The sequence below is a fragment of the Myzus persicae genome, unplaced genomic scaffold (genome assembly GCF_001856785.1).
Source record: "Myzus persicae strain clone G006 unplaced genomic scaffold, MPER_G0061.0, whole genome shotgun sequence".
In the NCBI taxonomy this organism is placed as follows: domain Eukaryota; kingdom Metazoa; phylum Arthropoda; class Insecta; order Hemiptera; family Aphididae; genus Myzus; species Myzus persicae.
The window spans coordinates 365,743-495,288 of NW_019103878.1; the positions used below are offsets into that span (position 1 = coordinate 365,743).

Below are 129,546 nucleotides of genomic sequence, written 5' to 3' on the forward strand. Positions count from 1 at the left end.
TATTGAATGGCATGGAAAAAACTTAAAAAAATATAAATATAAACCTAGGCACCTCCTAAACAATTCTAATATTTTTGATTAAAATTTTCATTTTTGAATTAGGATTAGAATTTTCATATTAAGTACGAATACTTAATGTTTTATCATCAAAACACTACATTATACTAACATTTTAACTGAATATTCTTCTATGTTATCATTGAAATACATAATTATAAAAAAGCATTAATTATTTCATGTTTATAATTTAACTTTATTTTTCTTCGAATAATTGCCTGCATAAATTTTATTGACGCATTATCACAATTATTACTAACAAACAAATTCTATTTTTATAGTTGAATTAATTTTATATACAAATTATTGTATTATTACACATACGCGAACTACGCTAATACAGACATAGTATTTTATTATAATAGGCAGGTACCTACTACACTAAAACTGGTTTATTAAAAAATCACAAAATATGAATATTAAATTATGTATGTATAAATAAAACTATCTACCTAATAATTAAAAATTCAGTGCCAAATTATTATTAATAGGCGGTCAATGTTTTAAAACAATATGTTATAAAACATGTATTGAGCATAATTTTATTTTGCTTTTATTATCATTCCGATCTGTACGCTAATGATTTTTTTGTAACAATATTTTAATAGTATCAAAAAAATAAGTTTGATGGTTATAAGTACTTTTTTTAATGAAATCTTTAATTGTTATTTAATTATTGTATTTTATTTTAGTGTTTAGGAAATCGAACGAATACATGCAAACGACAGTTTATAATATAGGTACATTAAAAACGACTTACGGCAATCATACAGTCCATGAGATATTTGTATAATTTAGGGAAAATATTGTTTTACAACTATATTGTAAATACTACCATTTATTGGATTTATTATTTGTATAGGAATTTCAATTACATAGGTACCATAAAATAATATAATATCATTAAAATATAATAACTGCTTTACATTTTGTCATTTAATTGGTGTGTCACAGTCAGTGAAATGTGTTTATATCTATTTGTATTTCGTACAACTGAAATCAAACACTTTTAACTAAACTACAAGATCTGCGTTTTCATATTATACCTATTTAAGACTCAAATAATAATTGTGCTTTTTTAATAAAATGAATAGTTGATGTAGGAATATTAATGCTACATTTATGAAATAATAATTAGTTGATAAAAATGATGAATTTTAGTTAAGTGCTAAATGGTTTACTAGATTATTTAACAATCCATTCAAGAGTATAGTTCAACATGTATCATCATTGATCCGTTATTTATGATCGACGACAAAAATCATTAATCGTTTTAAATATTATAAGACCTTTGATTAACTTTCAGCTAAATAATAAAAAAATTAAAGAAAAAACCCGTTTTCTATCGTTATTTTTTTTTATATTATTTTTTATTTCACCAAAAACCTAAAAATTCTACTATGTTTTGGTCGAAAGTCGTCAATCAAAATAATGATGAGGTCTAGTGATACATGCTTCCACATCATTATACATGTTCAGTAATAGTAAAATAATAATAACGGTCGATAAAGTATTAAGAAAATACAACTATGTAATACAAAATAAGTAAAATAGTATAATAGGTATAATAAAGCACCGAACTATAATCTAGAATGGAAGTGACTATAATATAATGTATAATGTGTAAAAATGAAAAAATATTACCTGTATCATGCAATGTCAACGAAGTCTTGAAAAATCAAAGCCAATAAAAAAAAAATGATTTGAATAAACTAAGCACAAAAATGCGAGTGAAGTTCGGAGGGCTCCGCTCCAAGCTACTGCTCACTGTGTTGTTTAATGTCGATGAAGTCTCGGTGTCATGTAACAGGTTGTTGAAGGAACACTGAACGCTGAACACAATACACTGCTTTGGATACGACCAGCTTTTATATACCCGCTGGTTGTACAGGTAGTATGCCAGTGAATACGTAATTAAGGAGGATCAAGGATCACCTTAATTTCCATCATCATTAATACATTATTACTATTATTGTTTTTTTTTATTTTTGTTTGTTTGACCATTGGTTTTACACGCATATCGTCAAGTGGTGAGAGAAAAGTTCGATTGGGTAGGTTGGTTTAATTACAGAAAGAAAAAAAACACCGATGGATATTAACTATGATTTTATGTATAACATGTGCATTTAAACTATAAGGAACGCACCAATGTTCTATTATTACAATACTTTCATGACGTTTTCGTTTTTATATTTTTATATTTACGAGTGATAATCACAAACACAGTGAAAAATAAAACATAATTACTCGATTATATCATAAAACAGGTACCTAACAGATGGGCAAACAGAGTTTTCATTGACTGTCTGAAAATCATTTTCAAACGGCCACCAAAAATATAAGCTTCTCTTCGGATTTTTCAAAATCAATTTCATACCAACAATTACATAGAAATCATGGATTAATCATGGATTTTATTATATATTGTCTGAGACTTATTTTCCAATTTCAAAACAACATTTTCTGTGTTTTTATACATTTATGAACTGTACACATTACATTAACACATTTCTTATTTCATAATATTAAACATACTGTCTTTATTTGGTTTTAATTTTTCACTATTTTAACTTAAATATTTTCAAACGTTGAGTTGTTTATTTTAATTCAAAATTAATATTAAATTTGTTTCACAAACGAACAAGTTAAGCAATCATCTAACATACCCAATATTTTTAAATCTAACCAAAATATTTATTTCTCATGTTAAAATAAATTAATTTGAATTTAAATAAATAATTTTTATCTAATGTTAACTAAATTAAATTAACATTAAAATAAGTATATTGATTTATTTGATAAATTATACCCAAGTAAGTTGTACTTGATATATTAAGAAATTAATACTAATATACTTATGTACAAAGGTGAATATCATTAATTAATTTTCATTTGATACATTCTATTGCAGAAGCTATAAAAATAAAAAAACATTTTATCATACAGTAACCAGATAAATATAAATTATAAATTATAAGTTATACTGTACATTTATCTGACTGTATATAAATGATATTCCTTCGTTTTTACGTGATATTATAGTGTTTTTTTTTAGATTTATATTAATTGAAAAATATTGGTAGTGGTTGTAGAATAATTATTTTATAATATGAATTACATTTGATTTAAAACTGTAATTACATAGTTAACTACATAATTTTAAATTATAATAGACTCGATTAAGGTGCACATTCCGTCTTTCTCATACTCATATTATTATAAAATTATTAACTAATTATTATCAAAGACATTAAAATAAACATTTGTAATTTTAATTGGTGACAGCAAATAATTAAGAGATTGTTATATTGTTTTGTTTTAAATTTATACATTTCAGATTTTAAGTGAATTTATTTTAAAATCTGTTTTTTTTTGTTCCAAAGATATTATTATAGTTATTAAATGCTTAGAGTTTCAATATTGTGGTAATCGTATTTAGTATTTACTTTGTGAAAATCAAAAATAGAAATATCCTAATGTTTTTAAATAACAGTGAAACACAAAAACAAAAATAAGATAAATTGTTTTTAATGTATCTCATTTAGAAATGAATTGCAGCATAAGCCATAGATTCTTGAAATTTTCTCGAAATATTTTCATTACTGCCTATTCTATTTATAGACACGTTATAAATTTAAAAATATTTTGGCTTTGTTTGAGCTACTTGTAGACATTTTAGATTTTTCTTTTTTTTTAAAAAATGATAAAAAAAAGTTTAAAAAATACTACAAGGTTCATTATTAACTTGTTCTGTCAGTAGTAATACAGTCAAAAAATAATTATAATAATAATGTGATGGATAGTAATATTATAAAACAATATGTAATAATTTTAGTACCAACGGTTTGAAAATTGAAATAAGGTTCATAATAAATGATAAGTTTTCCTTAGAAAAATTAAAAAGTATATATTAGACCCATCCTATAATTGTTCAAGCGTTTAAAGTTCAAATTTTTATGTAATCACACATTTATGCAATAAATAATAATTTTTCATTCAACGATTTTAGTTATTATGACGTAGTAGTTCAGAAAAGTATTAGCAGTGGAAACTATAAATATTCCACTTACACTTAAATTATCATTTGCTTAACATAATGCAATTTTTAAAATATTTAATAATATTTGTAATTATTTATATGTTTATTAAGTTTACTCAATATAGGCTTGAGTACAGATAGATAATACATTTGTGATGAACATATTACAATAATAAGCTTATTATTAGAGTTTTAATATAAGATAAAGAAAATCAACTTAAAAGCAAGAAGACTATACTTTACATAAAAATAATGTCTTATACAATTTTAATTTACTTTTAGTTATTTGAAATGTTTGGATTGTTGTTCAGTGAAGAAGCTTCATAATTTAAAACAAAACCCTTCTTAATTCAATCTTATATAAATTTAAAGTATTTAAAATATATAAACGACAAAGTTTGAAATAAAAACATATGATTTTAATTTTGCATTTTTTACATTTTTTGATATTTTTTTATAACTTCTGCCAACTAAAACTTATTCCACACATTTTATAAAGTGTTCTTTAATTTTTGTCATATATATATATATATATGTATATATATATACAATCATAATATTAATACATTTACTATTGGTACGATTTCTATACACGATATAGAATTAATTACTTAATTAATGATAGAAATAATTTATAATTTTATATTTTGAGCGGAGCGATAAATGTATTAATTTTACAATGGTGTATGTAAACACAGATTTTTTTTATAGATACTTTAAGATCAAATTTATACCTACTGAATAACTAATATCTAATACTAAAATAAATTACTTTAATAACAAACATATCATAATATATACTTAGTAATATTATAGGCTGATAGACAGTCTTCGCTCAGAATAGTTTTTCGTAAACAATGATTTTATATGTAGGTAGGTAATTTAATCTTAACTTAACTCATATTTTACAACGACCCACTTTTTAAATTCTTTCACTTGATATATTGTTATATGTATTTTTTAAATTGTATGTATCTAGGACATTTTTGGGATTTTCAATTCCGTTGCAATACTGCATTTCGAATAGAGGGTAGTTATAAGTTAATATCGTTAAAATAATATTATACGTAACTAGATTTTACATATAAACATTATACTTCCGATATCGCTCTAAATTTGAAAATAAATAACGGTGCCTATAATAATATGGTTCATAGGTTAAACTTGAGATGGATAAACACATTTTTTTCGGCATAAATGAGTGCACTTTAACGTAAAATTAATAGAAAATATCGTTAGAAATATATTAACAGACTTTTCAAATTTATACACATCTATTACGGTAACTTACTCAATAAAAAGTTACCTACTACTCAAAAACCTACTACCTATTCTACAAAGTGATAACCTTTCTGTTATTATTAACATTGCTTAAATAATTGCAAATAGTGTAGCCAGTAACAGTAAAACAGATTTATATTTTAGAACCTATTGCTAGAAATTTGTATGTTTTTCAAAATAAAACTGTCCCACCTAGTTTGTCTTATATCAGTCACATTTTACCTAAACTATTGTTTTAAATTTTAAATACCATTTTCTTATAATTTCAATAATGTCAACCTTTTTTAATTCATTTCTTTACATTTATTATAATTTATATACTTTATGAATATTTAATATAATTGTATAATCCTGCAACCTTTAATTTTAAAAGAAATTTCACTTATAATTTTGAAATCTTAAATATATTTACTATTTATCTTAATGGAATGTTTTGATACATTTAACCAACCGATTATATGCAGCTATTAACGTAATTCTTAAATTATAATATTATTGAGGGAACACAATATTAATGTATTCTATAGGTATTTGACTAACAATATTTAATAAGTACCTATACAACCATTATTTTGCTTAATATATTTTAGAATATCAACTTTGTAAGAAAATTATTTAAGTTACTATTGAGGGGGAAGCTTTGCTAATAAAAACCACCCAATAAATGAGGTCATAGAGTCTTATGACCCACATTATAAAGATAAAGATATGCAATAGAAAATACATATTAATAAAATATGATTTTTATATGATATCTTAATTAGATGAACTAAGAATTAATTTTTTTTCTTATAATTATTAATTAGGAAGTATAAAGATTTCAGTTTATTAATATTATAACACATTGTTATAGATTTTCTTATTATTTACATAATTATTAATATAATAAACCGTAACATTATATAATATCAGCCGAGGTCTAGCCTAGATCTGAAATAGGTAGAGTACATTTGTATTAGGAACAAATAAATAACATTATCGATATGTTTTGATTAAAAATGAAAAATTCTATTTATGTTTTAAACTTATGGATTTTAATACTCGTGAATAAGGCTTGGAAGTTATAAGGGCTAAAAAATGTAAAATACCTATGCATAAAAAATGTAATAAATATCCATAAAAATTCCAAAAAAAAACCATTGTATGGTGTTATTAATTTTCACTAAAAGAAATTAAAAATATGGAACCATAAGTTTATTTTATTTCAAATATAGCTGAAAACTGTTTGCCATTTTGACATTTTATTGAACTGAAAAAATAGTTTAAAAAAAATATTTGAAAAGATATTACATCAGAATATTATAGTGCGATAGACATTAAATGCACATTGCACCGTTGTCGTTAAATGAAGAGTTGACTGCAACGATTACAATAAATATATACATTAAGTAATGTTGAGTTTTATATTCAATATTATTATTAAAATACTCAGCTTAAGAAAGAAAACGATCAAATTTTGTAGAAAATATAAAATACTATGCATACCTAATATACGTGTGAAAATCAAGAAATATGCACTTGTCCCCTAAAATTGACAAAACATGAAATTTAAATTTTGTATTTTTAAACTCGCCACTGTATAGCCCAGATTATAGCTTAATCTGCTATACATCGAGAGCACATAGAATAATTTACAACTCCTACAACTCCCGTGCCCTAGTTTGAACTATTTATTATGTTGACTTAAGCCCTCATGGATTTACGCCGTGCAGTTGTATATTGTGTATCATGTATGTGCAGGACGGTATGTGCTATGTTGGTAGTAACCTAGGCAGATACCTAAAATTGTACATTTTAAATATCGTATAGGTATACGTTTATAAAACTGATATATTTATTTAGTTAAATGTGATGTAATTAAACCTTACAACTTCAAAATTCGGAGACAACCCTAATGGCCTACCCAACTCTGACATTTGCTCTTTTTTTATATTCGAACATAGCTTAATTTAATATTTTTTACTTACATTTGTTTAAGATGAAGATGTAAAAAAGCCATATTATATTACATTTATTATATTTCTGACTACTGTATACAAACTATGGTTAAATTTATTTCATTACCATAATATTTGTCAAAAGGTATTAAATGCAATAATTATAGCATGTTATTTTATATCAATGAAGCCATAATTTTTTTTTTGACAGATGTTTAGTTCAGTATTGTATTTTGTTTGTATAAACCACTCTATAAGTTAACAGTTAACTTTTACACTTGAAATTAAACTTGCCAGGCTTTGGTAAGTACCAAAATTATAATTTGTGTATTATAATCTTATAATACACAAATAATGTCGTATAAGCGCTCACAATGGTATTTAATTAAAAAAAGATTAATGTTCGTATTTTGAATTAAAAATTGATTAATTACAGCTATTGGAGGCAATTGCAGTACAAAAAGGTTACTACTTAAAATAGGAGGCAATTCAAGTTAAAGATATTTTTGGAATTATGAAGAAATTCGAGGGTCAGATGGGAGGCGATTTTATACTGGTTTACTATTAGTCACTACTGTGATACAATGTACATTATATTTTATCGTGAAAAAATAGATAACCGATAAGCAAGTAATAGTCATTATACAATCTCACCAGCCCCCCCATAAGATATAAAATATACATATGTATGAGAAATTTGAAATTCCCTCCCCTCGTGAAGTATTGTGAAAACCATTACTTAACAGTTAGGTCTTTTATACATCTACTTAATTATTTTTTTTACAAAAAATGTATACCGATAACACTAAATTTATCTATTTAATAATCAAAATGCAATCATTTTATTCTTGTAATCGTAAGGATATTACGTCATTTCCGAGGTCAAAAAAAAACTGAAACAAACTAATTAAAAATTTGGTTCACTAAATTAAATTGTTCGTATTCATTTATTGTACTTGTTCAATAAATATTACATGTTGAATTTAATCAAGCACAATACCTAATAATACTTTTTTTTACTGGTCCAGAGAAGTAAGTACTCCCGAATTAATGTAAAACAATTTGATTCATAGTTTTAATCTGATAGTTGCAGAATTGTATCAATTAAAATATTAATTAGATAAAAAATGTTAGGTTATATTTAATAAGAATTTCCCTAACAACATAAACCAGTTTAAACTCGTGAAATGGAAACAAACATTCCAACTAATAAAAATAATAGTTAAAACACCTAAAACCTATTATACTTCATTATAAATTATGACATATATACTCATAAATTATTAACTATAATGCTTTAATTGCTGGTAAACATCTATATAAATTATAAAATAGGTAGAGACACTTTGAAATCAGCCCACAATAATATGTGAATATAGTCTAACATGTTATATAGCTACCCTTATAAGTTATAACAAAAGATTTTAAGACCCAGGACCTCATAATCGAAAACCAAAATGGAAAAGTGATATTAATGACGACATTCGATATGAATAAAATGTTTTTATTTTTCAATAGTAATAAACAATAAAAATGTTATATGAATACAAAATGAATGGTTCTGATGACGTACAAATACACGAACGGTTTTTAAACAAATTGCACAACTCAAGGAAATAATATATAATCACGGTTCTACAGTCAAATGTTGGTTAATTATGATCGCCAAGTTAAATAAGTGTACGTATAAGATATAAGTTTCGCCTATTCTGTCCTATTGTACACACATATTAAAAATATATAATATATTGATGCATTATAATTATGTATCTTATAACTCTACTACCTAACGATACTTATTATTGAAGTAGCTACGTAATTTCTTCATACCACACCGTGGCAAACTTTATAGCATTCTTTGGCACTTTTAAAATTATTTTCATTGCCCCGGCATCCGCCGTATTTGAACTGTTTACAAGTCTTAAATGCTTTATCGTAATAATAACGCACAGCGTTCACGTTACAAGCTCCTTCATTTTTGTCCATGCTACATATTTCTGAAAAAAAAAAGAAAAATAGACTTATGATTTATTTTTGTGGAAATCTACAGTCTTTCACAAAACCTATGTCACATTTGTATCAGGAGCCTATAAATTCGACTTCTATAACATTACAGAATTATTTTATTATTACACTTTTTTCTTGTTGTATAGTTTTATTTATTGCTAAAACGTTGAAAGTCATTTATCATTATAAATAGGTACTTAACTATGATGCGTGTTTATGTTTGAGCGTTACAGACATGAGCTAGTATTAAAAACCAAACAGTCCAAACCTCTATTATATTATGTGAAGCAAAAAAAAAAAAGCTCATCTATCTCATCATCTATTTTCGCGCATTCAACTTATTCGTTATATCAGTGGTCGCGGTTGAATATTCTACGAAGTATTCAATTCAAGGGGACAAATTGTTGACAGTGAGGTTTATTTGGTTTTTAAAACACACGTACAGTTGGAAATATGAATTATAATAGTCAAAGCAGCAATGAAATATTCAATTATTAACGAATACACAAGACACAATGGAATAAATTATATTTATGATATCACGTATTATACTTAAAATACATCTATGTATTACATAATCGAACATATATGCAATCAGGTCAGGTTACTCGGTTATGACTTCAATGCCCGTATATTTGCACACTATGAGTCTATATGTACATAAGTAATGAATGTAGGTATGTTAAGAGGAAAATATTAATGAATATGATAAACACACAATCTTTCTTTGCAATTTATATGATTTGTTTAAAATACTTCAAGAGCTCGATAAAATAAAAACATTGTTAATTAAAACTTTTATAGAGGTATCCTCGCAGTAATGCGGAAATTTAAATTGAACGTCCAAAGCATAGTAACAGACTAGTTTATTGTGAAAAAAATGACTATCATAAATGTAATTATTTATTAAATTCATCCCATTCTGAAACAAATGTTATATGATTTCAGTAATCTTACAATTATTGAATGTCACTAGAGAAACACATTTTAGTGACTTCAAAATTTCTGAATACCTGCGTACACACGTTTGTTGATTTTTTTAAAAGAATTTTATGTACTCCAAAATAACATTTCATACTTTTACATTTGATCATCGATGGGTTTTTTATGTAGTAGAAAATATATGAGTTCGTAAACGCATCCATCAAGAGGACGACGTTACACAGGCATTTGTTATTTCCGTCTTACAAGTGCGAACGTAGCAAATTTATGCTCAGCAGATCACGTTTGGCTTCGTTAGATTAAAAATTGGAGGGAATCGACTATAGAGTTTCATCTATTATGAAACTTGATGGTAAGAAGTAAGAATATTATTTGTGTTTGTAGATATGTGGGTATTTTTAAGATAGTTACATTTTTAAGAAATTTGAAATTTATAATATAGCCTATAGGCACATTAAAAATGATCATACCCAACTCTTTTAAAAACTGAACTATCTAAACAACTCATGTACAAACACAGACAATATTGTTTCCATCAAATTTCTTCGTAAGACAATTTTTAAATTAAAGAAGCCAAACGTGATCTGCTGAGCATAAATTCGGTTTATTAGTAGTGACTAGTGACACATTTGTAAGACGGATACGACAATGGCTGTTATTCAGAAAGTTGGTTTTTTGTTAAATATATTAATGACCGATTATTTATAAATAGTAAAATAAAGCATAGGTAATAAGTAATAACTAATAACAAATAGGTACCTAATGTTCAAATCAATCCAGTTGCTAGAAAACTAGAAATGCAATTTCCGTTTATAATAATATTTACAATAGTTAAATATTATAATATACAAGAATACAATATAGGTAGGTACAGTTTTATACTTTTATCAGGTAATCATTGCTTTGATTCGAAAAACTAAAGACGTTCTATTATTTAGAGTTGAAATATATAGGTAGTTATAGGTAAATATTTTACAATTCACATAATATGCATTGATATTTTATTATACTTTGTATAAGTAATTTGATTTTGATTATTATTTACCTTTTGCGAGAGACGAGTTTATTTCGCAGGTGGGCCGCGTCCCGTTACATGTTCGAGTTTCCTCTAGCACGACTTTATCGATACATTTTGTGTAGTTTTCACCTGACACGAGCAACAACCGAGACTTGATCGACAATCCTTGGCCACAAGTTACGTTGCACGGACTCCACATGCTCCATTCGGTTACCGGGCACATGCTAGTGAAAGAAGACTAAAACACAAATAATTGTATTATACGATTAATGTTTACCTAGCTCAATCTTAGACTCTTATATTTATTTCTAAATCCCCTCAAATACAACCAAATTTGCTTAAAAAGTAAAATGTATAAGCCCCTCCACTAAATTTGCTACAAAATTCGCGCAAATATGACGATTGTTCTTCTAGAACGTTTGTGCCTCAGAAATATGTTTTTAAAATGTTCGAGTCACCTGTTCAGCTACTTTATTGCAAGCTGGTTGCATGCATTTCTTTTTCATGACAAGTCCGATGTGGCGACACTTTTTGTAACTCGTGTGATCTAAAAATTGTCTGGTGCGGAACATGAATCCTATTCCACATGACACTGAACATTCAGACATCGGTGTCCATTCCGTGGTGTTGCATTTAGCATCGTCTATTAGTAGGCTGTCGTCTTCCTGTTCTGTCTCACCACTAAATCAAAACAAAAAAAAATCCAAAGTAGGTGCCTGATACCTAGGTAATTTAAAAATAAAACTATCACAATAAATTCAAAAGCATCGTTTATGAAAAATGATTTTCCAATCATAATTATTTACATGTAAAGCAATAAAAATATAAAGGTACAATATTTTGGATTAACGAGTAGCAAAGTAGATAAAAATTAAACTATCGTTGACAATCTTCAATCGAGATGAATAGAAATAGCCCTAAATCCTTATAAACATTTTTAAGATATCATTTTGAACTTTTAGAAAGATAAATAAAGACTAGGTACAAGCCTCATGTTTCAAGTTCTATATCAACCACTTAATCTACAAACAAAATAATAATCTTTTAAATATATATTCGTTTTTAATGTTAAATCTTTGAACGTGAAGTTAGTTTTTATGAGTAAGAAACAAATCAACAATTACATCGTACAGAGGTGAATGAAAAATATTAGTAATATAGCTGTAAAAAATTCCCTATATATACTATATAGTAACAGAAATCAAACATATTTCATTATTATTATTACGATTCACTGTAAATACCTGTATATTATTAAAAGTTAGAATTAAAAACGAGCTTTACAACATGACATTTCTTTCTTTGAAAATCACAGAAATTAAACACCCGATTTAGGAGTATGTTTAATAGGATATACATTATACAATTAATTATTACTTATATTTCTGGTGCCACAACAAATCTTAGCTACAATATTATTTTCAAATCATGTTCGTTACTCATTAGTCCCACTTCCCTCAAAACCACTAAATTATTAGGTATAATATCATATAAAAATAATTACGGGCAAATGGGCACCGAAGACAGGCACATTTCTTTCGACACCAATTGTCTGTCGCAACCAAACTGTTGAGCAGCGGTCTCATTTAAATAGTTTCTGTTCCTCGATCTGAGACCTTTGCCACAAGCCACGTTGCACTTGGTCCATTCAGAGTATTTCGATACAGCGCATTCAGCTAAACAAAGGTTCAAAGAACACAATCTAACGGAATATGATATAGGTAGGTATAGCCTTAAATCTTAATATGGAAATTATAGTTTTGTTATTGAGGTAGGTGCATTATTATTATCTAATAGACTGAAAGAAATAAAACAAAAGCTGATCCTTACGCCTTAATATATCTTGTGAGTTCTCTGACACTGAGAGTTCGTCCATTAAATCTGTTATAATCTTGTCGGAACAAGACTTCGGTATGAGGTTGATTCTGTTCAGATGTAAGCGAGCTAAAGGAGCCATCTCGTTGCCATTTTCGTTGAAAAAAGGTGATCTTGGATCGTCTGGATACATCGGAGTGATACGAAAAATGCGTTCATGTGGTAGAGTTTCTTGATTGTGTGACTAAAATTAATTTAAATATATTTTAATCATATAGTTGTGTACGCAACACTGTCAAACATTTTAATTATTTTATCATGTGGGTATGCATTTCAAAATGTCATCTTAATATTTTATAAATACAAATGATTTCACTAATCATGTGAGAAATTTAAATATGTAATGACCGTTCACTATAGTCATAGATTATTATGTATTATTTTTGCGTTTTTAATCTAAATATTATTATTTATGTTTACTTTACGATTTAAAAAATATAATTATACATCCGTTATACTAATAATATGATTGAAAGATGTAAATTTAAATTATTGCATAATAACAAGAATTTAATTGCTACTTAATAGTTGACGAATAATATACATCTGTAATCTAAGTGTAGTTATAGTATAATTATACTTCATACCTACCATATTATAGATAATAATTTATAAACTGACTAATTTGTTCAATTGATTAAACACTATTATCAGTGCTGTATTAATAGTAAGTTAGTAGGATGATTTACTTAATTTACTAAAAAAAAAACTAAAAAGTAAACTTTTAAGTAAAACACAATATTTTTGATTTTTAGAAGTAATCTTATTTAAGAAGATATCAGAGCAGTGTTTGTTTTCTCTGTTTGACCCACGTACAACATAGACAAAATACGTATCCACTCAAAATTATTTTTTTAAATTTTTAAGTTATTTTAGAGTGAAATCTTTTTTTTTTTATTTACTTTTGAGGCACCTATTCATTTTTCGTGTAGAGAGATATTTGTATAATAGTACGAAAGTATTGACGAAATTAAATAATATTTTTTTCGTAGCAAACGTCATTTAGACTTCTCGATTTGCTGTTTTAGAACATTAAATAATTTATTCGACAGATTTAAAATTTTCGTGGTAGCCTCTTTAATAGATAGGTAATCATTAAAAAAAATATAAGATTTGGCATTGCAGAGCATCAGGTGTGAATTAATTGAATCAAATAGCTCAATGAGTGAGGTATTAAGATTTCAATTATAATTTTAAACAGGTCAACATGGCCTTTATTTAGAAAATCGTCAAATAAATTAAAAATTTATCATAATATGCTCGTATGACGTAGGTACACGCAAACACTATTATTTACTGAATAAATTAATATGCAAATACATGAACCTTCGAGTTCTAACTAGACTGTCGAATTAACGTTGTGTCATCGATTTGAATTTATTTAGTACAAATAAAAAATGTTCTAAATAATCATAATTAATTAATAAAAAAAATGTGTAATCAAGGTCATTATAAACATTATTATTTATTATACGCTGAACACCTATATTTACTGTATGAATATTAGATATCTGTTTTTACAATGGGCGAGTTTTTATAATAAAACATACACAAGAACATCTAAAAATAAAATAATTATATATAAAAAAGGTAAAAATGTTAATTTTTACAATATATATAATATGAGCACTGTAAGGAAAATGCATACTTAAAGTGTAGTAACACAGAAAACATGAAATTTAATTTATTCTGTGGAAATTGTTTCGATAATTGTAACAAAATATTATTGTTACTGATTATTGCAAAAGCTCCACGTAATACACATTCCAATATCATACAAATTATACAAATTATTAGGTTTTAGTGTGTACCGTGTCGTGTGACTAATATTATAATTACCTAAATATCATTTAGAAAACAATTTTTGACCGTGGAATCAAATATGTATATATAAAATGTTTATATTGTAATAAAGCTAGAAGCTCAGTCGTGGAACTTTGTAAAGTACCTATCAAAGTCTTTAGTTAGGTACTAGCGCTCTACACACACTTTTCTATTCTAACTATTAATAGTTTCGGTTTGTTCCAAGCACGATGAATTATATTATGATTATTAAATACACAATATTACGGAAAACAATGTTTAAGCTTGTTTATCCTCTCCAAATTTGAAATTATGCAGACTGTACAAACTGTATAGACTGTTCACTGTTCAGCATTGTACAGACTATATATATAGTCCCACCTATGTTCAGGGCTTCAAAGAAAACATTTTTTTTTTTAAATTTAGCGTTTTAAATAACAAAATGTAAATTTACATCATTTTCTTTCCACTTATTCTTATCGCAGTTCATTACATTCTGTTTTCACGAATCATAGGTATATTATTATGGTTTTGCTTTTTAGCCGTTATTGAAAGTTAAAATATTTTTACCCTAAATAAATCTTTCAGAATTCAAGATATTATGGATATTATTAAGAAATTATTAGAAATTACCTGTGTAAACTTATTTATTAATTTTTTATTTTTTCAGGATAATTATCCATCACATATTATATAATGGGAAAAGTTCATTAGACATTGGAAGATGACAAATAAGTCAATTTTATGTCACAGTAGTACAGCTTCATTTTTGTAATTTAAACATAAAATTGAACAAAATAAACGACATATGTATACATTTTAAGTATAGGTATCAAGGTTTTTTAGGTTATGCTCAAAGCTCTCGAGTATCTCCAAAATATTAGAAAACCTAGGTAATAATAATAATAACCTTATAACCTAATCTACGGCGCAGTCACATCCACAATACTTGTTCACGCCTTTTTTTTACACCGCTAACCCACCCACACAAATGCTTGTAGCTTATTGCGGTTATGACAAAGTTTACTCATGTTGATCCTGATGTAGCCTCAACCATTCTTCAAAACCATCATTTTAACACTCATTTATCTTTTACTGTCTCATAGCGTGTGGAAATTTAAAAAAATCAATTAATTTTCATAGTTCCTAAAACCGTGTAACTAACATACCTATAAATATATTACCTATATATTTTAATTTTGTAATTGATTTAATTGGAATGATCTTAATGATTTTAAAATTAAACAGTGAGCAGCATAAATTATAAGTATAAATTATGCAATAAAACTTTACTAGTAATACATAATATTTTTATTAAATGAAATCATAATGTTACCTATATTATTATATCACTCTTCATAAATATTAAAGATTGAGTCTATAAATTTAGTGTATAAGACACACAAATAAATTAAAGTGTTGTTTAAAATATCAACCTATACTACTAATACATTTATTTTAAGTGGGTGCAGTAAAAACTATAAGTAAAATATTAGTATTATAATATTAGTAGGTATAGTATTGTATTCTTATTTATTATATTACCATATATGTGCGTCCGCTGTCTGTTCCAACGTCGTAGACGTACAAGTCTATAGTTCGGTTTTGAACCCACTGACAATTCTTTTCACATAAATTATGACCGTTGATACCTACTATCCAATCAGGGGAAGGACCTAAAATCAATTTACACATGAAATATAATAATCGTCATATATTGTATTATATTGTATATACGATTCGCATTATTATTATTTTACCGAGCATAGAAGCCAATGAGATGTAATGATGTTTCTTGTCCACTCGGAATTTAGACGTGGCGTTAGCGTTTACTCGTGGATGCCATAGACCAGCGGCTTTGATCAAAGTTCTCAAATGTTTTTTCTAACAATTAAAAACAAGACCTTGAATATCGTGAATAAATATACAAATAGATATTATTTCGTTCGACGAGCACATAAAAAGTTTAAGTACCTGCTGCCTTAGTTCGGATTCCAAAATAGCTGTTGAACCCCATTCGGCCAACTGTCTAACACCGTCAGTAGCCCATTGGCCTTCAGCCCAAAAAGAATAGTTCTTATCGTGTGTTGCTCCAATTATGTCACTGAAGTGAGTAAGCCACAAAGCACTTGGGAAATCTTTCGGATGGGTTTCGGGTGACCAAAGTCCTTCAAATTTCATCTATCAGTTTGACAAAAAAAAAAACATTAAAAACAGACATCACTTTTATACAAACCACAAATATGTAGGTATGTAAGTTCAAGATTTTTCAAATATTTTTTTTTCATTGTTTACCTACCTCATAAACTGCTTCGTCACATGCACAACAACTTTCGGTGTCAGCCGGTGCGTTTGACTTTGTAACAGTATCGAAAGACATCTCACATAGTTCCTTTAACAGTTCAGTTTTCTGATATTTATTGTAGCCGTTTTCATAGGTTATCAAAGCCCTACAATACATCATTGTATTATTAAACTCGCGTATAATTAATCTCTGCATCAACATAAGTTATAGCTAGTTTATATAGGCATTAAAGAGTGCAATCATACATACAAGTTACTTTACATTTTAAATTAATAAAATTTAATCAATTATTAACATTGTAATAGTTGATGACTATTGACTTGATTTATACCAATTACCAAGTCCATACTGTTTATATACCTTAGGTACACACAACCGCTTCCTGTTTTTGGTGCTGACCACACGAAACGTAACTTTTGTAGTTTGACTACCGGTTCAGACTGGACGATGGTGTTTACGCAATCTGGATGGAATGTCGCACCGTCATCAAACGAAAGTATTTGAAGTGAACCTGAGCGGTCCGGTGATGCGGGATCGCCACAATCTTCGCTAATCTTACTGAGGCAATCGCGTTCCGCAGTTATCAAAAACGAATGAAAATAATCCAAATTTTCACTTTCGATAGTTGCTATAAGTGAAATATTTTTAAACATTACTATTATTACCACATTATGGTATCTAATACTACATTACTGATAACATATTTATTAGTGTCGACCGATTACATCAGGACAAGGTATATGAGATATTTTTAATATTAATAATAAATGATTTGTTGATGAGTTATATTTTTTTAGGAATTTTTGTATAGATTTTTGAAACACTTTGAAAATATATATATCAAATTTTTCTTATTTGTTAAGCTTATTTTAAAAAGTAAAAATGCATTTTTATAAATATCCACCTGATTGTGTATCAACATCTACAATATTTGTATCTATAGATATGTTACATTTTAGTTTTACATAAAATAACAACTTAATATTAAACAATAGACATGTTATTTTTCTCGTAACTATTATATCGTAATACCGTCGTAAAGTCAATGAACGCAATCAATTCTGTTTAGAAAATATATTATATTGAACACTTTTTATTGTGAAAGGATAATAACATAATGGCTCAACCAGTGCAGCAGCCTATTGAAGAGAAAATTAACGAGGATTTTTTATTCTTTTTAGAACATTTTAAAGCAGCATTTGATTCGTTAAAATCCGAAAGTGAAAAAGAAATATGCAAAGTAAAAAATTAAACTCTACAACTATCTTCTCAGTAATCTTGTATTTATATGTGAATTATCTAAATAATCTTAGAAATGGCTACACAAACTCGCAATCGAACCGTATAAAAATACAAAAGAAAAACAAGCACGTAATATATATTTGTCACAACTTATTTTAAGTATGAACAACCGTAAGATAACCACTCCGTTTAACGAAGCCCCAAAACCGGGCCCGCTGTCATTAGACGGCGTATTTCCAGAAATAACTACAAAAGCCAGCCTGGAAGTCGAAAAAGAAAAAGAAGTGAGTGATAAATTTCATAAACGCGAGTCAGAGGTGATAAAAAAAAAATCGGCTCAATTGTTTAGATGAATGAAAACAAAGAGAAATGGACGAAATTCGTAAAAAATCGAGAATTGGAAATGGTCGACATGAATCATTTGTCGAACGATGGGCGTACTTACATAGCGTGTAAGAATTTACCTGAAAATTCCGGATTGTTTGCATATGTTGCCGTTACAGTGGGTGGAAATTCGGGCTGTTGGGTTAATTCATGTGGTCGACCAATGTAAGATCGTTAGCGTAAATCTTAAGCATAATCATATTTTAGCCTTGATTTAAGATTCAAATATTGAGTAGATGGACTAAAAAGCTTAATCCCGGAGGTTATCATTAGAGCTTGCACTTTATTGCATTTGAATTTTTTTTTTTACCATTTAGGATTATGAATTTAAGAACGATAAATCATGTCTTCTTCAGAACAAACATTTTTGAGTATTTCCCGATTCTAAGGATTTTTTAGTACATAATATTTGATAACTCATACAATTTTTCCGTATATTTACTTGGTACCTAGAATATTAAAGGATACATAAATTAAAAACAATAAAATATATTCATGACCAGATGTATATACTTTAAAGCCAGTATTTAATGTATAATACTATGTACAGATTTCTTGTAAATTTATTGATTGTAGAAGTAAAGAGTAGAGAATTATACCAATTACAATTGTAAAATTTAAAATAAATTATATAATTGTGTGGTTAAATCATATACAACCAATAATAACAAAATAAAATGAAATTTTTTCGTTCTTTGGTTTATAGTTTTGATTGAATATTTAGTAATTTTTTTAGATTATTTAACGTCAAATACTAATCATCGCGTAATTACGTATACTAATATCATTGTTTGAGAGTTAACACTAATTAGTTATTTATTACCAACAAACCATTAGAATAATATACTCATCATTGCATAGGTTACCACGTTAAATAATTTATGTAACCAGGTATTTAGGTAATACCATTGTAAAACCCATACAGTTTTCACTTTACGTAATATAATAACAATTAGATCAACAGAAAATAAGAATTTTGACAAAATTCGTAAAAATCACGAAAATTAGCAAATTATTTCGTGTTAGAAATTCATAGAAATTTTTCTTTTTATATCTAAGATTTAAAAATTGAATACAAGATTCCTTATAAGTTTGTCTACCATAATCAAAAAACCATTTTTACCGTAAGTCAAACTAAATTTTTATGAGCGTTTGAAGTTGAAATTTTTTCAACATTAGATATTCACTCAATTTCTCATGTAACGGTTTTTTTTTGTTTTTGTAAGTCAAAATAAAATATTTGTTGATAATTGAAATTTACACCATATATTTATTTTATCAATAACTATACTTGATAAAATTCTCAAAATATTTTGACTCGTTTTGAGCTGTTTACGGTCATTTTAAATTTTCAGTTTTTTTCTTTATAAATGTCAATGGAATTTTATTGGTATTGGCAAAAAAAACATGAAAATGTAATACAAAACTCTTGATATATTGTTACAATAGCAGTTGAACAATATTAAAAATACATAGGCTTGATTTATTTTATAAGCATTTTAAGTTCAAATTTTGGCAACACTTATCAAATTGAAATTTGAAATATGATTTTGCAGTTAAAAATGTATTAATTGTTCATCTTTTATAGCTAAGGATTGAAAATTTAAAACAAGGTTCTATGTATGTAGTCAATTCTGTAACCAATAAATCTAAAATTGAACATAAACACAACTTTTTTATGGTTATTTTAAGTTAAAATTTAAACAAAATGACATATTAACACAAAGAATAACGATTTTAGTCGCTAAGAGACGCCTAATGTACAGCAGAGCGACATCCACTTACCCGCTTTTTTCGATTGCAATTCTAATTTATAGTATACAACGTATTTAGCCCAACACCTGAAGTGAAGCCGATAGATTTAAAAGTGGAATCGGCTAACACACCGAAAAGTAACTGTGAACAAGAGGACAAAGTGTATCAACTGACGGGCGAAGTTCGAACAATTTTATCAAATCGAAGGTCGCAAGAATCTCGAAAGCTAACTTATGAATTTTTCAAAAAATTACATAATAATATTGAACAGGAAATGTTGTCTGAAGAAGATCCTAACAGTACTGCTTGCCACGATCCATACATCGAAAAGCTACTTGAAAAACTAATAGTGAGTAGTTTTAGCTTCAGGAAGTAGCGAGGAGTATTTAAATTATATACTTATAATCATTTTTATTACTTTTAAGGCCGAAAGCAAAGGGTGTGATAACTACAATCCACACTTATTCAAACGCATAAAAATGCTTTCGATGTTGAAAAAAAGAGTGAAGAATATATTACAAGAAGTAATAATAAAATAAACTAATACAATTGATACAATATTATAATATGTACAATAATTATTAAAATGTAATGATTGTTACACCCGACATGTTGTATAACCTACTTACCACATATTCGGAAATTGCATTTCATTTTTCCTTTACCAATGGAGTAATTTATAAGTATTAAGAACTTATACTTATTGACTGTTTTGGAGCTTGATTATGACGAACCCTACAACATTATGACCAATAGTCTTCATGATTTAATTCATTAAAATATTTTAGATCGAAGAACGTGACAAAAAACTTCAAAAACTTGTAATATCTTCGACTTCCCCGATGTTATTTCTTCTCAGCCCGGCCTCCACCTGTTCAAATTCCATGACCGAAATGATGTGGCAAGGTGCATTAATGGAAAAACCCACCAGCAAGATGGCCGAAACGTTAGCTAAGACGTATCCTGTCTGTCTGATTAAAATGTAAATATTATTTATGTACATTTTCCAGCTACAGTAACTATAGCATTATACTGTTACTTCATTCAAACGCAGGTTGTTGGCTCTGTTGGCACGAGAACGTCGAAAAATCATTAATCAGCTGCAGGAAAAGCAAGAAAAACTGGTAACTTCCGTAAAGAAAGATCTTTACAACGAAATCAAAAGAGGCATAATGGCTTACAAGGTGAACGATGGCCGGTTTGGCTGAGAGAATTGTATCTAAGGTTAGATGCATTTATATTTATATAATATTTTGTACGTTGTCGCATACAGGTGGCCAGAAATGAATGGGTGGACGTGATGCGAGTCGTGATGCATTACAACAAGATAAAAGAAAGTCTGACCGAAAAAGACCTCGGGGGCAGTTCGAACAGTACCAAAAGCGATTATCTTCAGGAGACGATTATCAAGGAAATCGAAGATACCATGAAGCGACTGGACAAAGGCAATAAGAAAAACGAGAAGCTGCAAGACGACATTTGCGAGTTGAACAAGAGCATTCACGTTATAACAGAAAAAATAGAGCTCGAACAAGTGCAAGCCGAAGACCAATTGCGTGATTTTCAAAACGAAATATGCACTGAAAAAAGTTTGATTATGAATCGAGCCCAGACTATTGAGAAATTAGAAAAAATGGTAAAAGCTACTCAAAAGTAGTTTTTTTATTGTAATTTGAGTACCTAATGTCGATAATATAATATTTGATTTTGACATGCATAACATAATGTCGTGTTGGACACTTGTTTTAAATTATAAATAAATACTTCAAATTCTGTGTTGATTTCAACATTAAACCACTAACAAGATACCTATAAATACCTAATGACTACGAGATTTCTCTGTTTACGTAATATAGTAAGCTACGCTTTTTAAATGGTAGAATGTGTACGCTTAATAATATTTTGGTAACATTAAAAATTAATTTGTCATTTTATTAAATACATAAAATATTAAGATATTTTTACATAGGTAATACTTTTAATGCTATAATATAGTTCAACATACAATTAATATAATATGCGTACAGGTATAAGGTAACGAAACTATTTAATACTTAAATATCATGATATTATTTAATTTTTATGCTACATTATTCATGTATTCGTTTTGTATTTCGTTTTATATACTTGTACTTTAAGACTAGATAATAATATTTTTAGATAACATACATCCTTACATAATTACATTTGTTGTGAAGAGTGATTTTCATTTTGTGTAATCCATTATATGGATAAGTATTGGTAAGTATGGTGTGCACAAAAAGGTACTGAGTAGACCTTTTAAAGGGTAAAGTCTTACACTTACACAGTAAACTATAAGTATAAACCTTAACTATTGGTTATGTTATTTATTATCTTACTACTATTAAGTATTATGTCTTTTATTAAATTGGTAATTTTATATTTACATCTGCGTCACAACTGTGTGCCATAGATCTGAGGGTACAGATTTTATGTTTGGACTTTTAAATCTTACCTATAAATAATTAATTGTTTGATTAAAGTATTATTTTTAAATTAATTTACAAAACTTAAATGGTTATAGTAAAATTAAAAAGACAAACAAATCATATTACATCAATCATCGATCGTGTAACACGATGCTAATATAAATAATTTTGCTAAATACCTATAATTTCCTAAAACAATCACCAACTAAAAAGTTCCGTTTAATGTAAACACTGCGTATTATACACTACACTAGTACTATAGTCACTATAAATATCTGTCTGCACTTATGCTTATCGGCATTCGGCGTACTAAGAAGTGCCCTTCTCCTCCTTGGGTCTCGGCTATATACCTACAAAGTTATAGCAACAAAAAAACAGACTACGAGTATATTGTATAAAATATAAATTTTATCGTATGTAATAAAGTTGAAAATCTGAAACCCTATTTAAAATTATTTTAAAAAATCAAAAGAAATTTTCAGTTGATTTACATTATGTTTAGTAAAATCATGGTATAAATAAGTCATATTATATTCCATTTGGTATGTACCTATTTGTACATTTATTTGTTTTGTACTTGTGTACCTATTTGAATTTACCCTAAACTGTTGTACGGATTTTAATGACATTTTTAGGGTGTTTGAGTGGGTCCCCGGATGGTTTAGATTCACAATTGGCTCGAACAAACATTTTTCGATTTACGCTGTACATTTTCGTTTATAAATGGTTATTAATGGTTACATTTTATTTTACTATTAATTATTATAGTTAGAAAAGATTTGGCATATAAATGTTTTAGTAATTATATATTTTAAAAATACAAATATTTATCAAGGGAAACGCCGGGTATAGAACAGCTCTAGTTATATATTATATATTTATATTTTATATTCTTGTATGCGAAAAATGAAACCGTTCATAAGATTGATCACATCACAAAATAGATTCAGTGACCTAGCTATACAAAAATATTTATATCAAATAATTATTTTTTTATTTTTTTATTTTTATAATCTATATACTGCTTAACATAATAATTATATGTGACAGAGTACATGAACAACGTAAATAAGAAGTGACTATTTGCTGGAAGGTTGAATAAGGAAAAAACAGCGAAGGAAATATTAAGAAGGAGAAAGAAGAGACGAGGAGAAATAATAATATATAATTATTTTCTATCTCATTGTTTACATTTAAAGTTATATTTTATTTATATTTATTTGGTGGAAATTGTTGGCAAAACCTCAAAAACAAAAATGTTGACGGAATAATATACCTAACAGGTTGATTTTGACAGCATAACACAGAATAACAGATTAATAGAACTAAAGTGAAAAAGCAAGTGTGGAGGGGATAGTGATTAGTAATGCGCAAAAGCCACATTTTGCGATTTTAAGATTCAGAACCTAGGTAAGTATACTAAGGTTTGAACTTTGAAGTGATGATAAATCAAGTTCTCTATTATACGTGGTACTTACCAATGTACATGGAATGTGGTATGTATTTGTCCGGGTTGCCAAATATGGATATTTGGAAGCCATCGTGCATCCATTTCGTCGAGTCTTTGGCAGTTTCCAAAGGCTGCAAGTTATTATCGTCGCAGGCGTGGCCCACTGACAAGATCCCCAAACACACAATTAGGACTTTTGCCAGCATTTTAACGTAAAAGACAATCGAATAGAAACGTCTGATTGCGTTCACTGCGGTGTTCCGTTAATCGTTGTTTGGTATAATATCATTATTTTTACTATTATTATTATTATTATTATTATTATCGTACGCCGTCTACGTCTTAGTTATATATTAACATCTTGGAGGACCATTAAAACGTTGGCGCGTGTTACACAATCATAATATAGTAAACCTATAATCATGTATGTAACGCGGACACCCAGCAAATAATATTTTATATTTTGTAGGTACAAAGTCGGTAGTTCATGTTTTTTTATCGATAAAACAGTACCTATGTAATATATATTATTATTATGTAGTTGTTTATCGCGTATTACAGGTCAATTCAGCACAGATTAGCAACAGCGTTGTTTTACCGAGAACAAATACCCATTGCCTACTGTATTACCATACGTCAAAATAAAGTGTTCTGTAATAGTTATATATTTTGTACCGCAATAATACATCATATTTTTTAGTATTAGATCGAATATTATAGAATATAGTATGGGTGGTAATATATGTAATAATTCATAATTATACATGACTGATAACGCCAAAAACACTCAGCTACCATCGATGTGATAATGATCAAATAATAATATCCGAAAGTAATATTTTAATAATAATAAATATTTATTTAATAATATAATATAATATTGTACAGTTATTTGTTTTTTACACTCAATGCAAATACTATGTACGCACATTAATTTTATAAACTTGGGCACAATAATTGGGTCCCTTCCTTATTGAGTAATTCATATAAATTATAAACTATAAAATGACAAACACTATTCGATATTAATAGCTGTAATATTTAAAATGTTAATAAACTTAAAAAATAAATAATATATGCACAAGATTGACAAGGAAAATATTGTATTTTCTGATGGTGTTATAATATTATATAATAAGAACGTACACAAACAATTTCAAGGAAAAATTGTAATTCTTTCTGGTTATATTAAAATAAAATAAATTTTTTTTTTTATTGATACAATACTCTCGGTGACATAAGCCATTGGGTTAACAAATAATTTAAATCGGTAACATATTATTATGTATCAACAACTGCAAATATATTATGTTTAATTAATAATAGAGAATATTAGAAAAATTCAGATCAAAAGTATAGGCAAAGCCATTATTTGTTCAAAATCGCTGTTTTTTTTTGTTGGGAACATTTTGTGAGGTTATTTGTTGGAATTATAATAATATACTGATCGATATTTTGTCAAAATCGTTTTGTCAGAAACTTATTTTATGGAAAATACTTTGTTGGAAATTTGTATCAAAAATTAGGTTTGATATATGATAATTTTCCACAAAATACCTTTCTGAACTTATATTATTCCGACAAAATATATTTACAAATCAACATCGGTAGTTCCAAATACATTTAATTAAAAAAAAATATTTTCAGGAATTGTATTGTATTGTTTCGACCAATTGTTTTCTAACAAGACCCTATAATAACACTACCTACAAAGTTACTGGTACCTACTACTGCTTAAACAAAACGGATGCAGGACACAACAAAACATAAATATAAAAAGGGGGAAAATAGGTAATTCTGCAGTGCAGTAGGAGTCGAGTGTACCTCGTCACTGAGTAGGTCATTGTAATGAATGTTTTAAATTTGAATTCAATTAAAACATTTGAAAAATGACTCTAAGCGGAGACGGTCTGTAAATTCTAAGACTGTCGCAAAATAAATAAATAAATATATTGCTATTAATTATTAAAGTAATTTATTTTACATTAGGCAATAGCATACAATTCATCTAAATGTTTTGAAAATGTCACTGTATTAAAAAAATATAATAATATTCTTTAAAGTTTTAAATCCCCGGAAAATATTTTTGAATTACAAAAAAATAACTAACATCGTTATTCTTTGTTTAAATATTGAACTTAGATTTTAGAACAAATTTTAACCTAAAGCATCTGTAAAAAAAACTTTGGTTTCTTAACAAATTTTAGACCAAGCAATTTTATTAATATTCATAGAAAATACAAACATGTGAATATGTGATAAAAGTTTAAATTATCTCGGTACAGTTATTTTAATTACAAAAAGTAAGAAAGTAATTCAATGAGTAATCGTTATTTTACTCTTGAATATCATATTTCATCAAAATCTAATCTTCAGATCTTCATTCAAATTAATCGTTGAATTATTCAATCTATTTATACAACATATGACTTAACTTAAATTCAATTACCAAAATTAAGGTGAGAATATTAAACATTTTTTTGCTAATATTTAATACACAATTAGTATGATTTTTTCAAATTTGTTGCTACAGTCCCTTTAAACAGTTTAAACTATGACACTAACATCATCATCAAGTGTCGTACATTTATACCATGTGTTCGTGAAAAATGTATAAAACCAATCACCTAAATCCTAATATTAAGTACCTAATTCGTCAACAAGTTCACGCAGTTTTTCTATTATATAATATTATTCAGTGTTAAAGCTCGCGAGTATTATATTATACGCAATACTACGCAGTCTGATTAAGGCAGTGTTTTCGATTATACAGACCTGATAATATAATGTATTACTGAAGTCAACGATTTTGCAGAATAATAGATATAATAATATTGATAATACTATTGTAATACTACATATTTTTATCGTTATAATGTACAGACGGAATAAAATAGTTGTAGTAGGGAACTATACCTCAGGATAATTTATTTTAATTTCTAAACTACCAAGGACTCTTCAGTGAATAACCCGTACGATATGATAAAAATTGTATTTTACCAATATGTGACATATACATGTTATTTTTATTTTTTAGTTTAATACCTATGGGACCTCAGTTGAATCGTCGACCAACAATTTATCGACATGTACAAAATGTCCACGGGTCATTAAATCGACCAGTACAAAATATCAAAAAAAGCATCAAACCCTCAATGAACCTCCGATTTCAATAAGCTTAACAGTTGACTTTAATATTTAGTTTTTATTTTAAATGTTTACCGATTAACGTCCATAAACACAGAAAACTACGAGACATAGGTATAAACACATGTCAGGTGAATAGCTTAGAGTAGGTATAGGTTTGATTTATTTTTTCTTTGGAGGAATAATCTCCTCAATCCTCTGTTTGAAAGTCTTTTTTTCTTGCCACACAAACTGTATAACTTCATTCATTATTGTTGATCGTTTTTTCAAATTATCCCTTAACTGTGGATTATAGTTGGCATATGTTAAGACGCATCCAGCCCCAGTCGTCACTACCAATAATGTGTTGAACACAATACGACTTCTATGATACATTTTTCTAAAAAAAAATTACCAAAAACAATTAGTCTGTTGTTGAGATTTAAAACATAAAAATAGTTAATTCGTTTAAGGATGACGCCAATATTTTATATTACTTGTATGTTCCGAAATCGTTACGGAAAACACGACTTTGCAGAGTTCTGGGATGTAAAATACATTTTTGTAAAAACATTTTACTGAACCTACAGTGGGATTAAAATGGATAAAACAATAATATAATGTCTTCTTAAGCAGCTGATATTATTTCATTAGAAAATAATAAAACCTCATTAGCAAAAATACCAAATTATGTACATGTTTATCTCATAGTATATACCTATTTCAAAAAGTGTAACCCCATCACAATTTATAGTTCATGACTTATAAATACAAGTTATTTTTACCTAACAAAAAATACATGATTTTACATTTATTATCATTTATCTTTATCATTAGTAAAAAGTTGACGAACATTTAAGTACTTATCATATTACATTAAACAAACAGAGTAGCTGATAAACATACATAATTATGTAAAAGATAGGTTAAAATAAAAACTATATTAAAATAATATTTTATTATCGGGCGAAATTAATTTCTTGCTACTATATTTTCTACCAAAAAATAACTAAAATTGTTATTTTGCCAATGTAAAATTCTAGTTCTACTGGTTTTTTAATAACACTGATAACAACTTATGAGAAACAATGTATTATATTTTAAAGTTTCCGACCGAACAAAAATTATTTATTCTTCAATAATTTTAAAAAAAGATTGAAAATTTGCCATACCATATCTATAAATAGCTCAATAAAAGAAAAAATATTTTTAAAATATTATGTTGTATGCGAAATAGTCAACATTTGCCGAAACATTAGAATATCTACAGTTATTCATTTTTGAGTTTCCTAATACATCCAAAAAAAAATAAAACGATTTTTGTCAAAAACTGGTTTTGTATAAAAAGTCCCGTTTTCTCTTAATATCCTTTTTGTTTTTCCCTCTGCCTACGAAAAATGATTGGGATTTTTACTTTTGACACCCCAAAGTACCAGCTAGATTTAGATAAGATGCTGAAGTAGAAAATCAAAGCAATCTCACAGACCTAAAAGTTGATGAAACACACGAAAAAAAAACACAAACATGAATTGTAAAGTCAGTTGGTACCTAATCGTTCTACTCAGAATCTAAAACAATTTTAAAATGTTGAAAGTACTCTAAACAAATATGGAGTTGTTTGTTCCTAAATTTTGATGACTTACCTTGCTAAAATATGCTCGTACTTACTTTGTGTTTACAAACATTTAAAAATAAATGACTTTCCTCAATCTGTATTTTATCGCACATAGGTAACGTAATCATTGTTAAACACTATTTTTATATCCTTAGAAACCAGGTAAAAAATGAAACCATTGAAGGTTAATTATTATAAAATATTGAAGTAATTACTAAAATTCCCATTTAAAATACATATTAAATTTCAAATTACATAACGTAATTATTACGTTGGAAATTAACTATAAGTACAAATTACATTTAAAAAAAAAAAATTATAATATTTGTATAATTTATATTGAATTATAATTGTTTTTTATTTAGGTACCAGCTATATGTTTTTTAGGTCCTGTAGGAATTTATTAAAGAACCTACTAATATTGTTTTTCGACATGGTGAATACTGAGCATTTATAATATAATAATTATCATACAGGCCGGTTATATTTTAAACATTGATTTCAATTTTACAGATAGGAAGCCTTGCGTCTAATGGCAAGGTAATTGACAACAAACAGACGAAACAAAACCAGCAAAAAAATAATTTGTCTTACATTAATTATAGATTTGAGTAAATACTAAATACGCTTCACAGATATCACTGAGGTAAGCAAAACAAAAATATAATTTGTAATATATCAATATATATTAAAAAATTGAAAACTAAATTGTAATTAACTACAAACTATTATGAAATCAATTTGCATCAATATTAATAGTAACTGCAAATGTATTTTAAACTACATAAAAATGTAAGGCAGGTATGAAATAAAATAGTTAAAAATCTAATTGTGATTGTGATCTCAATTTTTTAAATATTCCATTGTTCAAGTAATATTACTAATAATTTACTAATTTGGATTGGGTATCAAGCCGTCTTACAATTTAGATCTAAATATTGATCTAAGAAGACGTAACACTGACATTTATTGTCTACTTGTCTCCGTCTTACAAGTGGGTATAACATACCAAATTTCAGCTCAGCAGATAATGTATAGCTTCGTTAGATTAAAAATCTCACGAGTGATTTAGACCTATTATGAGACTTGATGGTAAGAACATTATCTGTGTTAGTATGTATTTTACGATAAATCACTTTTTAAGTGAGTTACAAGCATTTTTAATTCACATTATATTATATTCTCATAATTTGCTAAAAAATTGAACTGTCGTAGAAAACCAACATACTAAAACAGATTAGCTATATTCCTGAAAATTGAACTATCTTAACAATTTCAACAGAACTACACACACAGATAATGTTCTTATCATCAATTTTCATAATAGGTCGATTCACTCTAATGTTTAAACTAACGAAGCTATACGTGATCTACTGAGCTTAAATATGCTATTTTACGCACTTGTAAGACGGAGACAACAAATGCCAGTGTTACGTCCTCTTAAAAAGTCTCAAGCACGCACGTGACATGTCTTCTTATTATCATATAATAATCAGAATTCGGGGCTTGTTGCATTTTTCATATTCTTTAATTTTTGGCTGTATAATATCTCAAATAACATATCAATTTATTATGAGACATAACGAACTTAAATATAAATATGTACCTACCTATATTGCACATTTTTACATATTTTGCCTGCATTTTTAGGCTAAGCGCATATATTTGACACATTTTAGTAATTTTATTTAACTGATATTTTTAGCATATTTATGCATTCGTTTGGGTGAAGGTAATACATTTTGCCCAAAAACTGAATAGGCCATTTGTTAGGGAGATTATCATTAATATCGTTTCGGGACGATTCCCCCTAACGGTCTAAGCTCTAATTAACTAATTTACTATGTAGTAGGTATAGTGATTTAATTTATACCTTATCTTAACTGTCATATTATACAACCGCGACAGTAGATTAGATTTAATAATTAAGATCATTCTATAACTACAAATCTACACCAACTATACGGTGAAATGATTATGTATTTTAACATAGTCATCGTCGTGTATTATGAGTGTGTTAGATGTTATTTATTGTTTGTGAATCGAATTCATTTTGACTTTTTTCATATAAGAAGACAAAAATACAAAGTGTCAGAAAAATCGTCTGTTCCAGTTTTTATGACCTATGAAAAAAACACTATTCTTTAGTATTTGTGAGTTGTAACCATGCAATGGCACCAAACTGTCATATTTCAATATTTGTACACATTTTTAGTTGCATATTTTTGCACATTTTTTAATAGACGAAATACATGTTTTAGTAATTTTTATTGCATATTATAATTCCTAGCCCTAAATTATAATGTTACCATAAGTGAATATTTTGATTTTTGATTATCTAGGTACGAGTTCAACGCTCAAGACTTAAGTTTAATTAATACGAGTATTTGGATTAATGTTTTAATGTTTTTGTTAATTATTTTCTATGTGGTGCCATGCATCCAACAAAAAAGCAGGGCAAACGATACTACATTTCCCATCCACCTCAATCATGCACTTGTTTATAAATGCGCCAATGGTCATAATGGCTATATGCAAATGCATTTGATGATAAATTGAATTGCCTAGGTTTCGTTTAATTTTTTTAATTGTTTTCACAACTATTAAGTTGGGGCGTCATAGGCCATAGCTATTTACTTTTTATTATTGTTATTCATCGAAGACATTAAGTAATAGCTATACGTATAGAACGTCTTAGAAATACCCAGAAATAATCGTTTTTATATTAATTCAAGGTAAAATAGTGTGTAATCATGGTATCTGTAATCGAACCAAAGCCTGCGGAAAATAAGAACATAACAAATACGGAACGATTAACAACAACAAACTAATATTTTTACAGTTTCATTTTAGGTATATTATAATATCATAAATATTTCAAACACTTGTTGCTTCGTATAATACTAAATAATTGAATAATTTAAAATATTAATATGCAGTATTAGGTACATAAAAATTATTATTTGCAATCAAGTTAATAATTTAATATTTAAACATCATGAAGTTTATTCCTATTTATCAGCTAAATAATTAATGAAACTGCAGTATTTAATTGCCAGTCGTCACCCGGTGGTATAGGATATTTTAAAATGACACTCGAAGGGATTCGAAATTGACTGAATTTCAAACTAAAAACTAAAATGATCTATTTTCATTCAAATGTATGCATGATTTTTTCAAGACTAATAAGCGATATGGATTTTGAAAACAAGATTAGATCGTCATCTTTTCTTCTTTAGATCCAACAAAATTTTAAATCAATTGAGTCATTCGCTTAATAAATTTGATTTTAAAAAATACAGTACAATTTTGAATATTCAACAGCTAAATATGTTTTTTTAGATAAATTAATGGATTTTTCGTAAGATCCAGAGAAATTATTAGTGTATAATAGTTATTAATAGTCATTCAAATCCGTTTTCAATATCAAAAGTCTGATGACCGTGAACCTGATGACGTGGACCTAGAGGGCAGGGGGGCTTTAGGGTTTAGCATCTCCCTTTTGAAATTGTATTTATTGAAAGTAAAGTAAGTACACATTTAGATTAATTTGTGTCAATCAAAAACGTATACCTATTTTAAAAAAATTAAATAATTCAACTTTTTAATGTATTCTTTGTAAAGTTGTTACTAAATTGTTTTATCGTCTACTATGAGTTGTATTTCTATATTGGTGAAAACCAAATTCCCTTTTTCGGGCTTAATCAAAAACTAAATTTGAAAAAAACACGGACGTCCACTGTAGGTACTATCCACCCATGTATCCAATCAATATGGTATATGTCCATACTCCATACTTGAATATTTTTGAATTTTTAAAAAACATAAAAAAAACTTGACAGTTCAAAAACTAATAGACTCTTGAAATTTTCACCAAATATTCATATTAGCATTTCATGTATGTTAACATTTTTTAATATTTTGGCACTTGGCTATTTATAGTATAGAAAAAAATGTGATAATATTTTATGTTTTAAATAGCAACTCTCGTTTCACCGATGGTCACTAAAACGAAAACGGGAGTTTACCAATGTTTACCAATTACTTTTTTCTATACCAATTGCTCTCGGTCATTTTCAAGGTTGACAATTTTGAATAGCTGATGGTGTACAATAATAATCATAATATGGTTTAAAAAAAATTGTAATAGTGATTTTTCCAGATTTGTACTTCTCCATAATATAGATTCTACAGTTAATTTTTTAACTCTGGGTTTGGTGTATCTTGATCATTACCTACTGTTAAGTGTTTATTGAAATATAAGTGCTGGTTTGCATTTCTATAATTTCTCTTAGGAAAACAAAAATGTTTGGATGGAACGAATAAAAAATTCAAATGCATACTGTAGTTCGTTTATATAACAGTGACATATAATGATTTTCGAAAAATGGATATAAAAAAGAAATAAGGAACGAAATTGGTATACTGACCCTAAAATACAAATTGTGTTTTAGGCCCCTCATAACCTACATAATACTATATGGGTAGTCCGTCTCTGATCCTGGTGTGTAGTTACCAGTTTTGATTTATTACAGTGAATAAGTAACGTTATAATGTATACAGGAATAAAAAAATACGCACATAAATACGTGTTTGCATTTATCTGTTAGTGTTTTATCCGAACTATAATTTTAATCACTATATTTTTGTGTACCTACAAATTATGTTACAATATTTTATTTGCATTCACTAATCATACTTTTAATCATGTATCTACGATAAACGTGAATAGTGTGTATAAGTACCTACTCATACGTAGTTGCGTTTAATGTTGTTTAATTCAGTACACTATCATTGAATCGCTATAAATTATTTTATAAATAGTAAAATTGAATTGTCGACTTGTATAATGGCAAATAAGTGGTTTTACTACTTTTTTTCTTGTCTTTTAGATCCTACTGAAACACTATATAATATAATCAGTTACACAACTGCTGCAGTGCGCGTGTGTAAGTTTTCCCGAGGTTAAAGCACGAACTACTACATAGGACTGGACTCTTATGGCAGGAGGAGGGAGGGACACCGGTCACAAAGTTGTACGGTTACGTACGTTTGCGACTGTGATGCTATCTAGTGATGTACTAAATTACTACATTTCGTATTTAACTTTTATGAACAAATTATATTATAATATTTATAAATAGACTGATAAAAAATAAAAATATTAACATAAATATATTTCGTCCCCCCGTGCCCCCCTCCAATTTAATCACTGGTAATGAGTCTGTTGTATCTTATTTATATTGTTTTACATCAAATTATTTAATATGGGTCGCTTATGTTCTGTATTAATATGTGACAGTAGAGTAAATAAAAGTAATAATGAAAATGCTACTTTATTTTCTATACCTAAGGATGAATCTATCCGTAAATCGTGGACAAATATTGTTAACGATTGGAATGGTAATAACCAAAATGTTTCATATTTATGTCATAAACATTTTCGTGATGAGGAAATTATTAAAACATTTGAAGGACAAAGTAGCAATAGTAACCAGGTAAATAAGTAAATTATAACAGAAATCTTCAAATTATCTATACGTGAAGATAAAATTAAACATCTAAAAAGTCGATTGGATTCTTTAATAAAAGAAGAACGTTGGGAAGTAGATGACATTTTTGCTGAACATAACTATCATATAGCATCAACAAGAGACTCAATTACATATTATATATGTGGTTATTTACTTCGACAAATTATAAAACGAACTACTTGTGATATTTGTTTATCAGCATTTAAAGAAGGTAAAAATAATAACTATTAAAAAACAATGAAAACTTACTGATTTGTATTTTAGGGGACAGATCAATACCTGAGGCATCAATAACCAATATAAAATCAAGAGGAGGATTAATTTTTCCCAATAGGAAAATATTTGAGATTATAATAGGTTTAGAGGAGGCATTTGAGCAATTTTGTGATAGCTATGACGTTTTTCAAGAAACTGTTGATTTTTTCATAGAAAACAACCAACATTTGCTTGCATTTCCATGTACCAATCACAAAAATGAAATTTTTTTATTTATAATTACCTATTATGTTACTATGCGAATGAGACAATATTCACGTATATCCAACCAAAAGCAAGTAAAAAACCATGCAAAAAAAAAAAAACTTTCTAAATTATTGGTAGCAACGTAGGTAGTAATGTGCATTTATTACATAAATATTTACTACTTTATTAATTAAAATATAAAATATAATAAGTTTGAGTACTGATTTTAATTTTTGAATATGTGATGGTTATTCATTGTTCTGTTATCACTAGTCACTACGACTTATCACATAAAAGAATTTTCAACAGCACAGTATAAAAAAATCGCTACTAGACACTAGAGTGCAGTTACGTAGCGAACGTACGACCGCCGTACAACTCTGTAGCCACCTTATTATATACAGTGTCCAGTCCTATGTAGTAGTTCGTGGGTTAAAGTATCTGCGTATTATTTTTAGGTTTCTCAGTTTATAATAATATGTAATGATTAATTACCTAACCCAACTGAAATTGGGTTATATATTTATATTGTCATTATTATTCCTTATTAGTTATTATTATTAATACAGAAGTAGCGGTGCGTAGTGCAACCTTCGAAAACGGTAGTAGATATACCGCGGTACACATACCTAATAAAACATATTAATTTACCATTGATTACATGCATAGGTAGGTGCATATAAATGATTAATTATATAAAATTGCATGTGTAGTGAGCACCGTGCATGTAGGTAATTATTTAACGACCCAATGCGCTGTATTATAGGACAGGTGTTTAATGATGTTATATTGAAAACCAACACACTATTGTCGTTCATTATAAAATATATTAGTATTTATAATCAATTCAATTACCTGTTTTTTAATACAAAAATATTTATTTTATTTACACTTTTAAATTAAAACATAAAAAAGTTCATTCAGCAATTCGAAGACGATATAATTAAATTCTTCTGCGTGAGGTAATGAGACTATTGGTACGTCTATACCTACGTACTCGTGGTTGCTAAGCCCTGGGAATAATAGACTTACGAAAGCGACGATGTTGCAGCACTTGGCAACGACTTACATAAATCCTACAAATTGGAATGTTAAGCTAGATCTAATAAGGACTTGCTTATTAGCTTATCATACACAGCTGATGGGTGAGATCATATAGATTTAAAAGGAAGGCAAATTCATAAGGAATCTTGCATAACGCTCAAAAAGTTGAAGAAAATCGACTTTTGCTGTCTCAAAAGAAGATGAAAAACACAAAAAAAAACACACATCTCTATAAAATCAATACATTTATCGCTCCGCTCAATGTATATTATGTAAAAATGTTATTCAAAATAATATAAAACATAAAAAAAATGATTAAACAAAATTGTAGAAAATTTTTTTTTTTCAGATATGTTTTTTTGAAATTATATCAAATTATGCAAAAAAATATTTTCAAAAATCGATAAGACAAATAACAATTTCAACAATATTGGAGTTACGTCGGCTATTAAGCATTCGGTAAATCTGAAATGGAAAATCACAAAATTAATCATTGTAATTGTATTTGTATTGTATATTCCAACTAAAACAAAACGAAAACAATAGAAAGATAGATTAGTTTTAATTCTGAGTGAAGTCTGCAAATAATACAGCTCTATAGTTATGAAAAATATAATTACTGTATAAAATCAAAGGCCTAAATTAATAAGCCTTATGCAAATCCACAGAATTAGACCTGTTTTTTTATATTTGGTCAAAACAATCCAAAATATCAGTGTTCAAAATCTTTGCAGTTTATACATTTGGCTGAGCTCAAAAAGGGTTAATCGGCAGAAATTTAATTTGTTACTTGCGTACACCGTACAGGATCAGATTTATAATGTATGATTGTCAATTTATTATGATAGTATGTATTTGTCAATTATCGATTCGTTGGAAGCCATAACGATTATACCGACACAATATTATGAATAGTATGATATTATAATGAGATGATGTCGGTGACAATTTATGCTCTGCGCCGTGCCGGTCGTCAAACTGGGAAATACGAAATAAGTATAGGTATTATTAATTTGTGTATGAGGGTAACCTAAATAATATTATTATTGTCGGCGACGGTGCGTCGTACCGGACGACGGCTGACCGCTACGGGATAAATTCGAATAATTAAATATAGGTGCCCATATGATTATAGGTACTACAGTAGCCTTGGTGACGAACGTTTTGTAGATTTTAAACAATATCTGTGCACGGAAACGTTAAATAAAACGAACTATGGATACGCAAAAAAAATTTGTTTGGACAAATAATAAATTCATAGATAAATATATATAGGGATTTAAAAAAAAAATTGTACAATAAAGCAAAACTATTTGAATGGCCGATGGAGCAGAAAACACAAACACTAACGTGAAACCAGAAAAAGTCAAATCAAAAGAAAAGAAAAAATCAAAAGATCAAAAGCTTTCGGTATTAGAAACGCACGGTTACACTGTTGGCCGAAGCGTGGGTACTGGATCATACGCTACCGTTAAGGTTATAAATTGTATAATTCATATAATAGTATCTATTAAACTCTCAGCTAACACAATACACAATGAAAACTGTCTTTTTAAAATAATTATTGATAAAAAAAACATACAATATAATTCGTTTTAAAATAATATGCATAGATTGCACATTCCGAACGCCATAAGACCAATGTGGCAATTAAAATAGTTTCAAAACTTCAGGAGGCGACCGATTATTTGGAAAAATTTCTACCCAGAGAAATCGAAGTAGTCAAAGGCCTAAAACACGATAATTTAATCAGATACTATCAAGCGATCGAAACAACACACCGGTAATAATCATTATATATAAATACTTTTTTTTGTTCGTTGTTATGTATACCTATGTCCTATATATTGTGCATCAATAGAAAAATATTTAAATCACATTTTAGAGTTTACATCATTATGGAATACGCGGAAAATGGGAGTTTATTGGACATCATCAAAAGAGACGGTAAAATAGACGACGATAGAGCTCGAAAATGGTTCATGGAACTTGTTAACGCAATAGAATATTGTCACTCAAAAGGAGTCGTACACAGGTACCAATGCTAAGTGTCCTATATTATACGTTATTAGAGTTCAAAAATTTCAGTTTTTAATATTTTATTTTGACGAAATATAAAAAATAAAATGTCAATTTAAAACTACAGTAGGAAGTACAGTACACGCCTCTACTAAGTGAAAAATATCATAGTGGACTATCACCCAGATACTTTAATTGTTCAACTCACTTTAGTGATGCCGTAGACAGGATTTCTAAAATGGGGCCAATAAAAAACCTTATGGAAATTATATATTTGTATTGTTTTCACTCAATTTACAAAAATTGAGATAATTCGTATACTCATATTATATGACCAGGTATAATATTCAATATATCCTGCTGATATGAATAAAATATTTAACAACTTATTATTAATAGTAATATATTACAAACAACTTATTCAAATATATACCTTAATGAGGTACTATTATATCCTTATATTTTATAATATTATATTATTATTTCGATTATTATAGTGAATATCGTACAACAGTAGTATGAATTATCATATGTCCAATTTGGATGACTTGCGCTAAAAATGATTTATACTAATCTATCTATGCTTACATTTGTAACTTTACTAACAAAAAAAATAAATAAATACATCGCTATAATACATATTAAATTCATATAACTACTACAGTATTATATTACTACTCATATAGGTGTTATAACTTATCTATGGACCGTAAGTAGGTACCGATATAAAATTAATAAAAAGAAATGTAGGCGACGGGGGAGGGGGGAGGCAGTGACTCCTGTACCACCACTGACTCACTTGTTGGAAAAGGTTGGCGACCCCAGTTATAGATGAACCGCCGTTGTTTACACAGAAATCAAAATTATTTTTGTTTTCAGAGACATTAAATGTGAAAACCTGTTGATGGACACCAATTACAATATCAAGTTATCGGATTTCGGGTTCGCTCGAAATGAAATGATAAAGAAAAACGGTCAGATGAAAACGAGCAGCACGTTCTGCGGCAGTTACGCTTACGCGTCACCAGAAATATTGAAAGGCATACCCTATCAGCCCAATACAGCTGACATTTGGTCCATCGGAGTAGTGCTTTACGCCATGATATTTGGAACTCTGCCCTTTGATGATACAACTTATCAAAAGTTACTGAAAGTAGGTACCAAATTGTTTGAAGCATTATATAATATATCAACATGCTGTCTTCAGTGCTGCGGTGAACTCGTATTATATTCCTGGTGATAAAAATCATGGATCCGGGATAGAACAAGAATAATTTTTTAGAAATTTGGTTGAAGTTGCTCGAGGGCTGAGAGTAGGTTGTATTGAAGGATTCTTGGTTGGGTTTATATTAAATATTTACTCTATCCCTGGGTTCTAATTGTTATTACTCTCACCACGCCACTGATTACGTAAGTAATAGATAATTAATGTAATATCAAAAATTATTTAGCAACGAATATTTGTTTGTCTTATTTTTTTCACTAGCAAGTACAAAAGCCAGTTTCATTCCCTCGAGACGTAGTTATTTCCGATACCTGTAAACAGATGATAATAAAATTACTCGCTCCACTGAAAGTCCGTTTGAGCATATCAGATATTAAACTTCAACCGTGGAGTCAACTTCCTGCCAAAAGTCCTACTGGAAAAAACGACAACGAACAAACAATATCTTGACGGGTAATTAACGAGAAGATATTATACATAGTAGCATAATTATTAATTAATTATGCTACTATGTAGGTATATATAGTATTCAAGAGTGTTGTGAACGGATCTGTTTTTAAGGAATTTAATATAGGCAATTTACGATCCCACGTGTTTTGTACCCATACAATGGAAAGTGTGGATGTGTAATTCCATAAATTATTAATTCTTGACATTTTCCATACTTTTGACATATATTCAAAATACTTACATAAAAAATAATTTTTAAAAGCATTCAAAATACATTACAAATAGGTACTTCACAAATAGATGCTTAAACTTATTTTTTTTTTTTTATTTTGAAAATATTTAAATTAAATAGTTAAATAATACTTACATATTATATACTTATAGGTTAAAATATTTCAGATTTGGAACCGACTAGGTTAACTTTTCTGTTATCTTCTTAATTTATGAAATCTTTATATAAATTCTTAGTACCATTATTATGTATTATATTTGAAACAAAATTTAAAATACAAAAATTAGGAAATATTGGTCATTGGAATACAACAATAAAATGAAAATCAGTACCTATTTAGTATTTAGTATTTCGAAATAAAATACATTTTTCAAAAAGTATATCAAGAATATGCAAGTCGCTTTATATTATTTCATTGGGTAGAGAGCTGTCCACCCTACCACCCCTTGTACTCACTCCTTTGCTGTGTTCAATACATGTGCCTATGATAGGACCTGTAATTCTACACGGTGTGTTCTATATTTTTCAAAAATGTAATGAACTTTGTTGTTAAACTTCTCTTTCACTCTCTTTGACTACATCTCTCCCCCGTCCCACACACTCCCTCTCTCACTCTAATTAATGAACAACAATTGCAGTGCAGTAACCAAGGGGAAGGGGCAAGTGACCCCCTGAAATAGTTTTCGGTGAACAATGGTGTCATAAAGCAACAGGTGAAAAGTTTTCTAGTTCCATGAGAACGAAAAAAAATTAAATGCCCTCTCCAAAAAAAAAAAAAAAAATGTTACTGGTTAAGGGACTGATTGATTGACCAAGTTGAATTCTATCTTCACAATTATCCATACTGTTATAGTACCTATCTATTATAGAATTCTGTGACTATCTTTTTCTAACAATATTGGCTCTCTCTCTTTCTCTCTTCTATCTGACCATTTATTTATAGGTCTATAAAAAGATTGTGTAAGTAGTAAACGATCATATTATTACAGTGTACATGTAACACCCATCACATTATGTGTGCTGTCTGCACCCACTCTCTGCACCCTGCCTGCATGTCTCATTATGTCACTACCGTAACTTTCGAACTCAAGAACGTTTTTTTCTGCGCTAATATTACATACTATTTTCTCATCATACTGATATATTTCCAGATGAGGCTACTGAATACACTTACTATTTCATAATTTATTTTTCTATAATATATCATAATAATTTATTTTACAGTTTAATGAACAACAAATATGTTTATGTTATGAATCTATTACCAATAAAATCAATGTTATTACTTATTGGTATATAATAAACTTCCATTTGCGTTCCCTCAAAAAGTATGTATAGATTTGAACCCGTGAGTCACCTCATTTCAATAGAATACTATCATAGAAAACCAATCTCTGGCTTCTAGGATTTATTTAGTACGACATAAAATAATTCTTAATCTGTTTGGAGAAAAAAATGACAGTGCAATTCTCTTGATTTTATCATTATAGATAGTTTATGAATATGAACCGTTTAGATTTGAATGTGTAAGATTGCCTACTGAGTGCATTTCTTCCTTATATCAGTCTAAATTCTAGAAAAAATAGGCACTCCGTTTACAATTCATCCATGCCATGCACTAATTGGTGCGTACCTATATAATGTCTAAAATATACCATTTTTAATGAACAATTTTTGATTTTTAATTATTATTAACTGGTTTAAAATTGTATTTATTAATATAGACTGGTTGAAAATGGAGCCAAGACAAGAAATTAAGTATTAAATATTGGTAAAAAAACTCATGGATTTAAATTGTACACAACCTAAAACACATCAATGTATCTATATCAATGCAATAACCAAAAATTTTATTCTTAGTTATAAAATATGGAAAAAAACTATTCGGATTGTTGTGTTTGTACTCTTTTCACATCTTAGTCGATAAACGTTTTTAACAGATTATTGTAATACTATTATATTAACTACTAAGATAATATTAAGTAGCTAAGTTCTTGGACTATAAATTGTAATATACCTGATAGTTTTGGGTGGTGGATAAGTGGTGTGTATAAATGTATGTTTATTATAACCACGATATTGATATAGGAGCAATAACTAGAGTTACAATTCTAGAAGGGCTACAGCTCACATAACACAACTATTAATTTAAAACAACCCATCGAGGGTATACAGTAAAGTTACACACCTAAATCAATGAGACATATATTTGGGGGGCTAAATCGTACTTACACCACTGGATATTGATAATTTGTATTATATTGAGTAGTATATGATATATGAGATATATGAGTATTGTATTTATTAAATAAATTAACACTTCATGACGAATTGTCAACAAAAAAATGTAAACGAAGATATAATTTTCTAAAATAAAATTCTAGTTTTAGGCTCGAAACCTTGTTAAATGTACTGTCAATTGGGTAAGTATACGTTTTCTACTTTTAGGTTTGGCTTATTGTTACTTGTATAGTGTAAAAAATAATAACAAATTGATAGATTTAAACATTTAGTTAGCGGATATAGATAGAGTTTAAACTTATAACGAGTTGGACATTTAAATTGTGTAGCCATACTTAAAACCACTAAGTATACGTAGATGCTGTATCATATTAATATTATTAATATTATTATCATATTATTATACTTTATAGGTCAGGAGCATTATTTCAATATTTTTCAGGGTAGGGCATAATAATAATAATAATAACAATAGTAATGACCGGCCCAATAAATATAAGACTTAAGTATGTAGGTACACATAAAAAAAATCCCAGTCACTAGGTCCCACAACTACTATTTAATACTTTTCTACAATTCAGATCAAGCAACAAGGCTGTGCTCTTCCAACTTTTTATTTATTTTGATACTCTTTATAAGTTGCATTTGATATCTCTATTAATAAAATAAAATAAATTATAGATTTAAATCAATATAGTTTAATTATTATATAGGGCTGTGAATTTGTTTGATATTTTAAATGCATTTTTAAAATTGTTTACTGCACTGAATCCACAGTCGTAATTATTACATTTGATGGAAAACAAATAACTATTTTTTTATGAATAAGTTATATGGGTGCCTTGAAACATCCATATTACGAATTCTCATATTTGCAACAAATGAAAAATATTATATTCATAATATAGAAAACTTCTTTTAATATAATTAAATAAATTTGGTTCTCAAAAATATTTAATTTAACAGAAAAATGGAAGTTTGTTATCATGGAAGTTTCACTGTGATTAATCATTATACCTACTAGAAATGTTATTACAATGAACAGTTGTTTTTCAACATATTTATTTAAAATAGTTTAGTTAACTAAATAAATAAATAAATAAATATGGACTAAATACTTATCCATATCTCTTTCTATGTGGATAATTGATAAGTCCAAATGTCCGATAGTCTCTATTTTCCCATGATAGAATAATCACGAAATTCGAAGTGCTAGTAATAAAATCCAAGGTGCTAAGTACCCTTGGCACCTCTGTGTTTTGAGCCAATGAATAACAACCTAAAAGCTAAAGGCTACAATAGACTTAACACAGAAAAAGAAAATATTTAAATTTTAAAATTGCCCAATAACTTCATCGAAGAATCAAAAACCACCATTTCACAAAGTATACCTACTTTAAACGTCAACATTAATAAATTATAATAATATCGTTTAAAAGGTACCTACCAAGTACCAAGAGACCAATTACTATAAAGTGTTGAATAACCGGTATATCTTAAGAGTGTTTTTCCAGTTTCAAGGAGTAATATTTAGGCAATTCATATGATATGGACATTTCGGATATTATGTCTATGTGTGAGTAGTAAATAAACATTAGTGTGTGTTTCCGAAAATCGCTGTCACGCCGCGTCGGGCAAGGCAACCACCGCCGGTTTCAACTCTGGCACATGTCAATACATGGAGAAAAATGAAGTATATTCTTGTTTGCATAGCTATAAAAACTACTGAAATAGGTAGTAAGTTAATGAAAAGTAAGTTAACATACTCCTTGAAGTCCGATTAAAATTTCGAAAAAATGGTTGAATTTATTAGCTTCTAGACTATGTTCTTTAGGAATCGCTTTTTTGATTTAAAATTAGATGTACCCAAAATAAGTACAAATATAATGCAATCATTTCATGGTATTTTTGATAAAAATATCTTAATTTAATTTATTTAAAAGGTCTTTTAACATTACTACCTCGATACCTACGACCTACGACCTACCTCATGTACAAGTATAACATGAAACTACTAGTGTGAAATTCAACTATCAAAAATTATAAATATAAGGAAAATTCGAAAATATTTTGTACTGTATACCTGAGCACATATTTAGGGATTTAGGGAGAGGCATGATGAGCTATTGCCCCTCCCCACCCGTATGTAGAAATTTTGGGGAGGAACACTTTCGCAACGTTTTTCGTGTTAAGCCAACTATAACATTATAATAATATAATATAATAATGAACATTTTTTTTTACTTTAATAATTTACCTAGTTATTGTTCTAATTGAATGTTTTGTACAAATGCATAATAATATTTGTAATGAAAAATAAAATATAATATTCTTTAACTTAATAATATTTTGTTATCATGTTCTTTCAATGTTTTATCAATGTTATAACCAAGAGGTCTGATACTTTTCCAGTTTCCATTCCTTAAAATTAATTAATATGACCTCAATTAGGCAGAAATATAATATTATTTAAGTTTATTCATCATTTTTATTGCAAGTGATGTAAGAGTAAGAGTTAGCACATGCATGATGCATGAATAATGCTATTATATTAGCATAGCTATACATGCTTTATAAAATACGAGAGTACCTAAGGTTTATTGCTTTTATACATTTAAATTTAAAGTTTTTATTCGTTTATCACTTATGGGAAAGAGAGGCATTTATCCTTCAAAATTGGCATCCAATTTAACAGAATTAATAAATAATTGTATTCAAAATTATTATATAGTTTTTTAATGAATTATTAATTAGTTATTACTAGGTATCTAAATGTGTATACACTTTTAAAAATTGTGGAACATTACCAGCTATTACAACAGTAACTGTGGATAAGTAATTTTCAACATTATGATGATTAAATTCCATCTATCTTAACAACATGGTAAAGAACAGTTTAATGTATTAGCTCTGCCGTATATTCATGGACAAATTTTAATTAATCCAGAAGAAAAATTAATTTGGTATTGTAAAATGTAATCAATGACTATTTATACTCAGGGCAGGCTGTATTATGTACTATACTAATAATATTTATATTCAAAAATTATTTTTTTACAAGTTTATTTATTTATATTCAAATCAAAGATACAACAAAATCATTGAAAATATTATAGTTATTTAATTCAAAGTACCAACTTGATAAATTAATATTTGTTTACAGTCATAAATACTTTTTTCTATTAATTTAATTGTTTTCATATTTAATATTATGGTATCATAATATAGATAATTACCTAAAATTATATGGGGTAAGAATGTATCTCCAAAAAAAAAAAAAATGTTTAAATTAATACATTTAGTTGGAAAGTAAAATTATAATTATAGTTAGTCAAAACTTCTAATAATATGAAGTAAATTAGTATAAAATTATAGTACTACATTTTATTATTAAGCACAAATAATTAAACTAACACTTTTGTAGTCCATTATCGGCAGGCATTTTTATTTTTAACCAGTTATAATATTATTAAAGGGATTAGATACCAATTGATTTTAAGAAATCAAATACAGGGAATTGTCTAAGTTGTGCATGTGGGTCGTATGTCTTATAAATGTGTAAATGTGTGCGTAGTAAGTGATTATAACATTTAAGTAAAACTAAAGATTGTAAATCGCGGACACTTTGTAATATTATATACATAAAGTATAGCTTAGTAAAGGTATAAGTAATTATAATATAAAAAAGCCTTAAGTATGACCAATTACATAAAAAAAATTAAGTTTAAATACCATTTAGTACATCTAATATGGTACCATAATTATAAAATATATATATATCATAGTAACCAAAGTAATGTTTGGTTGTGACTAATATATAAATTAAAAAATAAGTGTTGACTTATTTGTGTTATTTTTTGATTAACTTCTTAATAGCATTTTTTAGAATAAAATACAATCATAATTTTTATACATATAATAATTTAAGCGCCAAGTAATGTGTGGTTTTAACTGCCAATCTGATAATTTAAAAACTTGGATTATTTTGGCTTGTTAATAAACTATTTATAACATCTTTAATTTATTTTTAAATATAAAATAAATAAAATAAGGTTTAAATCTCATCAATTTTTATAACATAGTATAAACTTTATGTACATACTACTGTAATAGTACAAAGTGACAGAGCAGAGTTTGAAATTAACATTTTTACAAGATTGTACTAAGTGTCTACATTCTGTATTGATAAAAATCTATTTGTGATCTAATCCCCTTAAATAAGGATTATTCATATACTATTATCAATTATTAGTATATACTATATAGAACATAATATGCATTATGAGATTCAATTATATTTATTTATAATACTTCAAATATTAATATGTATACAAAATTCAATATTCACATTCCTAATTTAAAAAAATAATTCAATAATTATTAAGGTTCACAAGAAAATATTTTAGAATGATTTTAAAAAGAGATCAAGTTGTCAATTCTAGTTATACAATCTGATCTAGTAAAAATTCAGTCTCGTTAAAAAAATAAAAAATTTCAATATATGTAATAAATGTATAAAAAAAAGTGGAAACAAAAAAATAAATATCTCTGTTTGCATTATTTTCAATAATCTATATCGTAATCCTCAATCAAGTCCATGAAATGTGTTAACCACATGAATAACTCTTGCACCTTAGTATCGTCAAATTTCTTTATACATACACTGTTAAGATCTTTAAAGCAAATCGATAAACATTTTAACGTATCCTAAAGAAAAAAAATTGTTGAATTTAAATTGTGTAAGTTTTTTTAAATATTTGAAAAATTACCTCTGGCCAAGATAATTGTAAAATTGACATAATTTGATTTGTAAGTTCATCAATAGTAAGAAAATCATTTTCTATGAAATATTGTATCCAAGCTGTTATTTTTTCACTTATAATAGCTTTATGGGAATTAGACTTCTGTGACAGAATATATATGTTACGTTCACATATTATCATTGAAACAGTATACAGATTTTCAGCCAAATATGGATGATAAGCTTTCATCACATCTTTATTTAACAGCTTCGGCATTTGATACGCTGAAACAAAAAATTATTAATATACTATATTAAGGTTTTCAAGAAATTCCAATTCATTGACTGTTGCCATACTCGCTAGTAATACATTATCAATCAGTCTTGTTATTATAAATCGGTATAAATTAAATTCCATTTTATTTTTGTTTTCTAAAATAATTTTAAATTTTTCAGAATATTCTGAAATGTCATCCAAAGATAGTTTATAATTATCAGCCTCAATAATTTTTAAACTAAAAGTCTGAAAAGAATAGTATAAATAATTTATTAGTTATAATCACACTAAATTCGTTCATAAGCATCTACTGCTATGGTAAATTGAAGTCATAGCCAAAATCAGTATGTTTCACTTAAATAACAGTTAAATCGTCTGTAAAAATATAAAAAACAAATGTGTCTATAATGATACTAATATTTTGTATATATTATGGTCAATGATGGGCAAATTAAATAACTTTTTTAATTCCTTAATTAAAGGTTAAATAGAAGAATGTAAGTTAAGTTAAAAATGTCAAAGTACTTTTCTTTTATTTAAATTATAAATATCATGAAAAAATGTTAACTCACTTTATAAATTAAATAAAAGAAAAAATGAAAAAATTTTAACTCATTAAATAAAAAGTAACTCTTTATTTAATAAAAACTTAGTTAAAGTAACTTAACTAACATTTTAATTCGATAATGCCTAGCCTAGATATTAAAGTATGTATTTTAGACAGCATTAAAACTATTACTTATAAGTTATTACATTTTAACGTATATACTGTACATACATAACTAATATTAAAATAAACATATCTGATACTAGTGATACAAAAAATGGTATTACCCTTCATTTTTCACAAAAGGTTTGTAAGCATAATATTAATATTCATTCTTACTACTAATAATTACCGTTTTTATTTAAAATTTATAACACTATTGCAACAAATATAGCACATCTAAATAAGTTTTAAAACGTAAAAATAATTCTAAAATATTAAAATGTTGTATCTTTTAAGTAATTACATAAATGTCAAGCTGAATAGTTATAGTATCGTAGGAAGAGTCTTGTTTATTATCGGCGGTCATCATAACTGCACACATATTTAAAAAAAGATACTTGTCCAAGAACGCACAGTTTTCCCAAAATTATACCGTCCAATACCACACACACTGATATTTATCATTATCAATAACGCAAACGTTTATCTAAAATTACATTATCGTTCAGAACCCCATACCAGTGAAAGTTTATGGATGTAAATTTATTCCATTCTTAACATTAATTTTTTTCATTAAGCAATTTATTATTTCTTACTATATTATTTTGAATCAATAGTAAAAAAAATAAATTTTAGATAACATTAAAATTATAAAATCTTATATATTAAATTATTTATAAAACAATTTATTTAAAACTAATAAATGTTTAATTTTTGTTTAAATTACTTTTACAGCGATTTATCATATATCGATAAATGTTTAATAACAGACAAAATGTGTGCGGTATTGAATGGTGTAATATGTGCGGTTATGAATGATAAGTGTGCAGTTTTGAAAAACACCCCATCGCGGAGTTGTATTTAATTGATAGCTCCACCCCCAGGCAAATTAGCAGTCTTGAATCTGATATTCATAGTTGACATTACTGTCATTACTCTATACTATCTATATATCTCTATATCTTACATATTGTAGGTAAGTTTAGTATGTGATCTATGTATAGAAATAGGTAAATACTTCTTATAATATTATTTAATATTATTTAATATTATATTTTATTATATTATCATGTTAAGTAATATAAAGTCTCTTTAGTTATATTTTATGTGCAATTTTAAGTCGCCTATATATTACAAACATAACTAATTAATTTAAAATTTTTTAAAAATATACTTTTATGAAGTATTCTCTACAATGCACCTAATTTTTACAACAAAAATATTTTTGGCTTTAGGTAATATTTACTTTTAATTGTAAGCAGTATATTATTATTATTATTTATTTTTATTTGAAAGTTTTGTTATGTTAGATAAAAAAATATTCGAGTACAACGGTCAATTGTCCGGAGGTGGGGTGATACATTTAATGAAGTGCGGTGACAAGATGATAACAAATAAATACCATATACCGAAATGAACAGTAAATAGAAATAATTTTCACTTGAACTTCCTTAAATAATTGTGTTCAAAATTATTATCTCAACAAAATTTTATTAAAATAATGTCCTATGTAGAATTGTGTTTGGTTTTACACCATCAATAGATTACATTTTTGTAGCGTTCACCCAGATATTTAGAACTTAAGGACACAAAAATGTAATGCAGTTTTAGCATCATCATGGCCTTGGCCACAATGATGGAATAACGTTAAGTTCACGCACAAAACAAATATTTACTTTTATTTTTTTTTAATAATTGTTTGAGTGACTTTTTTAATTTTCTTAATAAAATATACTTGCATTCAACTCTATCAATAGTTCATTTTCCGGAATAAACAAATCTTCATCAGGCTCATCACAATGAGTAGGCATCAATAATTCACGAAGATTATTTCCATCTTCATTAATACTACCAGTTTTCAAATTTGTTTTCAATTCAGTACTAATGTAAGTGATGAACATATCTGTTAACAAAATTATTGATAAGAGTTAATTTGCAATGATACAAATAAAATACAAAATATTACTTTTGATATTTATATGATTTTTGACCCAATCTGTTACTAGTGCTTTAAATTTACGAACTGTAACAGCAATACAAAAAGGCAAGGAACCGGGGTTCACAGATTCAGAATCTAATAATTCTTGAATTGAGTTGGGAATATTGTTTTTGGAAAAATGATCAACGTACTGTTGAATAGAGGAACTCAAAAATAAACTACACTTGGCAACATCATTTTCGTCGACTTTAAACAATGCATCCTGTAAAAATTAGTTCTTAATTATTTAGTAATGTCTAATATACATAATGATTAACAAAATATTAATTTTATTCACTGTATTTTCGGTGATATGTTCTTTGAATTTTTCACACACAATATCAACAAAATGATTCTTTACAGCAGCCATACCCTTGTTTTGAATTTTTTTGGTGCATGAAGAAGCAATTCGTTTAGCAATGAAATCAACTGTTGCTAATACAGATGAAGAATGATTTTCAAAGAAATGTGATTCTAATTCTAACTAAAATTAAAATTAAAATTATATTTATCTTAATTTTCTTTTTTTTGTTAACTGTATATTTACTTCTATCTGATGATTTTGATTCATTTTTCGACTGGGTAAACTAACTGTAGGCGATAAAAATTTTATCTTTTTATTGTTAACTTTACTTTCTAATACAGTACGATAATTATTTAGTTGCGGACAATAGTGATAAATTTGCTTCGTATTTACTATAATACCATTTTTTAATTCTTTTACAAAATGTTCAAAAAGACCTGAAACATCATAAAGCATAAAATACATTACATAACAATTACAATAGCAATAATATGTATAATATAATAGATTACTTTTATCAAAACATCTTTTTGAGTCATCAAATAGTGCATGGGGTTCAACATTTATGTGTTCAATTAAACAATTAAACTGTAACCTCAACATTAGTATAGAACCAGTTATATCAGAATTTAACATACACAGAGAATAAATCAAAATTAGTACATCTTTATAAAAAGGAGTTGTGATTGAAATCCGATCCACTTGATACAAGTATTCAATTATCCATGAAGTTGTTAATACAATTTCACTATGTCCACGTTTAAGAGCACAACGTAATTTAGCAAGTAAATTTATCGGAGGTAAAGCCTATATATTAAACATAATATTAAGATTAAAGTATAAATATAATATTACAATATACAAATTACCTTTGATCGTACTTCCCATAAATATTCTTTTAGAGCTGGATTTAAAACATCATAATCTTTGTACGGATTATATAACGCAAACGCCAAAAATTTGGCCAACAATCTTAAAGTATCAACATAAAAAAAGAAGGTTTGTTGATAAATTGCGCCTTGAAAATATAAATGTTTCTTTTTAGCAATTTGTATTTTTATAAATTTAATGGTACACACCTTCTTGTAGTTCAGAAGCCCATTCCATTGTATTTAATACATCGATTCGGTGAACCAAAGTGTCTATTAAATGTTTACAAAATATGCCATCGCCCAACAACATAATGGTGAATTCTTTAAAAAACATTTGCATACCAGGAAATTCATTTGCTGGATCAACACTATATCCACTTGTATAATCTCGTTTAGTAATTCGCTGGTGGAGTAATTCTAACTTTGAAGCAGATAACTCTTTTATAGTTTTATTTTTATAGACATTCTAAAAATATATAAGTCAAAATATTAAACAATGATACATTATATTTAGATGGACAAAAATGTACTATTGATGAATTAGTATGAAAAAGATAACCTTTGATTCTTCAAATGTTGAATTTATCAATTGAGCAACAAATAATTTAGCAAATTTACTCATATTAACAGAATTATTGTTTTCATTAAGCATTTTCTTAATATGTTCAAATTTCTTAGAATCTAGTTCATACTGGTTTTCGTTTTGTTTCCAATTTTCTAGTAAATCATAAAATGCATCTCTTTGGGTTTTGAAAGCATGAAACATTTTTATTGATGGAAAACAATCTTTGGCATCTTGTTCACCATCAAATTTAACCATATCTTTTGATATACTTGAATTTAAAGACTTTACATCATCATTTATGTTCTGAAAATAAAATAATAGCTCACAATATTTATATACATCTTAAATTCAAGTATTCATTAATATAATATTGTTATATATATATTTACTAACTGATGTGTTAAATTTACTCTCGAATGTTTTAGCCAATTCTGGTACATATAAGTTGATGACTTTCTGTTTTAAAATTAGATTAATTATTGGTTTTTCCAAATAACTTAAAATTGAAACTAATTGTTCTATAGTTTTTGAAGCAAAATAATGACAATCATCAGATGATTTGAAATACGTATTATTTGGACTAAAACTGTCATCATTCAATTTTATTTCATGATTTTTCACTGCAAGAAGTGTAAATACATAACCCAATTCATGAAACAAATTACATAATATATTAGAATTTATCATCGCAGCATACAGACTTCCCAATATATCCAAACTCCTTCGTTCTTTCTTAGTGGTATCTGAAAAATTAAACACATAATAACTTTTACTTGTTTAAATATTAATGAAGATTTACAATCAATAAACGTATAGTTTTGAAATCCTTAACTTTTATTATAAATATTTAATAATGTGTATTTTTCTTCTGTAATGAAAGAACAGATTCAAATTTAAATAGTTCCTAAATTATTGAAACAGCTGTTTTTCTTTAAACTAGACACTCAATATATTAGTACACTCATTAAAAAAACCTTAGAAAAAATATGTTTTTAATTTATTTTAATAAGTGATTATGTTTGATTTAATAATGTGTAAGAATATAATCTGTTTACAATTCATTGATGAAACCATTTCAAACAGTTCTACATTCTATAAAAATGAAAATATTTTAAACTATTTTATATTTAAATAAACTATAAAAATTATTTTACAAAATTAACAACTTACCAATTATTTTTGTTTTGTTCATTTTTGAAGTCACCGAATGTATTTGAACTGTCTTTTTGCCTTGATTGTTGGAACCTTTTGTTGTGGATACTTTAGGTATTATACGTTTCACCATCGGTGATTCAACTTCTGGCACATTAAAGGCGTTGTTTATAACAGTCTCATTCTCATCTGGCTGATTTACATACCTAATAAAATAGATATATTTTTAATAAACATAATTATAGTTCAGTTCTATAATAAAAATGAATATAACCATTTACTTACTGCATAGTCTTATTATGAACAAAATCAATCACATAAAATGTAAATTCTATTTTTCCAACACCATGACGAATGTTCTATATTACATAAATTATAAATGAATACATTTTCTGAAAATAACTTAATTACATATTATGATATACATGGAAAGTGGGTCTAGTGGCACATGATTAATACTGTTACATGGAGTAAAATGTATTTATTCCAATATTTAAGCGCAAAAATAGCTATGACCATTATTTAATCAACTACATACATTTTAATTTTAAGATACAAACAACAGCATATTTTGCTTACTCAAAAAAGAGGTATAACAGACATAAATATAACAATAAATTATTATAATTTATCATACAAAAAAAATTTCCACTCTTTATTGCAATTTATGCTGATACTGACTCTAAATGACCTAAGGCTTTAGTGACCAAATCCAGTTGGATTTCCATGTAGTGCTCCACTACATTCCATAACTGATTTAGGTCACACTATTAAATATTTCTAAAACAAGCATACTTTTTGTGCCTATCTTTATTCATTATATTTACATAGGTAGGTATATGGTTTTTTAAATTGATAGTATAAAACTGTTGTCGTGTATTTTACATTCAAGTGAAATATTAGGTACTTACATTGATAGTATATATAAAATATATTATAATATTTAATAACTTAGAAATTATTAATTATCATTATAGTCAAAAAATACTAAAAGAAATCTTGCTAGTGATATTGAAGAAAAGATGTCAAATTCAAAATCAGGTTAAAGTAGGTACCCTGGTAATAACATAATAAGGGTAAAAAAATAATAATTATATAAATATTTTAATATGTTATGCAATTGACTACAGTGTTTTAATAATAAAATTGTTGTTCTAAACATAAACTTTTTTTATAATTTGACTACCCAATGTACCTCCTTAATATTAATTATTCTTTATATGAAATGTAAATTTATTAGTTTAATAATTCAGTTAGTTATTAATTTATTAAGCTTAATTGTTTTCATATTATCATTAAGTTATTGAAGTTTATAAATACCTCGATAAATACTTAGATAAGAACAAAATACTAACAATATAGTTTGTATTAGTTACAACAGTTATATGATTATACATTTTAATTGCACTATCAATGTACCCAATATGTTAACTTGAATATAGAATACACAATAACAATTTTATGGTTAACAATTTGAAAAATGATATATGTACTTAAAATAACCCTGCTACACAAATATTTAATATTGTGACCTAAATCAATAATGGAACACAGTGAACATGAACACTACAGGGTCTTACTTGATTTGTGGACTTGTTCCCCAGCTCAGTTAGGGTTTGTAAATAGGTATCCTTAATACATCAACATATCAGTGGATTTTGTTAATGCTACATTGCTACAGTAGTGTTTTATACAATTTTAAGTTGTATGGTCACCTTATGGTTGGTCAACTTTGATCACCAATGCACACATAAATCAAAATATATTAATCACTGTTGTACAAAAACAAATGGGCTGATTCCAAGAATACTTATGTATGAAATCTTGACTGGAAATACGTGATTTATTACAAGACTGACGAAGAAGGTTAGATGTATTGTTTATATATATATTACATTGTATATATTTAATTTCTAACAGTCATTTTAGTTAATACATTTAATTAAGTGGTTAAGTATTTTATATCATTCATTAAGAACTATTAAAGTTGTTTTTCTAGGTTTGTTAGAAAATTAGGAAATGTGCCACATAGTAATTTTGTCGTTTAACCATCGATATATAAATTCATCAAGAATGTAAGATTTCTAAAAGTATTAAATTATAAGCTTACACATTCTTCAAATGATCTAATTTTTTCCAAAATTTCATTTGTATTTATGTTTTCTTCCAATACATTGTTCATTAAACTTGCACACCGAACTTCAGATTTAGACATATACTTTTGCATGGTTGGTTAATGGTATCTATAATCTTCATAAATCTAAAAAAATAGAATAGATATATCTTTATTATTAAACAAAAACATAATTTTAAACACTCGTTATAAAATTAACAAAGCGAAATAATGTTTTGTAATTTAACATAATATATTAAATACCCAAATGGAGTGCCTCAATTGGGAATGGGAGCTAAAGTCCGCAGACTCCAGTGAGCAGTGTAGGGTTCTCGTGGGTCAGTACAATACAAAGTGTTTTGCAACAGCTTCACATTGACTTGAAGTGAATAGTGTGGATAAATTCTTCAGAGTTGGTGTTGTACCTAGACTCAACTAGAGGCATTTTTTGGGAGGGAGGAGGGCTAGAATTATAACAGCTGCAATAAACTGGGGCGAGGGAGGGGTGATAAGTTTCTATCGATCTAATTGAGCTAATGGTGTTGTGAATAGAATGAATGATCCTACCTCGTAAAAACACTTAGTTCAGGAAACAAGCAACATTATAATAATTATGACATGTGGAATAAAGAGAAAAAACATGTTATAGACATGAAACTTGCTTTAGTTTTTGGAACATGGGCTTTTGTTCAGCCTTACCAGTAGTTGAAAAAATAGTGAATTATAAACTCAGTATAGTATAGCTACCTACAATAAATAAGATTGATTGATAAAGGACTGTAAGAAAATCTTTTTTTCAAAAAATTAATTTAACGAATAGCGATAATTTAGGGCTTACATTCATAAAAGTCTAATACTATACTCGCACCATTGAGAGAGATCTACTCATTGGTATCCAAATTACTGAGCTTCAGATTTTGTACTCAAATTTCTCCTACTCTAGACGGCAGGTTTAGTGATGGAAAAGAGCTGGATCGTACGAGTTTTGGTAGCCGCCCAGTAGCACTCTCTCAGCGGCACAAGTATAGCAATAAAGGAGTTCAAGTAAAAAAATATGGAATAATTTTCTGAACAACGGAGGCCAAATGGATTAACATAATGTTTTTAATTGAAGAGGAAGAAAAGATATAAGAGGAAAATTTTCATTTTTATTATAATTGATAAGGTATTTTAGAAAATATATCTAGGTAATAGCATGACATGAATCATACTAAGTGACATATTGCTAGGATAGGAAAATCACAAGCATTTGAATTAAAAATTGGCAACTACAGTATTCAAGAAACAATGAATGTTAATAGTAGCCAATGGAAGACACTTAGAATTATAGGTAAGAACAATTTTATTTTACCCATACAAATATTTAATAAAGGTACATGGAAATCAACAGAAGGTGTAAATGTAAATCAGATTGATCATGGAATTGTTGAATGACAGATTTAAAAATTGGAGAAATCAACAATACGTTTTTAGAAAATGCAGATAATATGGTCTTTCTAAGGAAAAATAAGAACAAAAAGAAAAGTTAGAGCACAAAACTTAAAGAAGCGATAAAAAGTAACTATCTATATTAACATAAATGAAAAATAGTACATGTTAATTAGTAGGAGAGAGGAGGGTAGACAAGTCAAAGAGATTTTTGAACGGGAAAAAACTGCGTAGAGTATGGCAGAAGAACGAGTTGGATGGAAAAAATATGTTTGTATATTTGGACTAAATGGCCGTAAATAAGTAACACATTTGACTTCAAAGACTTACCAAAATGAACAAATTATAAACGCTTCTAGTAGACAGTCAACAAACCACATAAAAAAATCGAAATTACATAATAATGTTTAAGATTCATATTTAATAGAAATTTTTATTTTTAAATAAATAAATAAGCAATATATTAAATAACAAATATTATTATTTTAGCGTAATAATGATAATAATAATGTATTACAGTCGTGATAATAACGATGGATAAATAACGGTGATAACGAAATAATTTTACCGCCAAAACGATGAAAACCACTGCGGTTCTTTGTTTATCACTTTGTTCCGAACACGCTGATCGAGAACGTTTACAGAACCGTTATCAGTAAAGACGTCTTGCCACAACACTATCAGCCTCACAATAATGTTTGCCGCCAGTGTTTTTTGTTTGTTTGTCACTACTATCAGCAACCGATTCGCACGTTTTCCAAGCAACGCATTTTATTGTTGCCATTCTCTCAATCAAATGTGTATACAACAGCGACTCTGAACCGTTTAAGGAATCCGCAGCTCTCACCATCTGAAATATGTGGATGACAGTCAGTAGTACCGAAACAGTCGAATTAACATTGTACAAAACGCTGACGATCTGGGCATTCTATTGATTTCATTCTCACAGCACCATTATTATAGTAAGTGCATCATTAAATCGTGTTGCTTGCCAATTATTCCTTACAATAACGTGATTTTAACGGTGCGTATATTTACTTTTTCTATAGGTATATTTTTTTTGTTCGGTATGTCTTCCAGTAGTATGAATAGTTGTAACGATAGCCGTATGGATAGTTGTAATGATAGCCGTATGGATAGTTGTATAGATAGTAAAAAAATGATAGTTTGTAAAAAATCTCCAAGCGAATTTGGTGATGAGGATTCCCGTAATATTTCACCTGAAGATACCACTGATCAAGGTAAATAAAATGCATGCATCAAATTTATTATTTGTTAATTTTTGATTATTATTTTTTAGATTCAAAAGAAAACTTTGATTTATTCGCTTACAGTATTTGGAAATGTATGAAAAGAATAAATTCAAACTTGAACTTTTTAGCACAAAAATTTAATGATGTAGAATCTGAAATAGTGCCATCATCAACATTGGACTATGACCATTTTTTATTAATGTTTCCATTAAAAGAATTAAAAGATGTCATTGAACTTGAATCAAGGCTAGCAGATGATAGTTCAGATTTTACTCAAAAGTTTGTAAGTTCTTTTATCATTTATTTATATTATTATTTGTATAATATAGTTGTTGCATAGCAATACACAAAATGTTGGCTAAAGGCGGCGCAGAGCATTACAACTGTACAAGCTATTTGATATTTTTTCCATCTGACACTGTTTTAGAGTAGTAATTTATAATAGGTACTGTGTTTTTAATAATCAACCAATGAATTAAAAATAAAGGTACTTCGATTTGTTTTTCCTTAAATGATCACAGCATTTGTATCAATTGTTAGTGGTCAATTTAGAAGGAACTAAAAAAGTTTTCCATTTGATTAAAACCTACCAAGACGTAAAGAAAAAAAATATGATAAAAATGATTTATAACTAAGCTAATATTATTTTACATATTATATTAGATCTTAATGTATTTTATATTACATTAATTTTATTTTAAAATGTTTATTGTTCACAGGTTTCATACATCACTCCTGTAGATGCTGGCCATACTATGCAATTAAAAAACTTTGTTAGAACAATGTTACGTACATTGTTTACGTATTGTTTAGCAGGCAAATTTTCTTGGCGTGGATTTCGAGGAAATTTTCAAATTGAACATTTAAAAACCATCAAACTTATTTTTGGTATGTACCTTTGTACTTTGTGATAAGAAATATCCTTCTTATTCAAATATTGAAAAAAATGCTCTTTATAAGTTTATGTATTGTTAAGTATTATTTATTTAGATATATCAAAAAAAAAATTCAAAAATGCTGCAAAGCCAACTGTTGATTTGTACATCAAGGAATGGATCAGATATGCTAAACAGCGCCGTCATCAATTAAAAAAAATTAATGATTTCTAAACTTGTACAACTAAATACTATTTTATTATTTTTAAGTTATATATATTTTTCTAAATATTTGGCATATAAATTAATTTTAGGAATTACGATAAGTTTTAAATTAAATTTTTGGATTAATTTACTAATGCTGTCATTAGTGTTGGTACATCAAAACTATCATTATGTGTCTGCAACAGGCTTTGTTTGCTTCCATATATTAGGTAACTTTAATTTTTGTTAATTATTTATTAAAAAAATATGTATAGACACTTAAGACATAACATGTACCTCTATTTATTTAAAACATGTTTTAATGAACCTTTAGTATGAAAAACTGCCTGCTAAGAAATATAAGTTGTCTTGTAATAAAACCGTTTCTAAGCTAAAATTATTGACTCATCTCTTATTTTATTAACTTAATTTTATTGAAAAAGAATATAATATATTAATTCATTATGTATGTGTGCTAATGAAGTAGTGATTATTACTATTAAAATGTATTTTAATAAATAATGTATCCAGCGATAGAACAAGCTAAGTAACAAAAATATAGCGGTGGCACGACAATGTATCTCAAAGCAGGAGTTTCCCAAGAAAAATTGAAACAAAAATGATTGATGTAAAAAATTGGTGATATCACAACAAAACACTTCATCAAACTACATGTAAAAAACATATCTTTACGCACTATAAAGATGTAATATCATAAATGAATGCTAAGTAAATAAAATTAAAATACACTTATTTTGTTTCAAAAATGTATTTACTTGGTGGTGAGAAATTATTTTGAGTATAAATGTCCATTAAAATATTTTAAATTAAGATGAACTTCTAATGCTTTTTGTATATTTTGCTTGTGTTATTTTGTTTGCCACATTGCATGAAATATATAATTTCTCGCCAGGTAAATTAATTATTGAAACAAAATAAAAATATGTGTATTTTAATTCAATTTATTTAGTATTTATTTATGATATCACATCTGTATAGTGCTTACAGATCCGTTTTTTTTTTTACTTTCCTATTTTAAACATAGTTTGACCAAGTGTTCCTTTTTTGTGATAATATACAATATTGTACACAAATTACTTATGATTGTAGTACCCTCTTAAGTCTGCTTTAATATTGTGAATATTTTTTTTATGATTATTAAGGACCGGTTTTTATTCAAATCCATGTATTCTTCAACAATTCACATAGAATTATTTTGATTCAAAATGCTCAAATCTTATATTGTGTAGATTGGTTACATTTTATTTTTGCATATTCGAGTATTAATGACTGTAAATTACATATTTCTATAAAATAATTTGAATAAAATTTACATTTTTTATAAAAAGTTGATGAATTTTTATTATTTTTCGCTCGTTTTACAAAATGCATTTTCTAAAATAAATCTTTTATGTAAAGTGACAATCGCAGAAATTTCAAATTATGATTTATGTTCCAAAATTGGTATTTCATTTTCCAGGAATAATACTGATGTATAAATTGTATTTTATTTCTGCATGACATGTTTTGTAATTTTTTTAACTTGCAATGAAAATGTTTTTGAAATTTTAAGTGAATATTTAACAAAAATGTTTGCATAAAAATCCAGGCTTTATTTATTGTATTACATTATTATTTCAAAACAAGTCAAATATATATTATTATATGACTTAAGTTGTAAGTATACTTCAGCCACTATTAAAATACAACATGATTGCTATGATAATATTATACCAGGGAATTCACCCTTTTGCTTGCTGATCATACCAATTTTATTTTGACGACTTCCATAGATGTTTTCTACTTCAATAGTCACAACAATTAGATTTTCTATAAACTATTTAAATTGTATGTACAATTGCATTATGACAAATCTTGTACTGTGCATATTTTTAAGTTGTTGCAGTATTCACGAGTACTAATGAATTCCTACTTGTTAGTTATTACTTACACATTTACACAACCTAGAAAATTGCTTATATTGAATAATTTAACTCCTTATAAACAGTTTGTACATCAATATTAAACCTTGCATTGACTAACCTAGTTATCCGATAAGTTAATAAAAAAAACAACCAAATTCATCTCAAAGTTACATGAAATCAAATTTTTTTTACTTTTAAATACATTTTTTTAGTTAAATATAATTAACATTTAAAATTTCTTAATGTTTAAAAGTTAATTTTTACAAATGTAGAAAGGATTTTTGGCTATTTTGTCGTATGCGCTCTAGGTTTTTGCAACTCAACAGCAATATTTAGCGTATAGTTACAATAATAATAACTAAAAATTGTGTATAAATTAAAATGTAAATGATTTATGTGATGGTAGTATAATCTTACGTACTAATGTATATTACCTAGTCAGCCACGATATCTAGGGTTAATGGTTGTAATAACAATAAAAATAATAAATAAATGTTATATATTATGTTAAAAATTGTTTTATAATAATAGGTACCTACCCTATATTATATATATAAAAAAATCTTATGCCACTTTACCGAAGCTTATTATAATAATAATGATAATAATAATAAATAATAATAGTATATAAATTAAAATGTAAATAATATATTCATATAAATAGTATACAATATTTATTTTATTTTTAATATTATATAATTTGTAAAATAAATTATTTATACTTAGTTAATCACCAATATAATGCCACTGTAGATTTTTATCCTGGGATTTTTGATACCATGTGCAAACATCTGATTGGGCATAGGGGCCCCACTTAAATCTGCTATTGTCATTACCATTAATAAAGCTGTTACATTAATTTAATTGCAAATGAGTAATCAATAATATACAGCTTTGAAAAGAAGATACCCATTACCTACCCACTATTATGCTATATTATTAGGTATTTGTAATTATTTTCTTTTAACTTTACCTATATAGCTTCAGAGTTACTTATGATAAAATATGTATTTTATGTCTATATCACTATATAGAATAGTGAATCTATTGACTTTTTAACCAATTTCAGATTCTGATTGAAGCAATGAATGTATTGATTTCACAATGATGTGTGTTTTTATATTTTTTTATTTTTGTGTCTGTCATCACACGGTTTGGTAGCAGTAAAAGTTCTTTGATTTTCTTCAACAACAAATTTTCTAGAAGGAAAGTGAATCCAGTTGGTGTATTCGAGAGATCAAAATTTTAAATTTCTAACAGTTTTCAAAAGCGACAGGAAAAACAAACAACAATTTAAGGAAAAACGGGAATTTTTACGCAAAACCAGTTTTTGAAAAATCGATTATGGTCTTATGTGTAACTCTAAAAAACATAACTATTAATGCATGACGTTTTTACTGAATATTTGCATTCACATTTAATATACACCATCAAATTTTCAAAATACTTTGACTCGTGAAATTTTTTATTAATGTTCATTTTCTTTTTTTCGTATATACTCGGCCTCAGCTTATAATAATATAATATTAATGTAATTTATATTGAATATGAATTGTTATTAAAATTTATAACGACTGTGTTTCAGATTTTTGTTAGTAGGTCTTAATTTTGTTGCGCAAAACAAGAATTGTCTTAGGATTGGGCCACAATTAGTGGTACCTAATATAAAAGAGAATTATTTGGACATAGGCCCGATTAGGAGAGCTTGTGGGGCTTAATGCCTTAATCCCATAGTTTTTTAATCATATTTTAGTTTAAAATATCAAGTATCAAGGTCTGTGTTGCTGATATCATTTTAGCCCTCCCGGAAAAAATTCGCTAGTTGCGTCTATGCAGTTGGGCAATCCTCAACCGAAATACCAAACGATGAACAGTAGATAAGCATTGAAAATATGTGTTATTTACACACTGAGTTTCCAAACTGTTAGAAGTCGATGGGAAGCATATTATAAGATTTGTAAATCCTACAAGTTCTGGACCCATTTATTTTTAACTAAAAAAAAAATTCTCTATTATGCTAATGAATAATGGCAGTAGTAGACTCAGAATACCGTTTTATTCACATTAATGTTTGTGCATACAGCTACGAAAGAGAAATATAACATTATTACTAATTAGTTGTTTTGGAATACATTTTTAATTCATTTTTCAAAAAGTAACTTTATTTATAATGCAGAACTTTAGAATAAAAAAGTAACGGAACGTAATAAAATAATGCCAATGCCCAATATAACCTATTATATAATATTATACTATTGTATCCAGAATAGGTAAATTTATTTTTTAGTTATATGTAAAAATGTGAAATTATTCAGGTATAAATGTGTAATACCTCTTCAAAATATAAAACCCTTATAGACTTATAGTATATTGTAAATTTGAATACTTATAGGTATAGTTATAGGTAATTATGTTAATATTAATTTTAGATTCTGAAGGAAGCGATGAATGTATTAATTTTACAATGATGTGTTGTTTTTATTTTTTTTATTTGTGTCTGTATGCATAATACATGGGTATAGTCGAAATAATACTTCGATTTTCAACTTCAGTATCTTTTTTGAAGGAAAAGTGAATCTAGTAACTAGTTGTTATTTTAAGGGGTCAAAATTGAAAAGTCGCAGAAGTTTTCAATAATAGTTAGTACTACTCATAAATAGTTTATTCTTTAACCAAAAAATCTAAAAATATATTAACACAGTTTTTTTATAGATTTTAGTTCAAATTTGAACGAAATTAGATATTTAAATAAAGAATAACAAGTTGAGTAATTTTTTTCTAATTTAAAAATATTATTCGTGGGTACTTGAAACTTTTGCAGTATTATTATATTTTATAAACACAATGCAATAACATTTTCGAATTGAATGTTTTCGGCAAAGAATAATGCAATCTACTGTAACATCTGTAACCGCATTACTAATAGTAAAATGTCTTTAGTACCTATAACAATGATATCAAAAAAATATAAAATAATACACTATTACTTAGTAATAATGTAATATAGACTAACACACCGTCTCCGCTCAGAATAGTTGTTTCATATAGATACAATATGCAATGTCGCAATGATTAATCGTTGTATTCAAAATGAACACGTTCATTATTCCTTAGCTACCTTACTTAAGTACCTACTACACTGTAACTATAAGTGCCTACTGTAACTTGTAAGCGATGGGCCGTGTGTCCACTGTCCACTTGCCCCCAGTGTATTTGAGACAGTGTTCAAGACGGTAAGATCTACTTTTAACTTAGGTAACCACCGAACCATTAATTTTTAGTGCTGAATAAAGAATAAACTCGTTAAATTAATGTCTAAGAAGTGTCTAGTTATTTTACCGCCAGCTAACAGTACTTCAGAGTTCAGAGCTTCTTGTCCGACTTCGTATTTATATTATTGTTAAGGTACTAAATTATTATTTTTTTTGTTTTCCTCGATGTTTATTTTATTATACTTATTATTAGGTATATAGTTATACACTTATATCTACCTCCAGTATTGTATTGGTAAATACATTTATTGATATACGCACTAATAAAATATGTAGGTATATACCCTAAACAATTTTTTATTGCTACGCTCAAAAAAACTAAAAAAAACTGGCTTAGGATTTTAAATTTTTTTATCATCGAATTCTTAATAAAAAAAAACATTTTAATTATTTCTTATCAAGGGAAGAACCTTTAGAATCGTAGTAGAAAAGCCATTGTAACATTTTTGGGGTGATTTTCGTTTTCGTGTATGGCAACTCATCTTAATTTAAATAATACAAATGAATAAATAGGTAATATAAGTGTTTATACATTAACAAACTACATGAGTGTAATTATTGCAAGCTATTGCCAATAATGTTACCACAAAATAATGACCACTCAGTGTCGTATATTGTAGACAGTCGTCCTTATAATTATTTTACTTAGGTGGGAATATTTTTAGCAATTAAGATTTTAGGATAGGTCAAGCCTGTGAAGCCAAATGGGCTGAGGTGACAAAATTACATAGATATAAGAAGACCCCACGGGCAGGAAAGGAGGAGTCCCCGTCGTCGCTGGGTGTGTTGTCGAGAGAGTGCCATCGACGTTCACACGGATGAGGTGACGATCACTGTACGGACAACCATTTGTTTATTTTGTTTTAAAGAATAAAAGTGTTTCCGACCCAAAAATTGTATATGTTTTATTTTGAGTAGTCGCAATTTGCCGTACTCCTTGAATCTAATCTGTAACCGATTAATTTATGCTCGTTGAGGATTTAAGGTTTGAACGATGAAGGTAATCTTACGTTATTGTATTCTTTCAATCTAATCTGTAACTGGTTCATTTATGGTCTTTTGGCGCCTCAAACGTCTCTAGAGGTATACCATTGAAAAGTGGGTATACGACACTCAGTTTTTAAAATGTAAGTAAAGTAGGACTTAGGAGTGAGTAATAAGTCTAATTCTTAGAATATAAAAATTAAAACGAACACTAGTGGTCAAGATACACTGTACGGGTTATATATTTTACACATTTGTAGTATCTTAAAAGTTTAATACTTAAATTTTGGAAAATGTTAAATGTTTTTTTAACTTACTTTGATACAACCAACGAGCAGTCGGTCCTTATTGTCAAACGATATGCTGCAAACGCATAGCAAAATTCCAGATGGAAAATACCCATTATTACAATTACAATAATTTATAAATACATTGTTTTTAATAATCAACCATTCAATTGGCCAGTGCCAGATTAACATTTAATAGCTTCAGTGGTTACCGAGATGCAAACATAAAATACGTAAGACATAAAATACTGTCGTGTGGCTGTGGCTCATGAGATGTCAAGCATATTAAGTAGGCTAGGTACAACAACCGCGTTGCGTCAAGTTCGCCGAGCCATACACCTTGAGAACCCGACTTTACCTTTAATAGATAATAATCCATTAAAACATCATAACAATTTTTTCCTATGAACTATTAAATAAGTTTTCAATGGTTTTCGAGTTATTTGATGAGCGTAAACCCGTAAAATGATAATTTACATTGGGTACACCGTATAAGCCGAAAATCGAAAATCGGCTGAATGGTAACCTAACGTACCATAACACCCCTGTCTACCTCATAACCACTATAATATTAATACTTATAAGAATAAATCAAACCGATTATTTTTTTATTTTTTTATTTAAACTTACTAAAACCTAAATAATGAAAGTCACTCAAATAAAATCATTTTCAAATTAAGCTGGCAAGCCTTCAGTTATTGCAGCCACCTTCTATATTAATGTAGGTATATATACAATGCGTAATGAGTATTGTACTGTATTGTTTCACGGCGCCTTGGTTCCAGGTCTCAAATTATCATCACAATTACAAATTGACATAAGTTTCAATTCGCTGTGATAGGAAACTAGTACGTTTAACGCATACAAGTACAAAACTGCAACAAAAACAGTAAAATATGAAGGAGCAAAAATGTAATAAAAAAAAAAATGAGTTCACTGAACTTTAGGTATGGCGCTTTATACTCTTATGAGTTATGAATGTTATGATCATGGATTACACTATGACTAACTTCGCCCCCCCCCCCCATTAAACAATCTTACATATGTTTAATAAATAAATATAGTATAGTAATACTGTTAGGAACCCATACTCCACACACGTTAAGAACATAACCAGTTCGCCTTCTAAAACCAGTTTTTTCCAATGTTTTTAACTTGCAATTGGTGATGTTCACGGAGTTCATATATTAATCTATTGGCGTATAAAATATAAGAAAAAGTTAGAGTTAAATAACATGAATAAACTATGATGCTAATTTCAAATCTGAGAGTGTTAAGTGTAATCCTTACACCAAAATAGTGTATGTGATATTAAATTATTAACATTATGTAAATGAATATGATCATTATTTAACCTTGTGAATCGAACGATAACCATACGCTGGTGCCTTAAGATATGTTATGGAGCATTAGTAGTTGGTACCCCTCTCAATCGACGAGTGAATTCACCACTTTTTTTTTCGTAAACACCAGCTTTAAGTCAAAAGTTAAAATTTACTTCTATAGAAAATGTCAAAAAATTTTATCAAATTGAAAATTAAAAAAACTAATATTTGTAATTTAGTGAGTACCTATGGGTATAAATGTATAATGTACAGAGTATCAGGCGTCAGTGACCAGTGACAGTTTTGCATTATATAGTAATTAGTAGGTGACAACTCCATCGTTGTTGTAAAAACTTCCTACCACGTGTGCTACTATAGGTACTATTATAAATTAATAACTCAAAAACTTGTTCGAAAATTAAACTCCTGACGTTAGTATTATGCTCACAACCCGCAGAATCAACGGCTGCATTTACAAACGAGTTATATGTACTAAATATTTAAAGAATGGCACTATGTTATTCCATTATTTTTGTCGGGACTTTTTGATTGCATATATTTTCAAGGGTGCGTACATTTTACAACATTTTGTAAATAATTTGTAATTATTATAATTTTGTCAAATTGTTGTTTTTTCGGAGGAAACCCACTTTTTCTTTTGGAAATTTGTTTTTGGTATACGACATAAATCGTTAACTGAAGATTATCAAAAGGCATATTCGGGGAGAGGAATCAAAAAGTAATCATTTTAAAATTTACCTTCCTCCCCCAATTACAAAATTTTCAAGTTGCACCACATACAGCTGGTGGCGCACCATATATTTCTGATAACTCATTGAACTACCTGTAAGATAACTAACATAGAAAGTAGAAAGATAAAAATAAACTGGGTCGTCCTATAATCTACATGTACATCACCCATTAATACTCATCGTATTGCCATCATCACTGCAGTCTGCAGTTTGATGACTGAAAATGGTTGGCAGAAAACAATTGTGGAATCTTACGTAAAAAAACTGCCAATAACAACAAGTCTATTATTGGAGGACTACTAGCTTCTGTATCCGAGTCGCCATCATCACTGTCCTTCTCCTTCTCATCGTCATCATCTAAACCCTTTTTTCTCCCTTTTTTCTTGTGCCGTTGTATCGCTGCCTCCGCAAATTGACGATACAAAGACATATTTTTCCGGTACTCCATGACGCGCGTTATTAAATCGCTCGGCGGGTTTTCGGTCGTTATCCGTTGATGACCACATCCGTTGTTGACACCAATCATCATACTCCTTTGATTTGACACGACGGTATCAGCATCAAGAGTAGCAGCATAGGAGGTCGGCATTACGTTCGCCTTCGTCGGGTGAAAGGTCTTATCAGTTATTTCCGGCGAGTCATTTTTCCACCGTAGTCTTCTTCTATCGTCTCCGCCATCGTCATCGCCTTTATCTTCTCCGTCTCCTCCATCTTCGCCGCCGCCTTTTCCGCCCTCCAAATTATTTTAAAATTGTTTAAAATGCTCGAATAATATAACATAATATTCTTCAACGTTTTAGTATAGTAAATTAATTTGATTCGCCAAACAACTTCAAAAATAGATGTTTTGAAATTACTTTGTTATTATAATAGGTACCTAAGTACAAATTTTATTAGTACCTACGTGGTTTTATGTCTACAACACCCAAGTATTAATAGGTAATTAATATAGTCGTCGCAAAATATTTTTCGCAAAACTGTTAAGAAGGCGAGACAGAACCCTACTATTAACTTCTAAACATTGTAGAACATAATATAACATTTTCAGAATTTTAAATTGGATTCCTTAACTATATTACAAATGTTGTCAGCTTCTATGATATTTAAATATTTTTTTGTAAAATCTAAACATGAACTTAATAATACTTAAAACACACGGTTTTGCCCTGTAGGTGTCTAGCGAAGTAGGGGGATCATTTCAAGGTCTAGAGAAGGAAAGAGAGTTGGACATGTTCATATCTAAACTATACCTTCAATACAACGGCATGGACAAAAATTAAAGAACAACGAGTGACGTAACCTACCCCTGATCCTAAAGGGGCGATATTCCCCATAATACCAAATAGTGTTTTGGTATACTTCAGATTCCAATAAGTTTTAAGCTTATTTCCAATTCTGATTTCACCATATAAAGATGTTGGACGGTTTTGCCACTAGATGGTTTAAAAGTACCTAACAGTAATTAAGAAAAAAGTATAAACAATATTTCTCAAAATTATATTATTATATAATCTGTGCTTCCTTATTCGTGATTTGACACATTTTTTTGACATCAAACAAAATTAAGTAAAAACATTTTTAATATGATACATGAAAAAAAATAGTGATAATACATATTTTGTTATAATAGGAATTTGAGAGGGAATTTATTATAAATGAGGTTAATAGTTATCGACAACAATAAACATAAAGTCTTGAATAAATAAATAAAAATCATTTTTTTTATCTAGGCGCATTTTCATACAACCTTATCATAGCCTCACATACGATAATATCCCGCTTTCTCCTACTTAATTCAAAAAGAGACGAAAAACTATTACAGCACGTTACTCAATATTTTTCCTCCACAAAGTTAATTTAAGAATCATAATTCATATTAAATAGTTTTTGTTAATAAGTACCTAACCATAACAACGAAAATCGACCAGAAACAAAAAACGTATATCCAGCCCAAAAACATATATTTGTGTTAAAAATATTTTTCTAGAACTAAATATTAATATTATAATTTGTACATACAATTATTATTATATTGATGTAACTATGTAAGTAAGACATATTATAACATATTCCGTTGTTATTGTAAAAAAAAATATGGCTTAATAATGGAATTATTCATTTGTAGCCTGTACACGTTTTATTGATGAAGTGTTTCTATATTTTCTTACCAAGCGTACCTATATTCTAGAATTATTTTTAATTGAAAATGTAAAGCTTAAACGGGGTTATTATCCTAAAAGTTATATACCTTATCATTTTAATTTATAAAATAACGAAATCATTAATAATTGCAGAGTGTATTGTGATCATAAATTATAAAATGTTTAAACATATTTAATATATAATTAATAAATAATAAATAATAATATATTATAGAGTAGTGCAGTAAATACAGTTACCTAATGGTACAATACTTTTGTACTTTACTTACTCCTCCAACAAGCCACATAGACGGAGCACATTTTTTCGCTAAACAGAACTGGCTGAATAATATTTTAACAGTTATTAATTTTGCGACGATTATTTGAGTGTATTAATATCTTACGTGTTTTTCTTGATTACTCTGAAGAATAACGATAACCCTAGCCACATAATAATGAAGATAGTCCAAAGAATAATTGTAAAAGTTATCAATTTTCTTGATCTCTATAATAACATATTGAGTACAGATTTTAGTTATAGGCTAAAAATAAAAGTAACATGGCATTGTCTATATACCTACCAATACAAATAAGTTTTCGTATTAAACCTATCAACCTTTTCACTATTATTATAGCAATATAATAGAATTGTGTGTATATAATAAAAGTTGTTCAAGGTTTTAATAATTTGGTAGGTGAAATTCACCAATGAATGGACAGTTAACACATTGAGTCTGTAATATCAAAAAAATCATTACAATTACAATTTAACGGTTTACCTTAAATTAATTAAATCTTAATAGATATTCTGAATACATAATAAAATTATATAGGTAATAATTATGAATATATTATAATTTTTTTATTTAATTTAATATAGGTACTGAAATTGATAACAAACGAACACTAATTATTATATTGAATAGCCAAATTACAATGAATATACTAGTAGGTTGAAGGTGGGTACCTATGTTTATTTATTAAAAAAATTGTTATAAAAAGTTAATATTAGGTGCCTAGGTACTTACTTACTGGTTATCACTATTGTAACATGTAATTATGTATCTTCTAGAAAAACGATACACCAACAAAATTAAAAATAATTAAAGTATACTTTACGTCTTTACTTAGGATACCTGGGTATAAATAATACTATAAAAAAAGCTGTATTACCCGACTCGTGTTCAGTTTTGTTATGTAAAATATTTCAAATTGCTCCTGTGAACAGTAAGTAGCTCTTTTGTTAAATAATGGTTGATAAAATAAATATTTAAAAAACAAAATAGTTTTGAATGAGAGTTTATTTTTTAAAAATATACTTTTTTTATTTTAGTTATCAAAATTAATATTAATTTAAACTTAACTGAAAAGTTGGCAGAGTATTTTATAAACGTATATATACTTATATATAACTGACTAATACTAACTAATTATATGTATAAAATAACCTGGAAAGTTGTGGATTTTAGATTTTAGATGGAATGAAGGAGCTAGTGTTTAACAATGATGTTTACTTTTTATTTTTTTTTCATGTGAACACATTTTTGAACAGAAATACTAGTCCAAAATTTTCGACCAGCCAATTTTTTAATCAAAATTTTCCTCTGAATGGTATATTTAAGAGGTAATATTTCGAAATTCTCTAAATTTTTTTTCTAAGATATGGGAAAAATTTGAAAAATTTGATTTTTTTTTAATCTAAACTGTATGGAAGTTTAAATATAGATAGACTTTAATATGGAAAATGTTTTGGTAAGAGAAAATTATGAAAATGTTAAAAAAAAGTTTCATCCAATTTTTTGGGAATTTTCTTTTCTAACAATTATTTTTTCCTTTCATGTTTTCCTGTCCTCGGATAATAGAAATTAGTGGGATATAAAACTGACGGATGAAAAAATAATTATTTTTGTAATATTAATAAACTTAATAATTTTTCAGTAAATTGTCTTACAAAAACTGAAACTCCGCTCAAAATCGTTTTATTGAAGACATGATTTATCGTTTCTTTAATTGAACACATCCGCAAAGTCTCATCCGATGAGTGAAGAATACCCATGATGGTGATAAGTATATCCGACTTATTTAGCTTTAGGCTTAGTTGCTTTTGTTAAACATAACAATTTAAAGTATACAGTTTCTCTCGTAAGTATTGTATCATTCTAAATATTTTATTTTTATCTTACCTATATTATTTTAATATTTTTTTCGAGAGCCCTCCTTACACAAATTACAATACCTATGATTAAATCAATTTCAAAAAAAAAACTCAATACTAATTTTTCATAAAAATAAACTTTTTAAAAATTTAAAAATAGCTAAACTAACCAAGTTCAAACATGTAAAAATTTGGCCAAAAACTAGTGGTATTCTAAATCTTAACCAAAATTCAAATTCTACGAATAAAGTACCATCTATAACTGTCTACCACAACTTATCCATTTGGTTCAAAACCATATATGGGATTAAATTATTGAGATCGTTGTTTACAATGATTCCTTTAACTTATAAGAAATGTCAAGAAGAGAAAATTAAAAAACTGTAGGGAAAAATATTATTATTATTCTTGTAGATGTAATATCTAAACTTAATTGCACCGTATTACCTCAGTTGATATATTTTTAATTGTTGTTAATTATTCATATATTTTCAAAAAGTGAGTTTAATACTTATATAGTTTAATACTATATACTAATAGTTATATTAGTTTAATACTTATATTAAATAGTTATAATTGAATAAGGTTCATTCGATGATTCTGCTCATTCATTGGCGAAGTAACTTTTTTTATTAGAAGTGCAGGTTGCAGGTATTTATAAAATTTAACGAAAACGTATGAACTGATTTAATTGACGTCCATCTACATTTTATTATATTTTGTAGTTATAATTTAAATTATTTTTCATTTTTCTAGTCTTCTTATTATACATACGTATTGTGGTTAAAACAAATGATACAACAATATTATAACTTACCATAGAAGCTCCTATGACAGCTATGAGCCAAGTTAGTAGCAACAAGAGTATAGTTACAAACACTACGATTTTATCTAAAGGAGATAGAAAAATTTACAATTAGTTCTGCATATAAAACTAATATTTATGACGTATAGATATGAGAACAATATATTTATACCAACCTGAAAACATACTTGATAGCTCGGATGCATTCACCCCAAATATCGATAACGTTAAAATCTAGAATAGTTTATTAATTTTAGGTTAATAAATAATTTAATTTTGATTAAAAAAAATGCAAATTCATGATTTATTTGTGTAATGTACTTAATTCTTATGGAATTAAAAAATTATTAATTAATAATTAATTATTCTAATTAAATTTAGTCTTTGCTAACATTGTCTACGATACATATATTTTCTGCGATAAAGAATATTTAGCAGAAGAATCACTGAAGTTGAAGATAGGATTATATAGACCGCATTTACTTATTCAGCTATTGGTAATCGAATTTCGCTGATGAAACGTAGTAAGTCGAAAGAATCGAGAAATAATATTATTTATGTTGTAAGCATAAGATTGACAGAGCAAAATATGTCCTAACATATTTCCACCTTTGTAAAATTATTTTTATTCCATGCCGATATCCGGCTTGAAAATTAAAATAACGAATAAAAGCCGACTATTAAGCAAATAATGTTATCAACTAAAAGTGTATTATTAGGAATTTCACTCTAATATCAAAGTGTATTACACACACTATTAAAACAAGTGAACGAAAATGTGCTATGTCGACACGTCGTACACGTGAAAGACGGAGACAAGAAATGCATGGGTGTCCAAATATAATACAAAAAAATTTAAAAATTCTTTAAATGTAATTAAAGGAATAAATTTTTATTTTTTCAATATAATAAAATATTTTTTCGAAAATAACATTTCTCAGACTGATTTAATTTATGTTTAAATATTAAAACGAATCAATGATGTTTTTTATCGATATCACTATCAAGCCAATTGTCTTCAAATTACTTTAGTGAGTAGTATAAATATCTGACCTTTGATAATTAAACATAATCTGTAGGATTAAAATAAATAAAATAAAAAAGCTTCTTGATGCGAAGATAATTATTTAGATGATTAAACTAAAATTATTTCTTTTATTTAACTTCAAATAAGATATAGATAATTTTAAATTATTAACTAATTGACTTTTTTTATGTGTAAACAAACTATTTAAATGTTTTTACATTACCTATTTAAATTCAAATTTGATAGATAAAAACCAACAAATGGTAATTATCGACTTCTTGAAGGTTTACTATACATTACATACTTAACATTCTTATACATAATTTTTCTGTATTAAAAACTAGGTTACAACTTTGAACGTATATTAATATATGAACTACAATTTAATAATTAATTGTGTCTTATAAAAAATTACTAAATATTGAAATAGAAGTGGGTATCTTCCTAACTATAAATATGACGGAAGTCCTTAAAATACAATACATTTAGAAATTTAGAATCCTAATTTTAACTTTTATTTTATTTTTCCTAATTTTAATATGCAGCTAATAAGTAATAATAATAATCGATTTTTAAAACTACAATGTTGGTAAACGACGTGCGTGCTGAGGTGGTTGTATAAGCAGCAGTATTATAAATTATAATAAACAACTATAAATATAAAAAAACACACTATCGCTTTTAACAGTAATATCATCTAATCACTCAGGCACTCGGAGTAATATTTAATATTACGTAATATTATCACTACATATTATTTTGTAAATACTTGTAGATTGAAATATTGGTACACACAAAACACAATAAAATAGCTTAGTCTCTCACTATAGTAGTAAAACTTTTTTGCGCATACTCAAAATATTATAAAATATATATATTATTAATAATACTATATATATGTAATATGTATATAGATATATGGTATATTTTATTCTGTAGTTTGAACCTTTTTTTTCATTGCACCCTTGGCCTGTCCATAGCTACGTCCCTAAAGATTGAGTCTTATGTTTTATTTACAAAGCAACCTAAGTGACAACCACGATTTAAGATGGTATTAAAGTATGACGTTACCACTTTAAGAAAGAGGATGTAGTTGGTGCAATGATACTTTTAAATCAATCTAATTAAATCGCGGTGGTGACCCAGTTTGTAGGGCGGCTGTCAGGCGCTCAAGCAGCAACCATTTGTCGGCACTATCCAGTAAATTATGTAGGCACCTACGCCTGCCATGTAGTAAAATCACTTCCCTCCACCCAGATTCTTCCTTAACGTGAACAGAGTATAGAAATGTACGTATTTCATAAAAATGATTAAGATCTAAATAGAATAGACATAATTATAAATTATAGATACATTCATCATTCCAATATTATGTTCAATTAATACCTACTAATTACTATAACACACAGTTTTCGGATAGAAGCTACGTTAAAAAAAACTTACTAATAATACATTAAAAGTTAAGAATTGCTTACCGTAAACACTACTGTTAGACATGCCACTCCAAATTCTACAGTCAAAGACGGAACACACAAAAAATTATAAATAAAAAATTTCATTTTGGTTTCTTGTTGTAAAATAATACATATTTTACAAAATACAAATGTTATGTGTTTATTATAAATTACAGTTTATATGTTACTAGGCATCTACGTGGACTGTTGGCAGATCGGTGTTAAACGGGGGGTAAAGACTAGAGGGTCTACTTTGGTCTATCAACCGAGAAACTAACAGAGCTCAATAATTGGTATATGAAAAGGTAATTTTAATTGATTAACTCAAATTTTTAAGACCAATAACTAATTAGGTATTTGAAAATGGGCAAATTAAAGTATAAGTATTTAGGTATAAACACCATTAAACATTTAAGGTAAGGTTAGGTTGTTAATTAAGTTATTTTTTCAGTATACCTATGTCAAAACTTCATTGGAGTTATATTTACGAAATTTGCGCTACTCTAGGCACTGCAAGTATATATATTACCGGCAATATGGAGAATCGTGTATTTTACAAAATACCTAGGAATTATATAAAATGCCAAAAAACACTCGGAAATATACATAATACAAGCTTTCTCTAGGTATTATGTGTAATGTCCAAGGTGTAGTAGGAAATATGATAAAAATAAACAAAATTGGGTATCGCCTATTACCAGCGACTTTACTTATGAGTTATAGTTTATCGTGAATGCACGCACCATATCCGCGTGTGCACGATTTGGTGCAATGAAGATCAAAATTCTGAAGTTCTGAAGCAGTGATACGCCAAAAGTCCGTTCACTGTATGTCAAAAAAAGCTACTACAAATTTACAATGTTCCAACAGGCACAAAAGTGGCGTTAAGAACAGTCGCAAAGGAACAGTCGGACAGGAACTAGCCAATGATTTTTAAAATGTGTTTGTATGATCAAGTATCAAAATAAAAAGTGTATTTACCTTAAAAATAATGTTTTTTTGCACTTCAAAATGCCATTTTTCTACAACATGTAGTAAAAAGTAGATAGTAGTAAGTAAAATGTATAAATAATAGTACTTAATATAACAATAATATTAATAATATAGGCATATAGCAATACCTATGTATAAAAATAGTAGATAAAAATTAGATTTTGTAATATGAGTAATAATATATTATAATTATAAGAATCTTAATATAATATTATAACATATTATGATAAATTGTTTTTTTACTTTGCCTAAAAAAAATTGGTATTTTACATAACACCTAGGTATTTCATAAAATACCTAGTTTATATGATTTAAAATAATATTGAAAATCAAATGTTTTATTTACATTACCTAAAATGGGTCGGCAGTATACGTCATAATGCCAAGGCATTTTTCAAAATACCTGAATTATTCATATTGCCGGTGACATATATATATACTGCCATACTGGCACCTATTAAGTGATTACTGACTTGTTTGTTGTGCTAATAAATTACCTAGGCATAGTTTGCTAACCTAACCGACCTTGCCTAACAATTTAAAAATTAAAAATCTCAACTTTCTAAAACATTTCTCACTGTTAAAATACCTAGCTCTAAGAACTTGTTGCCCTCTTTTTAACATACGTTTTTGATAAAAACACAGTTAAATTCACACTAGGTCAGAACGGTTTTAATATTATAATATTATACCGATGTATATAAGGTCATTGAGTTGATTCAACAACTTTCTCTTAAATCAATCAAACCTATATCAACATTTAGCAATAAAAATTTAATTTAATCGTTTTTTTATAAACTAACATTTTTGTAGTTTAAAAATAATGTTGAAAAATTAGTTTTAATAATTTAAAAATAAATTCAAAATAACTGTTTAATATCAGTCACGACTTACTTCTCACTGTTAACAGTTGTCTTATCGCCAGTTAACAGCATTGGACTGGCTCTTTATTACAGCATTAATTAAAACAATCTAATAATGCCGTTGCCGACTAGTGGAGCCTCGTCCAAAGACATGGTCAAAATAAAACCAAATCTACGATCGCTTCACCTCACCACTCAGACCCCGAATTCCATTAAGTCCAAAACAGAAATTCTCGTAAGTCTTTTAACTCAAATCATCTTATACACATAGCAATCCAATTTTACCAATTATACAACATATCATATCAAACAATAATCCTATTCAAAATATGAACAACCAAAACAGTTTCATGTAAGATACCACTATGGTTACAATTTAAATTCTGGACAATAATAGACATGAGATATTACGAATACTACATTACTACCACGGACCTTGCCTGTTGTCGCTAAAACGAAACATAACACTGATAAACATCTCAAACACTTCGATTTTCTTTATTCCAACTCTCACGACAAATTTTAATCGAACAAAAGATTCACCATCCAGTTCGTTGCTTCATCCAAAATTACCTAGAAGTACCGGTGACAATGAAAATGCATGAAAATGTATGAACATTACAACAAATAATGACAAAAACCTTATGTTTTTTAATGATTTCGAAAAGTCAATGGTAGGATTTTTAACAAAAATTAATTTAGATATTTTATCTGATGTAAAAAATATACATATTAACGGGACGTTTAAGAGCTGTCCTAAATACTTTACCCACATTTTATTTCTAAATTAGTTTTATTTAAAGACAATTGATTTAAGTTTGGTTTGATCAATACAATATTGTAACAAAAAAAATCATTTTTGAATTTAAAAAAATTACATTTATATAGGTATTAGTTATTATTTAAAACAATTTTTGGTACCTACCTATAGTACCTTAAATACCCATATGGCTATATAATTGTTGAACCACGACCGCTCCTACAAGGGCGGCGGTTGTCGGCCGCGACTTACGGGATGTTGGAAGGTAAAGGTTACTCACGGTGTGAAATATGAATATACAATAATTATAATACAATAAACGGACGCCGGGCGCCAGACATAATATATTTATCGCAACACAGCGTATAGATATAACAATGACAATAATAATAATAATGTGCAGGCCCGTATAACTCTTAATTACAAATCAAAACGTATTCGTCTGAATACATACAATATACAATATATAATAACAATAATAAATGACAAAAAAAAGGTATAACTTGTAACTACTAGTAGTATAACTACTCAGCAAAACCACGCTGTAGTCTGGACTGGTAAGGCGACCGCCTTTTGACGGGTGGCACGTATTTAATTATAATAGCAATGACGCAATAAATTGAGTATAAATACTAAATGACGGAATGTGACGCACACGTCAAGCCCCAACTGTCTCGGGACTTGCGACGATTGTCACGTACACAACGTCAAAGGAAAAAAATGAACTATTGTACAAACGACCAAAAATAAGGTCGGTTGACCACGCGGTCGACAAAAGGAAAAAAGACTTGGTGAACGGGCGAGCAAACTGGACGCGCCAGGTTCGGCCATTGGCAAAAGGCAGACGCAAGCTGACAGACGAAGGTTGCGTAGAGCCCGGTAGAGGGGGGATGACCTGTCGCGGACACTCCACACCGATCGCGGAGACTTGTAAAGCCTTTGGCGATGTACACGATTCGGTGGGAAAATCAGCCGCGTTCGAACATTCTCCCCCCCCCCCCCGTGAGCTGTGCTTCACACGAAGCTGTGATAGAACCGGATGATGGTTGAATTCCAGCGACAGAGATGAAGGTCCGGACTATTTTGTGGTTGATCAGGCATGAGAAATGTTACAAAAAATTTTTTTTACATACTTGTCGAGTCAGCGGCCTACATTTATTTAAATACAACAAATAGGTAAAATAATACAATATAAATATTACAAAAAAAATACAGGAACATATGGTTCAACGGGAACAAAATATAAAATAATTAATAGTATAATATGTATATACATATTCCAACTTATGGAGCACCCAAACCCAACACTAAGCGTTTGGAAACACCTTTGGCAAGCGCGCCTGGTATATAAAAAAATTTAAAAAGAAAACGGATGGGTTGGAGCGATACGCTAAGGATTTCCGCACGCGTGGTACGCACAGTGGTCCCAGCTGGTAAATACTGTCAGTGGCGTGCCCAGGAAATTTCAATGGGGGGGGGGATATATGTTATAAATGTTTTGGTAAAAGTTCATTTAAATTAATATAAAATAATTAAATAAGTTGAAGTCAACAAAAAAAGTCAATGGGGGGGGGGGGGAAAACCCCCCNGGGTATCCCCCCCCCCCCCCCCTTGGGCACGCCACTGCCTACTGTGACAGACTGGGAGTTACTTGGCGGGTAACGGAACGAGCTTGACCACTGGTCGGACGACGCTTCCTGCGCGCGTTAATACACGGACATGACCGTCAGCACCAGGAAACAACTCTACTATACGGCCGAGTGGCCACATTAGCGGCAGATTTTGATTGTCTGCTACCACGACCATATCGTCTAGTTTGACATTGGCGACTCCCGTAGTCCACTCGGACCTCTCCTGTAATGTGGTTAAATATTCAGAGGACCAACGGCGCCAAAAAGACTGATGGCACTGGTCCATTAACTTCCACCGGTCGGCCAGACAACTGGCGGACTCTGGACCCGATCTAGGCGGAACGGCGAGGAGCGGCTGACCTATTAAAAAATGACTATGAGCCAAACACTCGAGGTCATGCGGGCCTGTCGAGGCGGGCTTGATTTCCACTACCGTGGAATCCGACCAAGCATTTATGCCGACAATATTAAGTTGCGGGGCCAAAATGTCATCACGGACGCGACTCAACCATCGAGCCAATAACAACGAGGCGTTTAATTCTAGCCGGGGAATGGTTAATGATTTCATCGGCGCTAATTTAGTTTTCGTACCAATTAGAAATTCGGAAGCGTTAACATCGACGTCGGCCATGCGCACATATACAACAGGACCACCGCGTAGCCGAGTTGCGAGGCGTCACAAAATCCTAGTAAATAGCACGGCGCTCCGTGACTCGAGTTCAAACAACGCGGAACCCGAACATTTAACAACGACGATAAGTCGGAGACGAACGCGATCCATTCGTCGTGAATATCGTTCGGTAAAGGCTCATCCCAGGTCCAGCTGCATTATACACTTAGCTAAAAACACCGCGAGAGCGAACACTGCACCTATAGCGGATCGAATATACGCGCTACTAAGGATAGAATGCCACGTTTAGTGCACGCGGGTTCCGAATCGAGACTTAACCCTCAACAAAAGTAGTCCGCTTCGGGATGCCACTGTAAGCCGGGCACCTACCTCATAGTACCGTAGCCGTCGACAGATTCGAAGGGCATAGGTGCTGCACACACGCGATCTGCGGCTGGCACCGCGTCTAAAACGCACGGCGTATTTGACGCCCACTTTTTCAGTTCTAATCCCGCTTTGTTCATAACAGAGATTAAATCGGACTGCAATTTTAATACATTCGAAATTGCATCCGCCCCGTCGCAAATGTCGTCGACATATTACGCCGTGTCCTACGTGAATCCGGCGAGTGCGGCGAGTGCGTCCGATGCGAACGAATTCGCATCGCACGCATCGGACGTTTTTCGAACGCCGCACTCATGGCAAATGTGAGTCCGACATCGCAGTACACGGCGATGCGTTATTGCGATATAACTTGCCTACTATAGTATTATTTAAACTTTTAATATAAACTTTTTAGCATTAGATATTTTTGTATTGATACTTAGGTACTTACTATGAATTTAAGTCTACAAAAAAAAATATTATTAAGTGAAAGTAGTCTACTTAAATACTTGATGTACAAAAAGTATAAAAAAAATAAACGATCAATGGCAAATAAATGTATTTACGATGATCGATTCACTTTTGGTGAATTTTATCATTTGTACCCTCAATTACGTTGAGACAATGCTTTGTTTCGAGCATATACAAGAATGCAATCAGAAACTTTTGATTATATTTTAGAAATAATTACACCAGAATTTGACCTTCAAACCACAAATTTTCAAGAACCTATTTCAATAGAAGAAAGACTGCTTGTGACAATAAGGTAAGTTTTTACTTAATTATAGGTAAACTTAATAAGAAAAATACAAATTAAAAGAAATCATAATATAATAAATATGATACATGTATAGAATTTACAAATCATTCTTTAACATAAAATAGAATAACAAAAAAAAAATAAAATGCTAAATAACCTTCTTTGGTTTTTAATAACAGAATAATTATTAATAAAACAATTAATATATAATATTAAATCGGATATAAAATTAAAAATATTATCTTTTTTATAATAATAATAGTATTAAGTAGGTAATTTATGAAACTAAATAAACTAAAAATTTTAAAATATTCATAAGCAAGACGTTAGTACATAATAATAAAAGTAATTAGTTAAAACTTTAATTATAAAATTAAAAAATGATAAGAAATTGTTCAAACAACAAATAATAAAATTTTTATTTATTATTTATTAATATATACTTAAATTTCCAAGTTTTATAAAGCATTGATTAAAAATTAAAATTGGGAACCGGTATATCTTCGTATTTTTCATTATCGATATCAGTTGGGTTGATTTGCTGTTGGATACTTGTATTTCGATAATGCATTACATTTTGAGTGGAATACATATTATTGCATGAGGCAGATGAAGCATATAGTTCTTGTGGCTGTTATACTTGGGTGGATAATTCATTAATAAATATAGTCTGGAGTTGGTTTCTTATGCGTAGTTTTTGTAATGGATTCATTGTGCGAAAATATGGATGAAGTGACTTCAGGTATAACATATCGTCATCGTCTTTTATAACTGGAGTTATTATAGGTTTGACGCGTCAACGCGTTACGCACAAACTCGAAATTATCGCAATCATCGGACGCAATAGTTTGTAACACGCGTAGGGCGAGATAAGGCGCGCAACTAACGCCGTACGTAACGGTATTGAACTCGTATTCTACAAGTTCGTCGTGTGGCGACGGTCGCCATAAAATATGTTGGAATTGACGATATTCCTTCAAAACTAATATTTGTCTATACATTTTGCAGATGTCGGTCGTAAACACGTACTTGGGGACCCGAAATCTAGTCAAAATGTCGACTATGTCCTGTTGTAATTTAGGACCGGTAAACAAACGGTTGTTTAATGACGGGCCGCGGCTACTTTGCGCTTAAGCGTCGAACACGACACGTATTTTTCGTTCGTCGATCGCCGGACGATACACAGCGTGATGCGGGATAAAATAACGTCCCGCGGACGTCCCGACGGACATATGACCTAGCGAGATGTATTCCGACATGAACTGGACATATAATGTTTGTAATATAGTTCTCGTAGCCAATTTACGTTCGAGTGCGTCAAATCGTCGCACCGCGACTTCGCGGAAACCGGCAAAAGTGTCAGCTGACGGTGGCGCGCGAAACGGCAACGGTACCGAAAAACGACCGCACGGTAAGCGCATGGACTGTTCACAAAATAATTTTTCACAACTTCCCTCCTCCGTAAACGTCGAGGGCGCAGCCTCCGGCTCCTCGACCTGTCAAAACCGTTCCAATAATCCTCCAATGGAAACAGTCATAGCGACCGACACCGATTGATACGGGTGAGCCTCTCGGTCGGACACAGGACCAATTAGAATCCAACCGAAGACCGAACTGAACGCCGCAGGCAGAGCTATATCCACTGAAATTTTGCGACCGTCCATTATTGACGTGTATACGCGTCGCTGCCTAATAATACATCAACAGGTGAAGTGATATCGAAAGACGACCCAGCCAAAGCGAGATTAGATTACCTATCTTTAATGCCCGAGAGTAACGTTGTTCGGGGCAGGTCACTCGTTATGGTGGGTAACACCCACGCATTTATGGGAAGTACAGGTTCGGACGCAAACCGCGGCTGTACGTTACACTCAACGCGGCCTTGGACATTTACGACGGAGACCCCGGATAATCCGCTAATCGGGGCTGTCCAACGGGAACGCTTGAGACCTAACCGATCGGCACACGAGCTCGTAACGGCGCTTATCTGCGACGCGCAATCTATTAATGCGCGCATTGTTTGCCACGATCCGGAACGATCGCGCATACGCACTAGCGCGGTACCTAAAATTATAGACGACGCCTGATGTGGAAGGGGACGTGGTACGGACGCGCATAACGACGCTGCGGCGACCGGTGCCTCGTTTTGGACATCGCGATCTCTACTGGACGACAGATGATGAAGAAGCGAGTGGTGATTACGCGTACAGTTCTGACAACTAGATTTAGACTGACACATCGGAGCCCAATGCTCGTCACCAAAACAATTGAAGCATATAATTTTTTGTCTCGCGTGCATCGAGCGCGCTCGTCGGGACTCCAATTTTTTAAACGCGAACACGATGTTAATGCGTGCGAACCCGCAAGACACGTGCACGTAATACTTGCTTTGGCTGTGACCAAAGACGTTAACCGAGGCTTCCCCGCGTAATCTCCCCCCTTTCGGAACTGACCGGTCGATTTGCCCGTCGACTTAGACGGCGGCGCATTATTGGCACTACCTTTATGGGATTCGCCCACGACTTCCAGAATGGCCACTCGAGATCGGACAAAATGTAATAATTGTCCTATCGACGGGTAATCCACAGTACTACTCGTCTCAAATAATTTGCGAGTAGAAATAGGTAGACATCGGAACGCTATTGAGAATAAAATAAAAGACCCAGCGCCTGGTAAGCGCGTCTAATAATGAAATTGATTCACTGAACATTCCTACGAATGTGTTCAAGTCGGTTAGCGACTCTTGTGTCATGGCCGGCGACTGTAGTAGCTTGTCGACGAGTGACGTTGCGACTAATCGCGGTCGATTAAACTTGTCGGATAACGTGTTCCTTACTAACTCGTAATTGTCCGCCGACACCGGTATGCCTCGGACAGCGTCGGCCGTGTCACCCTATTAAATAATACATCTTATCGATGTTCGATAAATTTTGTCGCGTATCAACGAGCGCAGAAAATCTGACGCGGAAATTAGGCCAAGATCGATAATCGCCCTTGAACGTGGATAGAGGTGTATCGGGTAAACGGGAGAATGACTTAACCGGATCCTCGGGCGGTTTTTGAGCGCTCGGTAGTCGATGTCTTACTATCTCGGATATATGATAAATCTATGGAGTCAGCACCTGTAGGGATTAACCACTGAGCAATAACTTTAGCCGCATTAATTAGCTGGCGTACCTCCGCTATCAGGTCGGGTGAATTATAGTCGGCTAGCTTATCGGACGCCGATAATCGATCTAGTACAAAATCGTCCTCCGTCCTAAACTGGAACCATAGCGCATCTAAATCCGCCGCGTATATAGCGAAAACTCCGAAGCTAAATCTGGATCCGCCTTTACCCGTAATGACAAAGCACGTATAGCTCGAATTTGCGATATAACAGAAGTGCTCTTTACCTTAGCACGCGCGAGCAGGCGCGTAGTACGTCGACTTCTTTCTTACCATTACGAGAGCCGTGTACTAGTCAAATACAAATAAATATAAACTACCTAACCGTGGGACACATTACGGGGTAAAATTAAAAATAAAAAAAATTGTTCTTTCATTAATACAATTTTATTTAGATCTATAAATTAGGTTAAATATGTTATAAAATGTGTTACATAATAATTTTTATTAGTTCATTATTTAGTTCATGCTGGGTCCTGATTCGCAGTATTCTTCATCGTCTTTTTTCTTATCATATTTTTCACATGCGTTAATTTTCTTCAGAAAACATTTGTCAATTTTAATTTTATCGTGAAATTGTGAACATGACAAATCAAAATTTGAATTTAGAACTGTTATTGACAAATGACAATCTTCCTCTTTCAGCACTCCGAATAGACCCCATCATTGAAAAAATACGCTAGGCGGGAGCTGAAGTGCCGGGCAGACACATGGCAAATTCTATTATTTTAAAAATATTCAAAAAGGAAACGTTGCTTCTAAAAATTGAATAAAATATTTTCGTCCATTTTTCATGTATTTTTGGTGTGAATTCTTTTAGTTATGAAGCCCAGTTAGGTTTCAGATGTCTTAGTACTTGGACTAGAGACGACCCTTCATCAAATAATTGATCCACATTGATAGAATTTGGTATAATACTGACAACAATTATTGCACTAGCCTCAATCTCTTCCCAAGTAGGATCATTTTGTAGCGTTAACCATTTGAATTTGTTAGCTTAGTCAAAGCTATTTTCCCAAAGTTTTAAATAATTTATCCCTGCTTGATAAAAACCTTCTATATTTTTACGAAAATGCTTTTCCTTATCAGCATCAATTGTATTATCATCTTTTAGTTTAGCAAGTAGGTGCTTAGCTGCTAACATTTGAACAGTTCCATGCACAAACTTTAAAAAAAGTTCAGATACTGGGTCTTCAAAAAATGCAAGTAACACAGCAGGACAGTTTTTCAATAGTCATGAAATACGACTTTAAGGCGTCAAACAATAACAGTATTCGTTCTATGGCAGGTAATAAGCTCAAAAATCTCGTATTTCTATGTGAAAGGATTCATTTATACTCTATATTTGCAAATTCGCAAAATTCTTTTAGCACAGTCACTCTGACAGAATATTGAAAAAAAAATGTATAGACTTTTACTACTATTACCTCAACGTCAATATACAGAGCATCGCACGCTGTCTGGACAGTGTTGTGCAAAATATGGCCGCACAACCAATTCCAAGAATAGGACGAGACAAAGATTTTTGCAGTTTTCGAAAAACATTTCCTTGGCCTTTTTTTTTACACCACCGAAGTTAGTATTAGTGTTATCAGCACAAAGACAAGCAACTTTTGAATCATAGAATACTTTTTAATACATTTTAAAAGATGTTCTACCAAAAGATCAGAGGTTTCACCCGGAAGTTGATCAAAATATAAAAGTTTAACTTTAATTCCTTCATTTTGATTAAAATAACGAATGTATATAGGAGTCAGTTTAGTTTCTTTTCTGTTAGAACTGTCAATAGTTAATGTAACAAAATTTACGTCCCTGAGATCTTTAGGTAATTCATTAAATATGTAAGGAGATATAACATTTACAATAATTGCTTCCGTTTTAGTCCTAGCTCCTGAATATTTAGGCTTAAAAACTTTTTAATAAGTTTGGCAGTACAGTCTGACATTCTAAAAGTTAATCCGTGTATTGCAGTGTGGTAAGCAAAAGTTGCTTCTTTGGCCGCACTCTGTAATTCGTCATTTGTGGCATCAATGTGCTTAAAAAAAGATTTAATACTTGCCTTGGATACTGCTTGATTAGCCTTTTTGTGTCTGGCACTTTGTATGTGATTTTCAATATCATACCGTCCTGGCGTCCTCGATGCTCCACACAAAATTTGAAATTGCATATCGAACATCTTACGCAGTCATTACTATTTTGACACTGTTTTAGAAACTTATATTCTTCTTTTAGTTAGTAAAAACACATTTGCGTTTAGGCATTTTGTGAAGACGTAGTACCAAAAATCAACAATACTATAATATTTTAATATTTCAAGCAAAACACAACTATAATAAAAACAAATGACAACCACCTATTCACTCATAAACAGAAAAGAAACTGTCGAGTGAATTATACGAGTTGTTTTCCAGTACGCATTACATGTGAACAAATTAAAACAATATAATAATATTATATAACTAACAATTTAGTAGGACAACATTTGATAATACTTCAATCTTTTATTTTATGGCAACAACGATAATAATGGGTAGTCGCTTATCGTGACGTTTCGGGAAAAAACATGTATAAAAATAGAAATTAGATATTATTAATTTATACAGAGTGAACCCAAAAATCTGCCACCTGACATAACTTTTTATATCAATATAACCACGTTAAACGATTACCTTTGTAAAATCCGGACGCCAATGCGGACAGGTGTTTGAAATCCAGACTGTCCGGACGAAATCCGGACGTATGGTAACCCTAGATATAGTTTACTTATACACAGCGCGTTATCACACCTCGTTTCGCAACCTGAGTAAATAACAGTGATCTCTAGCAGAGTGACATCACAACTCGTTAGTTATAACTTATGGTTTACTTTTTTTCGTCCGGGCGCAGCACAGTGAGTGAATGGCCACGCGGGCATCACTGTAAAGAATGTACGATGTTTTTTTCACGTTGGCGTCACTGCTGGATCATCAATGGTATAAAATGTCGTATAAGCACCCTTATCGCTTTTCAGACAACTGCATCCAGCCTTTGATTTAAGAACCTCTAATATTTTAAATTTTAACTGTTGTAGTTCAACTCGTATGCATTTACTAATTTGCTATTTCTACGGTAGTTCAAGGCATCGATGATAATATTATTGATGATTTCTTATTATACTGTGGTGGTCAAAATCGTCTCTAAGAATTAGGTAGTTTGTTAGTACCAATCTGTATTGCTCATTCAGCGGTGCATTTATATCAGCCAGTGATTTCAATTATCTTCATATACCCAAACAATCATTGAGGTAAATAAATAATATAATATTTATAATTGTCTAGATTTAGGTATATTGTTTTGCTATGCAAAATGTAGTTAAATCCTTATACTTAGATAGTGGCATAGTGAACATCTATAAACCATGATGTACAGCATATATTTCAGTTGGTACCCACTCTTTATCCCCTTAATATAATATATATAATTATTAAATAAACAATTTAATTTTTGTTTTATGTCATGGGTTACCATAATGTATCCAACCACCCCACCCATCAAAAAAATATCCTCCTTGGAATCAAAAAACGAGGTTCATCATTCCACTGCACTTGGGTACTATTAGGTTTTTATCCCATCAATGGTTGATGAAACTACCTATATACCTTGCAAACATTTATATCAGATCTAACCTATAATAAGTTTTTTCTGTTTGACACAGTTTTCATTAAATTGCAATATGGTCAACCTACCTGTAATCTTATGGAAATGACTATTGTTACTAATATAATATGATATATACTATTTAAACTCAATATGTTTGTACCCGATCAAATCGATTTAGTGTAATAGTGTGCCAACAGTGGAGTAATTTAATTTACAAAATATTTCTGAGAACTAAATCCCTAAATTTCTACACAAGTAAAAACATAAATATGGTACAAATATTTGTACTATATATTCTGCTTAGGTACTGGTGTGTGGTTCGGTTACATTTTATCACAGGAATACAAAATAGATACATATTCCCTGTTAACATTATCTAGGTAATATTAATTATCATGCTGCATATTACCTATATTTTGTTTTCTATATTAATTGTATTCTAATTGGCTAATTTAGTATTATATTTTTAATTTATAGTAAAAACAAAATGAATAACAATGAATCAGAGCCAGTCGACATGGAACAAGAACCTCAAATATCTATTGAATTAAATGACGGTGTAGTTAAACTTCCACTATCAAACTTTAATAATATATTAGAACATGAAGTCACTAACTATATATTGAAACAAAAGAAGGATTTTATTGATATTGACCCAAACGAGTTGGTCAATAATCAGTCTTGGAAAACGAAATACGAAGCTTTAGAAACCCAAGCCAAAGCACTTGAGCATATTATACATCGCTTGAAAAAAGATTTAGAAAAAGATAAGTTTGCTCAACCAGTCAAATGCATAAGTCGTTCAGTTGGTACATGTATTTTTTTATCAAAAAAAATTGAAATGTAAGATATATATATTAAAAGTAATTAAGTGTTAATTAATCTTAGACCAAATTAAATTTGTAGTGATTAATGTATTGATTTTACAATGATGTGTGTGTTTTTACACATTTTTACGCATTGGGTTGTAGTGCTTGTAGCAAATTGGATCTAGTTAGTACTTTGTCGGGTCAAAACTAATAATTCCAAGTTTCCTAAATAATTGAAAAGAACTTTTTTATGGAAAACCTGTTAGACAAAACCGGTTGGATTAACATAATCAATTTTGTTTTTTTTTTTGTATAAATTTAAAAATGTTCATAAGGTCTTCTTTATATGATAAATTGTAGTCTCTTGTTTAAAACTTTTTTTGGTATTTTCTGTTAATGTCAATTCTATTTTTTGTTATCCCAAAAAGCTTGAAAATCGAATAAGAAATTCCTTGTGAGTTGTGCATTTACCAATTAAAAAGTACCATAAACCAATCACAATATTTTTTATAAGCTTAAAGTTAAAATAAAGACAACAATTTTGCAAATCCTTAACTTTAATTTCTAAGGTTTAAAAATTTAATCCAAGGTTCCTCATAATTTATTTTTGGTTGAATTAAAAAAAAAAAGTTCAATGATAACATAAATTACTCTTTTTGATCGATATTTTTGTATATAAAAGTTTAAATTTAGTAATAAGTTCCTTTATAAGTTGTTGTTATACCTATTTAAAAATATTTAAGATGTATAATCTCATTATTTTTTTTTATCAGTATTTGGAATATATCTCATAAGTAGTTCATATTATAACCATGTAAGAACTATTTTAATGGACATTTTAAGAGTTTCAAAATTTGACGAAGTTAGGTATTCAAACAAACAATTACAATTTGAGTTATTATGTTGTCATTTGAAAATTGTATTTGTGAATACTTGAAACTTTTAACATTAATTATTATATTTTATTCTTACGATGACATTTTCAAATGCAAGGTTTTTGCTAATAATTCATTCAACATCTGTTTAGTAATAGTATTAAAGTTTTTTTTTTTTTAGAGCTTCTTAGTATAAACTATTATAACTCGACATTTACAGTGTGTATAATATGATAGAGAGAAATAAAATCAGAAAATTTACTGTAGTATATATATGTTTTACAATAGAACAAACAAATAATATTATAAGCAATTATAAGCACATATAATAAACACTGGTGTCTGGTGGTAATTGAATCACAGGATCACAACTACTGACCCCTTTTGTTTTGTACTGTAACTTATATATTATCGCGTAACCTAGTTTTTATTTTTCTACATCTGCTAAAACTAACTGACTATGACTTAATACTAAATATTGTTACATATATGTTTACTTAACCTAGCTAATATTTTTGATATTAATAACTTTTCTAAGTATGCATGATACAACAGCACAGTTACTTACTTTTTCTATTTTTAAAATTTAGTTTAAAATTAGTTTAAAATTAGTTTAAATTTAATAAAAATAATGAATAATTCAATTTCTAATATTGATATAAGTCATTATGGACTTAACTGTAACTTCACTTGTTAATTAGGTTTATTATATGTATTAACAAATTGTTTAATGTGTCCATAAATCAATATATAATATTATAGTTACTAAATAGTAATTAACGTAACTATTTTTTAGGGCCAACAATCATAAGGATTCTTTTACGGAATGTCAAGTATTTACCATATCAGATAGTGAAGATGAGCCTAGCGAAAATGATTCTATACCAGAAATCAAAATCAATGATATTGATCGTGTACTGAAAATGAAAACTGAAGCCAGTCAAACTTTAAGTAATGGAGAATGTTCATCCACAACTATACAAAAACCAAAACGTGGGCTGAAGTCAAAGTTTGTTGATAATGCAATACCTTTTAGGGCTAAAAATAATTAAATGAATAAAAAAAAAAATGTGTTTAAATGAGTGTGATGTTTTCAATAACAGAAAATCAAATACAAAAAAATTGTTAAATTATAATTCTGTAAAGGAATTAGAAGTTCCTAGAAAATTGATACATAATTCTCTAGTTGGTGGATCTAGTTGGTACTTTGTCGGGTCAAAACTAATTATTCCAAGTTTCCTAAATAATTGAAAAGAACTTTTTTATAGAAAACCTGTTGGACCAAATCGGTTGGATTAATATAATCATTTTTGTTTTTTTGGTATAAATTTAAAAATGTTTAAAAGGTTTGCTTTACATGATTAAATTGTAGTGTCTGTGTCTTGTTTATAGACATTATTTGGTTTTTTTTCTGTTAATATCAATACTATTTTTTGTTATATCAAAAAGTTTGAAAATGAGAAAATCCTTGTCAGTTATGTACTTACTAATTAAAAAGTACCATAAACCAGTCATATTTTTTTTTATAAGTTTAATGTTAAAATGAAGACAACAATTTTGTAAATTCTTTACATTAATTTCTAAGGTTTGAAAATGTAATCCAAAGTTCTTCATAATTTGTTATTGTTGGAATTAAAAAAAAAGTTTAATGGCAATATAAATTACTCTATTTGATCGATATTTATGTTTATAAAAGTTTAAATTTAGTAATAAGTTCCTTTATAAGTTGTTGTTATAAATATTTTAAAATATTTAAGATGTATAGTCTCATAATTTTTTTTATCAGTATTTGAAAGATATCCCATAAGTAATTCATATTATAACCAAAGCATCTTAAAATCATATTTTTTAAATGGGCATTTTAAGAGTGTCAAAATTAGATGAAGTTAGGTATTCGAACAAACAATTACAATTAGAGTTATTTTGTTGTCATTTGAAAATTGTATTTGTGGGTACTTGAAACTTTTAACATTAATTATTATATTTTATTCTTACAATGACATTTTCAAATGCAAGGTTTTTAGTTTTTACTAATAATTCATTCAACTTCTGTTTAGTAACAGTAATATAGTTTTTTTTTTTTAGAGCTTCTTAGTATAAACTATTATATCTCGACATTTACAGTGTATATATGATAGTGAGAAATAAAATCGGAAAATTAACTGTAGTATATATATGATTTTCAATAGAACAAACAAATAATATTATAAGCACATATAATAAACACTGGTGTCTGGTGGTAATTGAATCACAGTATCACCAATACTGACCCCGTTTGTTTTATACTATGAATTATATATTATTGCGTAACCTAGTTTTTATTTTTCTACATCTGCTAAAACTAACTGACTATGACTTAATACTAAATATTGTTACATATATGTTTACTTAACCTAGCTAATATTTTTGATATTAATAACTTTTCTAAGTATGCATGATACAACAGCACAGTTACTTACTTTTTCTATTTTTAAAATTTAGTTTAAAATTAGTTTAAAATTAGTTTAAATTTAATAAAAATAATGAATAATTCAATTTCTAATATTGATATAAGTCATTATGGACTTAACTGTAACTTCACTTGTTAATTAGGTTTATTATATGTATTAACAAATTGTTTAATGTGTCCATAAATCAATATATAATATTATAGTTACTAAATAGTAATTAACGTAACTATTTTTTAGGGCCAACAATCATAAGGATTCTTTTACGGAATGTCAAGTATTTACCATATCAGATAGTGAAGATGAGCCTAGCGAAAATGATTCTATACCAGAAATCAAAATCAATGATATTGATCGTGTACTGAAAATGAAAACTGAAGCCAGTCAAACTTTAAGCAATGGAGAATGTTCATCCACAACTATACAAAAACCGAAACGTGGGCTGAAATCAAAGTTTGTTGATAATGCGATACCTTTTATAGCTAAAAATAAGGAAATTATTAAAAAAAAAATGCGTTTAAATGAGTGTGAAGTTATCAATAACAAAAAAAGGAGGACAAAAAAATTGTTAAATTGTAATTCAGTAAAGAAATTAAAAGTTTGTAGAAAATTCAAGTATAATTCTCTCATCAAGCCTTCTAATTTAAAGTATCCACCACCTTATCCCTTTATACCACCATATAATAATCGACCGTCTTGGAAAAAGGTACCACCAATACCTACTATGACAATCAAAACTTCAGGAAATAAGATTACAATAACTTGGGACTTGAATTTAACTTCTCAGATAGCAGAGATCAAAAAGTATGAACTGTTTGTATGTCAAGAAACAGATGCCCCTCCAGACATCTCAATGTGGAAAAAAAATATCAGTATTGTTGCAGGTTCGTTGCCTATGACTCGTGAACTAACATTGTTTGACTTAGGGCATACTTACCATTTTGCTCTGAGAGCGGTGGATGTCCACAACAGATGTGCACCTTGTATTGTACAAACAATTAAGATTTAGATATTTTCTTAAACTGTGTTAATTAAAACTTTTTTCTTAATAATTTAATGATGAGTATATATTTGTTAACTATAAACTGTACTACTTGTTAAATTTATTCAATTGTAAGCTTTTGTCTATTGATTTGATATCCATTAAAAATAATATAATATAAAATATAATACAATTTACTAGATCCAATGTTACATATCATACTTCATATTTTCGTAATACCATTTGTAAGTACTATTATCATTAATATGAAAATTTTAATTAATAAAAAACTACACTGTATTATGAATTAATTATGTCAATATTTTCAAAAAATTATCCTCAAAAATTATTTTACATTAATTACAAATTTGAAGATAATATGGTCTTTGAGTATATTTAAAAATTTCAAAAATCGTATCTCAAACAACCGCACTATTGAAAGAAAAAAGGATGAGCATGCTTGGTGAACCACCAGGCCCAGAGTGGTAATCAGATTCTGGTTGGAAAAAGATGATACATCAAGGAAAAATTTGAAATTGTTCTATATATATCATGACCTTATTTAAGTAAGCTCGCCCCACCACATCACGGGATGCCAACATACCCAGTATACAAAATCAATAATAATAATAAACATAGGTGATTACAATTTTATAAAAAGTAGGTATTATAACATTTAAGTTAGTAAGTTTCAATTCAATTTTTACAAATAAATAAATGTTGCACAATTTGGACCCAGTTAGTGGGTTGTTCAATATTAATACAATTTGAAAGACATAAAGAATTAAAATTGGATACACATTTCAAAGAATGGACAGTTAAATTATAATTTATAAGAACATTTGATGAATTTATTTTGAAAAGAATAAATTTAGATTTAGATGGATTCAATTTTAATTTATTTTTACAGAATGAAGAATACACATTATTTAGAACTATATTTGACTCAATAAATAAGTTATCAGTTGATTTTTCAGTTACTAATATAGTAGTGTCATCATTGAAACTGAATAATTCAATACTAGTAATATTTTAAGAAAAGAGGACCTAGTACTATGCCTTGTGTACCATCACAAATTATATTAAGTGATTCATTAAGGGTATCATCTATTTTAACTCTTTGAGTTCTTTCACTTAAAACATGAATGCCAAATTTTCTATTTTTATTTATAAATCCGAGTGAGCTGTTTCATTACATCATTTTCTATATTTTTTTTTAGGATTTTCATAGTGTACCGTGTACCTATATATAAATTGGATAACATCAATATTGTTGCAAAATTATCAATTATACCAGATCTCAATATATGAGAAATTATTTTATTGGATTCAACATTGTTAGTGAAAATATGGTTGATGCATGTTTTAGAAAGATTTGGCTCTCTAGTAAAAATATGATTGCATGGTAAAACACCATTTTTAGCCATTACATTTAAATAATCATTGCAATTATTTGAATTTTCCATTATATTAATATTATTGTCACCGCAAAAAAATACTGAACATTTTTTTTTAATTTGTGATAAAAAAAAAATCTAAACCTTCTAAAAATTATCAATATCATCGTTTTATGATCTATATATGCAAATCAGTGAAAATATTAGGACGTCCATTTTAAGTATAGGATGAATATAGAATTACAATTTAATAATACTGGTTTTTCGATTTGTATTATATTTAAAGAATCTCTAATAAAGACACAATCTCTTTTATTGAAAGTACCTAAAGAATTTAATGTTTAAAGGTTAGGTATTAGGTTAGTACAGATACTAACTTAATAATCAATACAATTATAAAATCTTCATTTTTTCTTACGAAAACATAGGAATTTGATATCCAAACGAATTTGTATTGTTTTTTGTTACCGGCCGCGGCAAATCGTGTTTGTGAAAAAAGTATTCTTTTACATTTTGTTTGACAAATATATGTTTTATTTTGGCCAATTTGTGTACCTATATCCTGTCCGTTGTTAATTTAGTTAATTTGACATTTCGAATAAAAAAGTCTTATGGATATCCAGTGTTGACAATCTAACCAAAATTGAACTTTATTTAGAATCAAAATAATTAATTATATAAGCTTCTAATACACTTATCTCCGAGTTGGTTTTTTTAGCAATTTCCTCAACAATCGCAATACAGTTTTTTTTTAGGTTTTCGGAATAGGTACCTGTTTTATCTCAATTGAGATTCCGAGGTTATGTTGTTCAATGTCGTCGACTTTAGATTTTAACATGTAAACTTCATCTGACAGACATTTATTTTTAGCTACTATTTGTTCATTTTGTAATTTAATGTTATTAAATTCAAATATAATATTTTGGATTTGTTTTTAAATGTATCAAATTATTCACTAATAAAAAAAACATACAGATTTAATTAGTTTTACAATATTTTATTTCCAACATTTTTTAATACACTCTTTAGACATTACGAATAAAATAGATTTGAAATTATGGAATAATTTAACCATAAATAATTCATAACTCATATTACTTAATTCATTACTCGTATTGCTTATATTATTATAAACTTACTACTTACTTATTGAGCTATAATTATAAACAGAAGCTAATTAATAATTATAATTAAAACCAAACAAAATTTACTTATTATTTCTACCACTTAACTAACCTACTACAAAAAAATTTGAAAATATTCCACTGATTGAGACAGTCCTTAGTCTGTATAAAATGGGAAGGAAAATTTTACCTGGGAACCAATTCGGATAGGTATACAGTTTGTAACAACTCGGGAACTTATTCAGAAGTTTCAGAACCAATTCGGTTACACCGCGCATAATTCAAGCACAGTATTGAGTACAAACACTTAAAGGCTACCTACACTAGATGTCTAATTTAGAACACCCCCCCCCATTGCAGGAGACAAAACAAAGTGTTAAAAGAAACAATGAAGCATTGTTAAACACAACATTTTATAAAGCAATAACCGGAGAACTGGTTTTGCTACCTTAAATAGGTCACTGTAACGAATTACGGATGTGTTAAATTTAAATTTAATGATAAATAATTGTATAGTGAAATCTAATTTTTAGTAGAGAAGGTAAAAAAAAGCTTCTATATATTTTCCGTTTTTTTCTGTTTTTTCCTGTTCATTATCTTTAAAAACGTAGGGTTTTTTTTAACTTAGGTTTTCAATTAAACTATAGATCTAGTTTTCCACTAAAAACTATATGTATTAAAATATAAGCAGATACGTCATATTTATTCGAATATATATTATGCCTAAACTTATAAATATTTTGTACAAAAATATATTCCCCCTATTTCTAATTATAGTGTCTCAATAAATGTCATAAATGTGTACAAAAGGATGAACATTTTAAAGACATTTTTAGTGTCAGAGAAAAATTGAATAAAAGATGAAACAAAATAGCCCTTGAATTACGAATTTCTTTAGCGTTTCAACTGTTATTTGACTTTTGATTAATTATCTATTTAAAATATAAGGTGTATTGAATTACCATGTGTTTTTTATAATTTATAAACAAGAATCAATTACCTTTATCATGAGTATAAAAATGTAAACGTATTCATTATTTCATCATGTGTGAAAATTGCATATGCAGAACGCCGTCTCATAAAATATATTTTTCGGGTATGATTAATAATTATGAGTTATGACAAAGATCACAAAATGTAACCGAAAAGATTCTTTCGCTGATGCATACGTTATATTTGATGGATTGGAAAAACGTGCATTGATATTTGTTTATCAGTATCAATAGTGTGATGTTACTTTTGTTATTAGAGTGAATGACACACCTATTATCAAACTTTTAAGTAAGAACATTATCTGTGCAAAAGCGTAGGATTATGCCTTGTAGTCGATGTTTTCATTTTTAAACGAAGCGATATATGGACTTTTAAATTTTAATTTGTCACGGACTTAGATGTTATCTTATCTAATGCAAAATATCCACCTATACATAGAATAAATCATGTACCTACAATAATAGAAAAATTATTTTACCAAGCATTTTACTTAATAAGCCAAACGTGCGGATAAAAATAAATTATACTATACGTCTATACACACTATTATACATATGCATTATGTATACCGAGTCAATATTTTTATACAATTTTGGCAATGAGTGAGCCTACGAACAATATAATATACAAATATCCAATAGACCTGATGGCTGTATAATTTTGAATTTATTTAAAATCGATTTAATTTAATTATGATAAATTATCATAATCCAGGCATCCAGACATTTTTCTTAATCATTTGGTTTTAATCAATTTTTTTTCATTAAAATTTGGCTCAAATTCAAGTTTTTCAAATGCTGAATTGAGCGCTTATTTTAATGATTTTAAGTGTTAGTCCCGAGCCCTAGTTATAACTTAAAATCATTTTTTAAATTGCTATATTTTACTAAAGTAAGTACTCATATAACTCGTTAAAAAATTTATTCTTCATATAAGACCTGCATGCTAACATAGTTAATAATATTACTGTGGTCTATGGTCAATTCAATTCAATATATGTTAATACACGCAACATGACCGTATATTGTATATAATGGAATACATAGGTATAATGTAAAAATAATTTAGTCCCAATAATCTATATCCAATAGTTTTTGCTGAAAGTTGTTGAAAAGGTTGGAACATTGTTTACTTTACAAACATTTATAAAAGCACAGCTAAATTCATATCAAATCAGTACGCTTATAATATTATACCCACAAATATAATGTCGTTAAGTTGGCCCACTTTCTCTTAAATCAATTTAACCCTCATCAACCATTTAGCAACAATTTACAAGTTAGGTTTTTAATTATGAAAGTAATTATTTTCAAGTACAGAACAAAATTAAAGAAAGGTGGGCCAACTTCAAGTATCTAACCTGCCTTTTTTCATCCATATGTTTGAAATGGCAGGTTTTGTCCGATTCCTTATAATTGGCCAGTATTTTCTAGTTCATAAAAAAATTTACAAGTCCACTGGTATAGCCAGTGCAATTTTTTCTATTTTTGGTGACCCAGTTTACTTTTTATTCTCTTACACTTTTGGAACTAATAAAAAATATTAATTTAATATTATATTGTACTTTTAGTCTTTTGCATTGAATTTATAAAAACAATTGAAAATTTAACCACAAACTCAGCCAAAATATTTGTTTACAATACCTAATACAAATTAAAATGTATCATTTTTTTTATAAATCATATTTTTTGTCGTTTAAAAATAATGTTGAAAAATTAGTTTTAATTATTTGAAAAATAAATTCAAAATAACTGTTTTATATTTAACATCCATTACAAATTTTAATTATAGTAATTCATATTAGTGTGTAATCGTGAGACAGTTTTCTGTTAGGTACCTACTTTTTAGTTTTGTTGATTGCACAGGAAATGACTTAATTTTTCTAGAATAAATCCGTTTTTTAGAAATCCAAATTTGTAATCCAGCATTGTTTATTATTTACAAATCTAAGTACCTATGACCTATGTCCTACATCAATGTTACCTCATTGTTTAGTTAGGCACAATCATTTGTAGATATTCATCATCTTTAATGTGTATTACATTATAACAATACATAATATAAGTCTTGGGTATATTTAGGTCATTAGTGTTATATTGAATATAGTAGTAGAATTGGCTTCGTACACTTCTTTCAGTAATATATTCTATTTTTAACAAATTAATATTACATTCAAAATTATACAACTATTAGTAACACATTTGTCCGATAATATCAAGTTTTATTAAAAATAAATATGTATCAACAATTATTCAAAGATTCAATAAGATATTATATTATTTACTATTCAATGTTACATTCAAAATTAATGTTATAAACGGTTATAAAAGATGCCTCAAAGATTAAAAATAATTTAAAAAATAATAATAAAACATCAACATTACTTCTGATTTAATGAGTGATTTCCCTTAAAAATGATATATTAGAACAATTTTTACTGTCATTTATAATTACACTAATACTTTTTTTTTCTTGTTCAGCGTATTCTCTAAGAGTTAGAGTATGTACCCTTCGATGAATTATATCTTTGGCTCTCCGTCCCATTTGAATTCTCTTTTTTTTAAATTTCTCCGATAATTGTATAAACACAAACATGACATTTTCCAACATGAGTTTCCAACTGTCTACGCAGTTTAGAGTTCTAGGTATTCCTAACTCCATTTGCTCAAATATGGAAGAGATGTTGGTGAAAATATACCTACATAAATATACCTTACATTAACTCCTCTCGTTATCCTTCGAATTCTACAATGCACATAATTGTTCTTAAGCCACTGCATTATCCCAGAAGCTTTTTTAGGAATAATGGATTTCAATTTTTCAAATGCATATGGTATTTCGGTCGGTGGAAGATAAGCAAGACTGCAAGAGCAATAATCTGACGTAGTTTCAGACTGAATTCTCCATCTTCTCTATATCTTTTACTAAGAGAATTTGCTTGAAGTTGACACCATACACTTTGCCCTAGATAAAAAAGACAACCTATACAATTAGTATCTGGATATTCATGTTTTTAAGCATTTACAGCCGTTTGCTCAAAATTGTTAGTAAAATCATTTGCAAATTTGTATTTTTACACAAACAGTGATTTATAGATCATTGAGGAAAAAAAATTAAGGAATAACTAGCATTTTAAATCAAAAACTGTTTCTGTTTTTTTAGAGTAACTCAAAAAATGAAAAACTGTGTGTTTGAAATTGTTACTAAATGTCTGTATTAGCATTTTGAGTACATAATAAAATGTTATCATTAATGTTACAATCCAATAGGTCATATAAAACACACTAGGACTAGGTACTTGTTGAAATTGTTTGTAATATTTTGTAATTTGTTTCATACAATTGTTTGATATATCCAGCATGAACTGCTATAAAAAAAGTCAGTTTTATAGGCTCATGATTTTTGTAGTAAAATTATCATATCACTGAGAATATCTCGCACACTTTGGATTATAACTCTAATTATGATACAAAGATCATGGTCCTATAAAATTAACTTTTTCGTAGCAATTCATTTAACATAAATTGAATCATAAAACGATTTCAACTAGTGTGTTGTTTATTAATTATTATTTGTTGGAATATTGAAGTATAGCATTAGTTCTTTTAATATGAAAACGATACAATATTACAATATTATGCTGTATTTTTGAAAGTATAAATTTATTTCATCAATTTAAAATTATCCGATTTCAAAAAAGTTTTTGTCTATATTACAATTGAATAATTCTACAAAATAGCTATTTTTAAATTTTTGGCAAAAGTCTTCAATATCTACATTATTTTTTAAATTAGAGCTGCTGACTTTCCAATTAATTTATATACTTTATAAGTACAATCTTAAGTGTAAGACATACATTTAATTGATACATATCAAGATATTTTGTTGAAAGTATCATATTATTTTTATTCAAACGATGACATTAATTTGCATTTTGTTGAGGAAATTGTCTTAGCACCTTACTAAGATTAAATGTATGTACTTTTTAATACTTTCAGTAATTGTAAATTGTGTTATGGAGGATACATTAAATTGTATGTAATTAAACATACTGGAAAAAAACTGTTTTTTTCCTTTTACAGTTGTAAACAGTATTGGATTTCTTTAAAATGTTTAACCTTCATTCATTTTGTAGAAAAAAGAAATTGGCAATTTAAAAATCTAAGTCATTTGTTTAGTGAAGGGATAATAATAATTAAATTAACTGTTAGTTAAATCTTAAATAAAAAACCAAAACTATTAGGATAGTAAATTTAATATCAAAATTATTAAGAATTGTGTTTAATGACGTGTCTCTACTCTATAAATGTTGATTTTTTTTTTAAAAGCTTGAAAATAAATTTTATTTTAATAAACTTATTTAATTTTAAGATATCAAAGTTTTACTATAGTACAGTATACACAGTAACTGTATATCCAACTGCTACTAAGTACTAAACTAGTTTTACTGTTGATCAATAAAATAAGAGTGATTAAGTTATATACTTATGTCTATGGCTCAGATTTCGGCTAAACAAACACAACATTTCCAAGCAGATGTTTGATTTATTGCAGAAAAATAAACTCAATTTTGATGTAATAAACAAATCTTTACACTTCAGGCAATACTTAGGAAATAGCTAATAACACTTAGAGTAAATGCTATTCTTTGATGAAATGATCATTATTGTTAACAACAGAAGTCTGAACAATTGTTAATATAGTCAATTATTAAATACAATAAGATTATTGATAAAAGTAATGAGCCATTAAAATATATATTTTTTTTTTTGTTTATTTTCAATTTTGTTAATTAAATAATTTCAATAGTTTGTATATAAAAATTCAATAAATTTACCAATTAGATGATAGTCAGGGTTAACTGCTACATCCATGACATTCAATATTATTATTTTTTATTGCTATGAATTGCTTAAACAATATGATAAATGTCTTACTCGTAAATATTGTACATACATGTTACATTATATTTAATAATAGGTATAATATTAAAAAATAAATAAATATTTTGTTGTTTTACGCTTTTTTCACTTAAAAAATAAATAAAAATAATCATTAATAATAAACAGACTTTAAATTAATACCACATATCACAGACATAAAAAGGAAGTACCCAATTTACTACTTAAAAACATTTTTGTTGTAACTATAAAATTATTCATCATCTTCAATAACAATAACTCCTCCATCTTTAGGATCATCCTCCCTTAAAATCAAAACAAAAAAAACATCAGAAAATGTATGAAATGTACGTTGTACAATAAATAAGTAACTCATACATGAATTCTTCCTTAAGTTGTTCAAACTCTTCTGCCATAATACTCCTTAAATCTGGTTTCAAACACACTAATGATGCTTTATAAATTTCTTTCACTAATTTAGGAGAACCATACAGGTACTCAAAACGGATGCAGTCGAACCATACTCCTGTATAACCAATTTAAAATCAGTTTCAATAACAAGTTGAAGAAAACAAACTATTGGACAAATTAAAACTCACCAATATCTGTTGAGCCAAAAGCATTACATAAATCATTATACAATTTTCTAATAGTTTTCAATTTGGTGATTCCGGAGTTCTGAGCGAGTTCAAATGAAATCATGGTTGTATACAGCTGTTTACATTCTGGTTTTATATCTCTGAGTTCAATGAACAATTCACGAGTTGAAAGTATTCCTTCGTGAACTACACTCCATTCCAAATATTTAGGCCTGATTACAAAATTTATTTCTGGGAATGGAAAACGTGAACCTTCGTGATATAATTGTTGGAGCTAAATATGAATAAATACTTTTTTAAAGAAATCATAAAATATTTATAGGGGGAAAATAATATTTATAGTATAACTATCAAGCACTTAAAAGGCAAGTATTCAATAATGTCTGTAGTATGGAGATATCTGCTACCGGAAAAAATACATTTTACACAAGATTTCAAAACAAAATGCCTGTGATTACTATTATAAAATAAAAAATTAATTGGCAGTCTTAAGTTATTTTATAAGAAAAGTTAAATATAGTTGAGATTGCCTTAAATGATGAAGATATAAATAAAATGTTTTAATTTAAATCTATGTAATATTATGGTCCAAGGTAGTCTAAAATATTAATACTGTATGAAAGAAAATACAGAAATAAAATGATATGGAGTATAGACACAATTTATTTTAAAGCTAGAACGAAGCTAATAAGCATGTAAAATGTTATTAATGATTTTTTTTTTATAACTATGGTTATCAACAAAATTTACAAGTATTATCTTCATGAACTACCTATCTATATTCTATACTCTGTTACAGGGAGAAAACCCACTGCGGTGCTACTAAAATCCGGTTTTCTGAATATTTCCACTGACACCCTCGATGGGGGAAACCACCATCGATAATAGATTGGCATGGAGGAGGGGGTGCACAGAAACAGTGCATTTTCTTGCTGAACAGAGTATAGTATCAATGGGTTAATGTTAAATACCCGAGTTTCAATAAATTAATTTTGTAAAGATTTATCATCGAGAAACTATAGAAATATATTAGGTACTTATTTTACCAATTTTGGATGAGTGTTTCCCAGATATAAAATTAGAATTTCCCATAAGGGCATCGAATTGCTTGTCAAAGCCCGAACACCAGCTTGAAAGGCTTCAATGCCCATTTCCAGACTGTCATAGCTTAAATAATATGATATTAAATTAATCCAGAGTTCTACACTATCTTCTATCACCTCAACTGCTTTTCTCAGAATCCTATGGCAGTCTTTATTTGTGTTTTCAGCCTAAATAAAAATAAATGAACAAATTGTTGTTTATATTAAGTAAATAATTATTAATTGTGAGATTGTACCCAATAAATGTAATATTCAGCTTTAAGTAACGCCTTGTTATCATGAGCTTCTTGAAAGGCTCGCTCCATAGTTTCATTCATAAAATTTCTAATTGTTTCTTTTTTCATGCGGTAAGATTTCCGAATTTCTATAATATGATCAATATAAAAGTTCCATAACTTATGTTTATTGTTAAGTGGTAAATTTTCTTTCAATCCGTCCTCATAGGTTTTAATGCAGTTTCTATAGAACAATTAAATAAATATCATAAAAACATATTTTCTCATAGAATTTTTAAATACAGACCTAATACCACTAGTATAATTTTTATCATAGTGTAATTGCTCAGTATCCTGGTGATATATAAAACCATCAAAATGAATTTTAGCTAATTTTTGCCACATTAGTTCACTATGTCTATACTTTCTAACCATATCTCTACATAAAAAATATATAAATATATTATATAAATATAATTTTAAAAATAAAAATTATTAATAACAAAAATTAATCAATACCTGACAACATTACATTGCAATTCTCCTGCTGAGCTTAATTGTATTGCTCTGTCCAATAATATAAAATGAAATTCGATATCACCTTCAAAACGTTTTATGAGGTTTCTATATTTTTCAATAGCAATTGGTAGTGAGGCACCTGCAGTCTTTTCTAAATGTTGTACTTCTACCCAGAACTCTTCTACATATAGATTTTTACAATTTTCGTGATATTTTAATCCTTCTGCAAAATATTTTCTAGCTGATTCTACATCATTTCGATCATCAAATTCATATGTTGCTGCAGTTATGTACACTTCAGGATCACTATGATATCTCGACATAAGAGTATCTAACATGTTGCTACATTTAGTAATAAACAATGTCTGAAATCATGAATTTATAATGATTAAATTAATTTATCATAATTCAGTCAAATTTGAATCAATAAATTATTTTTAATTTGGTAATAAAATAGAAATATACTATGTATGCATATTTCTTCAACAATTATTTTAAAATTAAAGTATTCAAAAACTTTCTAATACAACAATAATTAATTAATTATTGTCAACATTAAAATGATAGTTATTATTATTTAGAAAGAAAAAATATTGAAATAGAAATTATATTAAAAGAAGAATTATATATTATTTATTATTTATTATTATTATTTATTTAATTATTGGATGATTGATGATTATTACCCATGAAGACTAGTACTACATTTAATACGTCTATGATATTATTGCTATCTACTTATATCTTATATTTTAATGATTAGTTTTTTTATACAGGACAGTTAAACTTTTGAAGATACTAATATTATTTTGGATTGCATGTATGTGAGACAACAATAAAAATATAAGGCATTAAATTGTCATCATACATATCTTTATATAGTGTTCAACTGGTAGTCTAAAATATATTTTTAACAATAGTTATACGCAGGGCTCGGGACTTATAGCACTTAAAATCATTAATATAAGTGCTCAAAAAAGCGCTTAAAAACATCATTATAAGCACTCAATTAAGCATTTTAAAAACTTGAATTTGAGTCAAATTTAAAAAAAAAATTGATTGAAACAAAATGATTAAGAAAAATGTCTAACTCTAAAATCAAAACAAATCTTAACAATCTATCAAAATATTTTTTGTATTTATCATACCTGTAAACCATGACGGTCAAATAAATTTATTTTTATTAACTAATAAACATGAACTCAATTATATTAATTCCCCAAAATCCAGTTCTATTTTGAGCGTTAGGATATTTTTGTTAATCCTGCAACGATGCCATGGACGACGACGGATTACTTGTCTACGCGACAACATAGATAAAATAAAAATTATTTTTAATTTAAAATCTATCATAAACAACATTGCATGAAAACCCATAATAAGTAGAAAAACTCGTCAATAAAGCAAAAAATAATCAGAACAACTGGAAATAAGTGTCTTTTTGAAAAATCGCTGAAAAAAGCAAAAAAAGCACTTTCAAATTCCATAATTGAACGCATTTTAACATGACATACACTTCTATAGCACTCTCGTTACATTTTAAGTCAATCCATAAAAATAATCAAATGCTTTAAGTCCTGAGCCCTGATTATTAGTCATCATTTTTGAATGTACTCTATTCAGCAAAAGGGTGCAAATCTGTCGTGCATACAAATGACAGTGCAAGGTATAGATTCTCCCACCATAGGGTTTGCGGTCGTCACCAGTCCTGATATGTTTTGGTCACCGCCTAGTTGCATTCTCTCGTTGGGCAAAATATGGTCATCAGTCATCACTTACTATCAGTGGCACCGACATATTAAAATTAAATGCTTGGAAGGGATCACCAACAAATTTTAATACAACATTAAATAAGTGTAGATGAAACATCAATATTTTTAAAATACAAAAAAATTAATTTTATAAATTGTTTTCATAAAAAATTTCTAGTTATAGTTATGTTACTGCTATGCTTGAGTTCAGCGTAACTAGTGGTAAATTGGCCCATCCTATCTTATATCCTCAACTGTCTACAATCATCAAATATTTGTTGATACCAAGCCTAGATTAATTGGGGCACGGTTTGTGGCCCATTGATTTTGGAGGCTTATTTTTATCCACACAATATTGTTTTAAATGCTCACACATGTATAAAAGTTTTTAAAAATAAAATTATTTTACTAGGTACTTAACCTAGTTTAAAATAAAAATGTTCCTAATTTCACACCACAAAAAAATTCTAAATAATGATGATAAATATTAAATTGATATTTAAATAATATTGATAACAATAAGATAAAGTTTGTAAATTAAAATAGGAATTGTGACTTGTGAACTACATTGATTGTACGCATATATATATATATTTTTATTATCGGTGGTTGTAAGTGGTAATAATTTATATTAGGTTTAGTTTATTAGGTCAAATTTAAGAGACTCTATATATACAGAATAAGAAAAAAGTATCCTGATGATAGAACTGAATGGCAGTAAAAAAGAAGTTGTATATAAAGGGCAAGACAAAATGAGAATTGAAACTAATTATATCATTATTGATAAATTTGTTTTAGAACTAGAAACTAAAATTGCTGCATATAGTTACATAATATATTTACATATTATTTACTACTAAATTATGTTGTTGAGCAGATCCAGATACTTAAGTTCAAAAGAGCATTAAGAATTTTATTTCTATAAAAATTATATTGATTTTTCAATTGTTCAATTTTAAAACGTTTTTGAATATAAGTAAATTGTAAAATGCAATTTGATGAAAGTGATGTATTAAATTTATTAAAAATCATTGTAAAATGTAGTTATTCCCAAATATTGTAATAGCATTTATATTGTATTTAACCATCCTGGTTTCCAATTGTTGGGCCAAAACACAATTTTCTGAGTTGAAAATAATAAAAAATAAATATAGAACAAGCCACAGTCAATAACATTATAAAATGTTATTTTTCAATTAATAGATTTCAATTTTCAATGACACTTTACAATAATTTGAAAAACAAAAATCAAGGGGAAAAATGTTTAGTTACAAATGTTTAGTAACCAATACAGTGTGATCTTTATACATAGGTATATAATTTGTGAATACTAATATATTATTACATATAATTATTAGTCTTATTGATTTTTTTTGTTAAGCACAAATATTAATAAATTATACACAACAATAAAAATGTTATTAAATTAAGTTGAAAAGGGCCCAGTTTCCCACTAACAAAAAATATATAAAATCTTTCATTTTTATACTTAAGGCAATTTAATACAAGGTTCCTCATGAAAAGTTCACACTGAAATCAAAAAATCTAAAAAAGATGTACAGGCGCAATGCTGTAGAATTGCAAAAAAATACTGTTTGTTAAGCTTTTGGCATCTTTAATAGTAAACTCAAAATAAACGCGATTATGATGTAACTCCAACTGAATAATTTGGTGTCAAAATCATTCACTCATAATATTAGAATTCAGAAAGCACTGTAATGACTAAAAGAATCATTACATATATGATTTTCTAAATATTTAAACTAAACTTAGGTAATTAAATTTAATGTGCGATGCTTGAAATTGTGTAGATTGTCTATTACAATTTTTAACATATAATTAATTTTATTTCTAATATTTTTATATTTTTATATTCAATATAGGTGATATTATGATTGTATAATTTGTAAAATAATTTTTACAAATAATTTTTATTCAATTCAATTTTGAAACGTGAATAATGAATTTGAATAATGATACATGAATATACAAATAAAAAATGTTATACCATACATGTAAAGTAAATGACAATAAATTATATATAAAAAAAACTTTAAATATTGATATGAACAGAAGTTATTTAATTTGTCAGGTCTTCCTGTTACACTCTATATATTATTATTTTTTCGTTATTTTTCTAGAAATATGTTTTAAATGACCTAAAAGCATTTATATTTGTTAAAAAACTTAAATAGAGTTTGATGTTAGCATAGTGTGTACTTGAAACACATTAGTATCTTGTAAAGCATTGTCTCAAGCATTAAAGACAAAACTTTGAAAAGATCGAAATCTGAGCCCTAGCAATAATATAATAAATGTAATATTCTGACCAAAAATTAATTCAACCTATCGTATTGTTAGGTAAAATAATTTACTATTGTATACATATAGTAATATAAATATTAAATATATAATAAAATATACTAGGAACCTAACTCTTAAATTAGGTCAGGCAGTTGCCAGAATTGAACCACGTTCTTGGCACCACTGTTCACCATAAACTTACAACTAAAATTATTATAATATAAAGCAAGCTCTAGAGATTTTTCAATAGTATTTATAGATAAGGCCGGGCAAGCAACAATTCTTTGAAACTCATAAGTTAAAGTTATATAACATTATATTTTAGCTTTGTTAAGTTAAAAACTAATGGTTTAAACATATTAACTAAGTTAAAATTAACTTACCTAAAATTTTTTAAAATGCGTTCAAACTCGGGTTTCTGTGCCGGGCTTGTCTCCAAGCTCGGAGTCTTAGAGATCCCTAAGAAAAGTCAGTGGGCCGTATTTGCCTCCTCAATTTTATTTTTAAATATTAGGGAGTTTAATTGTCCTAGATCTCGGATGTACATTAGAAAATCGCTGTATAAATAACAATTATAAAATTCTAAGATTTTATTTAATAAATATTTGTCATCAGACAATTTGAGATAACACAATAACACGTCTTATAATAGTCTGAAAAAATTTACCTCTAAAGTAACTTATTCAATATCTATATCTATATTTTATATTGATATTTGTTTGCATATCTTATTTTGTTTTAACTCAAGAATATTATTTATTTATTAAGAAAAAAAAAGGTATTTATTTACCATTATTAACTATTTTGTAATCCATATGTCTTATTAATATCTACAACCTACAAGATGTAATGCAATGTCACGTCCAATGGCCATAGCAGCTACGGATTGAATTTTTATCTTAATAATAAAAAATAAAAAAACTGAAAAGTTGAAAACGCTATTTAGGAGGACGCTACATCAGCATGTACTGTCTCCGTCTTACAAATGTAAAACATGGCAAAAACTATTTTGCGCAGAATAGAACCACTCAGGCTATAGTGATAGTTAAGACTCCAAATTGATACACAATATATTCGAAAACATAATCTATGAAATATCTTTCTTATTTTTTTATTATCACTTATAAAAAAAAGGTTTTTATTGTTTCAAAATTCATACTTTTTGTGTTTTTCATAATTAAATAACTTTTTTTCAGTTCTGATATCAAAAAATAAGCAAATGTTCTTAGTTAGTTATAGTTCAAAATGTCTTAATTATGACAAAACAGTTTTTGCTATGTTTAACATTTGTAAGAAAGAGATAACACATGCGGGTGTAGCGTACTCTTAAAATTATCAACCATTAAGGACTATAGGTACATTGTTAAAACGAAGTAACAATTTTTTTTATTGATTTTGTGTGATAAGTGCCTGTTGTGTGTGTAGTAGTGGAGTAATTTGGTTATGTTTATAGTTGGAAGGGGGGGGGGGGTCAATAAATTGATAATATATCCAATGTTCTTATTAGAACTATGTTTGTAATACATGGCAATTATAAAAGTAGTAAATATAATATGAGAACAAAATAACTGCCTACTTATTTTGTTTTTAGAGTGGACCAGTTAAGATATAGAGTAATATAGAGTAATAATTATATAGAGTAATCCTAATTTGTAAATCCATAATAATAAAATAATACCTAGTATCATTAGGGCACTATAGCTTTAGTATCATATAACTTGTGTTGTATATACTACTTGTATGACTATATACTATACATAATATAATATAAACATTTAGTAATATCTTTATAACTAAGTACGACTATTTATCAATAGGAAACAATCATTAATCACTAACTAATAATTCTACATTGTCTATATATTATTCTTTAAAATTTCTATAAACTATGATACCTATCTAATATTTCATAAGGCAATAATTTAACATTTTAATACATTTATTTGAAAATAACTTGGAGTTAAATAAGTTAAAAATGGAACTAATTAAATTAAAAATTAGTTTAAAAAAAAGTAACGAGGTATTTAACTTAGTTAATATTAACTTAACGTTCTAACTTAATTAAAATTTTTAACCTGTTAAAGCCCATCCTTGTTTATAGACAATAGAGCAATTAAAAAACCACATCCCATATTGTGTATAAAAATTTAAAACCATTATGCCAGGTTGCATGAACATAACTAAATATTTGTTGAATCAATAGTGAGCTAATGGTCCCATAAATATGATTTAGTGGCTTAAGATTGATCCACAAAATTAATTAATTTTCCATACAACCCAGTATTGATGTTGTAATTTGTTCACTTACATTATTTGAGCAAAATTCTATATATTCTGATAATGTAGTCTTTTCAACAGGAAACAGTAAAAACATACTGTTGTACATATCATTGATACGATTTGATAAAATAGTAAGAATTTCAGTGTTAATATATGCTGTATCATTTTCTTTCATTTCTTGCTATAAAAGAAAAATAATATTATTAGTAATAATTGAAAAAATATCAAATGACATAGGAAGTCTTACATCAATTTTAAGTTGACACGTATCCAGCATACTTAGCTCAACTTTTATTTGTTTCATCAAATCCTCTCTGGTAGCCAACCCAAGTGTGATTTTCTGGTTAAGTGATTTACGATTATCATTGAGTTTTCTTAAATGTAAAAATAAAGTCAAAAAAATTATCCATATATTTTAGGAATGTGATTAAAATATATAACTGGATTAAGAAATGTATGCTTACATTAGTTCGTCCCATTTCATTATGCAATAAGTTTTCATGAAATGGATTTCGGATTCCACTTCGTCCGTTGACATGATGAATAACTATTTTTTGCGATTTCTTTATAAACTGATTGAGACAAAAAAAAGACAATGCTTCGGGTGGAATATGTAATGTAATCAAACAAATGAATACGTCCAAACAATTGTAATAACAACCTACAAGAAACAATTTCAGCATGAAATAAAACATGACTAAATCATATGTCAAAAACACTAATATGCCAAAATGTAGAGCACTATTTTAACAGATAGGTATTTGGATCATTGTTTGTGGTACTTAAATAGTTGAATTGGACAGAATAGAATAACATAATCAAAAGTATAATAATCTAAATTCTTATCAATTCAAACATTTTTGTAATTCCATCATAAACAGTACCATTAAATCGTAAGCTAACAAAAGATTTGTTGAACTTAGCCCTAAGGACCCCCATTCTTCTTTACTCAATTCTTGTCCTATGGATAGTATAGAACATCGAAATCTTGATTTGGGCAGATTAGAAAAATCATAAGATATTAAAATAAAGCATGCACGATGTGTTTGTAAAAAAATTCAAATCGTAAACAACGTACTTACCTCACAGCTGTAATCAGATAACTTCAGAATTGTGAGTGATTGCCGTTTGGTCTTAGGTTCTAAACGTGACGACACTAGAATATTATGAATTAAAATTATTATTTATTGTTGTTGTTGTTGTTAAATTGTTAAATAGTGTTAGTGATTGATAAGGTTTTAATTTTGCATCTCCCGATGATAAGCTCTCGAGTTCGTCGGGCATCCCGTATAGCACACTGTGTACCCATGACCGTATGATGATAGTATCATCATTTAATTCGTGGTCGAGCAGAATAGTCGGCGGGCTGAGCATCGTAGTATCGTACGATAAAAATCGATGGCGATCCACGAGAAGGTGGTGATTATTGTTATTATTGATTGGATTCTGGTACCGTGGGCATTTTATCTTGTGTTTGCAGTAATGCAGTGTAAATCTTTCACGTTTCAAGTTTTAATTATTGTCATTTGTCACATGGGCAATTTGATCATCGACACAATCTAATTCATTCTGTTTTGAAATTGTTGTTGGATGTGCGGCGACCTCGACCGTTGTCACACTATCGCAGAAACCGCTACTAGGTCATTTTTTTATACATAGATTATTCGATTAGTCTGTGCTATTGTGTATTTGTGTCCCTTGATGTACACACTCGTCGGTCGACGCGCCCGCCCGACGCCGCTCTGTCTCCGCGGACGACCGTACTCGCAGACCAAAACTGTTATACAGAATATCTCGAAACTCAATTATTGTTGGTTTGTTATTTTTCACCGAAAAAAACCGTTCTTTCACGTTAGCCATTGCCTAATTCTTTAGAAATACCCGGAAATATCTATCATGACGAAGTAAATGTTTTTTCGTCGTGAATAAAAATATTGTGACAGTGGTGTTTAGTTATAATAATAGTTATACGGCAACGCCACAATCATCGTTGGCAAGTTGTACGACCTCTCACAGATTGCTAATTTGTCAATTGTCACCAGTCTGTAGTCACCGAGGTCTAAGATTATAAAGACGATCGTAGTGAAGTGTAGTAGGTATTTAATCAATGCCCGGTCTATAAAGTCGATATCGCTATAAGTTATAACTGATATATCGTTAAAATAATGTATCATAGAATTAAATTACAAAGTGGAGTAGTATCGGTGTGAGTAAAGATCCCAAGTCGTTATTTATCTTAATTATTGTTATAGACGGAGCTAAGTCGCCTTGAGCCCTGCCACGTCGGTGTCAAATTTTGATTGGGATATCCTGTTTGCTGAAACGCATACTAATATAATATTATTATGGGCCAATTAGTCTCAATTGATCCAATGCCTACCCAGAAAAGCAGGTCAAAACTCAAAAATCCAACCGAAACACAGGAAACGCGATTCCGAGCGTCGGCCATCGCCAGCACTCCTAACCATGAATGATTCGACTACCAAACAAAAATGTTAAATATTAAAGATTATATTTCACAGCTACTTTAAGACACGCCAAATACGGTAATTTATTGCGAATTACAATAGTGCAATTTACTACTATATTCACATACACGTTTTTATCATGAATGATCATAATAGATGATATAGTATATAGTATATCATATTATATATATAGTATATTATACTAATATACTAATATACTATCATAGGTATATAATAGGATCACATCACACTGTCTTTACCAATTGTATAGGAAAATACTGTATTGCAATTGCTTGAATTAATAATATTTGACACTAATATTTAGGTTTTACAAGGGCCGTGTTTAAACATTTTAGGCCCCCGTGTTAAGTAGATATAAATAAAACAAAAATAAACACAAAGATTTCTAAAATAGCATTTAATGTTTTTTTTCTTGTTGTAAAAAAATGGTACTGCACATATTATTATTATAATATTACATCCAAAGAGTGGTCCCTATACTGGAAGACCTGACGAATAAAATAGCTTTTGTTCTAATCAATATTTTTTAATTTTTTCTGTTTTACAATTAGAACAAAATGTATTTAATTTGTAAGGTCTTCCCGTAACATCCTATATAATATTATAAAAATAAAATATAAACTGAAAAAACTTACTGGCTGTACGTTGTAACTTAGCACATTTGTGTTATAGATAACTATAAATAATAAATTGACAAAATGTATTGACATTTGACGTTACATAATCTCTTCTATTTTGGTTCTTCAATAAATAGATAATTATAATTAATAGCAAATTTATTTTATAATGACAACAAATGAATAACAAAACACATAGAAACTTGATCAAAAATTAAAAATCAAATAAATTTTTTTTTAAATTGCATGTTATTTTAAACATAAATATATGTATTAATTAGTTAATATAGAGTAAAGACCACATATTTAATAACTTAATAATAATATTCTACAACACAATTAATTATTATTCATGTACATTTTTATTTAGATAATCATAGCTCATAAACTACATATATACGCAATAAGTACGTATCTATTGTAGGTATCTACTGATCGTATCGTGTCTTTACATACTTAAAGGACTACACAACTGAAAAAAAAATTGTTTTTTTATATTTTTTGTGAAATAAACTAACGCGCCTTCATCGGTCACGTGAAAGGTAGACTATACAATATACATGTACGATGCACTAATGCACTATGAAGTATGAACTATGTCGTACAGATTACGGATATCTAATACAGCCATATACAGCCATATGGGTATCTACAATAGACTGTAAATGCGTTAAGTTCAGTTCAAAATGCATAGGTGGTGTGCCACAGTCCACAAATATAATTAAATATGTCTAATGGCTAATGGGTTAAAAATTGTAGGCTACAACTTCCGAAAAATCACCTGTAGGCTGTATAACTACGTATTTGCATTTGTATTCGCAAAATAAAGTTAATTATGATAGTAAAAATCAGAATTGTTATTAATTTGAAATTAATTAATTAATACATAAATTTAAATTTACCTCGCCTTTTACACATATACTGAAAATATAGTCGAACAGTCGTAGTTGGTATGTAGGACTATTATACTACTAGATAGGCGAGTGAAAATAATTGTAAACAATTAATTTTTTTAAGTGTCGCATTTATGTATCGAGTATCTTATCTTTCGATTAAATTATGTCATGAAATACTCGATGCAAGATACTCTATCCAGTATAATTGTATCGAGATATAAGATACAAGATACAATTGTATCTAAGATACTGCCCAACCCTGATAATATAACGCAAAACATTACGCTATGACTAATTAGTTGTTATCCTCAGTATTAACTGATATTTATTTTGTAATTTAATATTACACGAATGGTCCAAAACCCACATTTGTTCATGTTTATGCCAACCGACGACGACCAAACAGTTGATGACTGACGAGTTATGCTATTTAATTTTCATACGAAATTCAGTATTTCAGACTTTACTGTTGTATCAACTATATACGAATACGTATTAATAGTGAACTAGTGAACTAAGGAACTACCTACCGAGTTAAGTAACGTAATAATATAATGTCAATGAAGAATATTATAATAATGAAAGGAAATTTGAATATTTTGGTATCACCAAAAATTAAGACTAATATTATTAGGTTTCGAAATATCAGTTTTACATTTTTTCTATTTGACTATATTATATTCAACTTGAAAAATGAAAAAATTGTTTAAGTTAAATGAATTATTAAATTGTATTGACCATACAAATGTGTATTCTATATAATTGTTGGGATTGGTGTTTTACTAAAAGAGGATGTCTGTGCACAGTTTATTTTCTCATTCTGGCCCACGCGCTATTTTCAAGCAAAAACATAAATGTTTAATTTACCTATCACCTATGATATTGAAATATTGAATTATCCTATGAGGAATAATAACGAATTATCAAATCTGAAGATAAACTGCACTGATTTACATGATTTTTTCAAATGTCTGATGCAAAATAAAATTGGCGGCAATTAGTCAATTCAAAACAGATACTAAATAAATACTAAACTTTACACGTTTTGAAGTTTTGATCACAGAATTAAGATAAAATGTATTTTGTTTTTAAATTGTTGGATGTTTTGATCATGGTTTGATCATTTATTTCATAATATTGTATTAATATGTATACAAACATTATTTAAAGAAGTATAGTTATTTTCGACGTTTTCTTCTCGTGCACAATATATTCCTAGCCATCCTCCCCGCCTTACTATTTCGCGCCACCACCGTCACACGACACAGTAACTGGCGAGCAGTTTTTTTGCCATTACAATAAAACTCGTATCGAACACAACAGTTGTCGTACACGTAGGCAATAGGCACGTAGAGCTTTGTTGGAGGTCACGAGTGTGTGTGTGTGTGCACACAGCAGACAGCAACTCACGTCGATTTGTTATGACACGGAATACAAAAACGCGAATAACTACTACCGTAATAATATTTTTTAATGTTTAGCAATTTTTTGTTAATCTTTACTTCAAAATCAAACGCTTCTTCGTAAAAATGCAAATCAAGAAAATCGGCTGAAGAATAGTTATTATTAATAATATTTTCTTCATATTATTTGAGCATGGGTTATAGTATAGACTAAATGGGCCTGAATTAAATGATAATGGCAATTACAGAATGATCGAAAAATCGATTATTACAATAATAGTTACCTACCTACATATAGTAAATGGAACGTTTTTTTAAATAGATATAATACATTATGAAAAAAAGTATCGGACATGGATTAGACATAATATAGTTGGTACATGAATGAATGAAATAAAATTGTATTATATAATTTAGATACATATTATTGTTGAACTGGTAGATCTGAAAAGTTAGAAATTAAATTATTTATAAGAAACAATATATTCCAATATACAGGAGGCGTAACCAGAACCGTCGGCCGTGTTTATTTTGGCCTAATTTATGACATTAAATTAAAAATTATTTTAGAAAAACTCTAAAGACCCCCCACCCCTCTGAGTGTAACACGAAATATTAATTGGTATTTAACCAAAATTGGGTTATTCAATCCAAGTGCAATAGGTAATATATTACTGGGGAAAAATCAGAAAGTTTCGGAAACTAGGGATTTAATTTATTAAAAGATGAAATCCAAAATCCTAAATTTCGAAATACGTGAACCATATCATAGACGGACGCATCAGAAATTCACTAATTTATAATTAGGAAAATAAATCCAAAATTTTTTTTCGAAAAACTCAAAATCAAAAATTTCGAAAATCGAAAAATTTCAAGTTTCAAAATCGAAAATGTTTAGTTTTGTAAATAAATTTCCTTTACTTATGCTACTACGATCATTTGATATGTGGGCCGTTCCCGGTGGTACTGCAATACCGGGTCAACCAGCGGTGGAGCAGGAGCAAGCCCCAAAGTCTCCACCAATTTTGAAAAAATTAGTTTAACATTTGAACCTTTCAATGAAAGGTGTATCAGATGTTAAGCTGATAAGAACAGATGTTTAAGGATAAATATTTGGAGTGGCGTTTGAGCAAACAAACGAGGAGAGTTTTTTTTATCTGTTAGCGCATGGGGGCGTGTAGTACCTGGACCCGAAGGTCCCGCAGAAAAATTAAAATTACGTCAGCCACATGAAGGCTGCTTCGACCAGCATTTTAAGGTTTTGTATGGGGCAAAACGCCGGCACAAAAGCCAAAGAGCTGATTATACTTCCCACTGCCGAGGGTCGACGGTCACGCCGAGACGGTAAGTGAAATGGGTGACAAAGCCGCCCAAAGTCCAGTGGGCCGTGGAATAATAATGAGCGCCGATCCGGGGTACTGCGGATACACGGATGGCACAACAGGAGCAGGAGCGACCTCCACAATCTCCAGGTTTTTAGAAAAAAATTAGCGTTAACGATTCCGAGGTCCGCATCGGCCAGGTGACGGACCGCATCGGGTCTGGCGTAGCCACGAGCCCGTCGAAATACAGAACCATGAACGATCTGGGTGAAAACACCTCAGAAAGTTCAAACCATCTGCAGCGGAAGGAAACTGACCGTCGCTGAAGCGGTTCGCAGTCGTTAAGGAAGCGATACACTCTGGACATCACTGAGGTATATTAAAGATAGAAGCAATTCTAAGACGATTGCAGTTTCAAATTTGAGCGTGTTCGAAAAAGCGAAAATATCGATTTTCAAAAAATCGCATTTTGGGAAATGGTCATACACGTCAATATTTTATGTGTTACACTTCACTGGTTGAAGATAATTGCAAATAAATATATTATTTGATAGATTAATATTGTCGACAATACGATCAAAGAAATAGTACAGCTCAATAGCGCTATCTACAGTCAGAGAAAAACGGACGCATACACGAAATATTATTTTCTAAAAACACGTATTTCGTTGTCTGTTTCTACACAAACGTGCTTTTTCTTTTGTTTAATAGTTGCAAAGTACATACGAACTCGTAAAAAACCGTTTGAACACAACACGATTATACTTGTCAGTGACAAGTTGTCACTATAGAATTACTAAAACGACGTTACGACGTACGACAATTCGACGACGGCCGCCGCTGACAGCCACCACCGTCGACGCGAATGATACCTACGTGGAACAACGACGTGCGGCGAAATTCGGCGGCCCTCGAGTCTGCCGTCGACAACGACGATCGTGTACCACTGGCGCCCTCTCATTGTCATACTATCGTCCCGTGTCTGTACAATATTCCGATGGATATCGCATAATGTGAGAAACAAACAATTTGAATAACATTGTTGTTCTTTTTAAAATATTTTTTACATTATAAAATGAAAAAATATAATTCGAAATTATTTAATATTTTGCATTTAAAACTTATAATCAGTTATAACTACTCATTCAATGTGATGTACCTCACCGTTAATCGTATGTGCTTATACGGCTTTGGTCAATATGGTTTATACTTTATAGGTAGACGTATTTTACGTTTTCAGTCATTATGTACCTACCTACCTGTTTTGTACGATTCACGTACAACTTTATGGGGGCGATTGTAAACTTTATTAATGTAAACCGGTTAGATAAACAGGTAATAAATATTTGTATAAGTTTTTAAATGTAAATTCCACCGATTGCGACCTTTTAAACCTTTTTTCTAGTAAATTCCACTGGGTTATTTTACCTGAAATAAAATTAACATTATTTAGATAATACCTAGGTACTTATAACATTTATGTACAGCCGTACAGATATTTTGCATACATATATATTTATATATATATATAATATATCTATATATATGTGTATATATTATACTATAGGCCTTAATTATCCACTTAAACATCAGTGTAGATTGATATTTTGTCATTTAATACAACCCCGAACCCGAAGTCCGCATTGTCCACAATTACTTCAAACGAAGTTTCGGCATACGAAAATTCGGCGGCTTTGTTACCTATCTGAATGACGACGTGCGGCAATTAATGCAGTACACCGCGTCTGTCGTCGACGACGGCTGTCGTGTACTGATGGTGCCCTCTAGTTGTCCTACTATATGTCTGTAAAATGTCTGTAAAATATTCGTGTCGTGATGGTTTGTTTTATAATATATGTGAGAAATGTCGTGTGTTTTAAAACACTAGTCAATGTTCCGTAGATGTATGATGTACGTGAACGTGATGTACGTAACTTCGATCAATCAAAATAATATAAACGTACTGATGACGTTCAATATACCTAGATACAAGATACACCACCACTCATGTGACGGCCAGGAATTTTGTATTGGGGGATAGGGCTACAGCCTCATATTCCTTAGCCCCCCTGGCTACGCCCCTGAGTCATCATTGAAGCATACAAATAATATAGTTATACCTGTCCGCCGTCGTACACGAAAAATAAACTTGGCTAAATGTAAATTATACATTTATACTAATACTCTACATTGTATACATTGTATGTATTATGTACNTTGGAGCTCCCCCGGGCTGTCGGCGATCAGGCAGAGGTCGTCGGCGAACGCTAACACCCGGTGATCGGCAGAAGTGCCCTGCAAGCGGGCTACGACCGGGTCGATGGCCATAATGAATAATAAACCGCTCATTGGGCACCCCTGTTTAATGCCGGACCTCACCGGGATATCGCCGGTCATACCTCCGGCCACGCTGACCGAAGATGACGCTCCTGCGTATACGTCCCGCACTATGTTGAGGAGGTCTTCGCCCGCCCCGCTGCTCTCAATAGCCGCCTCCAAGGCCGCGTGAGGGATGGCTCCGAACGCGTTCGACACGTCCAGCCAGGCCACGCACTTGTCCTTTGCATGGGTCCTGGCCTTCTCAAGCAATCGGTTGAGAGTGTGGACGTGTTCGAACGCGCCGTCCGCGGGCAGGAAGCCCTTCTGGCACGGACTCAATACTTGATTGGCCACCAGCCACTCGGTCAGCCGGCCGGCGATGCAACCCACGTACAGTTTGTATAGGGTGCGGCTGAGGGAGATGGGCCGCCAGTTGCCGAGATCCTCCCTTGCACCCTTTTTAAAGATGAGGACCGTCACCGCTTTCTTCCACGCGGGGGGTATCATCTTGAACCGGAGGCACATGTTGACGACTTCCGTCAGGACCGTGCACTCCGGATCGAGCCGCTTCCAGTGCCGGTACGTGAGCCCGTCACTCCCTGGTGCCGTGTTTTCGAATTTACTGAGGCGTTTCGCCACATCGGCACACAGGAACGGGCCCATCGGTACCGGGTCGCGGCCTTCCACCCGCTGGAAAATCGACGCATCGCAAACCGATGGCGCCCAGACGTCGCGGAAGTGCCCCTCAACATTCTCGACCGCAACGTCGCAGGTCTGGCCCTCACCCGACACTATAAGCCTAACTGCCCGCCGCCTGTTCCGCCTGTACAAGGACTGGATCACCTTGGGAGTCGCCCGTCTCGTGGTGGCGGGTATCAGTATTCTTGCTGGGGACAGGGGCGCGCCGCCTGTGTCCGGCGGTCTGTTACCAGCCGGTATCCTTGGCGCACCTCCTGCTATGGGCGAAGCTGAACCGCCTGTGTCCGGCGGTCTTTTACCGACCGGTATCCTTGGTTCAGCTCGCGTGTGTCGGGCTGAGCCGCCTGTGTCTGGCGGTATGTGACCAGCCAGTGTCCTTGGCTCAGCATCCGATGTGGTGGGTGGAGGCGACGTGCCGCCTGTGTCCGGCGGTCTGGTACCAGCCGGTATCCTTGGCACGTCTGCCGTCACACCCGTTGGAACGCGGGCATCACCCCCGCGCACTGGACGCGCAGACGGGTTGCCGCGTAACCCATGACGAGTTGCCGGCGTCGGCAGAGGGACCGCTGCGGTTTCGAGGGCGTCAAGTCTCTGATGGTTGCGGAGGTGGTTCGTTAAGCCTTGCTTGCTGGGGAAAGAGTCAGTACAGCCGTCTACCGTGCACGGGAACCTTTCGATAGCACCCGCGTCGTCCTCGATAGCACGCCGGCACTTATGGGCTCCGGGCCGCACTCCGAGTACCGTGCGACACCCGACGCAGCGCACCACGGTGGAATCGGCCTCCTCGTGCAAGTCACGCAAGTGCCGGGTGACGGACTGTTTGGCGCTAGTCCACAGTTTTACCCGGAATCTTGCCGGGCAGCCGTCGTGCGGGCATTCAACAGTCGAGGGTAGTGGGTACCATACCGTAAGGTTGCGGACGACGAGCGTGGGTTGCCTACGGGGCACGGGTGCGTCGCTTACCCCAGAGCTACCACCGTCGGACACCGAGTCGCTATCCGACTCGTCACGGTCTGGTGACGGCTCCGGATCGGCCCGATTTGATGGCCCGGCCACCTGGCTACTGCCAGTGTGGGCGGCCATAGTAAAAATAGAAAAGAGAACTCACATAACGTAGTAGGTTGACCAGACTGCTCCAAAAAGCGGCGTACAGATGGTCGGAGAAGACATCACGTACACGAAGAGTTGTAGAATTCACAATTGACGAAGATGCAGCTGGACCAAGAGGCGGCGTACAGCTGCGTGAAAAATTCACAAACACACGAGACAGCTGGGCCAAGAGGCGGCACCAGCCGGAGAAGGAACTGTTGTCGTCGACCAGTCAGGTCCAAGAGGCGGCGTTCAGCTGGTCAATGAATAATCCACAATTTGACGTAGATGCAGCTGGACCAAGAGGCGGCGTTCAGCTGCGAGAAGAATTCACAAATACACGAAACAGCTGGACCAAAAAGCGGACACCGGCCGGGGCTGACGTGTGGTGTGTGGACCAGACTGCTCCAAAAGGCGGCGTACAGCTGGTCGACAGAGAAAAAGTCGCGGTCACGGCGTAGGAGCGACCCGATCGACCTGACTGCCGGTTAGTGTGGCCTAGTAAATTGTTTGTGTGTGGTCGTATTTTTAACGTAGATTGCGCTACGGGGGTTGGCGGGCTACGAGTATGGCCTGGCCTTCGAAGAGGTAGCCCAGGCGAGGGACTCAGCTTTTAAGGTGTGCCACCACCTTCACTATTTTTAACGTAGATCGCGCTACGGGTAGTTTCAATAGATACCGGCTACTTGTTGAACACAACCTATGCCTCACCTCTACCCGCGGGTAATCTTTCGATTTCCGGAGGCTGGCTCAGCACGCAGGCAAGGTAAGAATACCAAAGCCTACGGAGGACAAGGCCGAGTTCAACACTTCACACACAAACAGAATACACAAGCAGACAGAGACCTCAATTAAACAGGCAGGTGATCGGATCTCGAATAACGGTAAGCCAAAGTGTATGTTAGGCGGGATCTGCTTCTAGCGAAAAATACTTTGTCCTGGGCGTCGAGTTTTCACTCGTGACGCCCGAGATAACAGTACGCAAGTTACGCTGATAAGAACAGATGTTTAAGGATAAATATTTGGAGTGGCGTTTGAGCAAACAAACGAGGAGAGTTTTTTTTATCTGTTAGCGCATGGGGGCGTGTAGTACCTGGACCCGAAGGTCCCGCAGAAAAATTAAAATTACGTCAGCCACATGAAGGCTGCTTCGACCAGCATTTTAAGGTTTTGTATGGGGCAAAACGCCGGCACAAAAGCCAAAGAGCTGATTATACTTCCCACTGCCGAGGGTCGACGGTCACGCCGAGACGGTAAGTGAAATGGGTGACAAAGCCGCCCAAAGTCCAGTGGGCCGTGGAATAATAATGAGCGCCGATCCGGGGTACTGCGGATACACGGATGGCACAACAGGAGCAGGAGCGACCTCCACAATCTCCAGGTTTTTAGAAAAAAATTAGCGTTAACGATTCCGAGGTCCGCATCGGCCAGGTGACGGACCGCATCGGGTCTGGCGTAGCCACGAGCCCGTCGAAATACAGAACCATGAACGATCTGGGTGAAAACACCTCAGAAAGTTCAAACCATCTGCAGCGGAAGGAAACTGACCGTCGCTGAAGCGGTTCGCAGTCGTTAAGGAAGCGATACACTCTGGACATCACTGAGGTATATTAAAGATAGAAGCAATTCTAAGACGATTGCAGTTTCAAATTTGAGCGTGTTCGAAAAAGCGAAAATATCGATTTTAAAAAAATCGCATTTTGGGAAATGGTCATACACGTCAATATTTAATGTGTTACACTTCACTGGTTGAAGATAATTGCAAATAAATATATTATTTGATAGATTAATATTGTCGACAATACGATCAAAGAAATAGTACAGCTCAATAGCGCTATCTACAGTCAGAGAAAAACGGACGCATACACGAAATATTATTTTCTAAAAACACGTATTTCGTTGTCTGTTTCTACACAAACGTGCTTTTTCTTTTGTTTAATAGTTGCAAAGTACATACGAACTCGTAAAAAACCGTTTGAACACAACACGATTATACTTGTCAGTGACAAGTTGTCACTATAGAATTACTAAAACGACGTTACGACGTACGACAATTCGACGACGGCCGCCGCTGACAGCCACCACCGTCGACGCGAATGATACCTACGTGGAACAACGACGTGCGGCGAAATTCGGCGGCCCTCGAGTCTGCCGTCGACAACGACGATCGTGTACCACTGGCGCCCTCTCATTGTCATACTATCGTCCCGTGTCTGTACAATATTCCGATGGATATCGCATAATGTGAGAAACAAACAATTTGAATAACATTGTTGTTCTTTTTAAAATATTTTTTACATTATAAAATGAAAAAATATAATTCGAAATTATTTAATATTTTGCATTTAAAACTTATAATCAGTTATAACTACTCATTCAATGTGATGTACCTCACCGTTAATCGTATGTGCTTATACGGCTTTGGTCAATATGGTTTATACTTTATAGGTAGACGTATTTTACGTTTTCAGTCATTATGTACCTACCTACCTGTTTTGTACGATTCACGTACAACTTTATGGGGGCGATTGTAAACTTTATTAATGTAAACCGGTTAGATAAACAGGTAATAAATATTTGTATAAGTTTTTAAATGTAAATTCCACCGATTGCGACCTTTTAAACCTTTTTTCTAGTAAATTCCACTGGGTTATTTTACCTGAAATAAAATTAACATTATTTAGATAATACCTAGGTACTTATAACATTTATGTACAGCCGTACAGATATTTTGCATACATATATATTTATATATATATATAATATATCTATATATATGTGTATATATTATACTATAGGCCTTAATTATCCACTTAAACATCAGTGTAGATTGATATTTTGTCATTTAATACAACCCCGAACCCGAAGTCCGCATTGTCCACAATTACTTCAAACGAAGTTTCGGCATACGAAAATTCGGCGGCTTTGTTACCTATCTGAATGACGACGTGCGGCAATTAATGCAGTACACCGCGTCTGTCGTCGACGACGGCTGTCGTGTACTGATGGTACCCTCTAGTTGTCCTACTATATGTCTGTAAAATGTCTGTAAAATATTCGTGTCGTGATGGTTTGTTTTATAATATATGTGAGAAATGTCGTGTGTTTTAAAACACTAGTCAATGTTCCGTAGATGTATGATGTACGTGAACGTGATGTACGTAACTTCGATCAATCAAAATAATATAAACGTACTGATGACGTTCAATATACCTAGATACAAGATACACCACCACTCATGTGACGGCCAGGAATTTTGTATTGGGGGATAGGGCTACAGCCTCATATTCCTTAGCCCCCCTGGCTACGCCCCTGAGTCATCATTGAAGCATACAAATAATATAGTTATACCTGTCCGCCGTCGTACACGAAAAATAAACTTGGCTAAATGTAAATTATACATTTATACTAATACTCTACATTGTATACATTGTATGTATTATGTACCAAAATATTATCCTTTTTCTAAACGCAGTCTATGTACGTGCTTATTACATTTAATTTATGACCAAATATGTATTAATGTAAGACCTCTGCATACTGCAGGTAACGTGTACTAACTATTGAATAATTAAAAATTATTTAAATATTTACCTAACAGATGTTGTATTATGTATTTTAAATAGAAATATAAAAAATCAACTGAATTTTTTTTCGAACCAAATATTTCAGAATTTTTAAACAAATATATAACTTTTGACCTAACCTAACCTAACATTTTGGGAATTAATGTTAGCAGGAATTAAAAGCGTTTGAAAATTAATTTAATTTAAACAATATAATGTAATGTAAATTAATACCTAAAACAGACTTAAGTAAAATATTTAAAAGAAGTATTAGGAATAAATACTTGAATACATATGAAAAATATTATTTGGAAAATGTATTCAAATACTTTTAATTGTTTAGTTTTTGTTTTAATTATTAAACCAATGATACTTTTCTTCTAGCAAATTTGAAATTAGAGTCAACATATAATTCTAAATATAATATAATTCAAGTTGTTGATACTTAATTTATAATTTTAAAATGTGTCTAATGTTGTAAATTTTTCCAGAAAAACAAAGAAAACAATTATTACTGTAAATAAAAATTATTTTTTTGTAGGAATAAAATACTTAAAAATATTCTAAATAATTATTCAGAATACTTTTGAAAAAGTTTTTTTAAAAACATTATAAATACTTAAAAAATGTTTAGAATACTAGATTCGGCACAATAAACAAGACAGACCCAATTAATATTTAATATTTATAAATTAAAACTGGTTCAATGTTTAATATTATATAGGTACTTTATATCTGACCGTGTATTTGCTATAGCTAAAGTCTATAGAATATACATTTGAATACACTTATTTCATATTTTCAGTCATTATATGTATAGGTTTAAGTGTATAACATTATATTAGATGTGTCTATATATGACTTATTAGTAATAATAAAGCAATTTTAGGGCAGAACCGAAGATCCTTTGAATTAAATATTTGAAAATGCATGTTGTTATACATTGAAATAAAGATAATTAGATAAATAACCATTGTTTTTTATTGTATTTTATTAGGTATTTATTTATATTTTTACTATATTTTTTTTAATAATACATATTTTGAACTTTTTAGCATATATTTATGTACATAGTTTTGTTGTGTAAATACATACTTTTGTTTTATAAATACATATTAATCCAAACCCTACTTATTAATTATAGATCTATACATTTTTTAATGTTTTAATCATAATTCATAATACACTAATACAAAATTTATTTCATAATATTATGTATAATGAATATTGTATTATGAAGGAGTAATCGATGTTTTTTGAAAGTGCACGTTATTATTATGTTCACGTCCTTCTCATTTTACCATTATGACAAAAACTGTGCCGACGACGTCTCAACACTGCAGCAGAACTAAAAGTGGGAATTTACACTTAATTCCTACAACTTAAATCAGTGCATTCTTAATAATTATGAGGGACGAGCATGCAATAATTCTACTATACTATAATTTAACATATTTATTACAGGAATACATTTTTGTCTCCCAGTTAAAATTCTTGCACAGACTTAATAAATGAGTTGTATCATCAAATCCACCCTCAACTCTTTTATTTTATATTTTTTAAACATTTATACATTGCATTTGTTTTGTTATTTAACTTGTACATACATAGTTATTTAAATTTTTATCATCTAACTTTTCTGTTAACTAATGTAGTAACGTGTACAGCAAAAAGCTTTTTGTAATTGTAATTTATTTTTGAAATAAAGAAATAATTGTTTACAAAATATTCATGTTTTTTCAATGTTATGACATACGAGCAGTTTTTATCATTAATATTTAAAACACGACAACTTTTATAAATTTAAATACCGTAAAAACCGACAAGCGAACCAAGATAATATTTTCGGCTTTAAATTAAACTATAGATTGATTAATTTAAATATTTAAATTAATATTGACATCTTTTAGTATTAGGTTTACATTGTAATAAAAGGCCCATCTCAATTTAAAAAAACAATATATGAATGGAAACGTTGGAAACATTTTATTCGGTTTTTTTCATAAAGTAAAAAATGCATTACAAATTTTCATAAAAATCATTTTTTTGTTTCGGTATTTATTCAATAATATTAATATCGTATATAAAAACGAATTTCTAAAATAATTATTTATTTATAAAAGTATGAAATATCTTATCATGTAATAAGCTCAAAAACATGGCTTACAGGAAAAACTCTCACGCACCGTAGAGTGATGAGATTTCGTAATTTTTTTTTGAAAGAGGAACACTTCTTACAGTGCTCATTGTATTTGGATTTTCAAAATTATTTTCCTAAACAATATAATTAGATTTTGAATACGGCTTATTCTCACAAACTTTTATTATTTGTATTATGTTTGTTATAAGCACCGAAAATAATAATCAAAGTCTGATGATCCCTGTAAAAAATTTCCCTATTTCTAATGAAAAGAAAATTAGTCAGATTAGGCCACTCTACAGTGCGACTAGAATCTTTCCTGTGATGTATGTCTTAAACCAAAAATCACGTTTTCATTTTTGGTCACCGGTGCTGTTTACATATTGTGTGAGTGTGCAGCGCGTGCGTAGATTGGCCTGCCCCAGCATACAATCACACTTACACTAATCATTGACGACTAACACAAATGTCATGGTAAAAAATGAATAAAATTGCCTAAATACTGCCCCTTAATAAAGATACACGAGCAGACCACTATAATCGTTAGAGTTTTTATCATAAGTACCCACATAATACGATTTAAAGACTTATTATTTAAGGAACTTAATATATTAAACAAATATAGGTATTCACTAAAAACATCTTTTAATTTATTATTTATGTATAATTTTCATTTGCAATAAGTATTTAGATATAAATATAAATTTACTAAAAAATTTTACATTTTATTTCATATTTTGCTGGCCTATATGGATAATAGGTATTCCTTTTTATTCTTAAAACTGAACTCAGATAAATTAAAAAAGTGAATAAATCAGTGCTTAAACTGGAAATATACTTATAGTTTTTACGTTTTTAGGCATATAGGCATTATACACAATTGTAATGTTAGTTATTGTACTTTCAAACTTTTGATTTTTCTGTTTAACGTTATTATATTTTTAAACGTTCTATTAATTTGAAAAAAAAAGTTGTTAACATCAATAGAATTTAACACAAACATGATAATTAGCTGAATTACAGAAATAAAGTACCTATAAATATGTATACATAATATTTATATAAAAAAAAAGTAAAAATAATACAATATTTTGCATGGAAACTATATAATATTATTATTTGTTAACCAAGGTTAGCCAATTAAAAATGGTTCATATCTGTGAGGTTTAAAAAAATTAATAAAACTTAAATTGTATTGGAATGATCATGGATGTCATAGATTTCGCGTAAAAAATATTGAAGTTATAAGTGATAATTTTTTACCTTACATATTATATTAATTATATTTATATAACTATGTCTATTGTTAATTACTAATCTTAAAGATGTTTTTCAAGCTATTTTGTTAAATGGTATTAGAATTTGTTTGTGTTTAGTTAAATTATTTCATTTACCTACCAATTTATTTTTAATATTTTTCCGTTATATCATTATATGTTATAAAAAACGTTTTGAAGCCCTGAACTGAAAATCACAATTTGTACGATGTTTAGAACCTTTTTGATATGTTACCTGTTTAAGATTTATTTAACTACCTACTAGAGTGGCGGCTCGTGGTGCTCAAAGTAGGTGGTGTGCAATTATTGCAACAGTTGATTTTTAAAAAAAATTAGTCGGTTCTAAATATACATGTAATAAGTAAAATATTAATTAGAATTTTTAATTTTGATATACGGTTTTAGAAAATATGTATATTATAATATTACATATTAGGTAAGTATAGTATATATTTTATTTTATTGTAACAACAGATAACATGTCATAACTATTTACTAATAATATTGAAATAATCAAATTTATTAAAGCTGATGCGTTGATATCTTTTATCGCATGTGTGTTTATCGCGTGCAACCCCCAGAAAAGTGAATAGTAGGAGCTTCACACCATGGTCACATATAATTGCCGATTCCCCCACTCGACAACCATACGTATTTTCACGTATTTTCAAACTAAGTTGCACAGCAAGTAATGTGTATTTGTTACATAACTCAATTAAATTTTATTAGTATAATAATAATTGTCGTGTTTTTGTTTTCTTAAATTTAATTTTTTTATATAATAAATACAGTTTTACAGGTATTTTATAAAAACTAATTAATTATTACACATTATAATTTTACATTTTCACTTTTATATCTATATTAATCTATGTGGTGTGCTCACACCTGCACACCTAGACACGAGCCGACACTGAACTACTACACAATAATTATCATCGTCAGCCGTCAATCTCCCTTTAGGTTTTGTAGGTACACAAACATATGTATACATACATTTTAAAGGGCATTCAATCGTGGCTAGGTTTTTTACCAAAATAGGAGTATCTTAAGCCAGTTTTATTGATTGTCCTAAAAATCGGATACATTTTATGAAAACATATTTGAATTCTTCAAGAAGTTTAATTAAAGATCACTTTACCATTTTTTTGAAATTAATTACAAAATGTAAGGAAATAGTTTTTAAGTAATAACTAACTTCGTGAAAAATTCAAATAAGTTTTTAGAAACTTAATCGGTTAAATAGGTTTGTTGATACAATAAATTGTCGAAATATTGATACATTTAGAAAAAATAAGACTTGTGTAGTGCCTTAATGACATGTGACTGCACGTGAGAGAGCGCTCCTCTGTTTTGTTTACACTATTGTCACACACACACACACACACACACACACACACACACACACACACACTAACAAACACACACACACACACACACTAACAAACACTTTCTACGCACACAAATTATACGCTCGCAAACAAATGGAATTTTGCCTATATTGACCTCCTTAGAAACGAACGGAATCGAA

General features: G+C 29.3%; 11 protein-coding genes and 1 long non-coding RNA gene across 19 annotated transcripts in view; 5 read left to right on the forward strand and 7 right to left on the reverse strand.

Annotated features, from left to right (window-relative positions):
* Positions 1-1,912, reverse strand: part of LOC111035788 (cytochrome P450 4g15) — a 7,275-nt gene extending 5,363 nt beyond the window's left edge. Inside the window, exon 1 of the mRNA XM_022317562.1 lies at positions 1,702-1,912. The gene's annotated coding sequence lies outside the window, so the exon portion shown is untranslated. The remainder of the gene's footprint in view (positions 1-1,701) is intronic.
* A 6,890-nt stretch (positions 1,913-8,802) lies between these two features.
* Positions 8,803-24,937, reverse strand: LOC111035789 (spondin-1). The gene is made up of 11 exons (XM_022317564.1): positions 24,574-24,937; positions 17,625-17,892; positions 17,259-17,409; positions 16,934-17,140; positions 16,720-16,843; positions 16,505-16,635; positions 13,112-13,340; positions 12,786-12,957; positions 11,740-11,962; positions 11,309-11,519; positions 8,803-9,311 (listed from the first exon to the last, which is right to left on the reverse strand). The coding sequence occupies exons 1-11, from the start codon at positions 24,749-24,751 to the stop codon at positions 9,139-9,141; spliced, it is 2,067 nt and encodes a 688-aa protein (XP_022173256.1). The 5' UTR covers positions 24,752-24,937; the 3' UTR covers positions 8,803-9,138.
* On the forward strand, positions 18,128-22,604 carry LOC111035790. The gene is made up of 8 exons (XM_022317565.1): positions 18,128-18,504; positions 18,578-18,790; positions 18,856-19,055; positions 20,724-20,994; positions 21,071-21,169; positions 21,434-21,627; positions 21,700-21,829; positions 21,919-22,604. The coding sequence occupies exons 1-8, from the start codon at positions 18,382-18,384 to the stop codon at positions 22,300-22,302; spliced, it is 1,614 nt and encodes a 537-aa protein (XP_022173257.1). The 5' UTR covers positions 18,128-18,381; the 3' UTR covers positions 22,303-22,604.
* On the reverse strand, positions 22,816-24,567 carry LOC111035791. The gene is made up of 2 exons (XR_002604681.1): positions 23,275-24,567; positions 22,816-23,121 (listed from the first exon to the last, which is right to left on the reverse strand). It is a non-coding gene; the product is annotated as an uncharacterized LOC111035791 (long non-coding RNA).
* Positions 24,938-34,553: 9,616 nt separating the features above from the next.
* Positions 34,554-35,711, forward strand: LOC111035795. Its single transcript, XM_022317571.1, has 3 exons — positions 34,554-34,689; positions 34,807-35,031; positions 35,085-35,711. The coding sequence occupies exons 1-3, from the start codon at positions 34,554-34,556 to the stop codon at positions 35,426-35,428; spliced, it is 705 nt and encodes a 234-aa protein (XP_022173263.1). The 3' UTR covers positions 35,429-35,711.
* A 1,700-nt stretch (positions 35,712-37,411) lies between these two features.
* Positions 37,412-42,468, forward strand: LOC111035799 (testis-specific serine/threonine-protein kinase 3-like). The gene is made up of 6 exons (XM_022317578.1): positions 37,412-37,802; positions 37,940-38,109; positions 38,212-38,361; positions 39,225-39,498; positions 39,832-40,023; positions 41,977-42,468. Exons 1-5 carry the CDS (start codon positions 37,644-37,646, stop codon positions 40,018-40,020), a joined length of 942 nt encoding a protein of 313 aa, XP_022173270.1. The 5' UTR covers positions 37,412-37,643; the 3' UTR covers positions 40,021-40,023; positions 41,977-42,468.
* A 4,361-nt stretch (positions 42,469-46,829) lies between these two features.
* On the reverse strand, positions 46,830-57,087 carry LOC111035798 (codanin-1). Of its 3 annotated transcripts, XM_022317575.1 has the most exons (16): positions 56,963-57,087; positions 55,202-55,351; positions 53,377-53,450; positions 53,110-53,297; positions 52,333-52,682; positions 51,934-52,242; positions 51,582-51,840; positions 51,372-51,520; positions 51,015-51,309; positions 50,746-50,939; positions 50,497-50,682; positions 50,187-50,421; positions 49,960-50,123; positions 47,592-47,757; positions 47,263-47,519; positions 47,057-47,200 (listed from the first exon to the last, which is right to left on the reverse strand). In XM_022317575.1, the coding sequence occupies exons 2-16, from the start codon at positions 55,316-55,318 to the stop codon at positions 47,057-47,059; spliced, it is 3,087 nt and encodes a 1,028-aa protein (XP_022173267.1). In that variant the 5' UTR covers positions 55,319-55,351; positions 56,963-57,087. The 3 variants fall into 3 exon arrangements, with proteins under 3 accessions (XP_022173268.1, XP_022173267.1, XP_022173269.1); XM_022317576.1 differs by lacking the exon at positions 56,963-57,087 and having other exon boundaries at positions 46,830-47,200; positions 55,202-55,318; XM_022317577.1 differs by lacking the exons at positions 47,057-47,200; positions 47,592-47,757 and having other exon boundaries at positions 47,386-47,519.
* A 230-nt stretch (positions 57,088-57,317) lies between these two features.
* On the forward strand, positions 57,318-60,312 carry LOC111035805. 2 transcript variants are annotated; one of them, XM_022317586.1, is made up of 5 exons: positions 57,318-57,594; positions 57,682-57,873; positions 57,933-58,168; positions 58,605-58,773; positions 58,862-58,892. In XM_022317586.1, the coding sequence occupies exons 2-5, from the start codon at positions 57,702-57,704 to the stop codon at positions 58,873-58,875; spliced, it is 591 nt and encodes a 196-aa protein (XP_022173278.1). In that variant the 5' UTR covers positions 57,318-57,594; positions 57,682-57,701; the 3' UTR covers positions 58,876-58,892. The 2 variants fall into 2 exon arrangements, with proteins under 2 accessions (XP_022173278.1, XP_022173277.1); XM_022317585.1 differs by having other exon boundaries at positions 57,319-57,594; positions 58,876-60,312.
* A 7,390-nt stretch (positions 60,313-67,702) lies between these two features.
* LOC111035808 lies at positions 67,703-75,196 on the reverse strand. The gene is made up of 6 exons (XM_022317590.1): positions 75,113-75,196; positions 72,787-72,844; positions 72,623-72,696; positions 70,055-70,155; positions 69,950-69,992; positions 67,703-68,242 (listed from the first exon to the last, which is right to left on the reverse strand). The coding sequence occupies exons 1-6, from the start codon at positions 75,194-75,196 to the stop codon at positions 67,703-67,705; spliced, it is 900 nt and encodes a 299-aa protein (XP_022173282.1).
* A 5,649-nt stretch (positions 75,197-80,845) lies between these two features.
* Positions 80,846-93,200, forward strand: LOC111035807. 2 transcript variants are annotated; one of them, XM_022317588.1, is made up of 4 exons: positions 80,846-81,098; positions 88,377-88,742; positions 90,380-90,592; positions 92,271-93,200. In XM_022317588.1, the coding sequence occupies exons 1-4, from the start codon at positions 80,983-80,985 to the stop codon at positions 93,037-93,039; spliced, it is 1,464 nt and encodes a 487-aa protein (XP_022173280.1). In that variant the 5' UTR covers positions 80,846-80,982; the 3' UTR covers positions 93,040-93,200. The 2 variants fall into 2 exon arrangements, with proteins under 2 accessions (XP_022173280.1, XP_022173281.1); XM_022317589.1 differs by lacking the exon at positions 80,846-81,098 and adding an exon at positions 85,010-87,543.
* Positions 93,201-101,517: 8,317 nt separating this feature from the next.
* On the reverse strand, positions 101,518-111,510 carry LOC111035792 (U3 small nucleolar RNA-associated protein 6 homolog). 4 transcript variants are annotated; one of them, XM_022317566.1, is made up of 11 exons: positions 111,281-111,510; positions 110,663-110,859; positions 110,446-110,572; positions 110,227-110,379; positions 103,864-104,228; positions 103,652-103,783; positions 103,366-103,588; positions 103,073-103,297; positions 102,027-102,300; positions 101,806-101,953; positions 101,518-101,732 (listed from the first exon to the last, which is right to left on the reverse strand). In XM_022317566.1, exons 2-11 carry the CDS (start codon positions 110,734-110,736, stop codon positions 101,681-101,683), a joined length of 1,773 nt encoding a protein of 590 aa, XP_022173258.1. In that variant the 5' UTR covers positions 110,737-110,859; positions 111,281-111,510; the 3' UTR covers positions 101,518-101,680. The 4 variants fall into 4 exon arrangements, with proteins under 4 accessions (XP_022173258.1, XP_022173260.1, XP_022173259.1 ...); XM_022317568.1 differs by lacking the exon at positions 111,281-111,510 and adding an exon at positions 111,083-111,242; XM_022317567.1 differs by lacking the exon at positions 111,281-111,510 and having other exon boundaries at positions 110,663-111,010.
* A 7,623-nt stretch (positions 111,511-119,133) lies between these two features.
* LOC111035796 lies at positions 119,134-121,026 on the reverse strand. Its single transcript, XM_022317572.1, has one exon. It carries the CDS (start codon positions 121,024-121,026, stop codon positions 119,134-119,136), a length of 1,893 nt encoding a protein of 630 aa, XP_022173264.1.
* Positions 121,027-129,546: the final 8,520 nt, after the last annotated feature.

Excerpts from the sequence above, each read along its gene's own strand:
- LOC111035790 (XM_022317565.1), top strand. The coding sequence starts at position 18,382 with ATGGCTCAACCAGTGCAGCAGCCTATTGAAGAGAAAATTAACGAGGAT. Across the intron at positions 20,995-21,070 it reads AGCTACTTGAAAAACTAATA|GCCGAAAGCAAAGGGTGTGA; the intron begins GTGAGTAGTTTT and ends ATTACTTTTAAG. Across the intron at positions 21,830-21,918 it reads GAGGCATAATGGCTTACAAG|GTGGCCAGAAATGAATGGGT; the intron begins GTGAACGATGGC and ends TGTCGCATACAG.
- LOC111035789 (XM_022317564.1), bottom strand. The coding sequence starts at position 24,751 with ATGCTGGCAAAAGTCCTAATTGTGTGTTTGGGGATCTTGTCAGTGGGC. Across the intron at positions 17,893-24,573 it reads ACCACATTCCATGTACATTG|CAACTATCGAAAGTGAAAAT; the intron begins GTAAGTACCACG and ends TTTCACTTATAG. Across the intron at positions 11,520-11,739 it reads GCAATAAAGTAGCTGAACAG|TCTTCTTTCACTAGCATGTG; the intron begins GTGACTCGAACA and ends TTTGTGTTTTAG.
- LOC111035795 (XM_022317571.1), top strand. The coding sequence starts at position 34,554 with ATGGGTCGCTTATGTTCTGTATTAATATGTGACAGTAGAGTAAATAAA. Across the intron at positions 34,690-34,806 it reads TATTGTTAACGATTGGAATG|AAATCTTCAAATTATCTATA; the intron begins GTAATAACCAAA and ends AAATTATAACAG. Across the intron at positions 35,032-35,084 it reads TTTATCAGCATTTAAAGAAG|GGGACAGATCAATACCTGAG; the intron begins GTAAAAATAATA and ends TTTGTATTTTAG.
- LOC111035799 (XM_022317578.1), top strand. The coding sequence starts at position 37,644 with ATGGCCGATGGAGCAGAAAACACAAACACTAACGTGAAACCAGAAAAA. Across the intron at positions 38,110-38,211 it reads GCGATCGAAACAACACACCG|AGTTTACATCATTATGGAAT; the intron begins GTAATAATCATT and ends ATCACATTTTAG. Across the intron at positions 38,362-39,224 it reads TCAAAAGGAGTCGTACACAG|AGACATTAAATGTGAAAACC; the intron begins GTACCAATGCTA and ends TTTTGTTTTCAG.
- LOC111035798 (XM_022317576.1), bottom strand. The coding sequence starts at position 55,318 with ATGCAAAAGTATATGTCTAAATCTGAAGTTCGGTGTGCAAGTTTAATG. Across the intron at positions 50,940-51,014 it reads AAAAAGATGTTTTGATAAAA|GTCTTTTTGAACATTTTGTA; the intron begins GTAATCTATTAT and ends ATGATGTTTCAG. Across the intron at positions 47,758-49,959 it reads AACTATTGATAGAGTTGAAT|ACTTTTAGTTTAAAAATTAT; the intron begins GCAAGTATATTT and ends TATTCTTTTCAG.
- LOC111035805 (XM_022317585.1), top strand. The coding sequence starts at position 57,702 with ATGTCTTCCAGTAGTATGAATAGTTGTAACGATAGCCGTATGGATAGT. Across the intron at positions 58,169-58,604 it reads CAGATTTTACTCAAAAGTTT|GTTTCATACATCACTCCTGT; the intron begins GTAAGTTCTTTT and ends TATTGTTCACAG. Across the intron at positions 58,774-58,875 it reads AACCATCAAACTTATTTTTG|ATATATCAAAAAAAAAATTC; the intron begins GTATGTACCTTT and ends TTATTTATTTAG.
- LOC111035808 (XM_022317590.1), bottom strand. The coding sequence starts at position 75,196 with ATGAAATTTTTTATTTATAATTTTTTGTGTGTTCCGTCTTTGACTGTA. Across the intron at positions 70,156-72,622 it reads CTGTCATAGGAGCTTCTATG|AGATCAAGAAAATTGATAAC; the intron begins GTAAGTTATAAT and ends ATGTTATTATAG. Across the intron at positions 69,993-70,054 it reads AGAGTAATCAAGAAAAACAC|CCAGTTCTGTTTAGCGAAAA; the intron begins GTAAGATATTAA and ends AATATTATTCAG.
- LOC111035807 (XM_022317588.1), top strand. The coding sequence starts at position 80,983 with ATGCAATCAGAAACTTTTGATTATATTTTAGAAATAATTACACCAGAA. Across the intron at positions 88,743-90,379 it reads TTATCAAAAAAAATTGAAAT|GGCCAACAATCATAAGGATT; the intron begins GTAAGATATATA and ends ACTATTTTTTAG. Across the intron at positions 90,593-92,270 it reads AAACGTGGGCTGAAGTCAAA|GGCCAACAATCATAAGGATT; the intron begins GTTTGTTGATAA and ends ACTATTTTTTAG.
- LOC111035792 (XM_022317566.1), bottom strand. The coding sequence starts at position 110,736 with ATGTCAACGGACGAAGTGGAATCCGAAATCCATTTCATGAAAACTTAT. Across the intron at positions 110,380-110,445 it reads CGTGTCAACTTAAAATTGAT|CAAGAAATGAAAGAAAATGA; the intron begins GTAAGACTTCCT and ends TTTCTTTTATAG. Across the intron at positions 101,733-101,805 it reads CAACTTAAGGAAGAATTCAT|GGAGGATGATCCTAAAGATG; the intron begins GTATGAGTTACT and ends TTTGATTTTAAG.